The 112,525-nt window shown below is 47.5% G+C and overlaps 2 protein-coding genes and 1 pseudogene across 3 annotated transcripts; 1 reads left to right on the top strand and 2 right to left on the bottom strand.

Moving 5' to 3' along the window:
* Positions 1-20,294: 20,294 nt before the first annotated feature.
* Positions 20,295-20,963, top strand: Litafd (LITAF domain containing). The gene is made up of 2 exons (XM_051167246.1): positions 20,295-20,436; positions 20,831-20,963. Exons 1-2 carry the CDS (start codon positions 20,327-20,329, stop codon positions 20,937-20,939), a joined length of 219 nt encoding a protein of 72 aa, XP_051023203.1. The 5' UTR covers positions 20,295-20,326; the 3' UTR covers positions 20,940-20,963.
* A 7,593-nt stretch (positions 20,964-28,556) lies between these two features.
* On the bottom strand, positions 28,557-79,592 carry Usp7 (ubiquitin specific peptidase 7). 2 transcript variants are annotated; one of them, XM_051167240.1, is made up of 32 exons: positions 79,428-79,445; positions 59,571-59,675; positions 58,693-58,867; positions 54,624-54,822; positions 52,590-52,728; positions 51,486-51,574; positions 50,372-50,480; positions 49,203-49,333; positions 48,710-48,764; positions 47,693-47,773; positions 47,508-47,598; positions 45,700-45,782; positions 42,836-42,945; positions 41,145-41,301; positions 40,284-40,428; positions 39,808-39,938; positions 39,475-39,609; positions 38,967-39,068; positions 38,665-38,770; positions 37,874-37,966; positions 37,724-37,791; positions 36,819-36,919; positions 35,439-35,592; positions 34,780-34,847; positions 34,222-34,330; positions 34,048-34,125; positions 33,301-33,401; positions 32,608-32,707; positions 30,733-30,852; positions 30,486-30,557; positions 30,280-30,370; positions 28,558-29,949 (listed from the first exon to the last, which is right to left on the bottom strand). In XM_051167240.1, exons 4-32 carry the CDS (start codon positions 54,707-54,709, stop codon positions 29,843-29,845), a joined length of 3,012 nt encoding a protein of 1,003 aa, XP_051023197.1. In that variant the 5' UTR covers positions 54,710-54,822; positions 58,693-58,867; positions 59,571-59,675; positions 79,428-79,445; the 3' UTR covers positions 28,558-29,842. The 2 variants fall into 2 exon arrangements, with proteins under 2 accessions (XP_051023196.1, XP_051023197.1); XM_051167239.1 differs by lacking the exon at positions 58,693-58,867 and having other exon boundaries at positions 28,557-29,949; positions 79,428-79,592.
* Positions 79,593-111,459: 31,867 nt separating this feature from the next.
* LOC127208603 (nicalin-like) overlaps positions 111,460-112,525 on the bottom strand; it is a 1,208-nt pseudogene continuing 142 nt past the window's right edge.

The raw sequence follows: 112,525 nt of genomic DNA, 5'->3' as shown, positions 1-112,525 counted from the left end.
TGGCTACTACTGACCTCTTCTTAGCTCTGGCCCCAGCCAGGCAGGACCACAAGTCCAGAGAAGCCCCCACCTTGAAGAGGTCCTGGCTGCTTGCCTGGCGGTCAGGTCTCCAGCACAGGTCATAGAGTCCTAGAATGTTCCAATGCCTGGAGTTCTGGGAAGAAGGCTGGCCCAGAGAGGGAGAGTGGGCCCCACCCAGGCCTTCCAGGATGGTGGCGGCAGGAGACCATGGGGACCAGATGACATCAGCCTGGGAACTTCCCCCTTCTAATGAGTCTCCCTGCCTCTCTGCTCTCCCCTCCCCCAACCCCAGTCAGGAAGACTTGAATTCAAATCTTCCAATCTGCCAGCTGAGTAACCATAAGTGACGCTGCCTCTCAGTTTCTGCATCGGAGAAATGGGATTGGTTCAGCTTCACGCAAATCATGGCATTAAATGACGTAATACATACAAGCACTGAGGTTACAACTCAGAGCAAACAAACTGTAAATTGCAATCACAAAGTCGCTCAACAAACATGCCCAAGACCAAACCCTATTCATGACACTGGAGACCCACGGTAGAACCTGGAACCGGAGGATAAACAAGTAAATCAAAGCATCAACAAGAAGATGGAGTCACAGACTGCCAAGAGGCCAGCTAACCAAAGAGCTAAAAAGGAATAGGGTGGGAATGTCAGATGGAGCTGGAATATGAGAGTCAGCCAGACATTTGAAAGTCAGAGGGAAAAGCAGGGATGCTGGTTCAGAGGCTGGGACAAAAGGATTCTCTGGACCAGCCTGGGCTAGAGACAGATCTGGGCTAGCCTAGGCTACAGAGACCATCTCAAAAAGAGATGAGAGAGACAAAGGAAGGCTGGTATGGGTACAGACAGCAGGGTTTCGGGAGACCTGAGACTGAGGAGAGCCTGCTGTGGCCTGTGAGGAGTCTATGGGAATGGGGGAGGAGCAGGAAGCAGGAAGTAAGACTCAGGGGGCAGGGCCAGACCCTGAACCAAATTGCATCACCGCGGCTGTCATCATCCTGTCTCTTCCCTTCCTTGTACCTTCCGCCTGTCTGCTCAACCACCCTCAGCATGCCCAGCCCTCCAGGCTGATGAAAAAAGCTCCAATGGAGCTCCTCTCTCCACTCTAGTCTCCTCAGACCTCAAAGCCAGCCTCTTCCTTGGAAAGGCCCTGAGAAACCCATGGCCTTCAGTGGGCATCAGACTGAGGGCAACACAAGAGTCCCTCAACATCCCAGGTCTTGGGGGCCCTTGGTGCATGCTGGATGCCACACTCACACCAGCTAGACAGTGGATGAAACAAACACAGAAATGAAGTGACAGAGGTAGGGGTGGGGGCTGGGAGACACCCAAGGCAGTTCCACTACCCAAACCAGCCACTCGGGGGACTGTCTGTGAGGAAAAGAAGCTGAAATAGTGAGAGCCAGCTCTACCCAGAGCCAGCCCACCCCAGCTGGCCCAGGAAGGAGATAAAGTCCACCTGCAGTGGAGGCAGGGGTAGTCAGAAGCCTCTCTGGCCCTGCACACCCCAGGGCACAGCCTCCAGCAACAATCTGTAGCTTGTAGCTGCAGCTGCAGCTGCCCCAGCTCCCGCTGCCATCCTTAAGCCCACTCTCTCCGCAGCACCAGGCCTGGCCATGGAAAAGGCATGGCACATCCTTCATGAGGACCAAGATGGGGCTAAGGCTCTTCCCTGGAGAGACTCTGGGCTAGGCCCTAGGGAGCCTCTACCTGAGACCAACTCTAACAAAATGAACCGGCCAAAATGCTGTCATGACTACCAAGACTAGGTACACGTGTGTGCTTATCTGTGTGTAACTATGTAATGTGTACATGTGTATGTGGGGACATGATCACATGAACACATATCTGCATAATGATGTGGGTGGGGGTGTGCCTATGTAATTTTGAGACAGTTTCATGTAGCCCAGCTACATGCCACCCGGGGTTTCCTGAATCCTAGACAAGCACTCTACCAACTGAGCCACATGTGCATGGTACCCAGAACCACCCTCCTGACTCACTGGCAAGAAACCCAAGACCTTCTAACACCCAATTGGGGGTGGGGGGAGGGCACATCAGACAACACATGGCAGGATAAGACACACACCTCCCCACCAGTCAGCCCAGCCCAGGGAGAGGCCCGGGGCCTGGAGGACAGGACACCACACCCACACAGACTGTCCACCAGAGAGGCATGTTGTCAGCCTCTTATCCTGAGAAATGTGGCGAAGGGGGCCTCTAGCCAAAAATAGCCTGGGAATTTTCCATAGGCCTTAGAGCAAGTCCTGGAAGATTCTGCAAGCTCAACTGGGCACCAGTCTGGCCTCCTCAGCCCCTCTAAAGCCTACCCCAAAAGGTAGTGCCCCTGTGCCTATACCAACTTGTCAGACCCAGAACCTTCTCTGCTCTTAGCCTTAAAGCTCCCAGTTTCCAATGTGCACATCCCATCTCCCTTTTCAGTGTTTGAGACAGTCTTACTGCATAGCCCAGCTAGGCCTCAAACTCATGGCAATCCTCCAGCCTCAGCCTCCTGGTACTAAGCTTACAGGTATGTTATGAGCCCTTGGCCCCAGCTGGGAGGAATCCATTGAGCTCAGGATGCAGGTGCTTACCTCAGGAGCCTGGACGTGTTGGAGGCCATTTACACTTCAGGGAAAGGGGGTGTGGGTAGTGACGACTCAAAGGCAGGAAAATGGAGGCAAGAGGCAAGAGCTTGGGTAAGCTGGAGGCTTCATTCTTGAGCAAGGCCAGAACCTCCTGAAGCCTGGCCACTGCTGGCAGGGAGGTGAGTTAAAGACTCAGGTCACACTCAGGCGACCCTGAGACCTAGAGACCCTGGAATGCAGGGGGGTCAGTGCTTTTCCTGATACCATATGGGGGGGCTTCATAGACACCAGATATTAGAATCCCCCTTCCTGCTAGCCTCACTATGTCCCTGTCACATGAGGCAAGTGACAACAGATTCAACAGCTGGGGCCTCTCACACTTTAGTGCCCCCCAGGAATCTGTGGCCAAAGTCCAAAAGCAAACTCCAGCTCCACAGATGTGGGTGGAGTCAACATTGCTTGGCTTGCTCAATTAGCTGCAGATGGATGGACGATTGCTTTTTGGGTGCTGGGAAGCCAGGATCTCTGACACTAGCACTGAGTTGCTCCCCCAGTCCCCAAGTCTGCCTTCCTAAGGGGTCCAAGGGAGACAGCTGCCGCTTAACTACCCAGCTCTCAAGAGGCATGCCAGCTGGGGGAGGGGACACACATGAACAGACACACTCACCCAGCACATACGAACTGCAGAGGGCCAGGGCTTCATGACATTACAAGGCTCATCTTCACCCCCACCCTGCCGGGTCTCAGACTAACAGAAATGAGCCCACAGCCGAGGGAAGGGAAAGTCAGATCCACTGAACTGGACACTGAACGGGACCCAGGAAGACACCGGGAGTAGAGGAGCCAGAGGCTCAAGGCAGCAGGGCCAGCCAGCCACATGCTGATCCATTGTTCTAGGGGAGAGCGGAATCTGTGAGGGGGGGCCGGGGGTACGAGGGGCGGGGCCATGGAACAGAGAAGAGCAAACAGCCCAGGATGAGGAGAGACAACAGCCCAGCAGGGGAACCCCGCCCTTGAGTGCCGGGAAGCTAGAAGCTTCAGATTAGAGTCCAGAATCCCAAAGCAGTCCCTTCTAATGTTGCCCTAAGAACTGCCCTAGGAGCGCATAGCTACGGGACAGAGGCCACCACTGCCCTAGGTCTCTACTTGAGGGTCCCTCCAAGGCCAAGCGGACTCATTCTCCACCAAACCTAGTCCCAAATTCCTCTTTCCAATATTGTGTTCCACCTTCCCCCAGTTTTCCTCCTCTCCATCCAGCCTGGATTCTCTTCCATCCTCTCCTAGACCCACTAGTTCACCGCCTCGGTTTGGACAGGGACCGGGCACCTTCCAGTAGCTCGACGCTGTACAAGGCCGTGCCAGCCACAGTGCAAGAAGTGGGCTTAACAACGTGGACCCCATGGTGTGCATAGTAACACCAGAGCGATGGGAAGAACCCTTCTGTCCCACAGCTGCCAGATATGGGGCACAAGCCAAATTCGTGCCCTAGAACTAGGCAGGACAAAGAAAGCCAGTTCCCCCACCCCACCCCCCACCCCCCACCCCGCAACCCCAGGCTGAGCTAACTCCGCTTACTCTATCCCAACACAATATGTGCTCGCTCTGGAGGGTGTGAGGGCACATGGTGGTAACCCTGGTGGAGGGAGGCCAGATTCCGAGGAGACCCCTGGCCCAGATGGATCATCACTTAGGGACGAAGCAAAAAGAATCACAAAGCAACTAAAGAACGAAGGCCCTGTGGAAAAGTTTGATTGTAACAGGATCAAGAACGGGGACATGGGGCAATTTTTGGCACAGATTTGGGGATTGATTTCAAACTCATTGTTTTTGTTTAACTGGTTTGGTGTCCTGCTGGAGGGTCTTGCTACGCGGACACTTCTTCCTCCTTAGCCTCCGCAGGACTGGAAGTGGATTACAGATGTAAAATGCCTCTATTCCCACACAAACCCCTTTCTGGTTTAAAAATAAATAAAGATAAATTTATATATTCCAGTCGGCACCTCTCAGAATCCAGGCCCTGCAGGAGGGGGGGATCTCTACAGTTCACCCTGCACAGACCTACACTGCAACCCCAGAAAAGCTATGGGCTCACAGCCCAACTTTTTAAATAAAAATCAACACCCAACCTTGCATTTCCGGCCTGTAAACAAGGCCACCAGGGCGGGGGAAGTTTTCCTCTGTGCCCTAGGGCCCCCCGTCCTGGCCCAAACACCAAGCGAGCGCGCCTAGCCGCACCTCCTCCCCAGAAGCGGCCAACCGCGAGGGGCCAGGGCTGCTCGCTCTCTCCCGCCCTGGCTACTGTCCCACCGCCCAGCATGCAGCTGGCGAGGCCCGGCCCGTCGGGGACAGCTCCGCCTCTCGCTAGCCGCAGGTCCCCAGCACCTCCAGACTGCCGGAAAGCACAGGGGAGGGCGCGCCGCCAATGCATAAAAAACAGGTGGCCCAGCGGTAAGTACTAACCGAAGTCAAGTCGGACAGGGAACCCTCCTGCTGCGGCCACACCCACCTGTGTCCCTAAGGGACGGTAAAAAACCCGCGTTCCCCAAACAGCCCGGACGACTGGAGTATGTCCTGTGGGGGGTGGGGGGGATCCAGCGCGGAGCTGGAGAACCGTAAGGCCCCGCAGAGGGGAAGGAAAAGAGCAAGCAGGCCTCAGCCGCATCCCCACTGCTCCGAGGGTCGGGGCGAGCGATCCCGCGCTCCACCACACCCTTCCCTTGGGTCCCAAGACCGGCCGCTTACCTGGTGACACGTTCGACTCCTCCAGCTGCTGCGCTCAGACTGCAAGAACAGAACTAGGCGGGGGGCGTGGCCGCAGGGCAGGGCGGAGTGCTGGACCACGCCTCTTGGAGCTCCGGGCCAATGAACGCACGGCCCGGAGCTGGGACTGGTCCAGCCGGGAGGGAGGCGAGCGCCGAGAAGCTGTGGCTACTGGAGCTTTGTGTTGATGCCCCGCGGGCGCGAGAGCGGGAGGCGCTTGGGACTCGGCCTACCGCCAGGAGGTGTTCCCCCTTGCGGGGCTGCGAACGCCCAATGTGGGCCCAGTGCCCGGGAAAGTGGCACAATCGGGTCTCGGAGTGCCGTGCCTGCTACTCCCCGGCACAAGTCCAGCCTCCACCTGCCCTTGACTGTAGATAAGCGACGCGCCTGGTTTGGTTTTTTTTTTTTTTTTTTTTTTTTTGAAAGGCGAGAGACGCAAAGAGAAACATAAAAACAAGAGAGAAAAGCTGTTCTTTTGTTCTTTTTCTATTGGTTAATTGATTCGTTCTCCTTTGGCTGATTTTGAGACAAGCTAGCCTCAGTCTCCTTAATGGACTTGGGAAGGGTACGGGCACTAACTCCAGCTTTTTTCAATTTTTATTTCTACTGAATCCTTGAAGCTGGTTTGGTGTGTCAAATTGACACAAGCTAGAGTCATCAAAGAGAAAGGAGAGCCGGGCGGTGGTGGCGCACACCTTTAATCCCAGCACTCGAGAGGCAGAGGTAGGTGGATCTCTGTAAGTTCGAGGCCAGCCTGGTCCCACAAAGTGAATCCAGGACAGCCAAGGCTACACAGAGAAACCCTGTCTCGAAAAACAAAAACAAAAAACAAAAACAGAAAGGAGCCTCAGTTGAGGCCTCCATGAGATCCAGCTGTGAGGCATTTTCTCAATTAGTGACCAGTGGATGGGGAGGACCCGGCTGATTGTGAGTGGGTGGTGTCATCCCTGGGCTGGTGGTCCTGGATTCCATAAGAAAGCAGGCTGAGCAAGCCATGAGAAGCCAGCCAGAAAGCAGCACGCCTCTGTGGCCTCTGCTTCAGCGCCTGCCTCGGGGACCCTGTCCTGTTTGAGTTCCTGTCCCGATTTCCTTCAGAAATGAACAGAAATATGGAAGTGTAAGCCAAATGAACCTCTTTCTCCTCAACTTGCCTTTTGGTCACTGTGTTTTCATCGAAGCAAGAGAAACACTAAGATACTTTATCTGTGAAGGTAAATGGTGTTGCTTCCGATTTACAGCGGAAACTGAGGCATGCTGCAATTTATCTCCATTGCCAAGATGGAGAGCAGGCCTTCTGCATGACAACCCCACCCCTCATCCCCACCTCCCACCCCCCAACCCCTCACCCCCACCCCCACCTGGGGTCGGGTTCATATTTCCTAGGTGTGGGAAAGGAGTTCCCTATGGGTGTGATGGGCAGCAGGTCACAGGAGTCCAAGTGATAGTTCATCTGAGCTGAAGCCCTCTAACCCCACCCCAGGGCATGCTGAACCACTAAAACAAAACAGACCTCACAGGTAATCTCTCAGGCTCTCTCTCACCCTCTTCTGGAAGTGGGACTAGAAAATGGTGCAATCACCTTGGGGAAAGAAAAAAAACAAAGTAGATCTAATAGTCAAAGCCTGTCCCATCCCCAGGCAAACTCAGCCATACCCAGCTGTGGTCAGTTTATGTTTGAGGCAGAGTCTCCTACAGCCCAGTATGATGGTCAGCAATCACCTAAGAGACAAGCCTCTTGGTTAGGAAAACGAAGAGAGAAGAGCCACCTACCTGTAAGCAGCAGGAAAACCTTTTGTTTTTGCCTGCTTGCCTTCCTGTCTCAACCATCAGTGCATCTACTCTGCTGTTGCTTCCACCATCCCTGATCGGCATCAGAACCCAGTGTCCTCCACCTTCCAATCTGGACCAGCCGCTTTCCAGGAATCCTCCAGATGTTCAGTACCAGGTTGGGCATTCTGGTCTACACCCCCCCTGTCGTGCCCCCCACCCCCCCGCCATTGCTCTCCACCTTAATTGTTTTGCAGCAGGGTCTCTCACTAATCTAGCATCTTGCCATTTTAGCCAGGTTAGCTGACCAACAAGCTCTCAGGAATCACTAATCTCAACCCCAGTTCCGGGGTTTCGGGTATGTACAGCCATGTCCAGCTAGTTATGTAGGTGCTGAGGATCTCCACTCAGATCTGCAGCTGGCAGAGCAGGCACCGGTACCATTTCTCCCCAGCCCTGCGTTATTCCAGTCTCTGTCACTTCATGCCAGGCATTGTGCCAGCCATTGGGTACACAGAATAAACACGGAGCTTGTTTCCATCCCAGAGGGCAGAGACTTGGATAAACAACTAGGTCGGTCACAGTCACTACAATATTCAAGAAAGAGGAACTTGACCTCTTAAACCCAGTTCTTTCTTCTTTCTCACCTGCTCATGGGTCAGCACCGCCCTCTAGAGGGCGTTTGAAGATCGTGTGAGGCGCGGGGGTTGGAGGGTGGGTTAGTTCTTCCCGCTGAGGGAGGAGCTCCCGTTCTGAGTACCCAGGCCAGGGATGTGTAGCAGGCTCCAGGCAGATGAGGCTTCCAGCACTGCACCCACACTTGCATCTGTGGGACTAAAGATCTGTACAAGGCTGGACTGTAACTCTTAACTGGACCCCACCAGTTTTTTTTTTTTGTTGTTTTGTTTTTTGTTTTTTGTTTTTACTTCTAATTCTGAAATTGAGATTCAAGAGAATCCGTGGGTTTTCCAGGGAGGATGGGACCAGCAGGATGGAATGGCTCAGAACCACACCAAGTCCCCGATGTGGGACACTGTGACCCAGCAGTCACAGCTCTTTTCTCCCGGTCCTGTCAGCCCAGGCACCAGTTTCAGAAGCATGAAACCCCCGCAGTAGTCACACTTTTGTTGTTGCTGTTTACTTTTATTAGATGGCATCTCATATGGCCCATGCTTCAAACTCACTATGTAGCTGTGGATGAACTGGAATTTCTCATTTCCCTGACCTGAAACTCAAAACAATCCTCCTGCATCCTGAGTACTGGGATTGCAAATATATGACCCCATGCCTGGAACTCACATGATCAGCTTTGCCTCTGCCTTCTGGGTCTGCATTCCCTAAATTCTTATTATTAATGTGTGTGTGTGGGGGGGGGGGTATGTGTGTGTATATACCACAACACACATCTGGAGATGAGAGAACAGCTTCCCCCTTTACGTGGGTTCCAGAGATTGAACCTGGGTCACAAGCCATCTCATTGACCCTCGTGTGTGTGTGTGTGTGTGTGTGTGTGTGTGTGTGTGTGTGTGTGTGTGTGTGTCAGGGTCTCATGTAGCCCAGGCTGTCCTTGATCTTGCTGAGGATGACCTCAAACTTATGATCCCCCTGCTTCAGCCTCCCGTAGGTCAGGGCCACAGGCATATGCCACCATCCCTGCATCTCTCTGATCATTTTTAAACCACAGCCATCTCTTGAAGAATCTAGTGATCAGGGCGAGGAGGGTCCATTCCAGCTGAGTGAAGACAGGAGAACGGAGCACTCAGGGCAGATGGGGAATCTGCTAGCCTGAGGCTCTTCATAGGCATGGGCGAGGGGAGCAGTGTGAGTAGCACTACCTCAGTGAGGTGCTTGCACTGTAGAAATGCCAGTGTGTGCACAGAGTAACAGGTGGCCAGCCTCGTCCCCCATAGATGATGGTGGTGATGATTTGCTTTCAGTATAGTTTTATTTTATTTTTTTAAAGACCTATTTATTATGTAGACAGCACTCTACCTGTGTGTACACCTGCAGGCCAGAAGAGGGCATCAGATCTCATTGTAGATGGTTGTGAGCCACCATGTGGTTGCTGGGAATTGAACTCAGGACCTTTGGCAGAGCAGTCAGTGCTCTTAACCTCTGAGCCATCTCTCCAGCCCCCAGTATAGTTTTATTTTGTGTGTTATGTGAGTGGGCATATGTGGCCAGGGATTGAACTCAAGTTGTCAGCCTTGGCAGCAAGCGCCTTTACCTACTGAACCATCTCATCAACCCCTACTGCTTCTTCAATGATATTTGATACACTCTTCAGTGTGGCCATAGGATGAACTGTGACTACCAGCTCTGAACCTTATGCGCCATGCCAATGCTGCACTGGCCTTGTGTCACGTGGTGCTGGTTTAGTGCACCTCTCCAGACCTCACATCAGGAGTTGAACCTGGGCCCCTAGGTTGCATCAAAGTGTGACCTCCTTAAGCCATTGAAGACAAAGCCTCAACTTCACCCAGGCTCTGGGAACACTCACTTCTCCCCCAACCCAGTGTCCTGGTCTCTATTGGAGCCACTTCCTTCCAGGACACCTTCCTGTCCTTAAACCCCATCCAGCAGCCCTTGGCAAGGCAGTATGTCATCTAAGAACAGAGCCCCAGTGCAAACACACATCCGTCTGCATATTCCAGTGCAGAGGCAGAGACATCTTAAGGAATTTTTTTGGTTTGTCTTGCAAGCTCCCCTATAGCCCTTGGCTGGCTTGGGACTGGCTAATGAAGACCAGGCTCACAAACTCAGGGATCTGCTTGGCTCTTCCTCCTGAGTGCTGGGATTGAAGATATGCACACACCACAGCGCCAGTTCATTTTAGAGACTTTACATCTTCTGTCCCCTCTGCTGGAACCCTCTCCCCAGGACCTTCCCAGGCACCTCCCCCTACTCATTACAGCTCAGTGTTCTTTCCTCAGAAAAGAGCCTGTGCTCACTCCTAACAAAATGGTACCCCTCCCCCATTCATTGTATCCATTGGTACTCCCTGAGGGAAGGGCGTGCGGAGGGGCATATGTGGGGTGACTCCTCCCTGTCCTTCTCAGGCTCCTCCTACACCCAGCCCACACAGCGTGCCCTGTGCACCGAATACTGCACCCCCCTGAGTCCTCTCTTCTCGTTTCCCAGCCCACACCGGGCCCTTCTGGAAGGAAGAAAGAGCAGGATGGGAAATGGGGATTAAACGGCCCTAGTTGTAGAGTCCTGATGTGCACAAAGAGAAGAGAGCCCAGAGACAGTGAGGAAGGGACCCAAAGTCACACAGCAGAAGAGGAGCCAGATGGACTCCTGACTGTCAAAACTCTGCACTCATTTGGCTCCTGGAGTGGCCTGCCTTGCATGTGTGACTTCGCTAACGCATTGGGATGTTTAGTTTAGTTTTGTTTTGTTTTTTTTTGTCTTGTTTTGTTTTTAGAAAGACTCTCGTGTATGCCAGGCTAGTCTTGGACTTACACGCAGCTGAAGATGGTCTTGAGACCAAGTGCTGAGATCACAGGTGTGCACAACCATGCCCAATTTATGCGGTGGAAGAGAACCAAACCCAGGGCTTTATGCATGCCGAGTTAGTGCTCTCCCAACCAAGCCACATCCCCAGCACTCAGTGCAAGCTTCCCATGTGCTAAGCAAGAAGCTAGTATGTCACTCTTGGGACAAGCTTTATTGAGACTCTACTTTGTAGCAGGCACCGTGCGAGGGACCTGGAACGTGAGTCACCAGTGTTTGTGGGTGGTTAACTACAGACACATCACTGTTCTTCTAAGTGAGCCAGGAGCTAGGGTGTGACTCCCTGGCAGCACTTGCTTAGCAGTGCAAGCCCACATAGGCCTGACAAGCCAAACAGACAAACAAGAAAACGTTTGGGGCCTGGTGGTGAACGTCTGTAGTCCCAACTCAGGCAGATGGCAGTGAGTTCAAGGCCAGCCCAGGCTACAGACAGAAAGCAACTGAAATGAACTTGCACTAAGTAATATGATAAGGGCTTGTCCCTGCCCACAGAAGCCATGACAGTCCCCTACTGATGGTACAAGTGATGTGTGGTACCCTCTCTTGGCTCTGCATCTAAAGAACCTGCCAGCACACCTCACAGAGATGCCTGTACACTCGCTCTAATCAATACACCATTCACAATCATCAGATTATGGAATCAGCCTAGATGCCCAGAGACGGACGAATGAGTGAAGAAATGCCATGCGTATGCCCAGCGGTGTTTACTCAACAGTGAAGAAGGATATAACATCTGTGCAGGAAAATGGGTGGGAGGGGACGCTGTTACGTGAAGCAAAGTAAGCTAGATGCAGACAGACACAGACCACAGACATTCCCTTGTGGAAGATAGACAGACAGATAGATGATAGAGAGATGGACAGAGAGATGATAGATAGATAGATAGATAGATAATGACAGATAGAGACTAACGGTAGAGATAACAGATGATAGACTGATAAGATAGATGGCTAGGTAGGCAGACAGACTGATAGAGGTTAGAAAGCGATGATAGATGATTGATAGATGGTAGAAATATAGACAGATGATAGATAGATAGATAGATAGATAGATAGATAGATAGATAGATAGATAGATGTGGAGGCTCACACAGCAATCTCAGCACTTGAAAAGCTGAGGTAGAAGGCTCAAGATGAGTTCAAGTCCAGCCTGGACTATAAAATGAGTTCAAGTTCATCCCATGCTAGAATGAGTCCATGCTTCAAAACAAAACCAATATAGGCACATTAACTATATGTGTACATATGTGTGCGTGTGTATAATATAAAAATGGAAGGGACTATTTGGGAAGAAGGGCAACAACAGGAAGATAAATAAGATGCAGGGATGATGGATACGATCCAAGTGCAATGTGTATGTCATAGAGGGACCATTAGTTTGTGCAATTGACAGATGTTAATAAAAACAGCAAGAGGTAGCGATGGTGCAATGTTTAAAGCACTTGTCATCTAAGCAGCCTGAGTGAGGACGAGAGTTCCGGTCCCCACAACCTAGACAGTGGTTTGAATGAAAATGGCCCTCATGGGGCTGAAGAGATGGCTCAGTGGTTAAGAGAACTGTCTGCTCTTGCAAAGGATCTGGGTTCAATCCCCAGCACCCACATAGCAGCTCACAACTGTCTGTAATTCCAGTTCCGAGGGATCTGACACCTACATACCAATGCACATAAAATAAAACTATTAAAAAAGAAAGAAAAGAGCTGGGCGTGGTGGCGCACGCCTTTAATCCCAGCACTCGGGAGGCAGAGGTAGGCAGATCGCTGTGAGTTCGAGGCCAGCCTGGTCTACAAAGTGGGATCATTCTTGAATACTTGGTCCCTAGGTGATAAACTGTTTGGAGGGCATTAGAAGGTTTAGGCTTAGTGGAGATGTGTCACTGAGGGCAGCTTTTCAGGTTTAAAAAGCCCACACCATGCCAGGCATGGTGGTGCATGCCTGTAATTCTAGCATTCAGGAGGCAGAGGCAGGCAGATCGCTGTGAGTTCAAGGCCAGCCTGGTCTACAAAGCAAGTCCAGGACAGCGAAGGCTACACAGAGAAACCTTGTCTGGAATAACAAAAAACAAACAAAAAGCCCCCACCATTCCCAGATAGCCCTGTCTCTGTCTGTGTCTCTCTCTCTCCCTCCCTATCCCCCTCCCCACTTCTCTCTTGCCCTCTCCCTCCCTCTCTCCCTGCCTCTCTCTCTCCCTCTCTTCTTCTCTCCCTCTCCCCCTTGTGCTGTGGATAAAGATGTGAGCTCTCAAAGACAGGCCTGCTTGCTGTCCTCTTTGTCATGCTCGTTGTGAGGCCCAAATTAAACATTTTCTTTAAGAAGTTGCATGCCGGCCAGGCGTGGTGGTGCACACCTTTAATCCCAGCACTCAGGAGGCAGAGGCTGGTGGATCACTGTGAGTTCAAAGCCAGCCTGGTCTACAAAATGAGTCCAGGATAGCCAAGGCTACACAGAGAAACCCTGTCTCAGGGAGACAAAAGAAGAAAAAGAAGAAGAGGACGATGCTTTGTTCGTGGTGGTTTGTGATGGCAATAGAAAAGTAACTAAGATACCATGTAAATGCCAGGATGGCATGGCAGGCAGCCTCCCTGTGATTCTAGCACTCAGGAGCTGGGAAAGTGGCTCAGTAATAGACAAGTCACCACAGAAAACTGGGTGTGGCTACCCGCAGCTGTAGTCACTAGCACTTAAGAGGGAGACACAGGAGGACCCTGAATTCAAGGCCATCCTCAGCTTCATAGTTAAGTTTGAGGCCAGCATAAAGGGCTGGGCCCCAAAGATGGCTGATCCTCAGGAGGAGGCCCACAGGAGCCTAGCCAGGCCTGTCTGGCTCTCCCCTGAGGCTCTGTGACCTGGGTGCCCAGCAGGTTGCAATCTGGCTCATGAAGACCAGCTGGCTTCTCCACCCCTCTCATGACTCCTTACCTCTCCCAGCCTGGCCTGGGGGTTACTGGGGGGAGGGGGGAGAGGGTTACTAACAAGGCATTTGGAGCCCTAGGCTGACTTGTGGCATGGTGGTGCTTCCCCCTGGTGGTTAGAATTGTCAGAGCGTATCCTCATGTTGCCTCCCTCCCTCCATTCACTCTTCTTCCCAGTTCATACCCAGCTCATGGAAACCCAAGCATATATTAGAGGGAATGGGACCCTCAAAATCCTTACACTGAAGAGGTAGCTCAGCCAGCCTGTGCTCTCTGAGTCAGAGTGCAGCCTGAGATCCATGAGACCCTGAGTCAAAACCAAGATCCTTAGAGAAGGCAGCCCCCAATTCTATCCCAAGAGTTGACCTTCCAGTGGACACAAGAACCTTGGGCCATGACATCCAGGGGATTCCAGGCAGAATGGGGTGTGCTGTGATGAGAGGCAATGTGGCATATTGTGGAAGTTTCAGTTTGTACTTAAACATGCTTTTGTTTTAGTCCCAGTTGTGGGCTATGGGGGCTGCTCCAGTTTGTCCACAGCTGATAGTTGCCTCCAGAGAGGACATGTGATCCTTGTCAGCTCAGAACTGCCTCATGCTGGGGTGTGGTCTCTGTCAGAGGGGATAAATGGCAGACCCAGAGAGAGACTGGAGGCTCCAAGAAAGAAGGCGGCTGCTGGTGCTTCCCCTGCGGCTCCTGGCTGCTGCGAAGGCCTTGTGACTAGAAGCCGGAGATGTCTTGAAACAGAGATTGGACTTGCCTCAAGGAACCTGAGGAACCTGAACAGCAGGAAGGAGGCCCCCACTAACCTCCTTCCTCCCCTACCTGGTGTTGGGGTGTTGGAAACGATTGGGGTGGAAAGGGAAAAAGAGACTTAAAGAACCCAAAATAAAAATAGATTCGCCAACAGTCACAAATTTGAGGGGAGCCTGGGCTCTACAGCAAGACTTTGTCTAAAACAAAACAAACAAATGCAAAGAAATGGTCTAAAACTGGCACCCTAGTAGTTTTATTTGCTGTTGTTTACATTGTTAGGAATTGTGGGGTTTTTTTTTAACTAATTAATTTTTAAAATTTTTTATTGTCCTAAAATACTGCCTTTTATTTATCTATTTATTTATTTTTGGTTTTTTGAGACAAGGTTTTCTGTGTAGCCTTGGCTGTCCTACACTCACTTTGTAGACCAGGCTGGCCTCGAACTCACAGCGATCCGCCTGCCTCTGCTTCCGGAGTGCTGGGATTAAAGGCGTGCACCATCCTATAGATGCAAGGTGAGGGAGGAGGTAAAGAGAGATATAGCCTTACCCTGGATTTCTGCAACTCCAGCAGCAGGGGAGGCTGACTGGACTCACACACAGGTCTGCACGTATCCATGTGTAACCTCGTGACCATACTTACCTTTATTTGATTTGTTTTTTGAGAGAGTGTGTCTTACAGCCTTAGGCTCCCTTGTAGCTGAAGGTGACCCTGGACCTCTAGCTCTCCCGCTTCTTTGTCTCTGGTGCTGGTTTGCAGGTATGTGTCACCACGTCTAGCTTATATAGCACTGTGGGGATCGAACCCTGGGCTTTGTGCATGCTTGGCGATCACTCTGCATACTGAGCCACTTCTCTGCCTCTGCTTGTTGATGTTTTCAGACAGAATTTTGCTATGTAGTTCACGCTGGCCTGGAACTTGCTATAAAGACCCAACTTTGCTTGGTTTAGAACTCGGATTTACAGTGATCCTCCTGTCTCTACCTTTTTGTTTGTTTGTTTTTTGAAAGAGGGTTTCTCTGTGTAGCCTTGGCTGTCCTGGACTCACTTTGTAGACCAGGCTGGCCTCGAACTCACAGAGATCTGCCTGCCTCTGCCTCCCTGAGTGCTGGGATTACAGGGCTTGTGGGTGTGTGTATGTCATCAGCTGCAACATCTAGATCAATCTCTTTTTTCCTTTTCTTGTTTTTTTTTTTTTTTTTTTTTTTTTTAAGATTTCTTTCTTTATTATTATGTATACAGTGCTCTGCCGACACATACACCTGCAGGCCAGAAGAGGGCATCAGGTCACATTGTAGATGGTTGTGAGCCACCATGTGGTTGCTGGGAATTGAACTCAGGTCCTCTGGAGGAGCAGTCAGTGCCCTTAACCTCTGAGCCATCTCTCCAGCCCCCCCTCTCTTCCTTTTCTTCCTTTCTTCTTTTCTTTCTTTCTTTTTTAATAAGGACTCAGCATGTACCCCCGCAGAATAGCTTTGAATTTTCCAGCCTCCTGCCTCAGCCTCCTAAGTGCTGGGATCACAGGCCAGTGACACCAGGCCTGGTTGTGTTTTTACCTACATTCTAGCTGAAAGGACAGTGACGGTAGTGGGCGCCTCGTCCAGGACTCTCAATACTCAGTGTCTCAGTTGGTCTCTCGATCAAGCTCACAAAGCTTCAACCTGCTGTTGAGGTGGAGACAGAAGGGCATGTGGAAGGGTCCTTCAAGCTGAGCCACGGGCAAGCACCCCTCCAGCAGGAAGTGCAGAGAAGATTCCCTGCTCTGTGCACCAAAGACATCACAATGGCTGTGGCAGCTGTAAGAGCCTGCCTTTCTCCCCAGGGAGGCCTCTCCACGGGGACTTCTGGAACCAAGAGCCTGCCCACTCAGAGCCTGGAACCCCAACGACACTGTTCAAGCTGTACTTCACAAACAAACGGACTCTCATGGCACCAAAAAGGAACCGTAACCATGGTGAGGGAGAGGGCTCGGGGAAGTTAAAGAGGGGAGGGGCAATATGCTGATCTGGGGGCTGATCGCATCTCCTAAGTCTCACAGACCCTCATAGGGACCCAGTAGAGACAATGGACAGGGTAGGCCTCCAACATCCCACTGTCTCTCTCTTGAAGCATCCCATGGAATCTGCCAAGCAATGCTAGTCACTCCCACATCAGTATTACCTCCGGGTGGCACAGCATATAGGCCAGGGCAGGAGCCAGGCGGTGGAGCTGCCTACATGCTACCATGGCCCTGGGAAGGCATCTAGCCCGCTCTGGACTGTTGTCTCATTGGAATTCCTGCTGACTCCATGTGAATGGTCAAGGAGATCCAGGACGTAATGGCGCACGCCTTTAATCCCAGCACTCGGGAGGTGAGGCAGGCGGAGCTCTGGTCTACATACTGAGCCCCAGCATGTAGACTCTCAAATAAGGAAATAAAATAAAGGACCCAGGGTTATTCAGCTGCGCCCTGACCCAGATCGACAGGGGTTGGTTCTAGCTGGTCACGTGGGTTTCGTTTCTGATCTGATCTCTGTAAGAAAAACCCAGACAGAGCTGTGGTGTCTACATCTTGTCCCCAGAACCAAGACAGCCAGGCTGCGTGGTCAGGGGCTGCCTGCTCTCTGCCTGGCCCTGCTTTGGGAGGAGGTTGTGGAAGGAGGCTCTGAGGGGACACTCTGAGCAGGGAGACCCCAGAGACACACCATAGCTACTAACCTCTTTCCTGGAAGGGGTCAGGTCATTGGTGATCAAGCCCAGAACCTCTGCAGGCAACTACAGGTTGTACATGAAACTCAACTCAATGGTAACCTTCCTGTGCATCCGTGATTAAGATCGTGGTGGCTCCAAAACAACAGCAGCAGCAGCAACAACAACAACAACAACACGCCTTTACAAATATGGTTTTGTTTAAATCCCAAGTGTGTGGGGATATGGGACTACTTTGCAGCAGCTGACCATGATTTGCCTGGTGCTCTAGCAGAGGCGTGATTTTGCCAGCTGAAGATAGCTTCCCTGACTGTGTGACATTTGGAAGTCCGAGGACTTTTCGGAGGATATATAAATGCTACAGCCTTGATAGGGGGGTTGCTGGTTGGTTGGTTGGCTGGCTGCTGTTGGTCATGGTTTGTTAAGTAGTCATACACAAAGAAGAAACAAGAAAAAGAAAGGAGATAATTCTAGCCGGGCGTGGTGGCGCACGCCTTTAATCCCAGCACTCGGGAGGCAGAGGCAGGTGGATCGCTGTGAGTTCGAGGCCAGCCTAGTCTACAAAGTGAATACAGGACAGCCAAGGCTACACAGAGAAACCCTGTCTCAAAAAAAAAAAAAAAAAAAAAAAGGAAGGAAACATTCTGACAACGAAGATCAAACGTGTCCCAAGGAGCTCAGTGCTTTTGTAGTAGTAGTCTCAAGACAATGTTGCCAATCCTTTTTTCTTTCCTATTGAGTGTTGGGGGGGCTGAACGGAGGAATACAAGGGAGAGGGGTGGAAGAAAGAAAACTCAGAATGTAGCAAATATCTATAGTGCCAGCACTCAGGAGACAGAGGCCGGAAGAGCTCTGTGAGTTCAGGACAGCCAGGGCTACACAGAGAAACCCTGTTTCAAAATAAAATAAAATAAAACAATCACGGTGCCTCATTCCGGGTGTGATGGCTTATACCAGCAATCTCAGCACTTGGGGGCACTGAAGCAGGAGGATTGCCGCAAGGTCTAGGCCAGTCTAAATGAGACATGAACTAAAAAAAAAAAAAAAAAAAAAAAAAAACGAGCCTTAGATGCAATTCAGTTGGTAGGGTACTTGCTTAGCATGCATCAAGTCCTGGCTTTGATTGTCTGGAGACTGGGTGCAGACCCATAGGTAGAGGCAGGAGGGTCAGATGCTCCCAGTGAGCCTGGAGACATGGACCTTGTCCCAACTTCTCCCTGCCACAAAAAGCATAGAGAATGGGTGGAACTTAAATGTCCTGACTTGAGAGCCCATGCCAAGATTAGTGAGGTTAAGTCCCTTGCCCCTGCTCAGACATCTACCTGGTCTCTAACACTCATTTACTGAGTGACTTCATGCAAGGTATTCAACCTTTCTGAGCCTCGTCTCCCCGTCTGTAAAATCCTGAACCATGTTAGCTGTTTGGCACACAGGGTGGCCAGAAGGCCCTGAGCTATGCCTCATCACAGACGTCTAGCACTTTCCCTGTGGACAAGGAGGGCAAAAGTGGAGTCAGAAGTGCCTGAGTTCAAATCCTGGCTCCTCCACCTCCTGTGTGTATACCCGTGGGCAACTTAGCTCTTTGGCAGCAGTGGTAGCCACGTGGTGGCTCCGTGCTAGCACATCTGAGCCCTGGGATGTTACCTTTTACTTTCTCTTTCAGACTTCCAACATTCTAAGGAGTCACCACCTCATTACCCTAGCACAGGAGTGCCAGGGTCACCACCCCTGGTTTACCCTGTGTACACCCAAGTCCCGCCGATATTCCAAACAAGTAAGTGGAGCAGCTGCCCCTCCTCCTCCTCGTGTCTCATGGTCAGGCTCCCAGAGGCCATTCACTAAGTTCAGCACAGACAGCACCTTCTCTGGTGAGCAGCCTCCCACAGCCCAGGAGCTCTGAAGTCCCAGGGCTGGCTGGGCCTCACACACTGCTCACAGGGGTTGGTATAGTGTACTCTTCTCCACTGTGAAATTCTTGGGGAGTGTGTGTTTGTTGAGACAGGGTATCTCTGTGTAGCCCTGACTGACCTGGAACTCGCTCTGTAGACCAGGCTGTCCTCGAACTCATAGAGATCTACCTGCCTCTGCCTCCCTAGTACTGGGATTAAAGGCATGCGCCACTATGCCCGGCACTGCTGTGCAATTCTTGGAGATGAAGCTGGTATACAGTAGGTGCCCAAGTAATATTTATGAAGAGAACACCCAGTGAAGTACATCATTGATCCCAGTCTACAGAGGTGAACGCAGAGCCCCTAAACTGAACCAGAGCTTTGAGCTGGGCGTGGTGGCACATGCCTTTAATCCCAGCACTCAGGAGACAGAGGCAAGCGGATCACTGTGAGTTCGAGGCCAGCCTGGTCTATAAAGCGAGTCTAGGACAGCCAAGGCTACACAGAGAAACCCTGTCTCAAAAAACAAAACAAAACAAAACATCTGAAGCTTGTAACTTACAAACGGGAAAAGTTTGCTTGGGACCACAGTTGTGGGTGTGTTCGTGCACATCACAGCCCTTTACCTCAGGTCTCCACTCTCCAAATCCCAGAAGCCCTCACTCTAGGCTCTACAGGAAGCCAAGGTCTACAAGCAGCATAAGCCCCACCCCCACACCACACCCCCACACCAATCAAGGCAGGTCTGCCTCCCGAGTGCTGGGATTGCAGGTGTGTGCCACCATGCCCGGGTGTTTTATTGTCTTGTTACTGTGGCACTGGTGAAGGGACATGCTAGGTACGTGCTCCACAACCAGATCCTAGACTTTTTCCCCCAACCCCACTTTTTTTTTAGATTTATTTGATGTGTATAATTGTTTTGCCTGTATGTATATCTATACTCCACATGTACGCCTGGTGCCCAGGAGCTAGAGAGCCCTTTACAAAGAGGCAGGAGCGATGTGTGTTTGTGCGCATGCGTGCTTGTGTGTGTTCACTTTTTTTCTCTTTCACGCACCTGCTTTTAACCACAGGGCCTGGAAATCAGCGAATGCAAGGAACAAAAGACAGTGGGTGGGGCTGTGTCTGGTAGGTTGTGCTAGGAACACCCCTAGAAAGGCAGAAAGGACCACACGTAGGAGCAAAAGGGCTCCATGGTTCCTAGGCCCTGCCCTTAGCTGCTTTTAACTGGGACAGAGTCTAATGGCTGATGGGCAGGTACGCAGTGGCTGGAGTACACAGGTGAGCACGAGAAAGATGAGTCATGATCTAGGAGGAGTGTCCAGGCACGGGGTGCTAGAGACAGGGAGGAAGAGACCCTGGTCTGACCCAGCTCCCCCTCCCCCTCCCCAGATATGTTCACTGGCGTGCCTAGGGTGACAACCTCCATGCCGATTCAGACCATATGTCCCTACTGTGGGAACCACATCATCACAGTGACAACCCCTGTCCCAGGCCTCCTCACCTGGCTTCTGTGCAGTGGCCTCTTTGTCTTTGGGTAAGCAGTGGGGACTTGCTAGGGACGGGGTGGGGGTGAGGGGGGGACTGAGATGCAGCTGGAGACAGCTAGAGTACGCAGGACGGGGGTGGGGTGGGGGGGAGGGGTTGTCCCAGATCGGGTTAAGTTACTTCTCTCTGGGGGAGACTGCCCTCTGGCTGGGTGGCTGTGGATGGGAGTGGGGGTGGATAATGCCTGCCTGCTGGGCAAGTGGCTCCAGACAGGCCGCCATCACTACTACTGTAAAGAAATAGAGGGCTCAGTATGGCTCTCAGGCCTGCTCTGCAGAACCCCCGCCCCCCAGAACGGAGACCCACCCAGAAGTGTGATGAGGGTGCAGGCCGGCCCCCGGGGACCCTGCTCAGGTGAGCACACGCTGCTTCTGAGGCTGCAGGTGCTTCCTGGGTTGCTGCCTCCTGCCCTTCTGCATATGGAGCCTCATGGACGTGAGTCACTCCTGTCCCGTGTGCCAGCAGGAAATCTTCTACTACCACAAACTGTGACCTGCACTATAAACAGCAGTGGAGTACCATCAGTGTGTATGTGTGCCCCTCTGCATCCCCACTCAGGGTCGGGGGGGGGGGTGGTGGTGAGCAAGTGGGAACACCCTTTCCCCTCCCCTGCTCTGTCTGTCCTCGTGCGATGGATGGCACCTATGTACGCCTGCATGTCCTGGTTAGTGTCTACTGGAGGAGGGGTGAAGCCCAAGCCCACCCATCTGGGGGGACAGCCTCCTCCAACCTGACTACAGATGCCACAGCTCCACCGGCTACTTCTCTCTCCTAGGCCCTCCCTTCCCATCAGCTCTAGCTTGCGCCCTGTTGGGAAACCTGTTACCAACACCCTCGCCTGTATAAACTCCCAACCCACATCTAGCGTCACACCTGCTACCCTTTCCCAAGGGTACCAGTGAGGCACCAGTGCCCTCCATCACTAAGTGCGATACCAACAACAATCGTTTTTTCTTCCCTATCGGCCTTGGGTCTCTGCAGTCCGGGATCCTCAGTGTCCCATGGGGTGCAGATGCCCTCTGGCCATCTCCTAGTGGGTTTCCTTGGCCTGCTTTGTCCTTGGTCTTGCACAACCTCTCTTCCCCCATTTCTCTAGGCTTCTGTCTTCCCTTCCAGTACCCCACAGCCTTCTCCCTTGGATGGCTCAGGAATCCAACAAAGCCAGCATGTTGGGCTGGGAAGAGGCTGTGCCTCACAAACATGAAGCCCGGAGTTTGGATCCCCAGAACTCACACGAGTGTTGGCTGGGCAGGGTGGCCCACCTGTAAGTCCAGCCTCATAAGTCACAGAGAGAGGATTCCCCCAGAGCAAGCTGCCTAGCAAGACTAGCCCTATCAGCCAGCTCTGGTTCTGAGAGACCTCATTTAAATGAGTAAGGTAGAAGATTTGAAGATGATTCCCCCACATCAACCTTGGGCCTCCATATGGAGGCAGGAGGACCTGCCCACTATGGGTGGCACCATCCCCTGGCTGGGATCCTGGGCTGTGTACGTGGAAGAAGGGAGCTGGGCTGCGGAAGTCATCCCTCTCTGCTTCCTGATTGTGGGTGTCATGTGAGTCTCTCTCTCAAGCTGCTGCCACCTTCTCTTTCCCACCGTCACCTGTGAGCTTATATAACCCCCTTTCCCTTCTGTTCTTCTTGTCAGAATATCTTATCATGGCACTAGGAAAAGAAACTCCAACAGTCACTTACACTAGACACTGGCCTAGAACTCACAGACCACTCTTTCAATATGAGGTCACCCGAGGCCATCTGTTGCTTCCTGCCTCCCTCCCCGCCTCCAAGCAGCACTCTTCTATGCACACCCAGGGCAGCCCATCCTTCCAGCCTTGTCTGTCTGTCCTTCACTCTCCATCCTGTTACTTTCCCAGGCAGGTTCATGAGCCTTTCTTAGTTCAGTCTGACACCCCCCAGGACCCAGCAGAAATTTAGGCAGGAGCTACAGATACTGGGATGGCATAAGTCTCACTGAGTCCTTTCAGGGGTGAGCTCCTCAATGAGGCACAGTCCTTACAGCTCCCTCCCGGGCTTACAGACGCCAATGGGCAGGAGGCGGCTGTTAAAAGACCTCAAACTGGCTTGTGGATGAGACTTCTGGGGGAAATGAGGACCAAGAGGAGGGAGATGTTGGGAAATCAAGTTTCAGACCAGTCGGGTCTTTGTGTTTGTTTGCCATGTTGAGGATTAAGGCCAGGGCTTCATGTATGACAGGCAAGCACTCTGCCACTGAGAGATCCTTTTTTATTTTGAGGCAAGGACTCAATGAATTGCTCAGGCTGGCCTTGAGTTTGCAGGCCTGGCTGGAACTCACAGCCCACCTAGCTCAGCCGGATTGCTGCTTTGACAGGTGTGTGCTACCACACTGGAGCGCCATTTAGTTTTGAAAAAGATAAAAAAAAAATATTGTCACAGCTATCATCATTTGAACAGAGAAGGGGAAGAGACTTGAGGAAAGCATTTGAAGTAAAAGAAAAGGGGAAATAGGTAGCTATAGGCACATGAGGCACACCAGCCGCTGATCTGTGCTAGGGTTCCCTGTAATCCCCACACTCACCACAGGAGGGCAGAGTTGCACCAGCTGACAGAAGTAGAAACCCAGGCCCAGGTGGTCTGCTGACTGACTAGATGGGCAGCCACTCAGGTCTGCTTGTAGGTACTCTGAGATTAGCATGACATAAAAAAGTGAGCAGGTGTGACTAAGTGCACTGTGGGTGGGCTGGAGGTTTGGTGGGACGATCATATCTCCCAGCATTTCAGGCTGAGCTTCCTGGAAGCCTGCAAGTTAGAGAGACACATTGCTCCAAGCCAGGCAGCTCTCCAGATCTGAGGGAGGCTCCTGACAGCTGGTCTACCACCTGCAACGGAGGCCCTGAGATGCTGGGAAGCTGGACTTCAGAGCCGAAATGAGCTACAACTGCAAGCCCTAGCTGACTGGAAACAGCCCGACATCGGATCACACTACCATGGTGATCTGTTTGACAAATAAGCTTCTGAGACTCCAAGATGTGGATGCTAAGTCAGCATGGACAGGACGCCTTCTCTTGAGACCCATAGTGAACCATCTTTACTTTGAACCGCTCAACTCCAGCCTTCCTGATTAGATCCCTTTTGTCCCAATGCAACATGTCAGTTTTGACTTGTATTCCTGGACAGGTTCAGACAGGAGTCTCAGTTCTGGGACAAAAACTGATTGTCACTCAACAGTGTGTCATCACTGGACTGCAAGGTTCTGCCCAGACTGTGACCCTACAGGTCAATCATAGGCTTGCCATCTCCTCCAAAGCTGAAGAACGCAGACTGAGAATCCAGACTCTTGAGCTTTGTTTGAAGAGTCAGCAGGTGTCTACTGACTCAACAGTGAGGGTTCTAACAGCGGTGCTGATGCTCAGTGCCCAGCTGCTGACCCAAACAGTGAGGGTTCTAACAGCGGTGCTGATGCTCAGTGCCCAGCTGCTGACTCAACAGTGAGGGTTCTAACAGTAGTGCTGATGCTCAGTGCCCAGCTACTGAGTGAGGGTTCTAACAGCGGTGCTGATGCTCAGTGCCCAGCTGCTGACCCAACAGTGAGGGTTCTAACAGCGGTGCTGATGCTCAGTGCCCAGCTGCTGACTCAACAGTGAGGGTTCTAACAGTAGTGCTGATGCTCAGTGCCCAGCTACTGAGTGAGGGTTCTAACAGCGGTGCTGATGCTCAGTGCCCAGCTGCTGACTCAACAGTGAGGGTTCTAACAGTAGTGCTGATGCTCAGTGCCCAGCTGCTGAGTGAGGGTTCTAACAGCTGGTGCTGCTGAGTCAACAGTGAGAGCTGAAAGAGGCTGCTGATAGTGTTCATCTCTAGATGCCCCACCCTCTGGATCAGAGCCAAGAGTCACTCAGTCTTATCGCAGAGACAGACAGGTGGGTGCAGTGTGGTACATTCTGGTATCAGCAGTCACCAAAGGTTTCTGTGCCTACTCCCAACCCTACCCAGAACAGGTCCACCCAGAAGTATCTGCCTTCCAGCTAGTCTAGGGACAGTGAGCAGACACCAGGGCCAGGGAGAGAAGTCGGCCTCTCTTCTTTGATGTGCCCTTAGCTCCTGTCCACACACCACCAAGCAAGAAGGCTGACACTGTCAACAGCAATGAACCTCGAGCTGGGTGTCGTAACACATGCCTTTAATCCCAGTGGATCTCTGCGAGTTCAAGGCCAGCCTGGTCTACAATGTGGGTCCAAGACAGCCAGGGCCGTTTCACAGAGAAGCCCTGTCTCAAAAAACAAATTGTGTGTGTGTGTGTGTGTGTGTGTGTGTGTGTGTTGCTGAACGTCAATGTGCTCCCCAATTTCCTCAACCTCCTGTCCTACTGCAAGCCCAACTCTGAAGAACTGAGCTTAGAATGTCCAGGGGCCCAGTATTCCTTGCTGGTAGAGGAAGATAGGTGAGTTCGCCTCATAGAGACCAGCAGGGCTTTACTGAGAGTCTGCTCTCCTAACATGTATCCTGGGTTGAAGGTACAAGCTAGGACCCAGCCATCTACACCTGCCATTCAGCCAGCAGCACAAGGTATGTGACCTAGCATGGGCCAGTGAGCCCTGGCAGATACAAAGACTAGCATACCCACCACTTGGCCCTCAGATCAAAGCGCGGAGGGTCTCAGATTGCAGGCCTTACTCACAGGTACACAACCGCCCATGTCCACCACCAGCAAACCTAAAGGACACACAGGGACAGTCGGGCCGGATGGAACTTTTTGTTTACCTAGGAAATGAACTCCCCTGGGGGCTTCCTTCAAGCCAACAGCCTGTAAGTAAAGTACAGCTCAACAAGCCCCCTAGAGTGAAGGGATTGTCACAGGGTGGGGAAGCTGGCCCGCAGCTGGGCTGCACACCAGAGGCACCAGTGGATCACATCAAAGTCAACTGCCCACTCCCTTAGGAACTGAGCACCATTCCTGCTGCTTAGGAGCCAGAAACTGCAGGGGAGAGTGGGACAGAGCACTAAGCCACAGGAGCAGCTTCTGTTCAACAGCTCAGGGTTAGGACAGGGGCAGCATGCCAGAGAAGGGCCTGGACCTGAAGACAGCCCTATGTCCCACAGAAGCGCTTTACTTTGTCCCCAATCACCACTTTCCCCCTTAAGAGGCTGCTATACCCGTCATGGCAAGGATGCTAGATCCTTCCTTCAACCAAATGCGAAGTATATTCCCCTCTATTCTGCTGAGGCCTGTACCAATAAAGTACCCCAGGAATTCAACCTCACCCCACTCATGAGACTGTCAGAGCAGGACTGCATCAAAGCCTGGCACGATCATCTATGGTCCAAATGGGGCCAGCATTAACCACGAGGTCTTTTGTGCAATTGCCGTAAACGCAATCCACCAGAGAACTCCACACCTCACTGTGACAATTCATACAACTTGAAGGTGTTAAAACTCTCTGCAGTGTGTGGGTGGGTACAAACCCAACCTCAGGAGACTAAACTGCAGCCTGTCACTGCAGACGAGGACCTGCATCATGAGGTTGACTGTTGGGTGGCAAGGCTCCGGGACCGGGGCCATGCCTCACTCCCATGTGGCATAATCAGATCTAGTTTCTACTCTGAGACAGGATGACACTATGTAGCCCAGACTAGTCTCACGCCTGGAATCAACCCCCTGCCAGGGACTAATGGATTCCTTTTGATTCTCCTTGCCAGATGCACTGGTCACAAGCGCAGCTAGTACAAGGCTCTTGAAGGCCTAATTACTGTAAGTGGGGGGCCCCAAGGAGATACAGGGAGACCTGGGAGCACCGCCTTAATGTCAGAGGGCTAAGAGCATGCAAGGACCTGCTGTTGAGCCAATCCTAGATAATGTACCTTCATGGTATGTTCCTGCCCCCCACCCCCAGACAGGGTTTCTGTGTAGTCTTGGCTGTCCTGGACTCTTTATAGATCAGGCTGGCCTCGAACTCAGTGATCCACCTGCCTCTCTGTGCTGGGATTAAAGGCGTGCGGCACCTCATCTGCAATGTTCCTGTTTTCTGAAGACTGGGTCTCACGTAACTCAAGCTGTCCCGGAATCTGCTTTGTAGCCAAGACTGGCTTTGAACTCATCTTCCTGCGTCCACTTCTTTAGTGCTGGGTTGACTTATGCACCAATACCAGATTCACATCCTGAGCAGAGCCACATCACCACCATGGCTGCAAGTCCTCAAGGGGTCACACTCTGGCCCAAGACCCCACCACTACGGGTGGGGACTCCCCTACATCAACAGGCACATGCCAGAGCAGAAAGACCTGGCACCTTCAGGGGATGAGAGCCAACAGGTAGGAAGGTACCTGTGTTGGCTCCAGGATCTGGTTGCAGTTCAACGTGTAGTCTCTCACACCTAGTCTTTGCTGTGTAAACTTTGCTCCCCAATTATCTTTGATTTGGTTAATAAAAGTTGCTGACAAGCTGGGCATGGTAGTATACCCCTTGAATCCCAGCATTCAGGAGGCAGAGGCAGGCAGATGACTGTGAGTTCGAGGCCAACCTGGCCTACAATGCAAGTCTAGGACAGCCAAAGCTACACAGAGAAACCCTGTCTCGAAAACCCAAAACAAAGTTGCTGACAATTACTGGACAGAATAGAAATAGGTGGCCCTTCTGTTCCCAGGCTTAAGGTCTGGGGTAGGGAACCATAAGCTGCCATCCGCCACCAGGGGTTGGGGTGAATGAAAGAAGAGCAAGAGGAAGGAGAAAGAAATGAGGACAAGATTAGGAAGAGGCCGTTTGACATTTTGGGAGTACAGCTAGGAGGTAGCTAGATTAGCTTAGAAAATTAGTTTAAATTCCACCTACCCAGTTACTGTGCTAAAGCTGTTCAAATAAATCAGTATGTCTGTCTCAACTACTTGGTAACTAGCCAGATACTTAATCAACATTTGGCACCCAACATGGAGCAGTATTTGTCATTACACGATGTCGCTCCCACTGCCCAGTTCACAAAATAAATGACTGAGCCTTTTTTTTTTTTTTTTTTAATGAATGAATGCCTAGGCCACAAGCTTGGCTTGTCCCTTGACTGCTTCTTTAGATCGCCTATAATTTCTGTTCTGTGTGAGTTACATGGCTGGTTACCTTCCCTTATTTCTTAAGTCCTTCCCTGAGTCCGTGGGCAGAATCCTCATGTCTCTATCCCAGAGTTCATCTCTCTCTGCTCAACTCCCACCTCATCTCCTGCCCCAGCTAACAGGCCATCGGCTTTTTACTGACAGGTGGTACTTCCGTACAGACACCTGCTGCTTAAATGTTAAAACATCTGCTTCTACCTTACCTCAAATCAGGTAATGAACTCTCAGTATTTTTGGAGCTGGGAGTAAATGGAAAAATGAATGCAGCACACAAGAAACACTACAAGAAGTTCTTTGAAAAATAGTCATTTAATGTTTAAGGGAGAATAGAAATTGTGAGTACCTAAGACTGTCCAGCCCCAACAAAACCTGGAAACAGGACCACCTTGGGGTTCAAAGGCCAACATTGGGCAAGCAGTCCTCACTGCTTTGCCTACAACTGCCTGTAGCTTCTCATTTGCAGAGGCCAAAGGGCCCAGTAGGATCAAGGCCTACAGGATCCCCACAATCTGCTACTTATCCCACTGATCTCTGTACAGCAAGTTCTCAGAAGGCACACAATTCATAGTGCAAATGGAGAAAGTCAGGTTACAGACTGGCTCAGAACCAGGCGGCCAGAGGTAACCCACAGCACACCAGTGGCCTTCCCTAGACATGTCATCCAGACCTTGCTCTTCTTCAGTCTGAATACATGCGTGAGGCCCAAGGACTCTGGCATTTTCCTTAGATTCTGGGGATACAGCCCAGGGCCTTGCACGCTAGATGACTTCTCTACCATCAGCTACATCCTACACTTGGACAGGTGTTGACTGGATGCTCCTACCTCAACTTCTGTCAGGATTAGAGGCCTGTGCCACCTTATGGAAAACCACCTCTCAAGCCCAAAACCAACGAAGCCAGGCATGGTGGTGCACACCACTAAGCCCAGCACTTGGGAGGCAGAGGATCTTTGTGAGTTCAAGACCAGCCAGGTCTACGTAGCAAGTTTCAGGCCTGCAGGGCAAAACCATGTCTCAAAAATAAAAACTGCCACCCAAAGCAAAAAACCTATAGCTGAGAAAAATCCATGGCGGCTGAAATTCTGTCTCAATGTCAAGGCTCCCAAGGCCTGTGTCCAGGGGAGCACACTCACCCTCAGCTTCCACAGCACTCACTGGATTATAATTTTTATAGAAAATTTTATTCAACATACAACATTTTCCAGCAAAAAGGCAATATACAGGAGAGTTGGTGTACACTGCTGCTACAGAAACAAACAGAAGTACTGGGGAGGGAGGGAAAAGAAGTGTGGCTTGCTGATTCTATTTGCACTCAAAACTAGACACGCAGCTGGCATTAGCTCCAACAAAAAGGGAAACGAGGAGAGGACTCAAATAAAGCTACGCACAGTGTCCAAGTAGGCCAGGGTCACTTGCACTCGCCCAACAGAAAATGACCTCCTCCCAGGGGCAAACAGTACAGGGTTCATTCATTAAATATACAATTTCATTTTCCATTTTTTCCTTTTTTATTTTATCTTTTTTACAAAGTCAACAGCTTACTAACCACTAGCGAGCATGCGCTCTTGCTAAAAGGCTCTCCTCTGTTGCTCGTCCACTCTGTCCTCACAGAAGCCTAGAGTGATTTTTCACCTGCTCAGATCATGACGTCTGCCAAGAAGCAACAGAGTAAACCTTAATTGTATCTGACAATGTTCTCAGTGTACAAAAAGATCCTAGCTGTCAGGACTGTATTCAGTGCATCCACTTTGCAAATGGGCTGCTGCACAGTACTGGCTGGCGAAGTGACACGTCTATTAAAAAGATCCCAGGCAGCTGAGGAGAAGAACCCCAGGAAGGGCCAGCAATGCACACGGTGGAGGAGAGTGTTACTGATTAGGGTTGTTTCTCTGTTTTGCCTTTACAGATGCATACAGGTCACTGAAAGTCTAACTGAAGAAGAAATCGGAAGAGCCTACACATCAGCCTGACTAGCTGCGGGGCTGGTGGCAGCACCTGGCCAACCAGATACCTTGTGCCAGGGACTCATATCCTAGGAACCTCTTCTCCCCGTCATGCTGAAGGTGGCCTTGCACTGTGGTTACCATAAAATAACTCTCATTGGCATCCAAGCTTTATAAAAACACCTTCATTTTGCTCAAAAAGGGCAGTCAATAGATACAGAGAAGCCAAACTGAACAGCCTCAACAAAATAAAATAACATCAGCAGCAAATCCTCTTGCTGGAGACTTCGGGTAGAGTGCACGTGCACCAAAGTTCTACGGCTGTTAAAAAGGGCACACACCCACACGCTGTCCCTCGCCTCAGACATGGGAAGGAAGTCAGTTGTGGATTTTAATTGCCTTCTCAAGGTAAGTGTAGCGACTCCTCTTTGGGGCTTTGTTGAAGTGGTCGAGCCCTAGCCAAGGCCGAGGATGAGACATGTTACCTGGCAGGGACAGAGAACAAATCAGTAAGACCTCAAAAGGTTCTTGGCAGTACCAGGTCAGTCCCCACCTTAGGTGGCTGCTCAGACCAGGAGCTGTTTGGTAATGCCACGCCAACACTGGGCTGTATTACTTAGACCCCTTTTTTCACAAGTCAAATGCTGAAATAGCTGCAGGAGACCTGACGCAGAATCGCCACCGCCCCATCAATGCACCATCGGCGCACAGCCAGAGCATTAATGCTTGCAGATGAACAGAGACCGGCCTCCCAGGGGTTGCACAGTTCCAAGGCCTACAATCCAAATGAAGGCCCTCTGCTGAGAGCCTCTTACCAGGCTGTGGCTCAAAGTCCTTCAAATTCACTTCATATTCATCTTCATTGATGTACTGGTGCCGGCCCATCATGACAATTGCAAATTTAAACTGGAAAACAAAAGTAAAACTCCCCCCATTATCTTCTGCTGCCCGCCAAGGCTGACACAGCGGCTCAGCTGCAAGTGGTAGGCGGAGGCAGAGCCAGGCTCCTAAGAGCACACACCTTTTCAAATTCCTTTTCCTGGATATCCAGCAGGCTCTGAATCCGCTTCATCACTTCTCTGAAATGCTCGCCCTGGGAAGACACAGGACAGGTGTCTCAGGAGACACACTCCCATCATCATCCCCATGCAGTGCTGTGTGGCAGATGCGATGCCAAAGCCAGGGTTGTCGGCCCAAGCAGCTGAGACCAGCAAGTCTTTCAAAGGCATAGGCTTCTGACAGGAGACGCCCAGCCTTTCAACTCTTACCTGGTGTATTCTCAGTAAAAACGGAATTCCAAACGTCCCAAACACCTCTTTGTGAAAATGTGCCACTGTGATCAGCATCTCATTTTCCTTATCTATGTCTACCTGGTCCAAAGGTATTTCCTGGAGACACAATTGAAACACAAAGTGTGCTTGTCACTTAAATCCTGAGCCGGCACTCAATGGATACACTCCCATTTAGATCCAGACGAACAATCTCCAGGGCTCTGTGTTCACCAGACTGGCACTACAAGGAGGTGACAGAAATTGGGCTGAGTGGGTATAGGAGGGTCACTGCAGGTATGGCCTGGAGGGAACTATAGGAACAGGTCTCCTTTTCCAGCATAATGTGAGGGGCTTCTTATTAGATGTTTGCTCGCTCTATAGGCTCAGGGCCAGGACAAAAATCACCAAAACTCTGAGCACCACAAACCATTTTAAGCTGATCATCTCAGTAGCTTGCTAAAGCAATGGACACTGCTGGTTCACAGTCATATTTTTACCAAAATGCCACACTCAGCTGACTCAGTCAGAAGACACTCCAGGTTTTTTGGAGGAAGCCAAAACACTCATATTTTGGTTACTATAGAAATGTCACACAGTGCTGGCACACACCTTTAATCCTAGCACCCAGGAGGCAGAGGCGACCAGATCTCTGTGAGTTAGAAGCTAGCCTGGTCTACATAGTGAGTTCCAGGACAGTTAGGACTACACAGAGAAACCCTGTCTCAAAAAATAAAAAGAAATGTCAGTGGCTTTATTCCTATCACTGACTCAAGAGTTTCTGCCTAGACTTACTTAGTACCCACTTATCAAATTAAAAGTTTTTTCTTTCTTTTTTTAAATATTTTAATTTAATTTTAATTTATGTGTGTTGGTGTGAGGGTGTCAGATCTTGGAGTTACAGACAGTTGTGAGCCGCCATGTGGGTGCTGGGAATTGAACCTAGGTCCTTTGGAAGAGCAGGCAGTGCTCTTAACCACTGAGCCATCTCTCTAGCCCCAAATTAAAGTTTTTAAAAACATTTGTTGATCAGTGTGCATATGCACATGCCTGCCAGTGTGCACATTCAGGTCAGAGGATAATCTGCAGGAGCCAATCCCATCCACTATGTGGATTCAGGGGAATCAAACTCAGGCCATCAAGTTGTTTTTTTGTTTTGGGGGGAGGGAGGAAGACTACACACCAGCTGAGCCATTTTAACTTTTCCCAAGCTAATTTTTTTTTTTTTTTAAACTTTTATACTTGTCCTAACTATGTAGCTCAGGCTGGTAGAACTTGGTATGTAGAGCAGACTGGCCTGTCTTTACCTAATGAGCACACCAACAATGGGGCTGGAGAAATGACTCGGTGATTAGGAGCACTGATTCCTCTTCAGAGGACCCAGAGCCTGACTACCAGAGCTCACAGTGGCTCATCTGTGACGGCCTCTTCTGGACTCTGCATGCAGCAGCACACAGACATCCATGCAGGCAACCAAATCACCAAACGAAAACAAAGTGAAAAGTGTGTTCCAACACACTGGCCCAAATCCCACATAATTTCCCTCACAAGGGTTCAAGAGCAGCAGGATGAAAAGCAGCAGCCGCCGCACTGCGGGCTCTGAGTGGAGGGAGGCAATGGCTACACAAGGCCATGTGCTTGGCATCACTGTTTGCACACTTATCAGGGTTACTCTGTGCTGTGTGTATTTTTTTTTTTTCCCCTTCATATTGCAGCATTTTTACAGCCTGGAATTGAAATGGACCTCAATTGAGAACTTTAAGACTTGATGAACAAACAACTGAAGCTACTTTATACTGCTCATGGCAGCATCCACTACAGCAAAAGATAGGCCACCCCACCTGCAGCCTCTCAGGCCAGCAAGATGACAGTTACCTCTATTCGAAAAGTTCGACTCGTTGCAGGAGATAAACACTCTAATAGCTCATCTTCTTGATGTACACCAATAATTTTGTAGCTCACAATTTCTAGCAGCCTAAAAGAGGAAAAATTGAACAATGAAGTATTTACATTCATGTAAAGATACTAAAAGGTACAAGAGTTGACATGGTGACATATGTCCGTACACTCAGGAGAAGGAACTCCAGGTGAGACAAGCATAGGCTTAACTTAATTATGCTTTATGTATCGTTCTTTAGTTATTGAATACAATACAGGAGGGCAGCAGGCTTAACAATATCAGATAGAATACCGCCTGCTGTCTATTAAAATTCCTAAGAAAGCATTTTGGGAACCAAAGAGTCCCAAAGACTCCTGTCTGTGAGGCGTCCATAGAAACATGTCAAGACTCAGAAAAGCAAAACGTGGGGCCCAACTTTACAGTCTGTACAGGGATACACACAAGTCTTCTCAACCACCCAGACGTATGGACACCACACGGCCTGGGAATCCTCCTGCCCTTTGCCACAGGCACCACACGCATTTACTATGGGTGACAGCTGAAGACAAGTGGGGAGAGCGGCTTGGCTTCTACAAATAGCACCTGCCGAGAAGATGGGGCCGCTTGGTTTCTACTCGGGTTTGGAGCTGACAGTTGCTCCACGTGCCTAGTGCTCAGGGGATACTTGCCTAAGTCTCCCTGATGCTTTGTCACCGAGCTCCACGGCCTTTTTACATTCTTCTAACAGGTCCCGGACACAGCCATGCTTGTCTGGGTATAGTGTTATCTCCTAAGTGATGACAGGGTGTTAGCAGAGCTTTAAAGAACACGGGCTTCTGCTACAACAAACTCAAGAACTTCAAGCTGGGAGAGGCAGGGCATCCCACCTAACAGCTCAACTGTGCATTCACACACTGTAAGAGGACCATATCCTCCAAACCAGGACTGCCTATAGATCACAACTTTCCCAGAACTCACCCCTGCATCACCCCCAAGAGCACTCCTGTTCTCAGCACCAGGAGACCAGTCCATAGAAAAGGTGCCAGTAACTCAGTAGTTCCCGCCTCATCAGTACTACATTTATGTTTCAATTTTCTCAGTTCTGATGAAGTCAGAAGGTAACATGATCTGGTAACCACACAAGTGTGATATTTTTGGACAGATGTGACATGGGAACAGCTTGGCTTTGGGCACATTCCGGGCAGGCTGTTCTCAAGTTAGGCAGGCAAAGGCTGATGTATCAGTGTGAGGACGATATGGCCCTGAGCCAAGGAGCCAGGAGGACACTTCAAGCTCCTGTTTCAGCTCTTGGCAAAGCTCACTTCTGGCTTTTATAGGCCTCTACCATATGCCCATACTGAGAGTACTCTCTCGTGTTTTAGTTCTAGGGGACTGAAGAGATAATAGGGGCTTAATAGTGAAGTAAACATGCTTACCTCTTCCCTAAATTGGCTGTTTAACCATATACACTTAAAACTTCTTCTGTTCTCAAAGTCCGTGATTTTCATCTTAAGCTATTGAGGGGGGAAAAAAGACACCTGTTCAAATACACCCCTAAGAAAACCCAAGCCCTCCCATTACCACCTAGTTACACTGACTTGGACTCATACCTGCTGATAGTAAAGTTTCTTCGGTTGTCTTGGCTTGAAGAATTGTAGAAGATCTCTTAAAGTACCTTCATAATTATGTCTAAGAGGATTACCTGGGCCATCCCTATAACTACAAGAAAAGAAAAAACATATAAATAAAAAAACTGTTTACTGGTCTACAATACATACCAACTGAGAAAAGCAAACATATGGCTGTGCGCCTACCTAGCCCACTTCTGTTCCCCAGACCTTAGTCTCTCGTTGTGGCATTTAAAAATACTCTGAGAGGACAGAGCACATAAAAATCTCTAAAGCTGCACAGGACTCTGGATCCAAAGAAGCATGAAGGACCAACCAAAATCTACTCCAGCAGCAGAGGTGGACGACAATTACTGAGCCCCATCAGGGCCAGGTAGCTAAGACGTAAACGATGACAGACCTGTATTTCAAAACCACTTGAAATACATGCAGGCGATCTAGCTGGCAATCCAGTCAGCTGTGTTCACAAGGGGCCTGGTGCAACTCAGACCGCAAAAGGGAAGGAGCAGCCAGCAAAGATCCAGAGTGACGCTCACTTACCCTTGAGACTTGAAAAACTGCAGCAACATGGGGTCTGTGTTGAGCCTCTGTGCAACTGTCTTTGCAACCTAGTAAGCAGAGGAGGACCAGAGGAAAGGAGGTTGGCTCTCTGGGGTAAGGTGGACATTAGCTCATACAAACTCGGGGGTCATTACTTAGTTTTTAAATTAAAAAAAATAAAAAAAAAAAAGCAACAGGCACAGACAACCTAAATTGAAAAAAATCCCTAGAAATGTACTATTAGCCATACCAAAGCAATATTCTTAAATGTGTCGCCATGGAAATGACCTATCTGTGCAAGGTTTTCAGTTGAACTGTGTGTATTTACATAGCACAATATGTGATAGGTTACATTAGTAACTGCATTTACACATTTATTATGTGATAATATGTTTAGTATGTAAGTGGTATTTATCTCTTTAGATTTAGTCATCATTTCTATGTTGTGGACCTTTAAACTCATCAATTTTTGCCTTTCTCCACTTTCTGAGGCACCTTACAGTGTGCACTGGTCTTAAATCTGCTGTGCAGGGAAGTCTGAAACTCAGGATTTCTGAAGGAACTGTCTTCTTCTTAAGGAAGCCATTAGACACTTTCTCTCACAAACATGTAATGTGTCTTCTAGAAAGGCTAAAGTGGCAAACAGCAATGTTTCATACCTGAAAATAATTCATCCTATTTGATAATGTAACCACAAATCCAGGGTCATTGGGGATTGTTTTATCACAGAAGATGACATCAACACGGTGGTAGAGATCTCTGAAATATTCTTTTGCAGTGGGTAATTCACTGTTATCGTTTTCAGGGTCATCCCTGGGAAGGAAAGGTTTGCAGACTGAATCAAATGTATGGCAAAAGGTACCATCTTTTAGGAATCAGTGGCACCAAATGTCAAACAGTATGGTGGAAGACTCTAACTGGAAACTACAAGGAGTCTGCCTCTGTTTTTGTTTTGTTTTTAGAGACAGGGTTTCTCTGTGTAATAAACAGAGTCCCCGGCTGTCCTGCACTCCCTTTATAGACCAGGCTGACCTCAAACTCAGAGACCAAGTGCTGGGATTAAAGGGCTATGTGGCACCAGGCTAGGCCTAGGGTTTTATTTTATAACAACAAAGGCAAGTATGTGCCTGGAGAGGTGGCTCAGAGGTTAAGAACACTTCCAGAGGACTTGGGTCCCATCCCCATCACACACGGTGGTTGATAACAATCAAATTCAAGTCCCAAGAGATCTTGAAAGCCACTACTGGCTTCTCCTGGCAGCAGGCATACACATTGTGCAGACACAGACAGACAAAACATTCAAACATATGCAAATATTTTAAAAAGTTAAGTATAGCTGGGTGTGATGGCACACATCTTTGATCCCAACACTCAGGAGACAGAGGCAGGTGGATCTCTGAGTTTGAGGACAGCCTGGTCTACAAAGAAGTCTAGGACAGCCAGGGCCATACAGAGAAACCCTGTCTTGAACCAACCCTACCCCCGAAAGCAAGAACTTATGGAGGCTCTACAGTAAGGTACTCAGAGCCAGCTGCACAACAAAGCACATCTCCACAAATAGGCTTCTTCGAAGAGCAGCACACTTGGCCTGGTGTCTACTAGCAGCCCACACCTGTAGCTTTTGTCTACTGAGACGCTAATGTTAAGCATTACTGTGTGCGTGCAGGCAGTGACCTGACTTGCTTACGGAGGGACCTTCTGAAGAAGGCCAAGCTCAAGTACTTTCCGAGAAGGGAATGGACTTATATTCTATGAAGCTGTCCCACAGGCATGTGTATGCGTCAGAGAACTTGGGCTTGAGACAGGCTCTTCCATAGCCCCAACTGATCTACAACATCCTCATGCCTCTACCTCCCAACTTCTAAGATTACGGGTACTCATCACCATTATTACTAAAAGACCTTTAAGTCAATGCTTACTGTCCACAATGAGGACACTCCATTGCAGCTCAGAGCATAGCACAAATGTTTGCTGGACCTAGCGCTGACAAAAACATTTGATATACACACAAAGAGATGGAAATTGTCAAAGATACATACTTCTGGAACACTATAATGTCACCATCCATCAGCTCATCAAGGGCTTTATCAAGAGACACGTCATAGTCCTGAATTCTTTCTGTTAAGTTCGGCTTAACTTCCTATAGGAAATGATAGCAAATGGTTACACTTAAGAACATCTTTTATGACCAGATTTCTTTATTCCTTATGCCTCTTCTATATCCAAATCCTTTCATCTACATCTTGTGTGCTTTAATTTTGAGACAAGTCCTCTTTGTTTCTTTAGGTTGGCCCTGGATTCCCATGCTCAAGCAATCCTTTTGGTCTCAGCCTCCTGAGCAGCCAAGATTCCAAGCTCATATGACCACACTTGGGTTATGCACATTTTTATTAAGTTAAAAATGGGAAAAGCGGCCAGGAGGTGGTGGCTGGCGCATGTTTTTAATCCCAGCACTTGGGAGGCAGATCGCTGTGAGTTCGAGGCCAGCCTGATCTACAAAGTGAGTCTAGGACAGCCAGGGCAACACAGAGAAACCCTGTCTCAAAAAACCAAAAGATAAGAGGCCAACGTAGCTAGATTTAAACAAGTCTGAATCCAGGCTGGGTTACATGAGACCCTTTCTCAATAAACTACAGAAACAAAACACACTGTAATTCTCAGTTAAAGCATAGAGGACCTGGTGGTGGCCGATGTCTTTAATCCCAGCGCTTTGGAAGCAGAGGGAGGTGGATCTCTGTGAGTTGGGGGCCAGCCTGATCTACAGAGTGAGTTCCAGGACAGTCAGGGCTACACAGAGAAACCCTGTCAACACCCACCCTATTCAAAAAGTGAAGACATAAATCAACTACAAAGTAAGCAACAATAATTTTCAAGGTCAACAGAACCACCTCCCTCCCATGCAGAAATAATATGGTGATTACAGAGAAAAGAAAAACAAGCAAACCTCATAGAGGATAAGACTAGTATCCTGGATAAATCCTGCTCTGTCACACATAATGGGGAGCAAGTCACCTAGAGTGAAGAAATCTGTTAAATACACAGCAGTAATGCATTAAACAAAATTTAGTCTGAGGGAAGCACAGCAAGGACTTACGTATTTTACAGGATATAGGTGTGTAGATATGCCCACAGTAATTCAAGCTCCGTGTTTTAGGATCATACATCTTCAAAAATAACATTACATCATCTACAAGTTGATGAACAGGCTGTTAGGATCCTAACCCTTAGTATAAGGTGTGAAAATGCTAACAAGTAAGCTTAGGTTAAGCAACAACCCATCAAGGGTGAGGAGCCCCCCAGAAAGAACAATGACATGAGGCTCCTTCAGGAGGCTGACCCTGTGGTGGTAAAGATGGGTACCACAAGTCACACCTGGGCGAACCACTACAGAGCGGGTGAAGAGGACACCCAGTGCAACGAGCTGAGTCCTGGCACTGACTATTGAGACCAGGATTTCCAGGGAACTGTATCTAACAGCTGGGTGCCCTCCACAAGTGACCCCCTTGTAGCAATAAACACCTTTCTTATGTGTAGTGCAAAAGTCAGGTAGCTGTGCGGGGCAGCCACGTTTCACACAGGCCGGGAGGCCCTAAGGTGAACTATCCGCCAAGTGACCCAGCATGTGCCTGCAACCCAACTTAACCATCTGATCAGAATAATAAACACAAGCCAGGAGCCAAGATCACAGCAGGACCGATGTGTGCTCCCTCTCACAGGCGGCTTCCTTAGGAGCCGGCAACATGGAAGGGGCTGAATGAGTAATGTGGCGGCAGCAGGAGATCTTTCTCCAAGGGAAGAAAAGTTCAGCCCTCTGCTGCGATCAGTGAGGGCCACTCCAAGCCTACTGACTGCTCTGTAAGTAGCAGGCAGCTCGTGGGCACTTACGATCTTTATCAAACTTGGGCAATGTTGCTCCACTAGCAGCCAGCTCAGGATCAACTGTTTCCAGGAATATTGTCCAAGGGTTTTCATTATCACTCAGTTCAATCATCTATTTCCAAAAGAGATGCTGATTTTAGAAGGTTGCAATCGCTTAGGTGACAGGGCGACAACTACACTTGAGTAGTGCAGAGCATGTCCAGCTCTACTGAACGCAACCCAAAGGGACACAAGGCTGTTAACTGCAGGACAAGAGCCTCCCGCAGAGTTTCACACGAGATACCCGAGGATCTACCAACAATATTTACTGTTTTATTGCCGTCAGCTTCATTATCTAACATTGCTGGCCGCTTTGTTCCATTACTCCTTGCTTGCATAGGCCATAATCGAATTTGATCTTGTGGAAACCCCTGGGGAAAAAAAAAAAATCCAAAAACATATATAAATGACAAGCCTATATTCCTATATCGATGTAATGCTTTTGTGAGTAAAAGGGGATAGGCTCAAATTTAACTTTTGTCCCATGGCTGGGACAATTTGTGACTCTGATTTCTATAAAGTTCACTACACTCACTCCAGGGCTCAGAAAAACTGGTGGTGGCAGCAGTACAAGAGTTCCCCACAAGCCCCTTCTCCAAGATCTGCTATAAGGCTAGCTTTGGCGACTGAAGGAAGCAGATTCTGGGAATAAAGACTCTGGTAAGAGCTAAGGAGCTCAGCTCAACATTTCCTTCTCAGGCTGGGCCCAGACACAGTGACCACCCAAGGCAGCAGATCTCTCCCGCTGTCAGGTGTGAGCAGAGGAGCTATACCCACCATGGTCTGGGAGAGGCTCTGAACAAACTCGGCCAGGGAGGAGTTCTTCAGAACCTTGAACACGGTGTACTTTACTTTCTCTTCATCGTACATGTCATTTCCTTGGTGGCCACAAAACTGGTCCTCTGCGACTATCTGAAGGCACACAGAGCCAAGCTTACAACCAGTGAGACATGTCACCCTGAACTCAAATCTCAAAAGGCTTCAACCACTTGCCTCACCACCTACAGTGAAGGCCCCCGAAGCCACACCAGAATGTTCTGAGCTACTGAGAACAGACAACATAGGCCCACTGCACTACAAACACAGCTGGCTTCCTGGCCTGAGGCTGACCTGCACTTGCATGTAGAGATGGGCTTCCTGGCGTTCCTTCCGCTTCTGAGCCTCGATCCTTTTCTCTTCTTGCAATCGTTCCACCAACTGCTGAGGAATATCATGGTCGGTGACAGCTTGTAACACTTCACCTGCAGGACAAATGTACCTTCTTTCACCTGGTGCTGACTCTGCTTTCCCCTCGTTACAAGGGCCCCATTTTAGGCCTTCATTAACAAAATAACTTAAAAATATGGAAGGACCTGGGCCATGCATCCATTTCAAAGCCTATAAACCCAGTGCAGCTTGCTTTTAGATGATGGGGGTAGACAGAGTAAGAAAAAAGGGGAAAAAAGGTTTTGGGCAGGCAACATGGCTGGGTCCACCCTGCCTTATGGTACTGTATTACACTGAAGGAAAGTCAAGGCCATAAGGGGTTCTTTGCAGAACTACCTCAATGTGCCATAGTAAGTGTAACACAAGCCCCTGGTACTTACTTAGCTTTGATTCCCTGATGTACACTAACATATAGGCATTTGTGCAGTGTCGAACAGATAGGTCGTCGTCGTGACCCCCGTAATTGTGCTCAATAGCTTCTTCTTTAGTACACCTGGACACCACATCATCATCAAATTTACACCACTGGAGGGAAAGCAGACAGATGTGAATAGACACAGCACTAAAGGCAGTGCTGGGCAGACACCCTCCTACAGAGTGCTTATGTATTTCTTGTTCATAAATTTGCAGGAAGAACCCTGTGCCCACTGGTACTGTTCGTTACCTATTCAAATAGACTGTTTTCCAACTTTGGAACAATCATTAGCATCACACCAACCAACCCTTTGGAGAATTAGCATGCACAGAATGCAACTCAATAGGACATTTTAATTTTAAACAGCATAACCCCATAATGCTGTGCAAACTTCTGACAAAATTATACAATAATGATCTTCCCAATTTGTCTTGGCTGTAATACCTAAACCAAAAAAGTTATCTATAATGAAAACCTTTGCCACATGGCATCACACTTGGGGATGGTTCCCACTGTTTTGAAGATGGCAGGGTGCCGCACCACAGACTGTGAAGGATGAAGGATATGGGCACAGGCCTGATGCAATGAAGCCTCCCCATCCAGCCAGGTAAACTGCTGAGGTCAGTGTTTTTCAGTTGTGTGAGAAGGAGATTCTGTGAGGCTAGTTACTAGCACTAATACTCGCATACTAATGCACCACCTACCTTCACATTGTTGAAAATTAGACAAGAAAACAGTACTTTCGCCACGAAAAAACACAAGCATTCAAGTTCTAGGAAGGACTCCACTACACTCATGAAGCATGACCTAGAACACCAGCACTTACCTTGCCATCCCCTTTGGGGTTTAGGTAAACCACGTAGTGTCCACCATGATTATCTCCACTGTGAACCAGGACTGCATGGAGAATATAATTTGCTGGGTCCTTGGGGTCTGTTTTTTGCAAAAATTCATCAAGTGGTAATTGTTCTGGAAACTCAAACCTATTCAAAATATTTTTTTAAAAAAACTCAATATTGATTTACATGCAAAACATGGTGTCCATTAGAACTCTTATAATTGACTGTTCATCATTAATCATAAATTATGGACATAAATTGCGGATGACTCTGAAAGCTCTTGAAGCTACTTCTGAAAGAGTACCTACTTACCAGAAAAAATGATTTATGCCAATTTAAAGTTGAGGGAAAATTCAGAGAGAGCACTCAGATACTAACAGGTTCAAGTTCAAAGTGTAAATTTACACTGAACGCAATCCGTGTGTGTGCGCGCGTGTGCGCGTGTGCGTGTACACACACACCTAAGGCATTCATGACACCTTGATGTTACAGAACAAGAACGAGCTCTAATCGGGAGAGAAGGTGTGTGTGCAAACATCTTTCCTCTTAGATTTTATGAGCATACTGCATTTGACACAGTCCTAAAGTACTGGCTTCTTTTTCTTTTTGATTTTCAAAATAGGGTTTCTGTGTGTAGCCTTGGCTGTTCTAGACTCACTTTGTAGACCAGGCTGGCCTCGAAGTCACAGAGAGCTGCCTGCCTCTGCCTCCCAAGTGCTAGGATTAAAGGCGTGCACCACCACACCCGGCTAGGTACTGGCTTAACTTGTGACTAGTTTGCCAAATCTCAGAGGGTTGCTTGGATATAGCCTCACTACCTTGGGACGGTGGGCCCACTTGCTGAAAATGTCCAACCTGGACATAAGAAAAATCTCACTTTTTAAAAAATCAGTGGCAACAATTCCATTAAAAACAGGAAGAAAATGTGGTGTACAGAAAAGATGTCGGAAAACACAGGCAGGTGAGCACACATTTTGTGAAAATAATTTAATTTGGTCACTCTACCTCAAAAGTAAATGGTTACTAACCATCACCTGTCCTACTCAAACTTGATGTTCAAACTAACCAGAGTAAAATTGTGTATACAAACTTAGATAAACCACGCAGTGGAGGCAGAGGCATAGATCTCTGAGAGGCCGCCCTGGTCTAAAGACTGAGTTCCAAGACTGCCACGGCTGTCACGCAGAGGAACCGTGTCTTGAAAGATGACAAAGGGATAAAGCCCAGGGCTTCATACCCTGCTACTCTATATCCATTTAGGGATGGAAACACATAACTAAATCCTGCAATCTGTTGTCTTAAAAATATGGAAAGGAAACTATAATGGGGTAACGACTATTTCATCATTCTTGAAAATTCTAGCACATTCTAAAAGCTAAAACAAAAACCAAAACATAGTTTGTAGTCAATCTGCATTTAGTCAAAATCTAAATAAAGCATTAGAAAAGCTAAATACAAACTCTGACCTCATGAGAAAACCCTGCCCTTTGCCTTCAATGTGGCACAGCAGAGAGCTGGAGTAAAAGGCAGTGTATCCCTGAGAGGGACCATCAACTGAAAACAACCATCCATTAGATGACAGCTCTACTCTTACAAAACCAAGGACCCAATAGGAGGAAAGGAGAGTAGACACAGCACAGCACAGAGGTCACACCAAGCCCTCAAACCCTCCCATTACCTGTCATTGATCTTGATGTTTTGGTCCGTCTGAGGGTCATACATAAACCTCATCAGCTGCAGGTGTAACACTGGTGGCAGCGTTAGGAATTTCACACCCTTCTCTGCTTCCTAGCAGTTGAGAAGAAATGGTGAACTCAGCTCACTTCTACTTATTTTTGTATTTTGGAGACATGGTCTCACTTTTATAAACTTTCAACTTCCAATGGAACCCTCTTACCTCTGCCTAAGTTATCACACCAGGTTTTACCAGTCTTTTTGTTTTTTGATATATAGTTTCACTATATCACCTTGCTATGTAGATCAGCTTGGCATGGAACTCAAGAGATCCACTGCTTCTACCTACCAAATACTGCAACTATAGACAGGTGTCCGCCATCACATCCAGCTCTATGTTTCTTAAAGCTGGGGAGACAGCTCAAGAGTTTAAGATAATTGCCCCTCAAGGACGACAGGTCTGTGCTCCATGGAACCCACATCAAGATGGAAGGAAAGACCGTGTCCACAAAGTTGACGACCTCGGACCTCCAAACATGTCTCCATACATGAAATTACAAGAAGACACCATAAAGGATATACTTAGGGACTTATGGTGATAAAGGTGAGGAGTGCCTCAAGTGTAAGTCTACAATGTGTGGGAGATTACATCCTAACCTGGACAACCAGCAGAGGAACAGGGGTTATTTAAAGGCCACTTATTACATGAAATATTACAGTCATTGGGCACTAAAAAAAAAAAAAATAGGAAACCACAGAATAAAACTGTTTTGAGGCCAGCCTGGCCTACAGAGTGAGTACAGAGCCCCCCCCCCCCAATCCTGTCTCAAAAAACAAACAAACAAACAAAAAAACAAAACAAAAAAAAAAAAAACAACCAAAACAGGGGCTGGAGAGAAGGCTCAGAGGCTAAGAGCACTAGCTGTTCTTCCAAAGGTCTTAAGTTCAATTCCCAGCAACCACATGGTGGCTTACAACCATCTACAATGAGATCTGGTGCCCTCTTCTGGCCTGCTGGCTCATATACAGGCAGACTACTGTATGAATAATAATAAATAAATCTTAAAAAAAAGAAGAAGAAAAAAAAGAAGAAGGAAAAAAAAAAAAAAAAAAAAAAAAAGCAGGCCAGGCGGTGGTGGCGGACGCCTTTAATCCCAGCACTTGGAAGGCAGAGGCAGGTGGATCACTGTGAGTTTGAGTCCAGCCTGGTCTACAATGCAAGTCCAGGACAGCCAAAGCTACACAGAGAAACCCTGTCTTGAAAAACCAAAAACAAACAAACAAACCATGGTCAAAGTTAAGTGAAAAGGGGTATGTATGCTATAGAAACCCCAATAAAAACAAGCACAAATGTATAGGCAAGAAGGATTTGAAGTAAATGGCCCTTTCCCCTGAATGCTGGAGCACAGGCTCAGTGCTCACAATGCTCAGCCTTAATTCTCACTAGCACCTCAACTCCTCCCCTGATCTTCACTTTCAAGCCCAATAACAGCTAGAGACCTGAAAAACCTATTTGGCAACCTTAGCTGTAATATAGAAGGATACTGGAAATAGGGCTCCCTCATGAAAGACAAAAGCAGAGGCTCAGGCACCTACTACACACGAGAAAAAAAGAGTGAGAGTACTCCATTCCCACCTTCCCTCAAGTGAGCACTCTGCACTGCTTGCTGAACACCCAGGGTGGAAAAGAGCTGACTATGGTGCTTCTTAAGCACTCCTCACAGCTCTCAGTGTTACATGCAGCAAAGCCGTCAGTGGTCTAAACCAGCAAAAAAATAGAGCCATGGTACCATGAGTTACAAAGCTGGCGGGCCTGGTACGTGCTCTGAAAACAAGACTCCAGATGACTGCATGTAGCTGGCCCACCTGACTAGCAACCACAGCTCAGTTCTCCACTGCACCATGGACAGGTCACTTGTTTCACACCCAGTTCCTTAGGGTCTAAAAGCCTATTGCTTAGAAAAGTAAAATAATGGCATCTAAAGGTGAGAACTGGGTATGGTGGCACATGCCTTTTGTCCCAGCAAATCTACCAGAGAGGCAGAGGCAGGTAGACTTCTGAGTTTGAGAGCAACTTGATCTACAAAGCAGATTCCAGGACACAGAGTAAACCTTATATCAGGAAGGAAGAAAGGAAGGAGGGAGGGAGGAAAGCAAAGAGAGGAAGAGAAGGAGGGAGTGAGAGAGGGGAAGAGAAAGAGAAAAAGAAAGGAGGGAGGTAAAGGAAAGAAAAAGAAGGAAAGGAAACAGTAACAACCAAGAAACTTTTTCTGATAAGAAAATCAGGAATGGCCGGGCGTGGTGGAGCATGCCTTTAATCCCAGCACTCGGGAGACAGAGGCAGGTGGATCTCTGTGAGTTGGAGGCCGGTCTGATCTTCGAAGTGGACAGCCAAGGCTAACACAGAGAGACCCAAGTCTCGAAACCCCCCACCCCCCAAAGAACTGCTCTAATGAGGAACAAAACAAGATGTCAAGTCTTAGCCCATCTCACCCACTGTGCTGGCTGTACCTCTTTATCAAGCAACCCTCCACCTCAGGAGACCACTCAAAGAGAAATTTGCTGAAGGAGGCAGAGGCAGGAGGATCAAGAGTTCAAGGATAGCCTGGACTACACATTTTAGCCAAGCCATGGTGGCCCACGCCTTTAATCCCAGCACTTGGGAGGCAGAGGCAGGTGGATCACAGTGTGCTCAAGGCCAGCCTGGTTTACAAAGTAAGTCCAGGACAGCCAGGGCTACAGAGGGAAACCCTGTCTTGAAAAACAACAACAAACACAAAAACAAAACAAACAAACACAAAAACAAGTGCACGAGAGAGACCACACAGAACAGTGCTGATCAGTGGCTGGGCATAGGAAGGAAGTTACCTGAAGGCCGTGCTCCCCAGCATCGTATTTGTTGTCGCCATCTAGTTGTTCTACTGCCACATAATCCACAAATGACTCAAATACTTAAAAAAGAAATACAAAGGATAGGTCAATTGGTATGACTGATAAAACTCAAGCACACAATATGAACGTGGGTATAAATTATGTTTATTAACATGTTGAGGACTCCCAGTAGAGTATGTGACTGCAACTATGAAGAGCAGCCTGTCTACTGAACAGAGTGACACAGGCCACTGCACCTTCCCTGATGGTCCTCAAGATGCTGAGGGTCATCTCCAGGGCAGTAAGATAGCAGAATGCAAGGGAAACTCAATTTTGAAATGAAACCAGAAGAACCAGAGCAAAGATGGGACCTGCAAGGGGCAGGAGCAGGTCAGCTCTGGCGTCTTGACACACCCCTGCTGTAGTTGGACCACACACAATTATAATAGTGACAACAAACAGCAGAGCAAATACTAATACAATGATTTCACTAAAATCAGGTGTCATTAAACAAATGGCAACATTAGGAGTAACATAAGGCCAGTCACAGTGAGGATGGAGTAACACAACTGGGCGTCAATAAGGTTAGCAGTTACACTGAAGGCAACAGGTAATGTGAGGCAGGGCTCCTGAGAGAAAGGAGCAGAGGCGAGCCAAGATTAACAATGAGTAAAATGCTTCATTCTGGGGAAAAAAGAAAAAGCTTCATTCTGAGGAAAATGGAGCTGAAGGCAAGGCAAGGAGGTTGTGACATCAAAGGAAGACACAGACAGAATGTGCTGAGGGAGTATAGGATGTGGAGAGTGGCACGACGGCTGGTAAACACTGATGCAGACCATCGGAAAAACAACAGAATGCACTGTCATCATGAACTACAGTTTAAATGATGGGGGCGGAGAGGACCACTCGAGAAAGGAAAAGGGCCCTCAACAGGAAGAAAGTGGTACAATACAAAACAAGCAAAAATGACCTGCCAATCTTAAACCTATGCCCAGGAAAAATTCATCCACAACAGTGAAGGCTAACTTTATATAGGCTTTAAAATGAAATACACAGAATCACTTTTTTTTTTTTTAAAAGGTTTTTCCAGACAGGGTTTCTCTATGTAACAGTCCTAGCTGTCCTGGCCTCAAACTCACAGCGATCCTCCTGCCTCTGCCTCCCGAGTGCTGGGATCAGAATCACTTTTATAATGGCTTTAGCTCTATGCAAAAGCATGTACACTGATTACTAAACTTAATATGTTTTCAGTCCATACCAAGAAATAAATGAGGTTAAGCCACCTCATCAAAAATGCAAGCAGAAACCAGGTGGTGGCGGCGCACGCCTTTAATCCCAGCACTCGGGAGGCAGAAGCAGGTAGATTGCTGTGAGTTCAAGGCCAGCTTGGTCTACAAAGGGAGTCCAGGACAGTCAAGGCTACACAGAGAAACCCTATGTGTGTGTGTGGGGGGGGGGTGGGGGCCCTAAAATGGAACAAGCCACTGCTCCAGTGAGGAACACATCTGATGCACACATGAACATGATCCGTAAACAAAAGCCATCAGACTAGAGCAAAGCTGGCCTCTGAGGAGGTGGGGGGAGCCAGGGACTAACTGGGCAGGCCACTAGATGGCTCTGGGCAGCCAGACCCCTTTACTGCTCTGTTTCATGGGGTAGAAGCAGGTATTCATCCAGTGAGCTGAGTACTTAAAATGTCACTCCCTCCATCTACCCTTCATTATAAAACAATCACTGTATAAATTGAGACACTGAGGTAGAGCAGCAATGATTAAAAGCTTATGAAGTATAGAAACAAAGCTTACTGTTTTTCTTTCCTTTTATACTTAGCTGGATATCATAATAATCTTCTCTCCTATCAGAACGGTAGTCTACTTCTTTGCACTGAATGTAAGACTGTAAGAACAAACAGAAAGCAGCTTCAGGGTTGGTCATCAAGTCTACGTGTATAGTAGTTCAAAGCCATTCTTTGAAACTAATGCTCACATACCACCATTTTGCCTCTGAATAATTTTGGAATGGTGCCTTCTACACACGTGCCTTTCATCTTATTTTCCACATTATCAAGCAACTGAAAAAGAAGAGTTGGGCAATTGAAAAAAAATTATACTAGAGCCATACATAGTAATTTAACACATGGAAATGTCAACAGTCAAAGAATTTCTAGACTATAAAAATATCACCTTTGGCATGCAATTATAAAAAAACATACATATCTTTCTTGGCTGGATGTTGTTGCTTTTACAAAAAAAAATCTACATGCAATAGTTGAGGTTAACCTTTTATACAGTCTTTTGAATGAATTAGTAATCTGTAGTGCCTTTAGAAGCATTTTTTTATATTTATTTTACCTCTGTGGAAAAGCATGTAAATTGATCACTAAACTTAACTCGTAATGGTCCACACCAAGAGATTAATGAGGTTGAGCCTGTCAACAGGATTGACTGGTTTGTCCATGGATATTTAATGAACTGATTCAATCCAGCTAGTGCTGCAAAAAAGAAAACACACCTTGCCCAGCCAATCACCTTGAACAGACATTCCACGTCTGCATGAACACCCATCTAGTGACTAACAACGTTGGGGACGGGCAAAGGCAAGAGGCCCCAGGGGGGTGGGTGTGGGTACAGAAGGGTTACTGAGCAGCAGCAGACAGCACCACTTTGCAGTGAATGTGGCTGCCTAAGGCAATGTATCTCTTGCTTTGTGGCTCCTGTACTCAGTCAACTAATAAGAAACCCACTACTTACAGCTACAACTATCCAGCCTTCCCCAGCAAGTCACCTTCTACCGACTCACAGTGCTTCCCACTGTTTACAAGTAGATAAGCCCTAAACCAGGCATGGTGGTGCATGTCTGAACCCAGCACTCCTCGCCCTGGCCTACACATCAGTCCTAAGCCACAGTAAGTGGTCTGATTAGATACACAAGTCGTACTTGGTAAAGACCTCTAGCATTGCCTCAAACATTCACTCTAACGTCCAAACAGTTACTGCTTGAAACTTACCACTCGACAAAGCTCTTGAACATCATGTTGCATGAAGCTATCTAAGGTTTCCCACCTTTCAAAGAGAAAACAGGTATCTACGTTTCAATTTCTGCATTTCAAAGGAGTAATTAAGACATCTAGATTGTAAACTAAATTGAGCCGACTACTACTCTCAAATTCAGTGGGTATCTCTGATTGTCGTTAAATCAAGGATTAAACTGAATTTTATCAGCAGTCGGCAAAACATTTAAACTTCTGTTTTCTAAAATCTTACCTAAAAGTTGGTATCTACAAGTTACATATACATATATATATATTTCAAAGCTATACACGTCCCTTTGCTGAAAAATAAAGTAGCAAAATCTTGGTAAGCCAAGGCTATGCTCAATGATGGAAACTATAAAAACTCTGGGATAGTTGTAAGCCTGCCTGAACTTGATGCCATTTCACTCCTGTCTCCACTCTTGTCCCTTACACAGAAGGCAGATGGAGATGGATTGCTGATACATACCCAAATGACTTTGTGAGCTTTTTTGTTCCTACGGGCTTATCGCTGTGCTGTAATTCATAGAACACTCTTTGTAATGCTAGAGGGACGCTTTTAGATGAATCATCGCCCTCTGTTGGCATCATGTACACAGCCTAAAAGAATTGATTTAGAAGTGTTTAATTTTACGTTAAAGTATCATTTCTAGTATCATAAGGAGTAAAGCAATTTGCTAGGGGCTCTCAACTCTGCCCAAGTTTGAAAACCATCAAATGTCTGTAGAGACAATTTAGAAAACACAAAACAGAATGCAAACAAACAAACAAACAAAAAACAACAACAACAAAAATTAAGTCATCTACAGCTCACCACCCAGGCAAATTCATTCATGGTATGCTCCTGGGACAGTACAAGTTTAACCTGCCATCATTAATGAACAAACAGAAGTGATGGAATGTAGACTGTGCTCCGCTGCCACTCCACACAATCCCACCTCAGAAGCCACCTGTCTGGCGAAAGCGTGCAAATGAGGCACTGAAAGAGTCTAACTACAAGTCCCTTGTTCCTGTGCAGCTGCAGACTGCCTGCAAAACACCCTCAGGTCAGAAAAGCACCACCTCCATCATTAGATTCAAACTGTTCCTATTAATCTATGTAAACATAGGTCCCAGCTTCTATGAAGCTGAGGCAGGACGACCACAAAGACTACTGAGTGAGTTTAAAGCCATTAGCAACTTATTAAGCTCCTCCCTCCTCCAGAACTTTGTTCTTTAAAGAGGGTGTGGGGCTGGGCGTGGTGCCACATATCTTTAATCCCAGCACTCTACCCAGACTAGGCAGGCCGATCTCTCTGGCCAGCATGTCAGCTCCAAGAGAGCCAGTTCTATCTCTAAACAAACAAACGGAGGGTGAAGGGAGCCTGAAAATATAATTTAGAGGTCTAAACATTAGTTCTAGGGTCAATTAATTGTTATCATTATGGTGTTTGTATTTCTAAAGTTCATCACCTAAGCTCGTTCAAGAGCAGGCAGGTATCCCCAACCCAGGCTGCCTGGCAGGGCCTCCCTATGGAAAAAGGACTGTAGTCTGGGAGGGGAAGGGAAGGGAACATCTGCTGTTTACTTTTTTTGACCTTTGACATACCTTCCAGAACAGAAGGTGGAAGGCTGGTGAGAGGAGTACTACACACTTACCTTTCGCAGTTGATTGGTGAAGAACAAAGTCTGTAGCAAGCTATTCATGTAGCACGTCGCTCCCTGATTCTTTAAGCCAACGTAGCCAGTATGCTTCTTTGAATCCCACCTGAAAGACAGCCCAAGCTTGAAGGTCCCCTGCAAGGACATCTTCTGTTTGTACAATACATGAGGGTCAGTTTGCACCTGACATCTGCGTGTGTCTGAGTGTCTGCCTCATGCCATTACCTGTTGCTTTCTAACACCCTGACAAAGGAGTACTTTCCACACACCACTCCTCCACGCACCACACTGTGGGAAGTGAGGCCTGACTGCACATCACACAGATCCTTTCTTTGCCATGACTATTCAAGCTCAGTTTCAGCATTCACTGTCTGCTAAAGTCATCCGTCCCGTCTCACCCCCCCCCTCGCTCCACTATCATTCATAAAGGTCAGCACTCACCGACACTGGGAGTGTAGCCTCAGAACAATCTAATCACACACACATTAGGAATTCACGTGTATGATCAGTGCGACATGGACTCGGCTGAACATCCCACTCAACTCCGCCCCCCGCCCCGGCCAATTCTACAGAAACATATTCAGGAGCAAGCCAGGAATGTATATTTTGTAGTTTTAGAATGCACTTCTAAACTCCAAAGGCCTTTTCTCTTTGTTATGCTATTTGGATGGCTACTTAGAACAGGTAGTCTGAGCTGTGTCCCAGGTATCTTCAACCCAGAAAGAAATCCACTGGGCAAACAGAAAACTACTACCACTTCCACCCAACCTCTCTCTATCACTAACAACAGTATGAACCAACACCATCAGCAAGGATGACAGCTACTACACAGTTCCAGAGCCTGGCCTACAGTCCAGATTAGAACCCCACACTTTAAAAGGCACTGGAGTTGTCAGTAGTGCTCAGATGTTTCCTGTGACAGCATTTCACACCTGTGCAGTCTTCAAAATAAAAGCACAAAGGGTTAACCAACAGGTGTGAAGCAGGCGGCTATGATGCTGAGTGTTCGGGAAACTCAAAGAGGGCAGGCTTACAGGGTCAGCACATCTCTTAAATATATGCTAACGCTTATCGATATAGTACAGCAGTGCCCAACTCAACAAAAACTTACGCAACTCCATGGGGAGCATCCGCCTGGACAAACACTTCAAAGGTGACTTTGTCATCGTCTATAAATCCTTTCTCAGGATCAGTCACTTCCTGTAAAATAAAAATATCCAACTCACTTAAGAACACAAGCAACTACCGTCTCTGCACTCAGTAAAGCACTACTTCAAATTTTCATGAAGCACTACTTTTAAAATGTTTGCCTGACTTTACTCTAGTTTGAAAGTGGTTCGTTTTGTTTTAAGCATGGCGGGGGGGGGGGGGGACGGGACACACGACACCACGACGACGACTTATCAAAGGTGTTCAGGGCTCACTGCCATAGCTGGGTGAGCTGCTGAGGTTCTGAAGTACTCTGACTAGAGAGCCACATGCCAAGAAACCCCACTGGCCACTACCACTGCAGAAAGGGGCCCAAGAGTACTGTGTCTTCTCAAGGAATATCAGCCTACGAGGAAGGACTTCCAACGTGTGATTAATATGCATGCTTTAGAGGGATGCTTAATAGATTTGCTGCTCCATCGTGAGAATCAGAGTTCGGTCTCAACACCCAGGCCCCACAGCTCACAAACACCTCACTCCAACCCCAAAGAATCTGACACCACTGCCGCCCCCCACCCCCAACCGCTGTGGCACCCTCACACACAGATACAAACAAGGAGCTTTGGGGAGATATTTTAACAATTCCTACTTGACACCAGGCAGTGGTGGTGCACACCTATAATCCCAGCACTCAGAATACTCAGGAGGCAGAGGCAGGGGATCTGAGTTGAGGCTAGCCTAGTCTACCTAGTGCGTTCTGAATTCATGGACCTGAGTTCAATCCACAGAGCCCACATACATGTGCCACATATGGCATATGTGTGCCCAGACTCAGTTCTTTCCACACGCACAAACACAGAAGAGAATCCAGTTTGCATACCATGTACACACAGGATACTAAGTAAAGCTTTAAAGGCTCTAATCTGAATCCTGATACACTTAACAGCAGAAAGCCACACCAACTACCAGGTATCTGTTCAACTCATAAAGCAGGATTTTTGAAGAATAAAAGAACAAAACTAGCAGCAACAGTGGCTCAGTTGAGACTAATTACTCTGTCACTTACACTCCAGGCCATAAAATTAGAGAATCCCCAGTCGTTTTCCTTGTGGAAGAACAAGTGACTGATTCGGCGGCTGAATGACTTGTCATCGTCCCTGTAATTTATTATCTTCAGCACGGCTTGTGCATGACAGGACCACGACCTATGAGGGGAGGGGAAAATCACCCAAGCCTTAGTTGACATATTTAACTGAGAATCACACATTTTTTAAACATCAAAAACGAGCACAAAAATCTACCTTGGATAGAGAAGAGGTTACAACCGCAGTGGCTTAACTCATGGTTTTATTTTACTATTTGGAGCTGGGGTCTCACCATGTGGCTCTAGCTGGACTAGAACTCAGAGATCTACCCTCCTCTCTGCCTTCTGAGAGCTAGGATTATGGGTATGTACCATACCTGGCTTGTGTTTATTTTTTTAGCCCCTAAAATGTTTTAATTGTTAAGTATAAAAAACCAGTCCCTAAACTTTAGGTGTCAGTTGTAGGTTTTATACCATAGGGGCAGGTGAAGGGTTTAGCCCAGCAGCAGTGGTTACATGGCACACACAAATCCTTGTGACAGCAGATACAAAAATAAATCGATGGAAGAGGAAGAAATGGTAGCGCACACATAACCTCTAGCACTCAGGAAGCTGAGGCAAGGGGACTACTGTGAATTCAAGGCTATCCTGGGTAACAAATGGAAACACTACCTACTTCAGCACCCTAATGAAGGTGGATGCACCTCTGGGTTCTACCACAACGCAGCATTCCCCGGCAGAGCTGCAGCTGTGCCGTGGGGCTCTCAACACACCTGCCCCAAGTAACAAGAGGGATCAGGCACACAAATGTGTATTGCCAATGGAGACGCCAAAGGGCAGCTCCATGACGTCCATCTATGCAGTCCAGCTTGGACACCAACTTACTACCAGAGACAAGCCAAGAAAAGCCTTATCTATAAAAGTCCCTCACTAGACATAATTAATTTCACACCTTTTTGGGAGAAAAAAGGGTGGTGCTGAGGCTTAAACACGGCCCACTGCTTGGGCTAGGTATATCCTTTAGCACTGAGCCACTTGGTTTTTGTTTTCAAGGCAGGGTTTCTCTGTGTAGCCCTGGCTGTCCTGGACTCCCTTTGTAGACCAGGCTGACCTCAAACTCACAGTGATCCACCTGCCTCTGCCTCCTGAGTGCTGGGATTAAAGGCGTGCACCACCATTGCCCGTTAGCTTGGCACTTCTTAAACAGCAAAGGAGAAGGAAATAAACTGTGTCTTCCCAGGAGCATTTACAGAGCAGTCACAGCTGCTATCCTCTGGAGAATGCTCTCCCCAGGGTTCCTAAGACCAGAAACGGGATGATATGGGGCCTAAGGACAGTTAGGCTCCTTGGTGTAGACAAAGGGACAATGCATTCCACATCAGCCCTCAACCAACTGTGCTTCCAATATGAGTTGACCACCGACAGTGAGGGATGTAGACTGAAGGGACATCTACAAACGTCTGAGATCAAACTAAAGGGATAAAGTTCACAGAACACGAACCCTCCTTCATGTAACTGGAAGGACTGCCAAGATTTCTCAGTTACTGAGACAGAGTATCATGGCCTTGAACTGAACCTCCTGCCTCCATTTCCCAAATATTGGTATCAAGACAATTTTATAATAAACCTCCTTTTGAGAAGTTATGACCAAAACTTCTCCCTAACTAGGCCAGAGCCATACTGTTTTCTAATACCTAACTGCTGTGACTAGCCCATAGGCCATCAGAGAACAGAAAGGCTGTCAGCCCGACAGTCCCACCTAAAGCATCTGCTTAGTGAGATGGGAACCCTAGTTCAGAGCTTAGCCTGTACACAGCCTGGTGGGCTCAAATGCACTAAGCCTGGTCTTATGTTACACACTCATAGTCAGGGCTGGGCTGTAGCGCTAATTCCCTAGATTCCATTCCTAGAGCCATACAGAGTCACAAAGAAAGGGAAAATGAAATTGAGTAAGACTGATGGAATTTGGCTTCCAGAAAATCTGTGCATTTGTAGGTGCATCATTTAAACTCTTACGTGGAGTCAGATTCAGCATTGCACTGGAGAAAGAATCCTACGCTTTTTTGGTGTGGTCTGTCTGGATAAAAGCGTGGCATCACCATAATCTTCCATGGCAGATTTCGCACAAAACACGGAGGGCTAAGGACCGACTCACTCAGTCTGCTGAAGCGCTCGACAGTGAACTGAAAGGTTGCCTCGGAGCGCCAACTGGTGTCTGCAAGAAAACATGCCATCAATCACAGAGCCAAGGCATTAACCAAAAGTGTATCACACTACAGTAAACTGCTCTTCAAGATCAATCCAGTCCAACTGCTTAAGCCTCTGGGGAAATGATAGTCTCATTTCCAATTTATAAAAAGGCTAATAAGGACAGTTTCTGCATAGCTGGCCTCCTAACAGAGGGGCTCACTCACACACACCTGCCTTCCCTCAGAGAACCAAGAGTTTAGAGGGATGAACATCTACTTTAGTGTTCACCTCCAAACTTGGGCATCAAGTGAGGGGCTGGACTTGGGAAAAAAAAGAAGGGTTTATATTTCTGTTCTTAAGTGGGACTTAGGGAAGATAAGCCTTGGACTGACTGGGGAGCGGGAGGAAGGCAGCTCAAGAGACCAGCCACTGTGCTAGGAGCACAGCACATGCCTGACAGTCAGTCAGTACTGTCCCTCAGCTTCAACTTCTGTGAAATTAATAAGCTGGATCCCTTGTTTATAAAGAATTTAAAGTTCTTTCCAAGATGAATATTAATTAGCACAGGAATGAAGCTTTCTCCCTACACTGCCTCTGCTCAGAGGTTCAGTGTCTTAACCAAAAATGCATCATCTTTTAACAAGGACATCATTTACCCATCACTGGCAAGGGGGCCACAGGCCAGTAAGCTGACTCAGTCCCAGTAATGTCTTACTGTTTGTTTCTCAAGCTACAGCAAGGGAGCTGTCCTCCACAGCCACTTTGTCACAGTTGCTATTGACAAGCACTAGTAAAGCATGACTAAAGTAACAGAAAACCAAGGGGCTGCAGAAGTGTCTGGAAGAACCATTTCTGTGCTTGCCTTGCTGCAGAGAAGGAATAGCTCCATGACTGGTAGGGACTGAGGGCCACCTCTAAGAGGCCTGAAGGCTCCCCAACCCCGATAGAATCAGGTGCTGACAGCCCTGACTGGGTCATGAGGAGCATGTATATTAACACTCTGCCCCCCTTAAATCCCCAGATTGCTGAAGGCCATCACAACAGAGCCCCACAACCCCATCTCCAAACTGCACACAAAAGGAGTTTGTGGGATCACCTGCTTCTAGATATACTAAAGTTGCTAGAAGTTTGCAACGACCTGGGTCTGTTCTTAAGAAAACATGTCCATCAGTCCTCACAAGAGGGTATTCTTTACCAAAGTCACAGTCAGAGTCCCCTCAGCCCTCTTTTGTAACTATGGGCATCCCGGCTCCCTCAGTCAGGGCAGGAGCACCACAGCAGGAACAGCAGCTCTGGGAAGCTGCACCAGGGTGCTAATGACTGACCTTATGAGTGGGGTATTCATACACCTGTTTGAAGGGAGAACTCTGTCCATAAATATGTCTAAAAGGACTTAGCAGAAAAGGTTTAACCACGTGCTTTAATGGACATACAAATTGCACCTAAGTAGCATTAATTTCTACTTTACAAATTAAGAAAAATGAGGCATAAAGGCATGAAGCATGTCACAAAGTGACAGTGAGTCTTCAATAATGCTCGCTTTTTGTGGAGGCACCAAGGACAGTGATGGTGCACTCTACAGATACAGAGACCAATAAAACTAGCCTCTCAGATTTATCAGATACATTTTATACTCACAAAAATTGAAGCATACTATAAATTATTTTGTTCTTTCATGCCACATCAGTCAGATCCCAAATTATTCTTTAAAATATTTAAATATTAAGAAAAAAAAAAAACACTTGGGAAATTTACATTAACGCCTAATTCTTTCAAAGGGAACCTGGCACAGTCTATGGTTCCTACTTCATCTGTCTGCTTTGTTGCACGCCACACCGGCTTTCTGTGTTATACTGAAGGCACATTCTTAGAACAGGCTAAGGAAGTTGAAACTTCTTATGAATAACTTGGGGGCTGGGATACAATCCATTTGTAGCGTCTATAGTTGACATAAGTTGATGTTCACACCAGTAGGACATATAAGAATTTATAACTGCCAAATGAAAGACCTAAAAGAAACCTGAACCCTTTTTATGACACTAAAAGCAGGGAATTACATGAGACTGACTGACTGACCTAAAAATGGTCTTTGCCCAAGAATTGATGCAGTTGTACATGGGAACCAACACACTTTAAAAAAAAAAAAAAAAAAAAAAAAAAAAAAAAAGCTGTGAGTTTAAGTATTTCATTTGTTTTCTGCTTTTTGTTTTTTAAATGCACAAGGAATCAACATGAAGGACACAGAACCCTATCTGCTCATATCATTCAAATGAGACAGCCCAAGATACCTGCTTCTTTTTCTAAATAGCACACTAGACTTCCATTCAGCCAGACTCCTTGATAATGGACAGGCATCAATCCTGCCACAGAAACTGGAGCAGAAGCTGTACTGCCCGCCCCAAAGCACCACGCTCACTATCTTATCTGCCCAGAGCAATGCCAATGGGCTGGCCTGGGATTCAATTTTGTAGAGAAAGCATATGAAGGTAGGACATTGCAGACCTCTGAAGGGACAAATTTCTCTAGCTCTAGAGGAATGTTTTCTCAACCCTTCTTACATATTCGTCATTCTAATACAAACCTTGCCAAATCAGTTAATCTGAAGAAATGAGTAGTTCCCAGATGCTACACTTTAACTTAGCTCTCTATCTAGATCGTCACAACCCATGTGTTTGCTCTAAAACTTCTCTTAGTCATCTAAGGGAAAACCACGCCCGAGGAAATAGAGTAAGTGTAAGAAAGTAGCTCTGAGACATGCCCATCCCATTAGTCTGTTAACAAGATTTTTACAGTGTTCTTTGTCAACTATGTTCTCCGTTAATGTCTGCACTGCCAAGCTATCCAAGTTCTTACACAAGAGATGGCTCTTACTAAGAAAGACCCTCCAGTAAAGTCACTAAGCATTTGCTTACAAATTGGCCTAAACCGGTGGGTTTTTTTTTTTAATCATATGTACTAATTTGATGTGTTTTAAAAAGATTTAGTAAGTAAAGGGGTTCAAAGCCAGAGTCTGGGGAGTCCTTGAGGAAACCCCTTGTAGAAGGCAATTTGGGCATGGACAGCTGAGGCATACATTACGCAGAGCTCCTCAACCTTTCCATGGTTCTGGCACTGGCCACATGACACATACAACCTCCATCAGTGTTTCACAATCACATTACCTCTGGAAGAGGTCACCCTAAGATCTGCTCCAGAAGCAGAGCCCCACCCTCCTGTGCCTTGCCATGCAGTCAACAGGCTTAGGGGCCGAGCCATCACTAAAGATAATTCCAACGCAAAACCAAGAGGACTGCTCTGCTTCTTCCATCTGAGATCCCAACCTGGGGCACTGGTACTTTCAGCTCTTACAATGCAGCATGAGCATCAGCACTAAGAACTCAGTACTATTTGCTCCAAAGTAAGAGAATGCTCGCTCATAACCTCTTAACCATGGTTCTCAACCTAGGCGCCTAGGCCCCCAGGAGACTTTGGCAATGTCAGGAGACATCTGGTTGTCTGTTGTGAATGCAGGTAGGAAGTGGGTAGGGTTAAGAGGGAAACACTGGCCTCTTCTAATACACACAATAACCCACTGCCTCAAAGCTGCATCTATGTCTCCCAGACACTCCTAATAAGAGAAATTGCTTAAAACAAACTGCACTGGGAGACCTGAGAGGGTGGGCTTGGCTACTGCTCTACATACAACTCAAGCTGACCCCAAATGCACATCTGGCACCTCCGCCTGGCCACTTTCCCAAATGTACTCTCTGAAACGTTCCTGGCATCTCTGGTGTCCAAAGTAAAACCAAAAGCCCAATAACCAATGAGTCCACACCCACACCGATGCCCTTCATCTACAGTGGAAAGCGCACTCCACGGGGAACAAAGCAGCGGGGTGTGGCCCACGCCTCTTTACCTTCCTCAGAAATTGCCTCAGCCAGCTGCCAGGGGTAAACCGCACTGTGAGAGAACTCTCAACTGCGGCTGCAGTTTCGCATGGAGGCTGAACTTTTGGCAGGAGGTCTGAACAGCAGTCCTTCTGGTGGTGCAGCCCGTGCCTGATGGTTTCTTTCAACTGCCCCGTTACTCCCCTGGGAAGGACACAACCCTCATGAGGATTGATGGACATGCTTGTACAGAACATGGTTTCATATTACACTGCAAGATTCCAGGGGCTGCATGAAATTACTGGCTGCTCCCTTCTCAGGACTTTGACTTGCAAATGTTTACATCTCTTAAGATGATATATTATAAAGAAGATTTCTCAAAAGAAAAGTGATTCCCTGACACAAAATGCCCATGCATATACATATGCATATGCTTTTCCACATGGAAGCTACAGAGAAGAGTGAGTGGAGGAAGTATAGGGCCCAACGCTTGGCTCTCGCTTCATACCTAACAGGAGTTGAGAGGTGTTCTCAATCTGTAGTGGGCTAATAAGACACTCAAGTGGGAATGCAGTGGAAACTAAATCCCAATGCCTGGAAGTATCTTGCTGCAAACAAGTGGGAAAAGAAACTCTCCCTAGCACCCTGGTGCTAACAGTGGCTGGAGACCTGTGGGTATGAGCAGACACCCACTCCCTACAAACCTCTGGATTTGAACCCCTTGCCTAGACTCAGGAGAGAAGCAACTTACCTTGAAATTCAAATCAAAAGTAGGATCCTAAATGGCCCGCAGATATAACCTCCTAAAAACTAACTACTCTAAGGGCTACAAAGTACTCCAGGAAAAATTCGATGGCCTGTGTTTCTGACAGCACTCCACGGCTGTGAGTAAGTGAGCGGTACTTACCATCCTCCATGTCCTCCTCTGCATTGCTGTGCCCATCGCTCAGGGCCACATTCCCATTGATGACAGGGTTCTGAGTAATTCTTGGTGGGTCATCTGTATCTCCAGCTTTAAGGAAAAATAAGAAACTTGTGAGTTCATCTTCATAGTTGAACTAGAGGAGTAAGAATATAGTTACCCTTTTGATAAATTTGTAGTCAGTAAATTCTAACTGTACCATGACTCTTATATTTACTAATATAAGTTTTCAAAGCTTGACAGCAGATGAATACTGGCCATTATACATGATAATTGCTCCATCTGTAATTAATAAAAATTAATAAAAAAAAACCTATTCTGTGTATATATATATATGATGCTTATGTATATCATTTCTTATTTACTCTTATTCTGCAAAGGCTAACGAACTTATATTTAAGAACCTTCGTTTTGCAGTAAGCTTCCTAATAATTAAAAGTTAACCCTCTAGGGTAGGACTATAGATCTTTAGGAGAGCTCTTGCCCAGCATGCACAAAAAATTCCTAGGTCCCACACTTAGTACCAAGAAAGCAATAAAACTTAACCCAGGAATGAAAAGATGGCTCAGAGGTTACGAGCATTCACTGCTTCTGCAGAGGACCCGAGTTCAGTTCCCAAAACCAACAGGGCAGCTCACAAGGGCCTGTAAGTAGCTCTTAGTAAGCAGGGATGTAAGATCCTCACCTGAACTTTGATGGTACCTGTACTCACATGTGTACGTGTACATATGTACGTACACACACACACACCTCCCTACCTTTGAATTAAAAACCTTAGCTCTTCAGACTATTTTCTTAAGTTCACTAAAAATCTGAAAACAAAATTAAGTAGGAAAACTATGGGTTGCTTTTGGGTTCATGATCATCATGCCTCCTAAATGCTGGGACTGCTACAAGTGGAGCCACCATACCTGGCCAACCCTGGATTAAACCTGCCCATTGTATACCATGCCACAACACTGAAAGAAGCAGCAGCTCAATTCCAAAAACGCTGCCCCATCTTGTCCAGGAGGCTTTGGGTTTTCCCTGCCACTCCAAATATCCAGCAGGAAATGGGCCTTACTACCAGTAGGGGACATCCTTTTCTGAATAATAAGGTAGCTGTGTGCTGGACCTTCAATTCATAGTCCCAAGTCTTACTGTCACTGGGAGACATGGTAGTTCAGGACCACGGACAGAGCCAAGTTGGTTTCCCCATTTGGCTCTCAAACTGCAGCCTGAACTTTCCAGGGCCTTATGTGGTGGAGCACACCTTTAATGCCAGCACTAGGGAGGCAAAGGCAGGCAGACTGCTGTGAGTTTGAGGCCAGCCTGGTCTACAAATAGGACAGCCAAGGCTACACAGGGAAACCCTGTCTCAGGGGGGGGAAAAGGAAAAGAAAAAAACAAAAAAAGAAAACTCTCCAACAACTCCTGTGTTATTAAGGGCTTTCCCATGTCTGTATCTCAAAACTCTCAAGATAACAAGAAGTAGGCATTCCCACCCACATTTGGACAGACAATTGGTCACTTCCAATCTCCACAAGTTAAAAAGGCTTCTTTTAAAAAAAAAAAAAGGGGGGGGGGGGGTTCTAATACACATTTGTATTAGAAAAGCTGTTTCTAGCACCGGAGAGATGGCTTAGAGGTTAAGGGCACTGACTGCTCCTCCAGGGGCCCTGAGTTCAATTCTCAGCAATCACATGGTGGTTCACGACCATCTATAATGGGCTCTGATGTCAGCTGCAGGCAGAGCATTGTATAATAAATAAATAAATATTTCAAAAAATAAAATAAAAGGCTGTTTCTTAAAAAACAAACACTTTTTAAAACTGGCCCTTTAATCTCTAAGAATCATAATCCCTTGGATAAGGGTTGGTCTTGAGGGATGTGAAATACTGGAGTTATAGTAAAGAAGGCTCTGGCTAGCCTGAAACTCACAGTCATCTCTCCCTTGGCTCTTAAATGCCAGGTGACAAAGCAACGAGAGAAGGTTTTGAATGACAAAAGCTGTGTAAGAGGCAGGAGATGGTGAGACTTTTTTTTTTTTTTTTTTTTTTAGGTGACTGAACTAGTCCAAGCTTCCTAAATAAGGAACAAGAGCTAAAAGACAAAATAAGAACTGGGTACTTCAGAACTTCTTTGACCTATACCTATTTCCCTCAAATGACATCACATCACCCTTTAAGGCTTTATGAGGTAAAACCTGACCGAGGCCTCTAAGTTTTGGGGCATGCATTAACTCTGCCTGTATTTAAAAGGGTCACAGTGTTACTTCTCCACACCTACTGTATCCATGCAAACCTCTCTGTGTAACTAAGTAGGAAGGGTTTGGCCAGTGCAACAACTCAGCCCTGGCTAAGAACCTAACCTGAGTTCCATCTCTGAAACACAGTGGAAGGAGGGGGGAACCAACGTTCAAAGTTGTCCTCTGAGCTCCACACATGCATACACAACAGCACATGTACATGTGTGCTCTGCCTGCAAGCCAATACGCTTAACACACATACACTAAAAATGTAAAGTGGGCATAGTGGCACATGCCTTTCTCCCAGCAGAGGCAGGTGGTTCTGTTTGAAGTCAACCACGGAGTCAGGAGACCCTGTCTCAAAATAAACATAGCCTAGTGGTGGTGGTGCACACCTTTAATCCCAGAACTTGGGAGGCAGAGGCAGGTAGATCTGAGTTTACAAAGCCTGGTCTACAGAGAAAGTTCTACGACAGCCAGTGCTGCAGAGAAGCCCTAATTTGAAAAATCAATCAATGAAAATAAATATCACGTATCTAAAGCTGGGAAGAGTTGTGTGCTGAAATAAGACCGTAGTGTTCCCTTCCTTGACAAACTCAAGCGTGTGAGAAGCTATTCGTATTGACCTTATGCATCTGGATCCTCATGGGAGGTTACGTGACAGTGGCTAGTCTGTTGCACACATGTGTTTGGAGGTGTCATATCCTAAGGGAATTTTCTTCAAGTATACTTAGCAATATGCCTGACTCTATCACAAATGCTTTTAAACCTGATTTGTGTCAAAATACCAACCCGACAAACCACTCTCAAAACATTCTTCTAAATACAAGCACCCAAAAACATTCTATAACTCATTAGTAACTGTGAAGACCAAGGTTTACCTTTATTAGTTCCACTGAAATCCAAGTAAGATACAAGTAAATTTAGACTGCAGCTAAAAGAGAATTTTAGATTTGTTTTCTTGCTAGGATTAAAGGCTGTTTGTTTAAATAAGATGTGCTAGATAAGAGCACTTTTCACCTTTAATCCCAGTACTCAGGAGGCAGAGGCAAGTGAAGCTCTCTGAGTTTGAGGCCAGCCTGGTCTACAGAGTGAGCTCCAGGACAGCCAAAGCTGTACATAGAGAAACACCGTGGGGAGAAATAAAAAGTGCTTTTCCAACAAATGTTCTACTGATTATAAAAATCAAGTTCAAGACACCAGCTATGGCTCCACAGGACACATCTGATCCATTGTGCCTAATGATACATTGTGTCTAAGTGAAAAAATTCCCAACTCTCAGCAATAGTTAACTGCAATGTTATGACTGAAGAGAGCCTGGTGTCAACAGCTTTTGTTCCATCACTAAAAAAAAAGGCTGAGCTACAGATGACAGATCTAAGTAATGGGCAGAACAAGTAAAACCCTGCAGCTAAAGTATTCTCCAAAGCAGTAGCCCAACTCACACCCAAATTAACCCACCACACAGGTTCAGAAAGTTGTTAAGGCTGGTGGTAATAAAATGTCAGAAGGTGCACCCTTTTTATCCCAGCACTTGGGAAGCAGAGGCAGGCAGGTTGCTGTGCGTTCGAGGCCAGACTGGTCTACAAGGCGAGTTCAGGACAGCCAAGGCTACATAGAGACACCCTGTCTTGAAAAACCAAAATAAATAAAAAGTCAAAAGGTGACTTGGTCTGTCAGGTACTAGAAAATGGGCTACTAAACTGCTTAGGCAGCGCAAATCCATCTCCCAAAGGACAGATTACCTAGTGTGTAAAGCTCTTCAAGAGCATTTAAAAATTTAAATACAGTAATTCCTGAGCCAGAATACTATACCAGAAGACTAGTCCCTTTATTGTGGAAGACACACCAGAAGAACTAGTTTACAGTACATAAAAGTGTTTTTATTCCTGGATTTTCTGTCCTACTGATTGGGTGAGTAGTTGCTCACAGGAGCAAAATGAAAAGGCCAGAAGTAGACAGTGGTTGTCTTCTCACTCCCCACTTTCTATTTTTTGAGTCAGGAATTCTAACTGAATACCTCACCTATTCTACTAGACTCATTTGGGTTAATGAGCCTACAGGATCCACTTGTCTCCACCCTCTGCTGACTTCTAGGCCTAAGCACTGGGGTTACAAGTGTTTGCGGCTTTATGTGGGCTCTAAACTCAGGTCTTCATGCTTGCTCAACAGTTTATCTGCTGAGCTCTCTCCCCAGCCCTTGGTTGGAATTTTATAAGTAATTTTATTCTAATTAGGCCAGAAATGAACCATAGTATTAATTTTTCTGACACACAACCAACGCAAATAATGAGGAATCGTCTGGTGTACAATGCCTAAAGCGGCTAGGAAAAAGGTCCCTGGGGCTGGCAGTGTAGCTCAGCGAAAAGAGTGTTAACCTAGCATGAGTGAGGTACTAGTTCAATTCTGAGCACTCCCTCCCCTCAACCTCCAAAAACTCCAACTTTCATATGCTCAGCATCTGCAGAAAATAAAGCAATCACCATTCTAAAGTATGTGTCACTCAGAAAGGGCTTATCAGTTTTCATCATTATGGGTATCAGGGTTTAATTCTGTCTGTTTATTAAAAGAACCATCACAGCTGCTTGGCTAGTTAAAGTCTAAAACTTCCTCCTCCTCAGTGAGGAGGCCTATGCTTCCATCGACTTGCATTTGTGATGTCATAACAGGACTGCCATCTCACCAAAGAACACTTACCAACCGCTATGGAAATTGATAGCACAAATTTAGCACCTCAGCCTCAATCCTGGGTAAGATATTAGAGCTCAAAGGAAGAACTTCGTGTTATCCTAAAAAGGCTAGAGCAGAAGACACATTCAACACCCCAAATAGTTACCAGAATCTGCTAACCAGAGTCTTGTGTCTATCACCACCACCATGTAGCAACCTTGGCTCCAAGTTCAGCTCTCTCTTTGAAGCCTTAAGTATCTCTCCACTCTGACTCCACTCCAGACTCAACTTGTGTAACACCCTAATAACCACCCAGTATTACAAAGCACAACACACAGAACACAAGGACCAATTCATGGGTCCCAGGCAGGTCACACAAGACAGAACTACACATCTTCCTCCCCATCATCTATCTGCATGGTTCCTCCTCCCCAAACCACAGTAAACGCAAGTCAGAATATTACATAATACAAAGGCTATCTGTAACAGAAGAGTTGGGTGGGACACAGCTGAGTGTTAACGTCTTGCCTAGAGCATTCATGAGGTCCTATCTTCAATCTCCAATAACCACAAAAGGGGGGAGAAGGAAGGTGGAGGGAGGGAGATTTTGAACGATGGGGGAGAGAAAATAAAGGAAGGAAGGAAGGCGGAATGGAGAGGGAGGGAGGGAGAGAGGGAAGGGGAAAGAGGGAGGGTAGGTGGGTATAGATCTATTACTCTGCACATATATTTTAGACTGATACTACTTAGTCTTTTGAGGGGTGAGTGGGCTATGTCAGTACTGGTCTGGAAGTCGTGAATCACCTTCTTGCCCAAGCCTGCAGTTCCCAGCCATGTCTCATGGCTCTGTAGCCCAGCAAGTCTAGGGGGCTGGAGAGGAAAGGTTCTGTCGTCCACAGCGGAGTGAATGCATAGAATCTCCAGGAGCTATACACCTCAACATTCTTTTTTTTTTTAAAGCATCCAGCAAAATTCTTGTTTTTAGATCAAAAAATATATTCCAACAACTTCATCAGTTCAGATAAGGCAAACTGACCATATGACCAGTGAGAGGACATTTATGGGAACACTAGTGAAGCCACAAAAGCAGCCTTGAGTTTGGTAAGCAGCAATAAATTAATTAAGGTCGATTCCATATCTGTGAACTGATGGAGATTTTAATCTAGGAGAGGACACCCAAGTGGAAAATAACAGGGAATTCCTTGTAGCAACTCTAACTTCTCTGTAAATCTAAATGACTCCAAAAATTTTAAATTATTAGTCCGCAAGCCTAAGAAGCCAGGAAAGGGACTAAAAGACTATTTTACCACTATACATCATATAGGGTATATCTTAGGTCTCAAAAACTGAGGAAAAAATTAAGGGTTAAAAGATGATGATATATATATATAAATGTAATTATTGGTGTGTGGGTGTTGTACAAGCCATGTTATGTGCATGTACAGTTCAGAGAACAACTCGAGTGAGTTGATTCTTTCCCATTGTGGGATCAAATGCAGGTCAGGCTAAAGCATCTTGGTGGACCCCTGAAGCATTAAGGTTCCCACACCAAACAACAAGTACACTAGAAAGCAGCAGGTGCTGGGGGGGGGGGGGGGCATGGAAATCCTTGAGTGGTGTGAAGCCCTAAGTGAATGTGTGTTGTTGATATGAGCTGGCCATGTCACTGACCACAGCCTCAGGCTCAAGGGGGGAAATGACAAATGCCCCCAACCCCACCCCAAGTAGCCCAGCTCAGAGGAATGACAAACTCTGGGTCCATGTGCATAAGTTGATACTGTGTACAGAAAATGCTCAAAATACCAACCCCATTTACAGCCTGAAGTCTGCTCCCCTACCAAGATTAGCTGTGTACCATAACCTGACTCTGTGGTTCAGCTGGGTATATATGTAAGCACCCTGCCTACCTGTATATAATAACACACTGAGCTTCTGGGATGCTGTGATTTCTCCAAAGATCCCAGTTCATCTGACCTCAGCTTTTCTGTATCTGTGTCTTTCCCCCCTCCTTCCCTCACCACTCGATTCAGGTGTGTCCCGGCTATGTTGAACATGGAGGTGGGAGAGCTTACATCTGGGCTGGAGCAAGGGCAGTGAAGAAATGTTCACAAATATTTCACTAATCAAGATCATGGTAATACAGCATGGATGGCTCTAGGAAGGATAAAACAGGAGAACAGAAAGTTTAGAAACAAAACTCCAACTGAGGCACTTAGGGATGTGACCTGGCAAGAGAACACGAGCCTGCTGTGGGCAAGGTTAAACTCATTATATACCAGGTACTTAAGTTCTCTGTAACAATCACAAGTCTTGATACGCCTGCCTCTGCCTCCCTGAATGCTGGGATAACAGGCATGCACCACTGCATCTGGCTGTATATATGCTTTGCTACATTGTGAACTGCATTAGGGCTGGGGCTCACTTGGTAGAGTGCTTGGAAGTACACATGGAAGCCTAGGTTCCATACTGGAATCACAGAGCTCAGTGGTGGGTGGTGGCCAACACTGACTGGTGAGTGAGGAGAGACAAAGGAGGGATCCTGGGCCAACCTGGACTATGAGAGTCTCAAAAAACAACACAGAGACTGTGTACTCTTTCCCTGGTTTCCCCTACTGCAAACAAAAAAACTAGGTTCTGGACCTATCTGGACCAGAAATTCTGAGCATTTACTTTTACTCAAGTGTAAATTTGTATCCTGTAGATTTATACCCACTATCAGAGAAAGCAGAAAAAAAAAAATCAATTCCAGCAGAAGGGTCATTTAAAAATAATTTTATCTAAACGCTGAGGGGTGGCAGTGCATGCCTTTAATCCCAGCCTTGCAGAGCAGAGGCTGGCAGATCTCTGTGAGGTCTCGGCCAGCCAGGTCTACAAAGCAAGTTCCAGGACAGCCAGGGCTGTTTGGTACACAGAGAAACCCTGTCTCAAAAACAACAACAACAACAACAACAACAACAACAACAACAACAAACCCCTCCCCCAGTCAGAGGCCAAAAAGGGACAGATCCCTTGCAGCTAGAATTACAGGCAGCTGGTTATAAGCTGGACAAAGTGGGAACTGGGAGACAAATTCAGGTCCTCTGAAGGAGCAGCAAGCACTCTTAACTGCTAAGCAACTTCTCCATCCTATATGTTGTCCTTTTATAGCCATAACCTGACACCATTATCCCTGGCAACAATGAATCTCTTTAAATTTTAGGCTGGCCATGGTGGTACACACCGTTAACCCGCACTTAGTGGGCAGAAGCAGTTTTGAGGCCAACCTGGGTGGTCTACAGGACAGCCAGGGCTATATAGTAAGACCCTGTCTTCAGGGAGGTAGAGTCTGGGGAGGGGTCCTCTGGTATTTCAGTGTTGCATAAATGCTATATAATATGTAACAATGTTTCTTTTCATGGCCAGAGGGGGCAAAAAGGGGACATTGTGTGACTATTCTTCTGCCGATCTGTGAGTTTTACAAATAAAGCTCCCAAGAGCATTTCTGTCCAGATCTACTATTTTTATTTTGAGATTTTGAAAGCTGACAGTTCTTAAAAGCTAGTATCATGGCCAGGCATGGAGGCACATACCTTTAATCCCAGCACTCAGGAAGGCAGAGGCAGGTTGATTTCTATGAGTTGAAAGCCAGAGGCCAGCCTAGTCAACAAAGCAAGTCAGGCAGAGCTCTTGTTACAGAGCAACCCTTTCTCACAAAGAAAGCAGTGAGGTGAGCAAGCCCTGGTGAGAACAATCTACAGCAGGTGGATGGAGCAAGCCACAAAAGGAACAGAACAAGGGCTATGCAAAATAAAGGGCAAGGGGGGGAGGAACCAGGACCTCCAAGACCAAAGTGAACCCCATCACATTCTAGGAGCTCTCTCCCCAGCAGGTTTCCCAGTGGACCAAGAGGAAGCCACTTACACTAAAGCCCTGACAGAAGAGCCCACAGTAAAGAATGAAGTAGTCAGTACTCAGTAGTTGGCCCTCTCTCTCCTGGTCATCCCAAGCAAGAGAAAGCCCTTCCAAGATAATAGCTCTACAAAAATCTAGATGAAAACTAACTAGCGTGAGCCTTCCCAGGGAGACCTCTATTTGATGTATATTCCAGTCAGCCTACTAATACTTCATCTCACTGGCAATAAGATTGTCTCAACTGACCTCATGACGCTAGAGTGGTCTGATTTGAGTTTTTGCATTGGGTATGTAGCTCAGGCAACCATCTGATAAAATTAGGAAACCCATTTCAGGGGCCAGTGCCCACACAAGTTTAAGGCAGTGGAGCCTGAAAGCTAGAAATAGGCTGCATTTTACAGAACAACAGCTCTATGGTCTAAAGGAACCCTGACTTAAATTAGTTACATGAAAATGAAGCCCCAGCCAGGCATGATGGTGCATGTCTTTAATCCCAACACTTGGGAGGCAGAGGCAGGCGGATCTCTGCTTGAGTTCAAGGCCAGCCAGGCCTACAAACCAAGTCCAGGGCAGCCAAGGATACACAGAGAAATCCTGTCTCAAAACAAACAAAGTGTAAGCACATGTGCATGGGCGCGCGCGTGTACGCGCACACACACACACACACACACACAGCTGTTATGAAATGATGAGCACCCACAGTCTCTCCATATACAACTACATAGATCCTAGAGTGGTTTCCTTTGGGGATGATTTATTCAACATCAAAATCATATTCGAATATGCTTCTGATTACCAAGAGTAATCAGGCCACCAAGATGGCTCCGTGGGTAATACATTCAATGGGAAGAGAACTTACTTGTGGAATTTGTCCTCTGACCTCCACATATATCATACACACACACACACACACACACACACACACACACACACAGAAAACAGTAATAACTGATAAAGTGATCTACCACAGTTTTGCACTGTGCTTGGCTCCCCTCCTTCCTGGCCCACCCCGACAGGGTTTCTCTGTATAGCCTTGGCTGCCATGGACTCTTTTTGTAGACCAGGCTGGCCTCAAACTCACGGAGATCCATCTGCCTCTGCCTCTGCCTCTGCTTCTGCCTCCCTGACTGCTAGGATTACAGGCCTGCACCACCAGGAGCTTGCTAATGCAGAAAAACTATTCAGCCTGGAAGTTCCTATTTCCACTTCCCCTGTACTAGGATTACAGGTGTGCACAGCTGCAGCTGGATTTTTAACATGGGCACTGAGGATGTGAACACAGATCCTCATGCTTTCCAGGACAAATAGTGACTGAGCCATCTCCCCACACCCTCAGCCCTAATTTCTATGTGACACTCCACACAAGGGGGAAAACACACACACACACACACACACACACACACACACACACACACACACACACACTACCACCGCCGCCGCACCTAATTTCAGGAGCTGAATGAGCGACTTCACATCTCTTGAGCTACCCGCTGATGATGTCCCGACTGTCCACCACATTGTGCTTAGTGAACCTCAGTGCAGTTTCCCCGAGGGTTCCAAAGCATTGCATCCATTCAACATCCACATACTGCTTCCAATTCATCTCAGATCTTTCCGGTTTCCTCTCTGCTGGAGCCAACTTCCCAAACTTCTAGAGGTCGAAAGTATGAAGTGGATTTCCCTGCCTACAGTAAAGGTGTGGCTGGCCCATGTTCCACATGTGTCCCTGCCTTTTTCCAGCTTCCTGAAGCCACCTGATTACATTCTTGAATCTTGAATTCCTTTTGCATCCAAGGACCCTGGCAACTCACTAAGCCCACTGAACAATGTAGTATGGTCCCATTGGGGGCCTTGAATCTAATCACATCTGTAAAAGGGATCTTGCCACATTGACAAGTTTACTGGCCCTGTGGATTAAAAAGAATATCTTTGGGCCTGGAGAGATGGCTCAGAAGTTAAGAGCACTGAGATATCTTTGAGAGGAGGGAAACATTGCTTTGCTTACTATGAACTCTAAGCCCTAGTCAGAGAGTCGGAAATACCGAATGCCTTCCCCTCTGGTCACACTAGCGCTTCTTTTAGGCTCATCTGTGAAGCCTCCCCTGATCCATCCCTTCCCAAAGGAGGTCATCTCTTTCACTCCCCAAGTTCCCCATCCGCACTCCACAGGACACTGCACGCTCATGCCTACACAGTCCCTTCACAACACTGCGCCTGCCACCTACAAATATTTCCTCTAAAACACCATACTTTCTATATGTATTTATTTTGTTTGCTTGCTTGGTTTATTCTTCTTGTTACTTAATAGTGTCCCTTTACAATCCTGGCTGTCCCGGAACTCATTATGTAGACCAGGCTAGCACTTTCACAGATCTGCCTGCCTACCAATTGCTGGAATTAAAGGTTTGCTCCAGGCTAACCCTACTTCAGTATTTATTTTTCCAAATTTTGTTCACTCTGATACAATTGCTGAAATGTAATCTTATGCTTGCTTAACTTGCTAATAAACTGCATTATATAACAGTTTATATACAATAATTATATAATAAATGTGTTTATGACCACTTTAGTTAATTCTGATGCATTTTTAACCGCATTATCCACAGCACTAGAAAACTTTAAAAAAACAAAAAACCAGCAACAAAGCTTGACCCTTCACATTCTGATACAGCTGCTCTGCGGAATTAAGAGACCCATTTATGCATGAATTTTCATCACTTTCATTCATTCTACTTTTCTGGGTTATTTATTGCCTACCATTCACCATGATTTTGATATCATGGGAAACATCTAAGCAAGAATCCAGTCCCATCAAGTTGATTAGGCCAATACTGGCGACAGGGCTGTGTTGTGTTGTGTTCTACACGTACATTCCCCATTATTTTGACACACAGGCTATCAACACTTGAAAATCTCTAACTTCGATCACCATAAGATGCTGTGCATAGCTAACAGTATGTGGTTAGACTTTTCTTTTTTTAAAGATTTATTATATATACAGTGCTCTGCCTGAATGGCAGAAGAGGGCATTCGATCACATTATAGATGGCTGTGATCCACCATGTGGTTGCTGGGAAGAGCAGTCAGTGCTCCTAACCTCTGAGCCCTTTCTCTTTAGCCTATGTGGTAAGACTCTTCTGGGCGTGGTGGCGCACACCTTTAATCCCAGCACCCAGGAGGCAGAGGCAGGTGGATCTCTTGTGAGTTCAAGACCAGCCTGGTCTAGAAAGCGAGTCCAGGACAGCCAAGGGACAACACAGAGAAACTCTGTCTCAAAGGGGGGGAGGGATGATCTATTTTAACACTTATACCACTCTTTGTCACCATATAAAAATGGAAACTGGATGTTATGGCACATGCTTATCCCAGATTGAGTGCTAAGGGTTCAAGGCCTGCCTGTCTACAGAGCAAGACCCTGTTTCAAAATTTAAAGTGTAAAGCCAAGTTTGTTCTCATCATTAGCAGCAGCAAGAGGCTTAGAGCTAAGAGCACCTCAAACCCCACTTCACCATCTACATAAGAACATTTTAAAGGTCTGTAAGTGCCTAAACTCATTTCCCTTTACCTTTAGTTCTTAGAATGGGGAGAGGGGGGGTGGAGATTCACTTGGGGGGAAATTCTTTTGTTTGTTTTTAAAGGCAGGGGTTCTCTGTGTAGCCTTGGCTATCTTGGACTTGCTTTTTAGACAAGGTTGGCCTTAAACTCACAGATCTCTGCCTGCCTCTGCCTCCCAAGTGCTGGGATTACAGTCGTGTACCACTGCATCTGGCTTTGGGGGAAGTATCTAAAATAGCTGTAAAATAGTAATAAGACTATTTGGTGTGTTGGTACACACTTGCAATCTCAGCCCTGAAGGCTGAAGCAGGAGAACTGCCTCTCTAGCCACTCTAACATTCATTCCCGCCAACACAAACACACACAAAACAGTAAAAATTTTCAAACATTTAAATCAAGGCCAGCGAAGACAGTTCAATGTGTAAAGACAGGTGCCATATACAAACCTGGCATCCCAAAATCCATACAAGTAAGCATTAGACCAATTCCATAAGTTTATCCTCTGACCTATATATGGATGACACAGTATGCATACTCACACACGTACTAATAATTTCTGAAAATACAAAACAATCAGGGACAGTGGCACACATCTTTAATCCCAGTAACAAAGCAAAGGCAAGTGTGCCCAGCCTGGTCTACATAGCAAGTTCCAGGCCAGTTGGGACTACATAGAAACCTTACCCAAATAAATAAAATAGATAAATAAATAGCCAAAGTGGGGGAGAACCAGCAACAAGCGTTTAGGAATGTTTTTCACTGCTCTATTGACTTGATAAAAGAGTCTCCTGTGAATTCACATGACCTAAAAACCAGAAGAGGTAAGGAAGTCCACAGGACCCACCCTACCCTACCCCCTAAAGAAAGGCGCTTGCCTAAATTGGTATACACATGCCAAGTGCTACATGTTTTTGTTTTAAAAGAGAAATTACTGGGGTCAATTAAGAGTCTTCAAATGAGTTGGGTGTGGTGGCACACATCCCCAGTACTCAGGAGGCAGAGGCAGGGAGATCTCTTGAGTTCTAGGCCAACCTGATCTACAAAGGCCGTCTAGGACAGCCAAGGCTACACAGAGAAACCCTTTCTCAAATATTGGGGGGGGGGGAGCGGGGGGCGCGCACGAGCGCCAGTGCCAGCCTTCAAATGTAACTTATTCCCCAAAGTGATTGATGAAACAGACTTGCAACCCAGGCAGTGGCCACAGCCACTTTCTAGGGGGCTTGTAGGTGGCAGGTTTGCTCAGCCTACATATTTAGAGCAGTAGCGTGCTTTTTCTTAGGTGATGCTTAACTGTTTCTTAACTGTTGCTTAAGCTACAGTGGGTGACAGAAGGATCAGCTTACCACCCAAATACCTGTGGCTACACCTAGGGTGTCACTATTCCAGAGAAGCCACCCTATGGAATTCATTCAGCACTCTACAAGCAGCTGACCTTCCTAAGTAACATGACACCAACATGAGGGTCTGCTTCCAGCATAGGATGTCAGGGAACCTTAGCCACTGGAATAGAATCAGAACAAAGGGCCCCGAGTTTTACTAGTCTGCAGCAAGCAGGAGAATCACAGTCATCTGAAAGAATGAAAACCCACCCATAAGCTTGAGACAGCACACTGGCTAGTTCCCAGGTCTTGGGTACCAATGAATTTGCAGCTCCTGTCAATCAGATAGCATGAGTGGCTTAGCAGGACACCTGGGCATCTAGCTATCAACAACTATGACTCAGTAGTGATCTCCACCCCTTAGGAGCTGAGCTAAGAATTCAATTCACAAAACACAGGAAGGCCACAGCTGTCGCCAGCCTTGACCACAGACTACCTTGGTACTCACTGCCATTCCAGCACGTGTACTGTTTCTCAGGATCGGGGTGCTCCTGGGCATCCCTCTTTCCTTCCTGTCTGGATCATTGCTAGTGTCACTCTGAGCATCCATCATTGCAGTTCAGGGCTGTGTAATGCCCTAAGAAACTCGGGAGATGACTTTCCACTAAGCTTCAATCCCCAGCCTTCTGCCTCAGGTCTGCTTCTCATCAATAATTTCAACTGCCTGGTTTTCTGTTGGCTACCGTGTAAAGTTTCTAGAAAAACAGCAGGACTGCCTTGTCTGTGCATCATGCTTGAAAACAATCCTTCCAACTTTATTAAGTCCAAATTAATTCACAGCACGTACTTTATGAAGCAGGTGACATTTAACACTTGTCACTGTCAAGAAATACCCTGTTACAACCTTGTTCTCCAGAGTTCTACTCCTACTTGGAGAATAGGCAGCAATATCCAGGCTAAGTATTACTCTTCTAAAAACAAGTAAAAGCAGTAACAAAAGTAAACTTAGGGACTGGTAAAAGCCTTCAATAGACCTTATGAAGGGCTAGAAAGGCTCTGGTGGACACTGAGGGAGCAGGAAAGTCTGTTTCTCTATGTAACTTCCAATAAAAGGCAACGAGAGAGTCAGCAGCTCTCACAGCATTATTGCTTATGGCTGCTGCACCCTCTTGCACAAGGAGAGGGCATGTCCTGCCAGCCACCAGCTTTCTGCACTACTCACCAGACTAAGCCCCTTGAAAACTGTAGCTCCTGCAGTTCTCCAGTAATCCAAAGGAGCCTGAGATGGTCATGTTCCAAGCAAACAACCCAGTGGTACACAAATAGCTAGCCCTGTGGTTCCTCTCCAAGGGATGTGACTGAGATGACCTGCAAAGCTTTAGGAACACTGACATCCAAATGGAGACAAACTGGAAATTTCAGTATATAGCCTATGCCTACCTAGAACTTGTGAGTCTCTTGCCTCTGCCTCCCAAATGCTAGCTAGCATTACAAGTGCCACTTGTCCAGCTCTCGTTAGTGTTATGCACCACTTTCCTAGAGCAGCTTTCCTTCCTTTTTATAGCACAGGGGTAATAGTTCCATAGGTAGCCAATTTTTGCAGTAACAGACCATAAAGAGGGGTACTACAAAGTCCCAACAAGGGCCCCATTTAAGATGGTGCCTGGAGAGGCAGGTGTGGTGGTGTACACCTTTCATCCCAGCACGTGAGAGGCAGATGTCTGTGAGTGAGGCCGGCCTGGTCTGCAAAGAGAATTCCAGGATAGCCAGGGCTATTATATAGAGAAACCCTGTCTCAAGGGAAAAAAAGATGGACCCAGAAAAGAATTAGGCTACCTCCTAAGCCTGGAGGCCAGGTGACCCGTCTTCCCTGCTGCCAAAGACTTGATGACTAGGAATAGCGCTACAGACATAAATCATCTGTATGTTGGTGCGCACCTGTAATCCCAGCGCTCAGGAGGTAGCCAAAACAGGTTCAGGGTATTCTAGTCCAGCCTGTGCTACACTTAGACCTGTCTCAAAGCAATGAAAAAGATTAAATCAGAAAAGGCCATCAAGATGCCAGACCTTCAGACCTCCAGGCAATTTACTCAGCCCCTGTGATTCATTTAGTTTTCTCCTTTCTAAAAAAAAAAAACCTTTAGCTCTATATCCTTATCATGAGCCAAGTTAACTGGCCATGGTATCTGTCGTACACACCTGCGGTCCCAGCACTTAGGAGGTAAAGGCAGGAGCAGCAGAATTCTGATCAAGATCAATCTCAGCTGCATGAAACCCCATCTCAAAATACGTATGAGGAAAGCTGAGGTCTAACTTAGCCAGACTGGCTCTGTGAAATCTTGGAGTTGATCCTCCATACATAAAGAATGAGACCAATCCACCCAGGGGTTCAGGAATAACACTGCCTAAACTGATAGTGGCCCTCCCCACCCCATTCTGCCAAGACAGAGCTGCAAGCAGGCAGGCATTTCTGTATGCCTCACCCGTGCTGTTTCCTCACCTCAGTCTGCCCACAACATTCAGTGCACACCTATGGCTCTACCTTGTGCCTCCTGTGACATGCCTGGTACAATGGTTTCAGTACAACCTTGACAGATAATGCATGACCTCTTTTTCTCAGGATGTAGAAACTGAGGCATCAATAGCTTAAGCAAAAGGCAGGAGGCCACATAGCAACTAAACACAAAATCACAATACGACCTTAGCCAATTCTGCCATAATACTGCCCAGTTAGTGAAGTAACTAAACGACCTCCCTGTCCAAAGAAACAATTTGGAAGGAAAAACATGGATTGTGGAGGACAAACTAACCATCCGGTAGGCAGGCTAAAAGGAGTAACTCTGCAACAACCAAACCTGACTAGCTGTCATCAGAGGGGCAGTTCTGGCCTGGCCTAATTGTCCTCTACTGGGTTCTCTGAGCTGACACTCTGTAAACTCTACTAAGAATTCTCCCACTGGGGTTGGAGCAATGGCTCAGCAGATAAGAACACTGGATGGTCTTCCAGGGGACCTGGGTTCAAGTCCCAGCATCCACATGGCAGCTCACAACTGTAACTCCAGAGGATCTGCGTCCTCACAGACATACATGCAGGCAGCTCACAACTCCAGTTCCAGGGGACCTGGCATCCTCACCTAGACATATATGCAGGCAAACCACTAACGCATATAAAATTTCAAAAGGGGTAAGAGGCTGGAGAGATGGCTCAGGGGACTAGGGTTCAATTTCCAGGACCCACATGGCAGCTCACACTGTAACTCCAAAGGATCTGGCATCCTCACACAGACAGACATGCAGGTAGAACACCAATGCACATAAAATAAAAATAAATAAATGTTCAAAAAAAAAAACTCTTCCACCAACCAAAGCCTACAAAAGGAAGGAGATTAGCTTCACAGGCTCAGTTCATTAGCGCACCATCTGCAAGGAGCCTTATTTTAGGAAGAAAGCTGCACAGCCCATCTATGTGGTGGGCATGTTCAAGAACTCACCTTCCATTCATAAACATGCAAAAAAGATGTCTTGAATCTCCATCTACCACACAGAAAAAGGAGCCACCACTGCCAACCCCCGCAACAGGACACACAAACAGACCGACTGTCACCAGTCTTATATGTAAGCCACCTCTTCAGATTATGGACCACTGAAACTAGACAGTAAATAAACTGTCAAATTCATCCCCAGTCAGATGTACTGGGCCGGGGCCCTGCTTCCACCGCCCAACAGGAAGCAGGACAAGGTGTTTTTCAGGCCCTACAAGAAAGCAGGCCTGTGGTTACAACACAAGTAAACTGTCCCTCATTTTCTCTCTCCCTATACTTTTCCCTTCCTAACTTTCCTCACCACTCATAATAGGACATCTTAAAAATAACCAACTCTCTAGTGGATGTGCAAGTACTGTGCAGAGGTCAATCGAAAAACAAATGTAACTCCAACAAAGTAAGGCAGGAGGGCAGCAAACTTGCCCTGACCTATTGACAGGAGGGAAAAAAAACACCAACAGAACCAGTCTCCCAGCCTCCCTCTCCATCGAAACCACCCTGCCCCTGGGGGGCGGCAGACAGGATGCACCTCACAAAGCCTTCCTCCCAAAGTTGGTCAGAACCTTCACACCCTCCAACTGCTGGCTGTGTAGTGGGAAGGTTAAAATAGACGGCCTAACACACACACACACACACACACACACACACACACACACACACACACACACCCCTGTGGCCACCCAACCACTAGTGGGAAGGTTAAAATAGACGGCCTAACGGCCTAACACACACACACACACACACACACACACACACACACACACCCCCTGTGGCCACCCAACCACACCAAAGTACTACTAGCTCTAGCCCTGTAAGACTGCATTTCCTGGAGAATTAGAGCCAGAAGAGTAAAACTGAAATCCATAGCATCCATTAACCACTAAAACTATGTTAACTCACAAATGTAAACGTTGATAGGAAAAGAAAGCTTCATGGAAAGCACACATGAAGCCTGGGATTTGACAGGGTGAAAACCTGACATCTTCTACCACCTTGTCTCTTAGCAAAGCTTTTGAAACTTTTCCACATAGGCATTTTTCAGACACTGTATCAGAAATAAACTGTCCGGTGATGGCCAATTTCTTCTCACCAGTATACACACGGCCCTTGACAAGCAGTTATGACAACTTTCTTGGGAAACAGGTATGCTCACACTGAGTTCTTTTTATTCCACCTGATGCTATTTGAAAAGCAAGTGCAAATACAATTCTCCACTTTAGGTGTGCATGATGTATAGCATAAAAAGAATACATTATTTATTCTCTCTGCAATGAGTCCCATCAGCTATCTGATTTAATCACACATGCCAGACACTCTGAAATGACTGCCTTGCTGAGGCCAAGAGAAACAGCCTAGTCCTTGGCATGAACTCAGCTCTCTGTCACCCCCTCCCCGTTCCCGCCATTGATAAGACCTACTGGAAAGGGCCTTTTTCATCTGCAGCATGGTCAGGCAATTGTTTAACAGACCCCACTGATCAGCATCAAGTTATTCACAGGGGAATCATGGGTCATCCCAGAGTATGCAGCATCCCACAGAACTATAAATACGGTTTTACCCAACTTCCTAAGGGCCTCCATTCATTTAAGAAAGCCACTATCTCTTGTTGAAAATATAAGTAAGCCACTTAATGGTCCATTCGAATACCCTTCACTAAGAGTCCTGCCTCCCCCACCCCTTAAGGCTAAGGGAACACACTTTTTTTTTTTTGAGTTTGTCCTAAGTACCAAGTCCAAACAAAAAACAAAAGTGTTAGACAGGGACCAACACAGCATGGGATCCCCAAGTCGGAGACCCTTCCCTTGACCGAGTTTCTACACCAAACCCTGATAGCCAAACTCCTCTTATCTACAAACAGTGTAATATTTAGTACCAAGATTAAACTCCTGCCGCACGGGTAGAAAACGTAGTTGCCTCCAGAGTCTAGTTTGATTCTGCCGTAGGCAGCCATGTGTGTCGGAACTCTCAAGCACACACTCAGCGGGATGTTGGCGGCACCACCTACAGCTAGGTAGCCAAACTCCTCCACAAGCTTATAAACTAGGTAACTTATAAACTAGGCAAACCTGAGAGCGCGCGCTACCAGGCAGTCCAAAGGCTGAGGACAGCTGCGCGCCTCGCAGGTGTCTTCGCAATTAAGCGCGACGCCTAGGCAGCGCACTCAGAAGTTATTTGGGGGCGGGAGGATCTCCGGGGGCGCGCTCAGCAGCAGGTGCAGGTGAACCCCGCGTACCCGCCCCCACCCCCCTAGGACCTCAGCGGCCGGGGAGCAGGCCCAACCAGCCAGGCCGGAGCCACACACACCCCGGAAAGGGGACGGTCGCCGGGGCCCGCCTCCCGACCTGGGTGCCTGGAGCCAGCAGCACACCTCGGTCCTAATTTACGACTCCGGCGCTTTGTGCCCAGCAGGCCGTGCGCTGCACAATACGCGATCTCCGGGGTCCGGGCCACCCCCCGCCGAACCGCATGACTGTGCAGCCCGGGCCGGACCGGGCCGGGCCGGGCAGGGCAGGGCAGGAGCGCTGGCCCCGGTCCGGCCGAGCGAGAGCCCGGCCTGGTTAAAGATGGCGAGCCCCTCGCGTGGCTCCCGCGGCCGCCCGAGCCACAATGAAAGCGCCGGCCCCGCCGCGGCCCTCACCTTCCATCTCCATGTCCTCGGGCTCGCTCAGCTGCTGCTCGCCCGCTTTCTGCTGCTGCTGCTGCTGTTGGTGGTTCATGTCGGCCGCGGCCTGGGCCTCGCCTGCGGCCGGAGGCCCGGGCTGCGAGCCCGGCGGGCGGGCGCCTGCTAACCGAGGAGGAGGAGGCGGCGGCGGCGGCGGCGGCGGCGGCGGCGGGGCGGCCTCCTCCTCTTCCTCCCGCGCGTCGTCGGCGGCGGCCCCGGGGCGGCCCGCGGCGGGCGGCGGCGGCGGCGGCAGGGAGACGCGCACGTACTTGCTCGCGATTCGCCCAATCTCGGCGCCGAGGCGGACGGGCGGCCGGCGGGCCGGGCCGGGGGGCCTCCTCTCTCGCTGCGGCCGCCGCTGCCGCCGCCGCCGCCGCAGGGCCCGCCTCCCGCCGCCGGGGCTGGGGCTGCGGGGCCGCGGGCCGGCCGGGGGCGGAGGGCGGCCGGGCGGGGGCCGCGGAGTCAGCCCCGCCTCGGGCCGGGCGCGGAAGGCTGGAGGCCCGGCGGGCCGCGGCGAGCCTGCGGGCCCGGGTGCGGGTTGCGGCGGTGGCTGCTGAGGCTGCGCGGGCGGATGACGGGCCGGTCGCGCTCGGGGCGCTGAGGCCTCCGCCTCCTCCTCCTCCTCCTCGGCGGCGGCGGCGGCGGCGGGGGCTCCGGCAGCGGACGCGGCGCCGGGCGGCTCGGCTCGGCTCAGCTCGCTCTCAAAATGGCGGCGGCGTGAAATGTCACATCCGCATGGGGGGCGAGAGCGGGGCGAGCGAGACGAGGGCGGGCGGCGGGCGGAGCGGAAGGCGGAGCGGAAGGCGGAGCAGAGAGCGGCCCGCCCGCCGGGCGGAGGAACGCCCGCCCTGCGCAGCGCGGCGGCCCCGCGCGCCGCTCGCCAAGCCCGCCGCCCGCCCTGCTGGAGCCGAGGCGCCGGGGTTCCCCCTCAGCGAGGCGGCATAGCGCAGAGCCCGCCGAGGGGAGAGTGCTCTCGGGAAGTGGGCCCGACGAGGAGTCCAGGGCGCGATGCCTTTTTATACCGCCCTTATAGCCGGCCCCTCGTCGTCTCTCTCCGGGGCAAATACGTGGGAAAACTTTGCAACCCAGATCCAGTAAGGCGAAGTGTAGTTCTTCGGATCTCGCCCACCACCCCAACATTCATTTATTTTCCTTTTTGTTGTTGTTTTGAGGCTGGCCTGGAACTTGCTATGGTACCTGAAAATGGCCTTGAACTCCTGATGCTCCTGCCTCTCTTGGAAAACGAACTTTTCCCAGTATTAGAGATTTGAAGAGGAGGGAATTGTATTTATTTAAGGCTGAAGCCCCAGCTGACATGGTATTCAGGTGTGGTGGCTTATTAAAACTACATTTAAAAAATAATTTAAAAAAGGGGGGTGGGCTACCAGGTGTGATAGTAAATGTCTTTAATCCCAGAACTTGAGAGGCAGAAGCAGAAGGATCTCTGTGTGTTAGAAGCGTAGCCAGTTCCAAGCCAGCCAGGACTACCTTGAGACCCTGTCTCTTATAACAAATCAACAACATCTCATAGGCTTGAAGGTTTGCCGTTAAGGAAGTTCCCCTACCAGACCACATAAACAACACCTGGCTTAACAGGAACCAACCCCTTGCCAGGGTCAATAGGAGAGTGACCTTGGTTGGGTTGGGATGAGGGTTAGTTGCACAAATTCTCCCAAATGCTACTGAACAACTTACACTCGCAAAAAAAAAAAAAAAAGAAAGAAAGAAAAAGAAAAACAATGAAATAAATAAAAATAAAAGAGCCTTTTCTAGCACTTCATGACTTGCAAGGAAAATACCGCAACAATTTGCCGTGTTGCTCAAGGACACTAGCCAACCCTGCTTCCTTCAAAACCTGCACACAGCAGCCTGGTGAACAAAGTGAGCCCAGTACAGCCAAGGCTACACAGAGAAACCCTGTCTGGAAAAACAAAAAAAAGCAACGCAACAAAACAAAGAAACCCTAAAAAAGGCGTCGAAATGACTGAGTGGGCAAAGGTGCTTGTATCAAGTCTTGTGACCTGAATTCCATCCCCAGGACTTACAGTAGAACTGCAAGTTGGCCTCTAATTTCCGCTCTGCCATGACATATGTGGGTGTGTCTGCAAAAGCACACGTACTCAAATACATGTAAAATTTTAAATGAAAGGGGGAAAGGGTGGATAAAGGAGACATGGTTCTGGTTGGGACCAGAAGTGTGTCACATTTCAGTTTGAGGAATGTTTGGCTATACATTAGGAGATTATCTTTGAGAATGGAACCTAAATCAAGACATAATTTGTATACTTATATTTCTGACACACCTTATATGCAGCTTAAAGATGAACTTATACCATATTTTGTATTTTGACTGTGACCCCATATATAAAAATTTCCACTCTACTTGGGACCAGCAAAAAGAAAGGCTATTGCTAACAAGCCTGACCAGTCAGATCCTTGGGCCTCACATGGTAGGAGAGAACTGACTGAAGGAAATAAATAGTCCTCTGACTTCCACTCATATGCCAACCATGTTCTATAGCACGTGTGGGCACAAATGCATGAGCACACATACAATTAAGTCCTATTTCTAGCATCATGTTGTTGTTCTAAAGTTCCAAATTTTAGAAATATATTTTCGATTTAAGATTCCCTGATTAGAGATAATTAACCAGTATATATGCATAGTGAAATACTATATAGCAGTGAAAAAGAATGAAATACCAATACATGCTACCTATAACAGGGCTGAACCATGCTCTAAAACTTAGAGGCCAAAGACTACATATTAGATGGTTCCAAGTCCACCAAAGTCTTTAGCAGGCAAATCAAATGCAGGAAAAGGGGAAAATAGATTGATTACTGGCAACCAGAGACTGGGGTGTTGGGGCTTGAGGAGTAAATGCAGTCTCTCTCTAAAGTTTTCAAGGAAAAACAGATGACAGACAAGGTGACAGCACAGGGTGTCTTTGGCGTATAATGAAAACACTCTGAAACTAGATCACAGTCATAGGCAAGTCTGTGTCTATTCCAGACACAATTTAATTGTACACTTTAAAAATGTTTTGTTTTAGCCAGGTGTGGTGGCGCACGCCTTTAATCCCAGCACTCGCACTTGGGAGGCAGAGGCAGGCGGATCTACAAAGTGAGTCCAGGATGGCCAAGGCTACACAGAGAAACCCTGTCTCAAAAAACAAAAAAAAAAGTTTTGTTTTGTTTTAATTCTGTGTACATGTGCATGCCCACCTGGGAAGGCCATGAGAGGGCATCAGACCCCGTGGAGCTGGACTTTCAGGCAATTGTGAGCTGACCAATGCAGGAGTTGGGAATTGAACTCATATCCTAAGAACAGCAACTGCTCTTAACCGCCAATCCATCTCTTCAGCCCTATCTATTTCAGTCGCTGCTTTGTTTTAATTGCTCCAAGGCTTTGATTTGACCCGTTAGGAGCCTTTTGTCTCTAGAAGTCATTGTTTTCTTCCTCTCGTGTGTAGGGTGACTGGGTGACTATCTATGTTCATTTCTATGGGCGTGTATGTGCAAGTTTCACATGCACATGTGCATGCAGAGGCCTGAGACTGACACCAGGAGCGTTCCACATTTACTGTCCACCCTTTTCATTTAACCCAGAGCATACCAAAGCCAGAGCTAGTCTAGGGAGCCAACCTGAGTAGCCAGCTTGCTCTGGGGCCCTCCTTCCCTTCCTCCTGTGCTGGGGTTACATGCTGACTGTGTGCTATAAATGTGTAAATGTGTAAATTGTATGCCACATGAATTATTACATCAACAAGCCTACTGTGCTTCCGAGTGTGAACATCCCAGGGGACCAGTTAAAAATGGTTGGCCTCTCTCTTAACAGGGGAAAAACCCTACAGGATCATGTAAATCACAAGGGTCCTGTTCAAAATAAAACAAAACAAAACAAAACACCCAGGAAACCTCTCAGACCATCCAGGGTATGCATAGCTGAAATGCCACCGAGTATCTGAGAGATACCCATGTGGCACGCTCCTTTAATCCCAGCACTCGGGAGGCAGAGGCAGGCGGATCTCTGTGAGTTCCAGACTAGCTTGGTCCAGGACAGCCAGGGCTACACAGAGAAACTCTGTCTCGAAAACAAAAAACAAAAAATAAAATAAAAATAAACATAAAGAAGCCATGTTGGGAAAAAAAAAAAAAAAGCCGGGCGTGGTGGCACACACCTTTAATCCCAGCACTCAGGAGGCAGAGGCAGGCGGATCGCTGTGAGTTCGAGGCCAGCCTGGTCGGTCTACAAAGTGAGTCCAGGACAGCCAAGGCTACACAGAGAAACCCTGTCTTGAAAAACCAAAAAAAAAAAAGAAGCCATGTGTGTGCCCTTTTGGTGGTATCATGGTGGAGTTGGGAGACGCGCCCAGACCTACAGTGGGGCTGGACTCAGGGTCCGTGACACCCAAAAACTGCTGATTTTTTGCTGCACATGCTTAAAAATGCAGGCAGTAATGCTGACCTTAGAATTCTAGAAGCAGATTCTCTAGTCATTGAACACAGCCAGGTGAAGAAAGCACCTAAGATGCTCCAAGGAGCTTAAAGAGCTTATGGCCAGGTCCATCGATATGAGCTACCCTGCCAAATGGAGACGATCCTCACCTAAATGGAACAAATTGTTCTAAAGCCAGAATAAAATAGATGCAAATAAAGGTAAAAACAATCAAATAGTCCAGCACAGCTAAGGCTACACAGAGAAACCCTGTTTCGAAAAAACAAACAAACAAAATAAAGCCTACTGAGGTACCCAAGTGGCATCTAGTTAAAAGTTATACTGCCGGGTGTGGTGGCCCACGCCTTTAATCCCATCCAGCACTCGGGAGGCAGAGGCAGAGGCAGGCGGATCTTTGTGAGTTCGAGTCCAGCCTGGTCTACAAAGTGAGTCCAGGACAGCCAAGGCTACACACAGAGAGACTCTGTCTCCCAAAAAAACAAAACAAAACAACAACAACAAAAAAAACCAAAACAAATAACAAAAAAAGAAGTTACAATTTGTTCATCAAGAATCTGAGTGAAAATGTTCTAGCAAGATGGTTCAAGGTATAAAGGCACTTGCTGACCTCACTCCCATCCCTACCATCCCTATGGTAAAGGGAAAGAACCAACTCCCACAGTGAGCCTCTGACCTCCACAGGCCTGCCAGGTCACCCCAACACCTCTTACCACATGCATACTCAAACACAAAAATAAAGAGAGAGTCAATCCCTGCATCACTTTTCCTGCGGTTACACTGTTTGCTGTAATGTTATTACTCCTTTGCACTGTGTGGTGGTATATGCTGGGATCCAGACCCAGGACAAGCAGCTGAGGTGCCTCATTTACATACCAAAGTGGCCCTTGGCTCTGGGATTTCCCAGCATCCCTCAGTCCCTACCTATTTGTTACAGGGCATGGCTTGCACACCCTGCCTTCTACCCTGAAACTTTCTGGGCCAGGGACTGGGCTTCCCTGTATAAGCCAGACATTTTGGTTACCTCTCTCTCCCTCCCTCCCTCTCTCTCTCTCTCTCTCCCCCCCTCCCTCCCTCTCTCTCTCCCCCCTCCCTCCTTCTGTCTCTGTCTCTCCCTCCCTCCCTCCCTCTCTCTCTCCCCCCTCCCTCCCTCCTTCTGTCTCTGTCTCTCCCCCCCTCCCTCCTTCTCTCTCTCTCTCTCCCCCCTCCCTCCTTCTGTCTCTGTCTCTCCCTCCCTCCCTCCCTCCTTCTCTCTCTCTCTCTCTCCCTCCCTCCTTCTGTCTCTCCCTCCCTCTCTCTCCCCCCCCCTCCTTCTTCTTCTCCTCCTCCTCCTTCTTCCTCTCTCTCTCTCTCCTCTCTGTATTCCCGTGCATGGCCACTTCACTGACCTCCACCTGTGAGATCAGTGAACCCGCCCAAGAGCTGCCCCCCCCCCAATAAACTTGCGTGTATCTACTCTAATTTGGCTTGAATTGGCTCGTTTTGCCATTGGAAGAATAGCTATCATTATACAGTGGAACCGGGAAGGGGGATCAGAACCACAACACTGCGGCTAAACCCCGTGATTAACCTATATTGCGCAGCATAGGGTGCAGCTCTGTATTCAAGCCCTTGCATAGCCTGGCCAAGGCCCTGGGTTCAATCCCCAGCAGTGCAAATATAAATTACATAGGAGGAAGGATTTGGGGGAATACCGTGAAGGCAAACAAACTGGTTTTTAAGAAAGGAAAATTTGCCGGGCGCGGTGGCACATGCCTGTAATCCCAGCACTTGGGAAGCAGAGGCAGGTGGATCACTGTGAGTTCCAGGCCAGCCTGGTCTACAGAGTGAGTTACAGGACAGCACAGCCATAGCTACAAAGTAAAACAGAGAGAGAGAGAGAGAGAGAGAGAGAGAGAGAGAGAGAGAGAGAGAGAGAGAGAGAGAGAGAGAGAGAGAGAGAAGGAAGGAACAACAGTCTTACTCAGCTCTAACCCTGTAGCTACAAAACTACTGGTCTGGCAGGACACAGCCACTGGTGCAACAGTGACAGGACTGAGAGAGAGTAACCAACTAGTCTGATTGGATTTATTTATTTATTACTTGTTTATTTATTTTGGCTTTTCTAGTAGGATTTCTCTGTGTAACAGCCCTGGCTGTCCTGGACTCACTTTGTAGACCAGGCTGGCCTCGAACTCACAGAGATCAACCTGCCTCTGCCTCCAAGTGCTGGAGTTACAGGTGTGTGCCACCACGCGTGGCAGATAAATCATATTTGTGTGACATGACAGGGCTGTTCCACATATGAAGTCACAGCATCTAGGACCTACATACACACACCTAGCCCATCAAAAGCTCAGCATGAGTTGGAAGGGCCCCAGGAAGACTTAGCTGCGTAGCTATTGGCAACTGATGGCTGTCTGGAGAGGTGTGAGCCCTGAGAGGCTGTCTGTGCTTCAAGATGGTACCATACCTCAGGTACAGACATATAGGCGACACTAAGTGACTCAATGTGTTAAAAAATAATAAGAAGAAATAAATAAGTGAGCAAGCACAAAAAATTGGGGGAGGAAAAAGTCATGGGTGAAACTGGGCATGGTGGCACACACCTTTAATCCCAGGAGGCAGAGGCAGGCAGATAGATCACTGTGAGTTCAAGGCCAGCCTGGTCTACAAAGTGAGTCCGGGACAGTCAGGGTGACATAGAGAATCCCTATCTCAGAAAAAAAAAAACCAGAGGGGCATGGGGGGAGGGGACATTGTCTTCTGCTGGGTATGGTGGTGGAGGAGGGTTATTATGTGGAAGAGCACAGCCAGAGGCAGGGACATCTGGGAACATCCAGAGTGGATGTGTGGATGTGACTAGACTGCGCTGTGCCACATGGGAAGAGAAGAAGGGAAGGGAGAGGGCAGAACCAGGTGCCCCAGCCAGGAGGCCAAAGATACAAAAAAAAAAAAAAAAAAAGTGCTTCCAAATGCATGGGGCCCCTCTTTCCTTCTTTTTCATTCAGTGAGAAGGTATGGATGGAGAGGTAGACTTAATCAAAACACATTCTATGCATATTTAACGTTCTCAAACAATATCAAAAGGTGAGTTTAAAAAATAAATAAACAAGGAAAAAACAGGTTATGACAGAATAAGTGACCTCCACCCACCCACACACCATCCTGCTTTTAATCCCAATACTCCAGAGGTAGGTGGATTGCTGTAAATTCAAGGGCAGCTGTGAGCTCTACAGTGAGACCATTGCCAAAAATAAACCACACAAGAAAAGGTTAATCCAGTTAAGTCCCTCATAATTATGTTGTCCTTTAAGCAGATCCCCAGGACCTGGTGTGTATAACTCAGTTGAACCGCTCAGCATCCTCTGCATGCAATCCGCACCCTGGGACTGAATCTTACAAAGGCTGAGGGATGCAGCCTTCCACTCCAGCCCTGGGCCTTACTTTTGTGGAACCGTTTAAAGGAGGAAACTTTTGGAGTCTACTTCAGTTCCTGACCTACAGAACTAAAACATAGCTGGTCCTTTTTATTTTGTTGTTGTTGGTGGTGGTGGTGTTTTCGAGACAGGGTTTCTCTGTGTAACAGCCCTGGCTGTCCTGGACTCACTTTGTAAGCCAGGCTGGTCTTGAACTCACAGCTACCTCCCAAATGCTGGGATCAAAAGTGTGTGCCGCCATGCCTGGCGTAGCTGGTCCTTTTAAAAATGCTAAATTTGTAACAATTTTTTGATTCATTTTGTTTTGTTTGGTTTTGAGACAGGGTTTCTCTGTCTCTGCCACACCTGGCTAATTTATAGCACTTTATTATGCAATAGAACCGTTGGACTGAAGAGACAGCTCAGGGTGTAATGGCACCTGCCACCGGGTCTCATGACAGAAGTTTGAGTGCTGTGACTTATTTACATGGTGGAAGGAGAGACTCCCTCAAGTTGTCCTTTGGCCTCTGTACCCATCCTGTAGCACACCCTCTACACAAAAAAAACTGTAATAAAAAGTAACTTCTAAAACTGTTGTGAGGCTTGCTGTTATCATTATCCGCTGCCCCCGCCCCTTTATTTTTTTGGTTTTTGAGACAGAGTTTCTGAAATGTAGCCTTGGCTGTCCTGGATTCACTTTGTAGACCAGGCTGGCCTCGAACTCATGTCTATCTGCCTGCCTCTGCCTCCTGAGTGCTGGGATTACAGGCGTGTGCCACCACTGCCAGCTGGCACATACCTTTAATCCCTGCACTCAGAAGGCAAAGACAGGCAGATTTCTGAGAGTTCCAGGCCAGCCTGGTCTACATACTGAGTTTTCAGGATGGCCAGGACTACATAAAGAGACACTGTCTCATAAAAGAAAAGAAAAGAAAAAATAGTACTGGCTGCTCTCCCAGGTTTGATTCCCAGCACCCACATGATAGCTCACATCTGTAACTGACACCCTATCCTGTCCTGCCTGGAGACTGTGCATGTACATGAACAGATATCAGTTTTTGTTTGTTTTTAATCTCATTCCTAGGCCATATACATACCAGAGTGCCTTCTGGAGAGAAACTAGCTTTCTCACGCTATCCTTAGCCTCGGCACAGAGTAGAAATGGCTCAATGGAGATCTAACATATTTCTTCACAGCTAATGTTTACTGTAGTCTGGAAGTTAGGGGCTCCCCGAGATACAATGGTGAGAACACAGAGGCTGGCAGGAGGCCTCTCATACCACAGGACTTCCTCGCTTCTTCCTGCCAGGTCTGCTCAGACCCTTCAGGTGTTCGTTGCACATGCAGATCTATTTCCAGGCCACCCCAGCTTCTAGAAAAAGCAGTGCTAGAAGCTCTGTTAGCACACAGCTTGCCCGACATGGGCTGGCCATAAACTTATGTTAGTAGAACGCTTGCTCTTGTGTAGCATGCACGAGTCCCTGCTTTCAGTCCCCAGCTCTGTAGAAGCTGAGTGTGATGACAGAACTTTGAGTGTGGGTCTGGCATGGTGGCCTCATATCTGTGATGCCATCACGTGGGTGACAAAGGCCAGCACGAGCTACATAGTGAGACCCTATCTGAAAATGAAAAGAAATTAAGGGAAAACGGTGAAAAGGAAAACAAAGATACCAACACCATTAGAGGCCTAAAAATCCAAGCCCAGATTCAATTACTTCTGCCCTGTTTTCGCCTTGCCCAGATGGAACCTAAAGTGCATTAGGCACAAAGCTCATTTACACACAAAGCAGCAGGTATGATGGAAGGACTTTGGGCCTCCTTGGAGAGTTAATGCTAAGATGTCTCCAAAGACCTGGGGAGGCTCTGGAAAGAAAGAGGGCTAGGGCACCATTCTTGGCCACTGCTAATTTTTTTTTTTTTTTTATGGTGACTTACACTTTATTTATTTATTCATATTTTTTTAATTTTTAAATTTTATTGTAGTAATTTATTCTTATTACATCTCAATGGTTATCCCATCCCTTGTATCCTCCCATTCCTCCCTCCCTCCCTCCCATTTTCCCCTTACTCCCCTCTCCTATGACTGTGACTGAGGGGGACTTCCTCCCCCTTTATATGCTCACAGGTTATCAAGTCTCTTCTTTTTTTTTTTAATTCATAACTTTTACCTTGGTTCAACACCTGAGACCTAAAGCGTCTGAATTCTCAGGAGATGGAACCATGGGAGAAGCAGGCTTGGCATTAGAGCAACAAAGTGCAGGGAGGGGCTACCCTATCATTAGGCTGTGGGCAAAACACATTTTGCAGGCCTGGGCTGGTGCTATGACTCAGCATAAACATCGGGTTGGGTTGTCTTCTGCAGAACCAAAATATTTACCTACCTGGAGCCATGTTGGTGCCTGGCAAATAAGGTGTCAGAGTAGAAATGGGATTGACAAGCTTTTGCCTTCCCCAACTGTTCTCCAGAATCCACAAAGGAAGTGAGACCTAATCTCACCCAAGATAAGGGATGAGGGCTCCCATTCAGGAGCTAAGTGCTACGGCCAAGGTCAAGTCTTTTGATGAAATCACTTTGGGGAGGGTTTGGTTTTTGTTTGTTTTTTAATGCCTGTAAGTGCTCTATCTGCATGTACACGTGCCCGCCAGAAGAGGGCACCAGATCTCACTATAGATACTTGTAAGCCACCATGTAGTTGCTGGGAATTGAACTCAGGACCTCTGGAAGAACAGTCAGTGCTCTTAACTGCGGAGCCATCTCTCCAGCCCTTGGTTTTTGGTGTTTTCAGACACGGTTTCTCTGTGTAGGTCTGGCTTTCTTGGAACTCAGAGATTCTCCTGCCTTTGCCTCTCTGCTGGGATTAAAGGCATGTACCATCATGCCCAGGTAAATATGAGAGGTTTTATTTGGTAGGTTTTTGTTTTATTTTTTTACTTGGGAGTAGGTCTTGCCAAGCCCTTCCTAGCCTGGTGGGAATCACAGAGTGAGATGTAAAACCCATGAAAGACCACCATGTAAGACCCAAACTCAAGGTTCTGGTCGGGGAAGTAGGGGACAGTTCCTGTCTAAAATGATAGAAGTTGAGACCCGTCCACATCCATTTATTGTTAGAACAAGAAGATAAAAATGAGCCAGAAGGCCCCCTTGTTCCTCAGGCCAAGCAAGGTCCACTTCTCACTGGGTTTTGTGTGTGGGCTTAATGCCAAATGTGTCCCAGGAACCAAGTAAAAATGGCAGCCCTGCCAAGCATGGTTCAGTGCCAACCTAGGCTACATGTGAGGAGAGGGGGGTCATTCTAGACTGCATGAGAGCCGGTCTCAGAGCAAAAACAAACAAATAAAGCCAGCAGATGGTACAAAAGCCTGTAATCCTAATGTAGTGTAGTGCCTGGGATGTTGACGCATGAGGATTCGAACTCTGACAGCTGCGGGCAGAACTCTGTGGCCTCCAACCCCACATAGGTGGTAAGACTGAAGGAAGTCTTGTGACTAAACACTCTTTCAGGCTGCTTGGGGAAGCACGGCACCAAATGACAGACTAGCCAGGCGTGTGAAGCACCAGGGTGTCTATTTCCTTTTCTATGTAATTCTTTCTACATTTTTCTACAGTGCTACAGAGGGAAGCCACGTGTCTTACTCATCCTAGGGACAAGCGTTCCACCAGAGAGAGCCATCCTCAACCTTAGAGTTTTACTTTTTTGTCTTTTTTTTTTTTTTTTTTTTTTTAAGACAGGGTTTTTCTGTGTAACAACCTGGTTGTCCTAGAAATCTCTTTGTAGACCAGGCTGGCCTTCAACTCACAAAGATGCCCCCCCCCCCCCCCCCCCCCCGACTCTGCCTCTGAGTACTGGAGTTACAGGAGTGTCTCACCACGCCCCGAGAGAGTTTTACCTTGTCAAAAGCATCTCACAAAAACAAACAAATGCTTCAGGACAGTGATCCCACTGAACCCAACTCAGGCAAAGCTGGTGGTAGTGACAGGAAGTGAGAACAGGGGTGGCCAGCCCGCCCTTCTACCCTCTCCCTGCACCTCGCATCCTGTTTTGGGAAGCTATAGATTGTTCTGGTTGGGGGAAGGGGCAGTTAGAGTTGTTGGTTTTTGCTTTTAGGAAAAGTAGTGAAAACAGGGCCATCTAGCTTCCTTCCTGTGTTAAACTTGGGACAGCCTTTGGCAGGACTCCCTGGGCAAGAAAAGCACTAAACACTGGTAAGTATGCATTTTTAATCCTAGCACTTGGTGGCAGAGGCAAGCAGATCTCTGTAAGCTCAAGGCCATCATGATGTGCAGGAGTTCCAGAACTACATATAGAGATGGCTACAGAGAAACCCTGTCCCAAACAGATGTTTAAATTGCATGTCTATGGTCATTTGCATACATGTATATATGTACATATATGTACGTATGTATGAATGTTCACCACATACATGCTTGCAGTGCCCATGCAGGCCAGAAGTCAGTGTTGGATCCCCTGGAACCGGAGCTGCAGACCGCTCGCTGGCCGTGAGTTGCCCTGTAAATATGGGTCTGGGTGAATGCTTGCACAGGTGCAAGGAGTGTCTGAGACCTTGTACCTAGTATTACAGAGGGCTGTAAACTACCTGATACAGATGCCAGGAACTGAGCATCAATCCTCCAGCCTAGCAACGGCTGCTTTCTTAAAGAGGTTAGGGTATTGGCAGTGATGGGGTTAGGACCCAGGACCTAGACAAGTACTCAACCGTTGAGCTATACACCTTGTAAAGTAAAAAAAAAAAAAAAAAAACTTTTTTAAAAAGGTGGGTGATGCAGCAGGGCGTGGTGGCGCACCCCTTTAATCCCAGCACTCCGGAGGCGGAGGCAGAGGCAGGCAGCCGGCTGTGAGTTCCAGGCCAGCCTGGTCCACAAAGAGGCTAGGACAGCCAAGGGTACACAGGCCCTGTCTCAAAAAACAAAAACAGAAACAGAACTCTTGCAATACCTAGATCTAGGCCCCCATGTTAAATTCTCTATAATGAGAAAAATACAACACACACTACAGGAGGGTACACAGGACATGCAGGTATCACACGGTCTTTTTCGCTGAATAAAAATATTTTCTTTTTTAATGTAAATCTTCATCTTATTACATTTATTTACTGTGTTTATGTGTGTGTGTGCATGCACTGTGGTGTGAATATAGAGGTCAGAGGACAGTCCTACTGAAGTTTGTCACCTTCCACGTGGGTTTCAGAGACCAAATTCAGGCAGCAAGGACTGTTGGCCTGTACAGTCTAGGCCTGGGATAGAGTTCAGAGGAAGAGCTTGCCTGCTGTGCCCAGGGCTCCGGGTTGGGACACTAAGACCATGAAAAAGAGAGTTTAAGTGTTTATTTAAAATGTTTGTATGAGGGCCTGGAGAGATGGCTCAGAGGTTAAGAGCACTGGCTGCTCTTCCAAAGGTCCTGAGTTCAATTCCCAGCAACCACATGGTGGCTCACAACCATCTAGAATGAGATTTGATGCCCTCTTCTGGTGTGAAGGTGTTACATGAAGGCAGAATTCTGTGTGCTTTTTTTTTTTTTTTTTTTTTTTTTTTTTTTTTTTTGGTTTTTCAAGACAGTCTGTGTGTTTAATACATAAATAAATCCGGGAAGATGGCTCAGAGGTTAAGAGCACTGGCAAGTCTTCCACAGGTCCTGAGTTCAGTTCCCAGCAACCACATGATGGTTCATGATCATCTATAATAAGATCTGGTGGCCCTCTTCTGGCATGTAGGTGTACATGCAGGCAATGTACTGTGTACATAATAAATAAATCTTTAAAAAAAAAAAAAAAAAAAAAGAAGTGTGTGTATGAACCAGGTGTGGTGCCACATACTTGTAAACCCAGCACTCTGGGAGGCAGAGGCAGGAGGATCTCTATGAGTTCGAGGCCACTCTGATCTACAAAGCAAGTCAAAGACAGCCAGGGCTACATAAAGAAACCAAAACATAAAAAAAAAAAAAAAAAGTGTGTATGTTGGGAACAAACAAAGCCACCACCACCACCAACAACAACAACGATAAAAACAAACAAACAAACAAAAGACCCTTTGAGTATTTCTGGAGCAACAAAAGAGCAATGGGAAGTTAGCTTTTTGGTTCTTCCAGCTCAAATGCTGAGGATGGAAGGCAGGGCCTTCCCCACCTATAAGCTGCTCTCCAAAGTGGATGAGTAGAAAGCGTACGATGCTTAGACCAGGATGCTTAAACTCTCTTTGGTTGCCGGGTGGAGGGTTTTGCCTTAGAAACAGAACGGAAAAAAAAAAAAAAAAAAAAAGAAAGAAAGAAAAAGAAAAACACAACGCAGACTGACATATAAGAGTGAAGATATAAACCGGACGGTGGCGCACGTCTTTAATCCCAGCACTCAGGGAGGCAGAGGCAGGTTGATCTCTGTGAGTTCAAGGCCAACCTGGTCTAAAAAGCGAGTCCAGGACAGCCAAGGCTACACAGACAAACCTTGTCTCAGGGAGGAGAAAAACAAAAGAAATATTATGGGACTATGTTTTCATTTTAATCCCAGGTGTGGGGATATGGGGCTGCTTCACTGCAGCTGACTATGATTTGCCTCGTGCTCTGGCCAGGGTGTGGCTTTGCCAGCTGTGATAGTTTCTTTTTTCTTTTTTGTTTTGTTTTGTTTTCTCTGTGTAGGCCTGGCTGTCCAGGACTCACTCTGTAGACCAGGCTTGGCCTCGAACTCGCAATGCTCCGCCTGCCTCTGCCTCTCAAATGCTGGGGCCAAAGGCATGTGCCACCATGCCTGGCAAAGTTTCAAATGGTATATAATAATGCTAGAGTCCCATAGCCTGGATGCTGTTGGTTAAGTAATTGCACACAAAGAAGAAACAACAAGAACTTAGATTTCCTATGAAGATCAAACTTTCCCCAAGGAACTTGACACCCATTATCAGCAAGTAGCAGTCTAACAATAACATTGCCCCCTTTCCCCTTATCTTTTTTCTCTCCTATCTAGTGTTGGGGGGTTAAAATGGTGGAAACGGATGGAGAAGGGTAAAAGAAAAGAGAACCCACAAAGTAGCAAATGCCAGCTGCTCAGGACAGCCAGGGCCACACAGAGACACCGTGTGTGTGTGTGTGTGTGTGTGTGTGTGTGTGTTTCATTCTTGTGAACTGTGCAATCAAATTAAAAAAGAAAAAAAAAGGGGCTGTATAACCCCAACCTCAAGGGTACTCTATGCATGTGGTTCAGACATGCATGCAAGTAAAACATCCACACAAATAAAATAAAAACAAATCTTTTATAACAATAATAGGGGGCCAAAGAAGCAGTACAGTGGCAGATGTTAGATTTTGTGTTTGGCCACATTCGCAGCCATCCTGGGCCCCATGCAAGCCATGCCCCTTGGGTTGGACACTCCTGCCTGTGGTTACCATTTAGAGAGTTTTTGTTTGCTTTGGGGATAATATCTCACTATGTAGTCCCAACGGCCCATTGTGTAGAACTCAAGAGATCCACCTTCAAAAGCTGGAATTAAAGATATGTGTTCCCATGCCTAGCCTGGGGCTAGAGGTTTATAGTTCCACGGTATAAAGCTTGCCTGTAGATCTAGCCCTGGCCAGGTGCCATCCTCAGCACCGACCAGATGAAATGAGACAACATTGAGCATAGCAAAGAATTTGGATACCAAAGATCGTACATTGGCTGCATGCAATGGTACATGTCTGTGATCTCAGTACTCAGAAAGCAGGAAGGATGAGAATTCCAGACCAGCCTTGATGGCACAGGATGACCACGGTACCCTTGTGGTGGAGCACCTGCCTAGCGTATGCATGCTAAGACAAAAGGAAAGATCGCATACTTCATGATTCCATTTGCATGAGCCACCCAGAATAGGCAAGTCCATAGAGATCAGTGGCGGCTGGCAGAGGAAGGAACAGGGATCGAGCAAGGCTATATGTAACGGGGAGATTAAAAGGTTCCAAGGCTGGTGAAATGGCCCTGATTCACCTCCCAACACTGGTGACCTGAGTTCGAAGCTCAGAATCTACAGAAGAGGGAAGAGAGAACCAACTACACAATTTTCTCCTTCGACCTCCACATATACCATCACAGCAATTTTATTTTTAGGTTTGTTTTTTTTTTTTTTTTAAGATTTATTTATTTAATATATATACAGTATTCTGTCTGCATGTACACCTGCAGGCCAGAAAGGAGCATCAGATCACATCATAGGTGGTTGTGAGTTGCTATGTGGTTGCTGGGACTTGAACTCAGGACTTTTTGAAGAGCAGGCAATGCTCTTAACCTCTAAGCCATCTCTCCAGGCCCCTTGTTTTGGTTTTTCAAGACAGGGTTTCTCTGGGTAGCCTTGGGTATCCTGGACTCACTTTGTAGCCCAGGCTGGCCTCAAACTCACATCGGATCCACCTGCCTCTGCCTCTCGAGTGCTGGGATTAAAGGTGTGCGACACCATTGCCTGGCTTTTTTTTTTTTTTTTTTTTTAAAGAAAATGCTCTAGGATCCGGGCGTGGTGGCGCACGCCTTTAATCCCAGCAGAGGCAGGCAGATCGCTGTGAGTTCGAGGCCAGCCTGGTCTACAAAGTGAGTCCAGGATGGCCAAGGCTACACAGAGAAACCCTGTCTCGAAAAAACCAAAAAAAAAAAAGCTCTAGAAGGATCTGGGGCAGTGTTCATGGGCTGAGCACCTGCCTAGCCTGCCCTGACTTCCATTCTGAGCACCACTGTTCCAGAACTAGATGGCAGTGGCAGTGCATACCTTCCTGAACCCAGTGGGAACCTGTCTCCTGAGTGGTATTACATCTGTTATCCCAGCAGGCTCTTTTGGCATTCTAGGGTGGTGGTAAGGTTAGCTGACCTGAGGATGATACTGGGCGTGGCTACTGGCTGCAAACTAGCCTTGGGACCCAGGTGATGGAAGGGGCAAACCAGCTCCTGCAAAGTTATCTTCTGACATCCCAGAACACATACATATTGTGTACACACACACACACACACACACACACACACACACACTCTCTCTCTCTCTCTCTCTCTCTCTCTCACTAAAAAAGTAAATTTAATTTTTTTTTTTCTTGAAACAGGGTCTCTCTGTGTTAGCCTTGGGTGTCCTGGACTTGCTTTGTAGACCAGGCTGGCCTCGAACTCACAATGATCTGCCTGCCTCTGCCTCCAGAGTGCTGGGGTTAAAGGCGTGCGCCACCACAGCTGGCACATAAATGTCATCTAAAAATAAACACAAACATTGATGGAACAAAATAAATCATGAGTTAACGTGTTTAGCATCTGCTTTTTCTCTCTCTATTTATGTATTTATTATTTGCCCAAAGTATAAATGCATGGTTTGGTGGTGGGGGCAGGGTGGGGGTGGGAGTGTAGCTCAGAAGTAGAACCTTTGTTTGGCATGTTCGAAGGTTCTGAATTCCAACCCAGCAACGGAAAATATAAAGAAAAGCTATTATTTTATATAATGATCTGGGTAGGTGTGGCGGTGCATGCCTGTAATCCCAGCCCTTGGGAGGCAAAGGCAGGCGGATCTCTGTGAGAGGCCAACCTGGTCTACATAAAAAGTTCCAGGCCAGCCAGGGTTACACAGTGAGACTCTGAAATAAGCAATAGGGTGGGGAGTTGTGGTGTAAGCCTTTAGTGCCAGCACTCTGCAGGCAAGCTGATTTCTGAGTTCAAGGCCAGCCTGGTCTAAGCTGAGTTCCAGGACAGCCAGAGCTACATGGAGAAACCATGGGGGTGGGGTGGGTAGTTGGGGGGGGGGGGGTAGCAGGGTCCAGAGGCGTTAGGAGATGTGTGGAACCGGTACAACAGGAAGATCCCACTTTCTTTAGTGAACTCCTTTGGTCTTGAATCAAAATGATCTTTTCCCACTTAAGGTTCTGGAAGCCATCACAAGCATTAAGAAGACTTTAGTCCCATAAATCGGAGTTTTGGGAATAAATCAAGACCCCTTCCTGTTTGTACCCTCTCTCCCAGAGCCAGTATGATGGCCTCAAAGATGTATGAACAGCAGGACTCAAACATGTATGAGCCACACATTTTCCCGTTTTAAAATATGATTTTTATAACGCCGGGTGTGGTGGCGCACGCCTTTAATCCCAGCACTCGGGAGGCAGAGGCAGGCGGATTGCTGTGAGTTCGAGGCCAGCCTGGACTACAAAGTGAGTCCAGGACAGCCAAGGTTCCACAGAGAAACCCTGTCTCGAAAAACCAAATAAATAAATAAATAAATAAAATAAAATAAAATATGATTTTTATTTTTAATTTCTTGTTTGTTTGTTTAGGACAGTTTCTTTGTGTGGCCCCGACCATGCTGAACTCACTCTGTAGACCAGCCTGGCCTCAACTCAAGAGATCTGCCTGCCTCTGCCTGGGATTAAAGGCGTGTGTGCCACCACTACCCAGCCCCACGTTTGATCACACCATGTAGCTCAGTTTGCCTTCGAGAGCAGAGCAATTCTCAGACCCCATCCACATGAATATTGTCAGACTAAAATGTAAATAAAACGTCTAGCCAGCTAGAGTAGTTTGTGCCTTGTCATCCAAGCATGAGGAAGGATGAGGCAGGAGGATTTCTGTGAATTAGAGGCCATCCTGAGTGACAGTGAGTTCCAAGACCAACCTAACCTACAACATGAATACTGTTTGTTTATTTGGTTTGGTTTGGTTTGTCCTGTATAGCCTTGGCTGTCCTGGAGCTGATTCTATAGAACAGGCAGGCCTTAAACTCACAGAGATCCTCCTGCCTCTGTCTCCAGGTGGTGGGGTTAAAGGCCTGTGTGTGCCATCACTGCTGGCTTCTAAATAAAGGAATAGATCCGGATGTCCTCAGCCTGACATAGTCAAGTCCCTGGGGCTTGACATCTAGGACTTCACAGGCACAGCGCGCGTCTCTCCAAAAGGACATAGCCCCACAGCCAGGAACTGCCCCCATCTGTACCACCAGGGAAAAACACAAAGCTGCCTCAAGGCAAATAGCAGATTCCTTTGTAAGTTTCCATAGCAACCCCTGGTGTTAGCCCAACCCTCTTTCCAACACTGCGTGCACTCGAACTCGACAAACTATCTCCCCATCCCCCAGCCCCAGGTAGTTACAAAGGATATAAAGAAAGCCAGTGAAAGCACCTGCAACTTAAGAGACTTCACAGAAAAAGGCAGCAGGACAGCAAACTAAATGTACCTGCTGCCCACCCGTTTTGCCTAAATTGATCCGAAAGGGTAGAAATGGACCCTGAGGAGGAGAAGCACCTAGGAATCTTGGGAAGGCGGCACACACAACTTTGTTGGGTTTATTGACTGCTTTGAGACCGACTAACAGCACAAAGCCTGGGATGGCCTTCAACTTTGCAATGGAGAACAGGTGTGCCTCAATGCTGGGATTCGACAGTCTCTGCAGGGATTAAAGATGAGCTGTTATCACACCTGCCTTTGTTTCTGTTTTCCTAAAACTAGCTTCCCTTATAGCCCCAGACTGGCCTGAATTACTGAGTAAACTAAGCCCTCGATCTCAACTTCTATGGCGGCTTCCAACAGGCATATATATTCTCCACGCCTAGCTACAGGAGTTTTGTTTTCTTTTCTTTTCTTTTTGTTTTGTGGGTTTTTTGTTTTGTTTTGTTTTGTTCGAGACAGGGTTTCTCTGTGTTATCTTGGCTGTCCTAGACTCACTTTGTAGGCCAGGCTGGCCTCGAACTCACAACAATCCACCTGCTTCTGCCTCCCGAGCGCCGGGATTTAAGGCATGTGCCACCACACCCAGCTTGTTTTCTTTTCTTTTCTTTTCTTTCTTTATTTATTTTTGCTTCTTTGTTTTTGAGACAGGATCTCACTTGGTAGCCACAAATGACCTTGAGTTTACTACAGACCAGGCTGGCCTTGACTTCCAAGATCTTCCTGTCTCTGCCTCTGACTGTGAGAGTTACAGGCTCATGCCATTATGCCTGGCTCATAAGGCCAGTTTTTTAATGTTAATTTAAGTCATTTCATTTGATGCCATCCTTGGACATAAAAGACATTTATTCGGGGGCCCATGTATGAGGACATTGCTAAAAACAACAGGTACTTTAAGAGTACTCAATAAGCTATTTCCTCCTACCTGCAAAAGACTTAGGTTACAAAGTAAACCAGTGTGAGGCTTGAGACCAGTGTGAGGCAGCTTGAGGCCAGCTGGAGATACACACTGAGTTCTAATCCAGCTAGAACTTCGTAACAATGAAACCCTAACTCAAATGGGGGAAAAAAGGTCCTGAAGCGACTAAGGGATGTGCCAAGGTTAAACAGGAGCCCTCTGCCTTGGCTGCCTCAATGCCGACGCCTCCAACTCTTCCTACTAAAATACCATAATGCATCCTGCATTGCTGCCTACCCTACCTCTCCCCTCTGCTCACGATATGCTCAGAATCCCAAGCCCATTCTCACAGCTGAAATGACTGTCAGGCAACATTGTCCAACTCAGAGAGGCACAGAGCACAGGTTCACTTAAAATGATTGCTTGCAAATGACATACTTGTGAACTAAAACCCTCAAGAGAAAAAACAAACAAGCAAACAAACAGACAAACAAAAAACCAAGCCAGAGAGCTGGACGGCGGTACATAGCGACAACGTATGTTAATCCTGGCGCTACAGTCTTAGCAATCTGGGAGACTTGAGGCAAGTGACTTGCTTAGGGCAAGTGACTTGCTGAGATGTAGTTCAAAACCCATGTTGGCAACATAAGAAGATTCCCTACCAAACAATAACAACAGTCCATACCTTGTTCTTGGCCGCTGTTTTCATCCCAGGGATAGTAAATCAGCAGAAATCTGGATATGAAGCTGGTGCTGGGGACCCCTGGGGGAACATACCTAAGGCACCAGGGGAGAAACATTGAGTTGATTTTCTTTGGGGGAGGATAGATTGTGTCCTGAGTAGACTTCCTTCTTGAAGATGCCCTCGCTGATGGACTGGAGGCTGCCATGAGCTGAACTCTCCAGGGCTTCCCCAGGCTGACGTACTCAGTACTAGCAGAGAGAGGAAAGAAGTCTCAGACCTATGACTGGTCCCCCTCCAGACCCTTTAATGCACCGCCCCTATTTCCCCGCCCGCAGGCTAAAAAGCTGCAGCTGGAACCCCCATCATTTGCATAACCTGACAGTGTACTCTAGGCAAGGTAGAAAGAAAAGACAAGGCCGGGTGGGCGTGGTGGTGCACGCCTTTAATCCCAGCACTAGGGAGGCAGAGGCAGGCGGAGCCCGGTAAATTCAAGGCCAGCCTGGTCTACAAAGGGAGTCTAGGACAGCCAAGGCTACACAGAGAGACCTTGTCTCGAAACCCCCCCCAAAAAATAAATAAATAAAAATTAAAAAAAAAGAAAAAGAAAGAAAGAAAGAAAAAATGAGACTAAATTAATTTCCAAGCTTCTACCTTTCCCAGGATAGAGTACAGGAAGCCCTCTTGTATTCAAAACACTCCCAGGCCCGGAGGCTGCTGGGTACTCAAAGGCTGAGGACATGCTAAATTTAAGCTCAGTTTGGGCTACAAATTTTGTCTCAAATATTGTCTCAAAAGGACAAAAAGCAGCTAAGGGCAGTTTCTGCCAAAAGCCTGTCAACCTGAGTTCAATACCCACAACCCACATGGTAGAAGGAAAGAACTAGTTCTCAGCCTGGCCTGTCGACAGATAACTTGAATCCCAATACTTGGGAGGCAGCAGCAGGCAGATCGTTATGAGTTTGAGGCCAACCTGGTGTACAAAGTACAGAACACCCAGGACTACACAGAGAAACCCTGCCTCAAAAAACCAAAATAAACAAATAAATAACTAAGTAGAAAGATTCCCACAAATTCCTCAAATGTCCATATGTACAATAAAATACATGTTGGAAAATTAAGAAAAAACAAAGAGATGGTGGCCCATGCCTAGTGCCCAGGAAGAAAAGCAGGAACAGGCATTCAGTACCACTGTCAGCTACACGGGGAGCTGGAGGGCAGCAGCAAGTCTTCCTAGAAAATATTGATAAAATACACCAGTTCCAATCCACAGTTCTTTGTTTTCCTAAATTTTATTTTATTTTTACTATTACTTGGAGTTTTTTTTTCTTCTTCTTTTTTTTTTTTTCTTTCTTTCTTTCTTTCCCTGCATGTGTGCCTACACTCCAGAAGAGGGCACCAGATCTCATTATAGATGCTTGTGACCCACCATGTGGTTGCTGGGAATTAAACTCAGGACCTTAGAGTAGCCAGTGCTCTTAACCACTTAGCCATCTCTCTAGCTCTTGTTTTCTTTTCTAGACAGGGTTTCTCAGTGTAGCCTTGGCTGTCCTCGACTGGCTTTGTAGACTGTGCTGGCCTTGAACTCACAGAGCTCCACCTGCCTCTGCTTCCCAAGGGCTGGCATATGCCACCATGCCTGCCTGCCTTTCTTTCTTTCCTTCGGCAGATTTCTCTGTGTAGCCCAGACTGGCCTGGTTCTGTAGACCAGGCTGGCCTTGAACTCAAGGGATCTGCTTGCCTCTGCCTCCAGAGTATTGGGATTACAGACGTGCACCACCAGCACCTGGCTTATTTTTAATTTATTAAAAATATTCTTGTTTTTTGTTTGTTTGTTTGTTTGTTTGGTTTGGTTTGGTTTTCCGGGACAGGGTTTCTCTGTGTAGCCCTGGCTGTCCTAGACTCACTTTGTAGACCAGGCTGGCCTCGAACTCACAGGGATCCACTTGCCTCTGCCTCCTGAGTGCTGGGATTAAAAGCATGTGCCACCACCACCCGGCAAAAATATTTTTATTTTATGAGCATTTATTGGTGTTTTGCCTACATGTATGTCTGTGTGAAGGTGTCAGGTCCCTTGTAACTGGAATTACAGATGGCTTTGAACGGCCATCTGGGAGTTGAACCCAGGATTGCTGGAAGAACAGCCCACGCTCTCAACTGCTGAGCTATCTCTCCAGGCCTCTACTTTTATTTTCATTTTTCTCTATTTGTTTTTGTTTGGTTTTTGAGACAGAGTTTCTCTGTGTAGCCCTGGCTGCCCTAGACTCACTTCGTACACCAGGTTGGCCTCAAACTCACAATGATCCGCCTTCCTCCGCCTCCCAAGTGCTGGGATTAAAGGCATCCTCCACCACCACTCGGCTATTTTAAATTTTCAATTATTTTAAATTATGTGTATATATGTGAGTCTGTGTTTGTATATGCGCATGAATGCAGGTGTCCTAAGAAGCCTGAAGAAGACATCAGACCCCTTGGAGCTGGAGTTATATAAGTGTGCTTCCCAACATGGGTGTTAACAACTGAACTTGGCTTCTGCAAAGCAGCATTTGCCTTAACCACTGAGCCATCTCTACAGATTCTGGGCTGATTGTTAATTCTTTAGTCAGATGCTCCTTAATTTATGATGGAGGCATCCTGAAAAACTCCTTAAAAGCTGGTAAATTTTTGTTTGTTTGTTTTTTTGTTTTTCAAGATAGGGTCTCTCTATTTAGCAGCCTTGGCTGTCCTGGACTCACTTTGTAGACCAGGCTGGCCTCAAACTCACATCAATCCACCTGCCTCTGCCTCCCAAGTGTTGGGATTAAAGGCGTGCGCCACCAAGCCCAGCTCAGAACCCATTTTCTTATAGAACCTAGGACAACCAGGCCAGGCATGGCATCCTCTACAACCTACCGGCCCCTCCTCAGTCAATCATTAATTAAGAAAATGTTCTATAAATTGGGTGTAGTGGTGCATTCCTTTAATCCCAGCACTCAAGAGGCAGAGGTGAGCAGATCTCTGTGAGGTTAACGTGGTCTACAAAGAAAGTCCAAGACAGCCAGAGCTCTGTTACACAGGGAAGCCCTGCCTTGAAAAAAACAAACAAACAAAAAAACCCCAAAAATGTTCTACAGACTTGCCTATGACCTGATCTTACAGAGACATTTTCTCAACTGAGTTTACCTCCACTCAAATGACTACAGTTTGTGTCAAGTTGACATAAAACTAACTAGCACACTGGCTGACTGACTGACTGACTAATTCCACAAAGTATTCATTAGCTCAGATGCACACAGAAATGGGTGTTTGGGACTGGCAGTCTCAGCCTTATATAGATGAAGATGATAAAGGCAAAGACCACAGGATGCTGAGAATAAGTGGCAGCTGACAGGGTAGCGCTAGACAATATACCCACTTGGAGGGACATTTCAGAAGAGAGGGAGGAAATAACGTAAAAGCTGAGGGGAAGAAAGGCTATGAAACTGAACCTTTTGAGTCATGGCAACTACAAACTCACAATGGCTGTGCATACTGGTACTGGGTCTTCAAAGGCAGGGCCTCCTCATGGTCAGCTATGGAGGGGGCGGAGCCTCCTCATGGTCAGCTATGGAGGGGGCGGGTCTCCTCATGGTCAGCTATGGAGGGGGCGGAGCCTCCTCATGGTCAGCTATGGAGGGGGCGGGGTCTCATGGTCAGCTATGGAGGGGGCGGGGTCTCCTCATGGTCAGCTATGGAGGGGGCGGGGTCTCCTCATGGTCAGCTATGGAGGAGGGGGGCCTCACTGTCGGCTATGGAGGAGGCGGGGCCTCACAGGACCCTACTGACACTGTTGATCTGTAGACAGCTTCTGGGGGAGGGGAGAGGCACAGTGTCAACTGTGAAGCTCCTGGTGAGTCCACAACCAGCTTCTGATGGTTAGTTCCAAACTCAGGTTCACACAGACAGCCCAAACTCTGTGTAGGACAAAACTAATAAACAGGGGCAAGAGTTTTAGAGAGGAGGACTAGGGGTGGCATAAGGAGGGGGCCGTGACCAAAACGCATATTGTACATGTATGAACGTGTGAAAGAACATTTACTAGAAAAGAAATGGATGTTTTGTGGGCATGATAAGATATGACAAAAAAATAAAAATAAAAAACAGTATCCCCCAAACTCTGGGCTCCCTTTTACTGCCCAGCATCTTCAGAGTAGTCTGAATATCACCAACTATGGAAAAAATTAAAATTTAGAGCCGAGTGTGGTGGCACACGCCTTTAATCCCAACACTCGGGAGGCAGAGGCAGGCGAATCGCTGTGAGTTTGAGGCCAGCCTGGTCTACAAAGGGAGTCCAGGACAGCCAAGACTACACAGAGAAACCCTGTCTCAAACAAACTAACAAAAAAAAAAAAAAAAAAATTAAAATTTAGGATTCAAGTGCCCATGAGATGGCTCAGCAGTCACTTGCCTGGCTGTTCTTCCAGAGGACCTGGTTCAATTCCCAGCACCCACATGGCAGCTCACAACCATTTGTAACTCCGGTTCCAGGAGCCATGCATGCCCTCTTCCGGCTTCCATGGGCACTGGCACATATAAGGTGTACAGACACAGACACAGACAGACAGACAGACAGTCCCACAGACACACACACACACACACACACACACACACACAATCTGGGATTCAGTGGGCTTGGTGGCACTCTTTTTGTTGTTGTTTATTTTCCTAGACAGGGTTTCTCTGTGTAGCCCTGGCTGTTCGGGAACTCACTTTGTAGACCAGGCTGGCCTAGAACTCAGAGATCCATCTGCCTCTGCCTCCCAGGTACTGGGATTAGAGGTAAATGCTACAGCACTCGGGAAGCAGAGCAGGTGGACCTCTATGAGTTCAAGATTAGCCTGGTCTACATAATGGGTTCTAGGCCTGCCAGAACTACATAGAAACAAACAACCCAGGATGCAAAGTATGGTTTCTGTTGCATGTCTGTTGCTTTTGTGTGATAGTAAGTTTAAGAAATAGGTCAAGGCTATATGGCAGATTTTGTGTCCATTGTGCATAAGGCCATAGGTAACAGACAGACCCCAGAAGGAAAAAAAAAGCCATTAGTTGGCGCTCATCTGATGTATAGCCAGGCTGGTTGCCTGAAACCATCCGTATTTCATAGCAATTGTTAGTATGTTGTGAGATGGATGTTTAAGATTTCTCAGACATGGTTTTGTATCACTGAGACTGGACTCCAATAACTATATAATTCTAGGTGACCTAGAACTCCTGAGTCTCCTGCCTCCATCCACAGAGCACTATGACTCCAGACATGCACTGCCCACTTGGCTTAGAATGCTTGTCTTCTTTTCTCTGCTCCTCCTCCAGGTCTATGGGTTGAACCTAGAGTCTTACATAGGGCAAGGGCTCTATGGAGTTATTGCCCAACTCCTTTAAGAATATAGTCATAGGGCTGGGCATGGTGGCACATGCCTGTAATCCCAGCACTCAGGAAGGCAGAGGCAGGCAGATCTCTGTGAGTTCAAGCCCAGCCTAGTTTACAAAGAGAGTTCCAGGATAGCCAAGGCTACACAGAGAAACCCTGTCTCAAAAAACCAGAAAGTGGGCCGGGTGTGGTGGCACATGCCTTTAATCCCAGCACTTGGGAGGCAGAGGCAGGCGGATCTCTGTGAGTTCAAGGCCAGCCTAGTCTACGAATCAAGTCCAGGACAGGCAAGGCTACACAGAAAAACCTTGTCTTGAAAAAACAAACAAAAGAACAAAAAAGATTTATTTTATTTTTAATTATACATATGTGGGTGAGGTGCCCTTGGAGACCTGAGGCACTGGATTTCCCAGGAGCTGGAGACACATGCAGTTGTGCGGCACTGGATGTGGGTCCTGGGAAGTGAACTTGGTTCCTCTGCAAAAGCAACAGGCATTCTTAACTGCTGGGCCGTGTCTTCTCCAGTCCCACAAGTCTTACCATCAAGGTTGTTGTAGATAAAAGGACAGGGCTGGGGATGCAGGCTCAGTTGAAAGAGGGCTTGCCTGGCATGCACTAAGCCCTAGGCTCAGACCCTAGCACCCCACAAACTGGGTGTGGTGGTGCATACCTGTCACCTGGAGGATGAGACAAGTTTGACACCATGACCACCAAAGCTGGGTATGGTGGGCACAGGCCTTCAATCCCAGCACTCAAGGCAGAGGCAGGCAGATAGCTGTGGGTTCAAGGCCAGCCTGGTCTACAAAGAGTCTAGGATAGCCAAGGATACACAGAGAGACCCTGTCTCAAAAAGAGAAAAAAAGAAAAACAAAAAACACCATGACAGCCTAGGCTTTATGAAACCCTGTCTCTCTATAAACAAACAAACAAATAAAATGACTGAGTAGATAGTCACTAGCACCTTAGCAAACAATGTATTTTTCCTCCTAAGGACATTAAAAAAAAAAAAAAAAAAAGGACCAAAGTGGGCCTGGAGAGATGGTTCATCAGTTCACAGAGTATATTTCTCTCACAGAGCACCCACATCAGGAGGCTTACACCTTCCTGAGAGTCCAGTTTCTGAGTATCTGATGCCTCTAGCCTGCTCAGGCACTCGCACACACTTGGGAAGTAGAGGCAGGTGGATCTCTTGTGAGTTTGAGGACAACTTGGTTTATGTAGCAATTTCCAGGGTAGCCAGGGATGCAGAATGAGACCCTATCTCAAAATAAAATAAAATAAGCAGATAAATAAAAATCCCAAACAAAACAAAAAGGGGAGCCGCTCTCAGTTCCTACACAGCTTCAAGATCTAAGCAAAGCCTCCCCTGGCTCTCTCAGCCCCACCCCCGCCTCCCTCTTCTTGCATCTCGCTCTCCCACACATCTTTGAGGACATGACATTTAAGCTGAGCCTTGAAGCCATACAAAGAAGGAGGGAAGAGTCAGAGACAGAAGCCTGGACGCCAAGGGGAGGGCAGAGGCCAGTGGGACAGCTAGGGGTCGGTTGTGGCTTCTGTTGTAGTTGTTAATGAGCAAACACAAGGCCCTGGTTCCAGAAAGCCAAACAAGAAGACAGACAGACAGACCTGGAAAATGACACTGGCTATGTCTTTAACACCTAGGATGGCCCCTGGGCCAGTGTGGTCATTTTTGCAGCTGCTAAGTGGGAGGGAAGTACTTCATATTATATACTGAGATGGCCAACTACCACCCTTCTGGGGCACTGGCCATCATAGTAGGGGAGGCCATCCCAGCCAGAGCATAAGGGAGTTTGGTCATATCACATTCAGTCATAAAGTGGACAAGAGATATGAACTGTGCTTCATTCTCGTTCCCTCCCTCCCCCTCCCTCCCTCTCTTCCTCCGCCCCCTCCCCCCGAGACATTATTTTGTGTACCCAGGCAAGCCTCTATCTCATGTGGAGCTAAGGCTGCCCTTAAACACCTGATCCTTCCTCCATCTCTCCAGTCCTGGGATTAGAGGCGGGCACCATGGGCTACTTTATTCTTTCGAGTCTGGGAACTCAGCCCAAGTGATGGTGTAGTGTTCCCTCCTTCAGTCAACCTTTTCAAAACACACTCACAGACAGTCCCAGAGGTGTGTTTCCATGGTATTTTGAAATCCTTGAAAGTTGACAAGATTAATGTGTGTGTGTGTGTGTGTGTGTGTGCGCGCGCGCGCGCGTGTACATGTTTAGATAGGGTCTCGTGTAACCCAAGCTAGCCTCAGACTTACCTCATAGCTGAGAATGACCTTGAACTCTTGACCCTGCTGCCTCAGTCTCCTACGTGCTAGGCTCCCAGGCATGCTGGTCTTGGTACTGTCTAAGGGTCCTTAACACCTAATGAACACACAGGTCACCTTCAGATACAGTTTGCTGTTTGCCTGTAGTCCTAGCACTCTGGAAGCTGAGGCAGGAGGATCAAGAATTTGAGACTAGACAGGTGTTGGTAGCACATGCTTGTAATCCCAGCACCCAGGAGACAGAGAAAGGCAGATCTCTGTGAGTTTGAGGCCAGGCTACTCTACAAAGCAAGTTCCAGGATAGCCATGGCTATACAGAGAAACCCTGTCTTCAAAAAAAAAAAAAAAGAAAAGAAAGCCGGGCGTGGTGGCGCACGCCTTTAATCCCAGCACTCGGGAGGCAGAGGCAGGCGGATCGCTGTGAGTTCGAGGCCAGCCTGGTCTACAAAGCGAGTCCATGATGGCCAAGGCTACACAGAGAAACCCTGTCTCGAAAAACCAAAAAAAAAAAAAAAAAAAAAAAAAAAGAAAAAAGAAAAGAAGCAAAGAAAGAAAGAAAGAAGAAGAAAAAGAATTCGAGGCCAGGCCACATAGTGAGAACCTGTCTGACAAGAAAAACAAATGTACTTCCAGCACTTGGAAAGGTGAGGCATAGTTCCAGGCTAGCCTAGGCTAAGTATCAAGTTCAGGCTAACCTGGGCTACACAAGACTCTGTTTCAAGAAAAAAAAAACAAAAAACAAAAAACAAAAAACAGGGGGGGGTTGGCTGGAGGGGGAGGGGTGGCAAGACAAAATGACCCCTGGGAATTCTCTCACATACAGGTTGCTCATTCCCACCTCAGCAGGTTCCATCAGCCCCTCCCCCTCCCAGCCACCCTCCAGGACTGCTCTCAGACCAGGAGAAGCTCTAGCATAATTTTATTTATTTATTTATTTATTTATTTAGTATAAATATGGTCTCATGTAACCCAGGATAGCCTCTGGCTCACTATGTAGCTGAGAAAGACCATAAATATTTGAAGCTTCTGCCTTTATCGGAACCAGTAGGCCCAGCTTATTTAGTGCTGGGGAGGGAAGGCAAGGCTTTGTGCTAGACAGGCATTCATTTCCAATTGAACCCCCACCCCAACCTCCACCCCCTTTTATTCTTAGACTGGGGAGGTCTTGCTATATATGTGGCCCAGGCTAGCTTTGAACCTGCCACCCTCCTGCTCAGACTCCTGAATGCTGTGAGTGTTGTGGGGGAGGGGGTGGGGGTGGGAACAGAAGGCCTGTACTGGGCCCTGCCCCCTTGCTTGAGTGAGCAATGTCAGCAGGTTATAGCATCAGAAGAAGTCTCTCCCTTCAGTCAAGGCTCACCTGGGCTAGCAGGGAGGGTCTCTTGCCGAGTTCATTCAGGGGCGGCACCCAGAAGCTTCTGCTGGTGGCTCTGGGTTCCCTGAAGGGCGAGGTAAACCGTGTTATTTGGCTCCTTGTAGATGGATTAGGCTATGAGAATGTGCCACCTCCGGAAAGTGGATCTGGCAGTGGGGAGTTGCTTCCACGGGGAGATGGCTCTGAGTGTGTTTAAAATAAAGAGGGGGGGGGGGGGCAGGCAAAGTGGTGCACGCCTTTAATCCCAGCACTCAGGAGGCAGAGGCAGGCAGATCGCTGTGAGTTCGAGGCCAGCCCGGTCTACAAAGCCAAGTCCAGGACACCCAAGGCTAACACAGAGAGACCGTATTTCGAAAAACCAAACCAAACCAAACACTCCCACAAACCTTCAATGTACCCAGTGAGCCAGTCTGACTCCATACGAGTCCATGCGTGGTCTTATAGTCAGTGTGGAGGTTTCCCCGTCTCTGTAGCGCCCCTTGGAAGAGGGGGGTGCTGTCTGTTTCAGGGCCTTGATTTCATGACACTGATCCCCCAACTTGTTGTGGGGTCAGAAAGCTGAGGTAGGATCTTGGAACACTTAAGGATAGCCTGGTCTACACAACAAATCCCAGGCCAGCAAAGATTACTTGGCAAATCCTGTCTCAGAATCTTGAAAGAAGCGGGGAGGGGAGGAAGGGAGGGAGGGAGGAGCAGTTAGCAGTCTTGGCTAACAAATGAGCAGCTTTGGGTCTGATGCCTGCACTATATAAACAGGTTCTCGATTGTAAGGCTCTGATTGGAAAAGTCTATTCCTGAAGTGACCAATGAGAGAGGCAGAGGCCGGTTAAACGCAAATGCAAGAAGAAGTTTATTGGTCCAACACAACGTAATCCACCGGCACCTGAGGGAGAGGCGACCCCAGTAACAAGAGCACAGAGTTCTTATACTTTTCTTTTCTTTTCTTTTCTTTTTTTTTTTTTTTAAAGGGGGTCAGAATGCCTTACTAACAGAGGCTCTTTTTATTCTTTTTTTTTTTTAATTAATTTATTCTTGTTACATCTCAATGTTTATCCCATCCCTAGTATCTTATACTTTTCTTAAAGCCAGATTTGTAACAATCCTATTGGCTACTTAACATGACCTTTAATTCTATTGGGTAGTTCTAAAACCATTTCTCAGCCTGGGGGTAACTGTCTTGGGGTGGGGGCGAGTGGGGGTAAGTTCCTGTTTGTGCTAGCTAAAGCCGTCAGCTCTGCAGGGTGGAATTCCTCAGGGCCTGTCCTTTTTCTGACCCTGCTTCAAAACAGAGTTAGGTTGGCTCTCTCAGTCCCCACTCGCATTGGATAGCTCTTTCAGTCATGAAACAGGTTGTATCTTAATTAGAGCTGTCTGAGAGTCGAAAGTATCTAAAGGGGTATATATATATATTCTTGTTTAAATATCATAATCTGAACAGCATTAATGTTTTCCTTAATAAAAGCTATTAAGCGCTTTAGTATCCTTAAGTACTCTTGAATGATCTACATAGAAGTAACATCTTTTTTCGAGGGCTGCACAGAGTCCTCCCTGTTGTAGGACCAGGAGATAAAAACCTCTTTGGTTCTGAAGTACAATTTCAGAGAGGAAGATTAGAGATTTTTTTTAATGGGAGATGGAGATCTAATCTATGGCTGTCCAGAGTCCCTGATAGTTTGGGTTCAGCAAGATTAGAGAAGACATCCCTGTGGCAGCTCCTGTCACCCCCAATCCTAAGAGGATAGATACCTTCGGCGCTGTCTGTATAGGCCCCTATCCCAGGAATCAAGCAAGATGTCATGTGGGTGGTAGGTGATTCTGGGGATCGACTGGACTAGGACACAGAGTTAGTCCAGATGCACATCCCCACCATTTGTCTAGTGGGGAGAAGGAACTCTGGGATACTTCCTAAGCAGAGACCTGAACCAGTTACAGACTAGAAGGTCAGGCGGATAGAGAACAGGACCCCATCGTCATTACCTGACTTGTATAATGGATTGTGGAGTTACTTTTTAGTTTTTGTTCTCTTATTTCCAGTGGTTTCACATCACCAAGAGGCACAAAAATAGGTTTTTGGTTTTTTGGGTTATAGTTTTGTTTTGTTTTGTTTTCTTTGTGTGCAGGAGGCCTGTCCCTCACATTTGGGTAGCCTCTTTGATCTGGTTTTCTGGGTAGGTACATCCCAAGAGTCTTGTCCCACTGCCAGATCGCATAGGTCTGGGGACAAGGTAGGCCACCAGATCTATGAGGGATGTTCCTCTGTGACGGACCAGACAGTGTCCCCAGTGGCCGAAGTGAGGACAGGTGGGACATGGCTCTCCTCCAGAGACGTTCAAGGAAATGGACAGAGGGAGGCTTCCCTGTGTCCTAGTGACCCATCAAAACCCTCTGTGGTTCAGTCTGGGGCTATGGGTGCCTGGGCCAGTCACTCCTGGGCCACCTGTGTACAGCACCTTGGCCTTGAGCAGCAGTCTCTGCACCATCTTGTACAGCACGTGGAAGTGCTGGACGGCCATGTACGCCATGTCAAGGTACGCCCCAACGCACACAGCAAGCAGCAGGTGGAAGATGGCTGGCCTGACCCTGTAAGCGTTCGTCACCTGCTTTAGCTGGTCACAAAAGATGAACCCGGGGTACCGCTAGTACACATCTGGTAGCAGCTCAGGAAGTGCTGCAGTGTACTCAGGAATGTGCCATCCTTGTGTAGCAGCTGGGCAGCCCGTGACTGGTTGGTGAGCCAGTCCACGCCTGAGTCTAACTTCTCGGGCTGAACCTGTATCTGCTCTGTGAACACCGGCGTACCCTGGTGGTGCCCCCTTCTCCATCAGGTCCTATGTCGCATGTGTGTGCTTGTACGTGTAGAGGCACAAGAAGAGGCAAGCCAGCTCCAGCAGCACTGAGATGTCACCCTTATTTGAGTCAGTACCCAGAGACAGCCACAGGCCACCTCAAAGGCATTCTAGTGAGCCACGATGACAATGGTGGGAAGGTCCTCACCCCCCCCCCCCAGCCCTGTCAGCTGTCCCTCCATACTGGTGATCAGCCAGTCCCTCACTGCCTGGCTCTGAGCTCCGTTGGTCACCATCTGCAAACAGTTGGCCATGGCCATGTGGAGCAGCACTTCAGTGGCAGAGGCAGAGAGCCCTGTGAGGCAGAGGTGGCCTGGGTCTGCTCATAGATGGACAACAGGACCTTGTCCTCCACGGCAAAGTACACAGGCACCACCGTCTCTATGGCCAGCATCTCAGGCTCCATCTCCATGAATTGCCAGACAACGTCCTGGGGCACGGCAGCCATGACACAGAACAGGATGATGACCATGGCGCCCGCTGACTGTTGCACAGCCTTCTGGTACTGCTCATAGGAAAAGTCCAGACGCAGCATCAGCATGCATATCCGCATCCACTGTGCGCTGCATTCTGTGTGCCGTGTGGCTGGCCCTGC

The sequence above is a fragment of the Acomys russatus genome, chromosome 25, assembly GCF_903995435.1.
Source record: "Acomys russatus chromosome 25, mAcoRus1.1, whole genome shotgun sequence".
Taxonomy (NCBI): domain Eukaryota; kingdom Metazoa; phylum Chordata; class Mammalia; order Rodentia; family Muridae; genus Acomys; species Acomys russatus.
The sequence above is the reverse complement of the archived record's forward strand: the minus strand, read 5'-3'. Positions and strand labels throughout refer to the sequence as shown.

Coding starts and splice junctions, on each gene's coding strand:
- Litafd (XM_051167246.1), top strand. CDS start 20,327: ATGCCGATTCAGACCATATGTCCCTACTGTGGGAACCACATCATCACA. Junction 20,437..20,830: donor AGTGGCCTCTTTGTCTTTGG/GTAAGCAGTGGG, acceptor CTGAGGCTGCAG/GTGCTTCCTGGGTTGCTGCC.
- Usp7 (XM_051167239.1), bottom strand. CDS start 79,506: ATGAACCACCAACAGCAGCAGCAGCAGCAGAAAGCGGGCGAGCAGCAG. Junction 40,429..41,144: donor ACCCCAAAGGGGATGGCAAG/GTAAGTGCTGGT, acceptor CTTTCCCTCCAG/TGGTGTAAATTTGATGATGA. Junction 34,331..34,779: donor CAGTTTTTCAAGTCTCAAGG/GTAAGTGAGCGT, acceptor CTTTTCTTGTAG/TTATAGGGATGGCCCAGGTA.